Genomic DNA, 140,810 nt, shown 5'->3' with positions numbered 1-140,810 from the left:
GTGGTATGGTAGAGAGAGCTGATACTGTGGGCACAGTCAATTATATTGTGTTTATGAGGCTGCTCCCGGCTCTGTCTAGATAGCTGGCAGTTTTCCTGGAGTTTTTCAGTACCAGGAATTATAGGCTTAACTCTTCACATCCTGACATCGATGTTTGGCGTTAAGAAGGTCACATTAGTAAAGAAAGTTTAGAGAGGGCAACCTAACAGGTGCAACTCACCCAGCAGAGCTTAAGATGTGTGCAGCTCTCCCTGCCACACGCCGTATACTGCTCTGCAGCCTTCCCTGCCACACGCCGTATACTGCTCTGCAGCTCTCCCTGCCACACGCCGTATACTGCTCTGCAGCCCTCCCTGCCACACGCCGGATACTGCTCTGCAGCCCTCCCTGCCACACGCCAGATACTGCTCTGCAGCCCTCCCTGGCACACGCCGGATACTGCTCTGCAGCCCTCCCAGCCACACGCCGGATACTGCTCTGCAGCCCTCCCTGCCACACGCCGGATACTGCTCTGCAGCTCTCCCTGCCACACGCCGGATACTGCTCTGCAGCCCTCCCTGCCACACGCCAGATACTGCTCTGCAGCTCTCCCTGCCACACCCCGGATACTGCTCTGCAGCTCTCCCTGCCACACACCGGATACTGCTCTGGAGCCCTCCCTGCCACACGCCGGATACTGCTCTGCAGCCCTCCCTGCCACACGCCGGATACTGCTCTGCAGCTCTCCCTGCCACACGCCGGATACTGCTCTGCAGCCCTCCCTGCCACACGCCGGATACTGCTCTGCAGCTCTCCCTGCCACACGCCGGATACTGCTCTGCAGCCCTCCCTGCCACACGCCGTATACTGCTCTGCAGCCCTCCCTGTGTCACGCCGTTTACTGCTCTGCAGCTCCCTGCTACACACCCTGCAGTGCCCCACCTATCCCTGGTAACTATAGAGGGGAGTGCTGCGTATGTTCACCCGGAGGATCTCTGCAGAATTTCCCTGTTGTAATGCCCTGTTACAGACAGCACAGGGTAGGTACAGACAGACTGCCGGAATAGAGTATTCACTTACCCAGATAATGAGCGTCGGCGTGTTCAGAGTGAATGACAGACTCAGGGGTGCGGATCCCAGGATCAGAGAGACTTCCCTATATATAGGGTGTGACGGCTCTGCCCTCCCCTCTAGAGAAAGCAATGGGTGTCCAGGAGAGGAGGTGCGTCTTCGCCCCACTTCTCATTGGCTGATCATCCTGGGCTAGTCCTTATGGGATGTCCCATTACAGACACTCCCTGTAAGCTTTCTGTTTAGTTGTTTAACCCCTGCCTGGCTGGATAAGACATGTTAAACATACCCATACTTAGCACCTGGGGTGATAGAGGGAGCAGTATGTCTGCATTTTAGGTAAAGCGGTATGTCCATTCCCCCGGAGTAGTGTGTGTTATACAATGAGCGGAGCGGTCTATGTACAGAAGAGGGGTCCGCTCCGCATGCCAACCACTTATTCCTATACTCTGTTAGACGAGGGATTCCATTCCTCTCCATACCTCCTCCCGGTGATCAGAGCTGCGTCTGGATCTCACTGACACGCTGTGTAGTATTAAATAAAGTGTAATACACGTATGTGCACCGCTACGGCCTTTTAATACATGCGTGGCATCCCGCATTCACCGCTTCCTTAACCCCCAGTGAAGACAGCAGAGCATGATGTGTAGATACTCAATGCACACTTCAGTTGTGTGGCTCTTGTTCATACCACCTGGGTGGAAAAGGCATGGCAATATAATGTGTGATTTTGTTTAGTATCCGCTCTAGCAGGGTTGTCTATTCAGTGCGTGCTTCCAGTGGATGTGGTAAGTGCTACGGCCAGTGGTATTTGCTGTCACTAATACTTGGCAGGGGTAACTCTCAGCCTTATATTGGCCAGCACTGGGCATCATTCCGCGCGGCCAGGCATTACCGTGTTTGGCCAAAGCTTTGGTGCTACTTGTTGGCTCACCCTGCTCTACAGTTCTGTGGGGCTCCACCACCCTGCGGGTTGGTAAATGCTCACCTGCAAGGGCAGAAGACCCACCGAGAACTCGGGACATTATGTAACACCTTGCTATTTGATATAATGTTAATTGTTTGTTGCTTTATTAACCCATCAGGACCCCGGAGGACATGGTTTCATATATTATTCTGTCTGAATCTCAGTAAGACAAAGAACTTCACAGAGGTCTATAAGTAGTTTATTGACAAATATTAGTAAAATATCAATCACTCCCATCATTAGCCAAGATGATCTCCCAGAGCCATGGTCAGACATCCAACAAAAATGACAAATTCCTTAAAGGCCACTTTGTTGTCACCATCCATGTCCATCTGTCCGAAGACTCCCTGTAATATGTTGTCTTTGTTCTCCATTTTCTGAAAAAAATAGTAAATGCGCAGTGTTACTGAGTATCACCACTCCTGAGCTCACAAACATCTCACGAATGAAGAGACACAGAGCTGGACCCACCAGATTTAGCGTTTGTTTGTAATGGAGATACTGGGGGACCCTGTTACTTACAGACAAGGTGGGGAACGCCTTAATTGCCAGTTCGGTCAGTTCACTTTTGCTCAAGCTTTGTCCCTCTCCATCTTTTCCAGCATACTTCTTGAAAATGGCCACCAGCCCAACCATGATAGCTTCCAAGTTTCCAGCCATGACTCTTTGAAGACAATAATAATAATAATAATAATGTCACTGCAGGTATTTCTCCTGGTCTGCAAAACGGAGCTAAACCATCCCATGGGAACTCCAAACACATAGAACTCTTCCATCCCATGGGAGCCCTAAACTTAGAGCTCCACCATACCATGGAAAACCCAAACATGGAGCTCCACCATACCATGGAAAACCCAAACATGGAGCTCCACCATACCATGGAAACCCCAAACATGGAGCTTCACCATCTCATGGGAACCCCAAACACAAAGCTCCACATCCCATGGGAACCCCAAACACATAGAGCTCCACCATCCCATGGGAACCTCAAACACAGAGCTCCACCATTTCATGGATAACGTATAAATCAGAGCACCGCTGGTGGGTTATATTGTGTTTATGAGGCTGCTGTCGGCTCTGTCTAGATAGCTGGCAGTATTCCTGGAGTTTGTTCTGGTTCCAATACAAGAAATTACTTAACTCTACACATTCTGACTCAAAGTTAAATTAAACTGCTCTGCACCTCCCAGCTACACGCCGTATTCTGCTCTGCAGCTCCCTGGTACATGCTCTGTATGCCCTGCACTGCTCTGCAGCTCTGTACACACTACTGCTTTGTAGACTGCTGTGTCTGGACATGTTTATGACTTACCCAGATAATCAGTCACAGAGGTCTATGGGCAGAACGGGTCTCAGAAGGTATTGACACTGTTCACAATATATAGACTAGGTGAAATGGGGTGTCCAGGAAGACGGGCGCCTACAGTGGCGTTTACTGCTCTCAATGACTCATTTACCCCAGTCTATCTAGAAAGAGGGAACTTAACCTTTTGAGAACTTGGACCCTCAGAAAGTCCTAGCAATGCGCTGACATGACAGACGGGCTGCCTGTTGTAGTGTTACCGTGTAATAACAGTGACATTGTGGAAGGTATGAGTTGTCAGAACGCGCTCTTGTCTGCCCTGAGTACGGGAATCAAAAAGTTGGGGCTCAGAGAGCAGCCAACGCCCAGCCGGTGAGTCACGCCACAGCCATGTAACCACAAGCCGACAACATCTCTGGCCGGGTGTCAGCTGCCTCCCACGCCCCGGGCCCTGCACTTCTTCCACAGCAACCTCAGCCCTCCTCCCTGGGTCTGATTAACACAACAATTCCCAAAATTAGCATGGGATAGGCATACGGCTCCTGAATCTAAGAGGAGACCAACAACCGATTTGAGTCTTTACAGCAGGAGAAACGGGCGACCCGAAGGGGGCCGATCTGCCGCCAGGTTCTATATTTCTATTTCTATGCCCCCTGGAAATCTACCTCTCTCTGCCCATTGTGCAGAGTGTGGTGGTAATTGTAATGGATTGTAATTACTGAATGAAACACTTCTTTGAACTTAAAGGCACGTCTGGGCTTTACTTGCTTTGATATTGAGTTGCCTGGTAAACCTTGCTTTCAGCAAATAGGTCTGGGATTACCCGCACATCAATGTCATTTTTTTAACATAAAACTGTTTTGGTGTCACCCTTCCCTGCCCAGCATTGTGTGAAGTTATGTAAAAAAACACCTTGATCTCCTGGCCCGAGGGGCAGTCGCTCGGTTGAAAATGTCACTTTGACGGTTTGAAGCTTCAAGCAGATGAGAAAAGGTTAAAACTAGTAAGTCATGTAATGACAGGTGCAGGACTCCACGCCCTATAATAGAGAATAGGAATGGACCTTTGGCCGCGCGGAAGGCATAGCAAAAGCTGGTTTTACCCTGCAACTACATATAAAGGTTAATTCCTGTGGACACCCAACCAAAATGTAAAATTAGTCTAAAAAAAACAAAAATGTTCACACACAGGATTTCCCTCGGCTGCGTGAGTCACATCTTTACTTTCTTATCGGGAATATATTTTTAGAAAAGCTCTGTCATGGCTACAGCCATTTCATTGTGCATGGTTCCATTTTATGTCGGGATGGCCTGGACCTCCAGACAGATTTGGACCATTGATATATATGAACATGTGTATTCACATATCAACATTAGCTGCTCATCAGGGACCCAGCTATACCCAAAGTCTTTGGGTGGGTGGCAGGAGATGGGGGCATATTAAATTACTTTGATTTGCAGAAATTAGGACTTCAGCAGAGGTTCATATAATGTTTATAGAGATGTTGATAGAATTTAAAGTCTTGGATCCCACTGAGTCATTACAGGTTGAAGCACCTTTGCTGTTCTTCATACAAGCTCGAGTTTGCCGAAGTTTGTTCTTTGTTCTGGAAAATCAGCCGACTAGATCTGTAATATGCATTCACAGCTCCATCCATAATAGCCACGGCCCCATCCTCACCTCTATCCACAGCCCCATCCACAGCCCAACCCATAGCTCCATCCACAGCTCATCCATAACTCCATCCACAGCTCATCCATAACTCCATCCACAGCCCCATCCACAACTCTATCCACAGCCCCGTCCACAGCCCAACCCATACCTCCATCCATACCTCCATCCACAGCCTCATCCATAACTTCATCCGCAGCCCCATCCATAACTTCATCCACAGCCCCATCCATACCTCCATCAACAGCTCCATCCATACCTCCATCAACAGCTCCATCCATACCTCCATCAACAGCTCCACCCATACCTCCATCAACAGCTCCACCCATACCTCCATCCACAGCTCCATCTATAACCCCATCCACAGCTCAGTCCATAATGCCATCTGCAGCTCCATCCATTATACCATCCACATCTCCATCCATACCTTCATCCATAACTCCATCCATACCTTCATCCATATCTCCATCCACAGCTCCATCCATAACGCCATCCACTGCTCCATTTATAATGCCATCCACAGCTCCAGCCATAAAGCCCTTCACAGCCCCATCCATAAAGCCCTTCACAGCCCCATCCATAGCTCCATTCACATCCCCATCCATACCTTCATCCACAGCCCCATCCATAACACCATCCACATCTCCATCCATAACACCATCCATACCTTCATCCATAGCCCCATCCATACCTTCATCCATAGCCCCATCCATACCTCCATCAACATCTCCATCCATAACGCTATCCACATCTCCATCCAAAATTCCATCCACATCTCCATGCGTAACGCCATCCCTATCCGTAACGCCATCCACATCCATAGTTCCTCTTGTATGGGGAGTTACTGATGAGCGCCCTCTTTACAGTGCACAGAAGAGGCTGCAGAAAGCTTTACTCCCCAGCAGGCACAGAGTTTTGGTCCATGCATTTTCCTTTAGGTTTTTTGGATGGGGTGAATAAAAGTGAATTCCAGAATGCCTTTGGAAACCTGGAATTCAGGTAAGACATTAATCCTGAATTGGGTTTTAGGAGTAGAACCTACTTCATACAAGTGTTTCGTCTAGCCCTAAGGGACTGGTGAAATACGGCGGCAAAGCTTTAGACTGGGCTACAGAAACACGCTGAGACATATCAATGGGAGTTGTCTTAGACATCCAGAACGTTGCATGAAAGCTGAGTTTGGAGTGCAGCAGATACAGCGAGGTGAGTGAAATGCAGTTGGCCAAGGATCACAGCACAGTGGATGGAGTGCAGTTGATACCGTGTCCTTGGAAGGTGTATTAAATACAGTGAGCACAGGGTTACTGGATGGTTTTTTAATGCAGTGGGGTCACCAGATGGTGTATTAAATGCAGTAGGGGCACTAGATCACTGGAAGATGTATTGAATACAGTGAGCACAGGGTGACTGGATGGCGTGTTGAATGCAGTGGGGTCACTGGATGGTGTGTTGAATGCAGTGGGGTCACTGGATGGTGTGTTGAATGCAGTAGGGGCACTGGGTCACTGGATGCTTTGTCGAATGCAGTGTGTACAGGGAAGGAGTCCATTTATTACCAGTTACTAGATCATGCCAAGTGCACACAATGAAGGAATCATCTGCAGCCTGGGCGGATTGTGTACTCTGTGCTCGGTTACATTGTCCGCACTGTTTGTTTTGCAGATACTGCAAATAGCCCAAAACTGGTTCATCCAGAAACCTGAGCTCACAGGGCAGGGGAAGCAGATCAGACCAAATCTGCACCTATTCACACTGTTCGACTGTGGTGCATTGGCGACTGGCGCCCATTGTCCCCGTCCCTTTCATTGGCATCAGTGCTCATGGACAGGTGTGCTGAAAACAATGATTGCACCCATCCTTTAATGAAGTTAAGTCGCTGGGGAGTGGCGGTATTTGCCTCCGCATTTTATTAAATCTGTTTTGATGGCTGAATGGGCTTTATCAGAGAGTGCCTTTGAGAGTGTTGTATACTGCGCCCAGGTTACTGGGAATATCCAGGTAACAAGATGCTGGCATACCCTGAGCTTAATCAAAAGAGACAGCTGTCTGTGACTAGTGGAGTATACCGAGACCTTCTACATACAGCAGGGGCTCTGGACACGGCTGAAACCCAGCCGGTAACCGGGCAATGGTCGCAACCAAACTGCGCCTGGTAGATGTGCTTCGATGTACCTGCACTGGTACCCGCCGATTTGCCCCTATCTTTGGAGTGTTTATTCGGCGAGGCTAAAACCAAAGGTGATTCGAGTAAAGATGGAACGCTGAAGGTCCAGGTGGGTGGGAAGACCAAGACCCTGGCCAAGATCTCCTGAGCAGCCTGATCCTGAACATCAGCCGTCTCCTAAAACAAAACCTCCGTACAGGAAGAGCCACCAGCATGGAGAGCAGTAAAAATAGCTTATGGCCGGTAATAACCCGATATTAAGACAGGGAGGCCATACCAGGCTCTAGATAAAACAACAGCTTGATCCAGGTGTGTCAATTCAAACACCAGACACGGACCATGCAAATCCCGGCGTCCTGTGTCCTGGAGCACACACGGCTGTACAAAGCATTTGTTTCCTCTCAACGAAGAATATTCAGGAAAGGCTTTCTTTACTCAATCTCCTTAAACAGATCTTATTACATCAAAACCATACACATTGAACAAGAGAGATCTTTAAAAAGATGGGCAACACTATAGTGAACTTTCCTAAATGGGTGATTTTATACAAAACCAAGTGGGTTTAGCATTACTGTATCTTTAACAACTTCACTCACGCGCCATCACTTAGGTAAACAGCTTCTATTGTCTTTAGTTAAGACCCAAACCTGGCATTAGCGATCCCTCATATTTATTTAACTGACGTACACTCAGGGATAATCCCAGCCCAAGGCTTTGTGTTCATTGTGTAAGAGCACCCGCTGGTGGCTGCCAGACCAGTATCTGTTAGGATGTGGAAGGCTCCAATACCAGCCCAACCTTATGCATAATCTACACTTGGCAAGAGCCAGCATGAGCCCACCAAGCCTTCATCCTGTAGATGCACCCCTTATGGTTTAATATACAGGAGGCGCCGCGATAAATCGATCAGAAGTAACGGTTTAATATACAGGAGGCGCCGCGATAAATCGATCAGAAGTAACGGTTTAATATACAGGAGGCTCCGGGATCGATCAGAAGTAACGGTTTAATATACAAGAGGCTCCGGGATCGATCAGAAGTAACGGTTTAATATACAGGAGGCTCTGGGATCGATCAGAAGTAACGGTTTAATATACAGGAGGCTCCGGGTTTGATCAGAAGTAACGGTTTAATATACAGGAGGCGCCGCGATAAATCGATCAGAAGTAACGGTTTAATATACAGGAGGCTCCGGGATTGATCAGAAGTAACGGTTTAATATACAGGAGGCTCCGGGATCGATCAGAAGTAACGGTTTAATATACAGGAGGCTCCGGGATCGATCAGAAGTAACGGTTTAATATACAGGAGGTTCTGGGATCGATCAGAAGTAACGGTTTAATATACAGGAGGCGCCGCGATAAATCGATCAGAAGTAACGGTTTAATATACAGGAGGCTCCGGGATCGATCAGAAGTAACGGTTTAATATACAGGAGGCTCCGGGATCGATCAGAAGTAACGGTTTAATATACAGGAGGCTCCAGGATTGATCAGAAGTAACGGTTTAATATACAGGAGGCTCCGGGATCGATCAGAAGTAACGGTTTAATATACAGGAGGCTCCGGGATCGATCAGAAGTAACGGTTTAATATACAGGAGGCTCCAGGATTGATCAGAAGTAACGGTTTAATATACAGGAGGCTCCGGGATCGATCAGAAGTAACGGTTTAATATACAGGAGGCTCCGGGATCGATCAGAAGTAACGGTTTAATATACAGGAGGCTCCGGGATTGATCAGAAGTAACGGTTTAATATACAGGAGGCTCCGGGACTGATCAGAAGTAACGGTTTAATATACAGGAGGCTCCGGGATCGATCAGAAGTAACGGTTTAATATACAGGAGGCGCCGCGATAAATCGATCAGAAGTAACGGTTTAATATACAGGAGGCTCCGGGATCGATCAGAAGTAACGGTTTAATATACAGGAGGCTCCGGGATTGATCAGAAGTAACGGTTTAATATACAGGAGGCTCCGGGATCAATCAGAAGTAACGATTTAATATACAGGAGGCGCCGCGATAAATCGATCAGAAGTAACGGTTTAATATACAGGAGGCTCCGGGGTTGATCAGAAGTAACGGTTTAATATACAGGAGGCTCCGGGATTGATCAGAAGTAACGGTTTAATATACAGGAGGCTCCGGGATTGATCAGAAGAAACGGTTTAATATACAGGAGGCTCCGGGATCGATCAGAAGTAACGGTTTAATATACAGGAGGCGCCGCGATAAATCGATCAGAAGTAACGGTTTAATATACAGGAGGCTCCGGGATCGATCAGAAGTAACGGTTTAATATACAGGAGGCTCCGGGATTGATCAGAAGTAACGGTTTAATATACAGGAGGCTCCGGGATCAATCAGAAGTAACAATTTAATATACAGGAGGCGCCGCGATAAATCGATCAGAAGTAACGGTTTAATATACAGGAGGCTCCGGGATCAATCAGAAGTAACGATTTAATATACAGGAGGCGCCGCGATAAATCGATCAGAAGTAACGGTTTAATATACAGGAGGCTCCGGGATCAATCAGAAGTAACGATTTAATATACAGGAGGCGCCGCGATAAATCGATCAGAAGTAACGGTTTAATATACAGGAGGCTCCGGGGTTGATCAGAAGTAACGGTTTAATATACAGGAGGCTCCGGGATCGATCGATCAGAAGTAACAGAATGGTAATCCTCCCTTGCACTGTGATGGAACTGGTAATAACATTTTATCTCGGGTACTGAATGGGGTCGATCTCCAATGTGGAGGGACTGCTGGGTAATTAGTTATGCTATAATCATCTCCAGCATTGAATCCGGACCCCCGTAACACGACCCGCCGCGTAGCATTTCTCCAGATAAAACCATTACTGGGGCGACGTTGTTGGCTCCTGGGAGTAATCCCTCCGCGTCTTGGAAAAAATTAGAAGCGATGTTGGAGACGCCGTTGGGGTGAAATTACCTGCATGAAGGTAACACTTTGCGGTGATAGTAGTGGAGCCGGCTTTGTGCTGCGGGCTGTGTGTCGTAACCATAGAGAAAGGAATGCAGCTTAGTAAATAAAACCCTGCGCCTCGGGACTTTTAACTGTTACATGGATCTTCATTATCATCACAAATATCTTGGAGCGAGGCTGTCATTAAACCCATGTGATGGGGCAGCAAGATGGCGGCTCCTGCATAGAGCACAACACAGAATAACAGAGGGGATCTCCTTTTTTATTTTAGGAGTCGAGGGAGAGGGAGTGCGGCTGATGGATTCTGTACAGGTGTAAAGCAGGATGTATTATTTTCCTTTCAGTCGCGCTTGGGGAAGCCGGGTAGTGAGCTGAAAGGTGCCCAGAATGCAGAAGCCCCTGCGCGGATAATCCAAAGAAAGCCTGCGCCACCTGCTGGTCAAAACATAAAATGCACCCCATTGTTCTCATGTAGAGCTTTCACGAGATCTGTGTTACCTGAAGCACACGCGCCCTACTCGGCACCAGCTTTCCTAATAGAGGGTCCCTTTAACCCCCACGAGTGCCGACACAATAAGTCACAATACGCACACTTTACTGTTCACAGTTACAACGTATCACAACAGACAGGAATAATGATTGTGAGTGTGCGGTGAGTACATTGTATCACAGTCACACACGCTATTACAGCGATAACAACACCGGCGACCTCTAACTGGGGGCTTGTTCCACGGCTCCGCTTGACTCCCCGGACAAAACCTGCGTTACCAACAGAGGCAAAGGATTCTGGGAGGTGAAATTTAACCCGTTACTGTGTGGGTACACTGCCTCCGGAAATGTCTGTGATCGTCCAGGAGACCCCATAATGTATAGCAGGAATGGGGTCCCCCAGGCCTAGGGCCGTTCCTGACACTGCATTGCCATCTGCTGGCTCAGCTTCCTGGCGATCTCACCAATCAGAGTCCAGTATTCATCAAAGCTTATCTTCCCGTCCTCGTCGGTGTCCAGTGATTGGATGAGCTTGTTCGCGGCTTCTTTGTTCTGTGTGTTCTGCGGGGACAGGGGTATTAAAGGGGCAAGTGATGGGGTGCAGGGAACCGCGATGTGAGAACAGAATCAGCTATTAAATGTAAAATATAACACATGGAGGGACGCCGCGCATGCATGTTAACGCTTCCCAATCTCCCTAGAAAACAACTCGGGTGCGCAGGGTGGGCACGGAGAATCCCAACAATAATAATACCGGGAGAAAAACGGTGACCTTTCATTGGGCCAACAACAAAAAATATGTAACGGTACATGATCTTTCAGGACCTCGGAGGTCTCCTCCGCCATCTGAAAAGGTATGTTCTGTAATGTAAGGACGTTTTACTTTACCGGCAGGGTTGTAGATCAGTGGGACAGCCTCCCAGTAGAAGTGGTAATACAGTGAGGGTATTAAACATGCATCGTACGGGCATACGGCTCCTGAATCTTTACAGAGCGTCCGCCCGCCGCCCTCGTTGCTCGCGCTCATGCGCAGAGGCGTAGCGTCTCACCGTGAGGACGTGCTGCAGCTCCTGCGTCACCATCTTGCGGAACTCCTTCTTGTTCATTTTGTCGTGTTTGCCCTTCTTCTCGGCGTAGATGTAGAAATTACGCACCAGAACTTCAATGGCCGACTCCAGCTGGCTGCAGCCTGACGCCATGTGTGCCTGCAGAGGGGTGAAACGCGCCGGTTATTAACGCGCTCCCTGCGCGCTGACGGGAACTTCCAAGGAACCGGAGATTCCTGAATGCTCTTCCTTCCTGGCCTTTTAACCATTTCCCAGACACAGCCCCTTAATCATGGACCCTTCCTAACCCCCAACCTGACCCGGCAGACCCCTCCGTCCCAACCACTCCGTCCGGCCCTCCATCCTGACACTCCCAGCCGCGCACTGTTTATAGTAACAAACACGCGTGTGCTCCTGTGATTCCCACTCTTTGGGTACACGCTTACCGTAAGCATGTTAACCCATCAGTGACGGCTGCATGTACAGAAAGGGGCAGAGTCCACTGATTATGCAACACGCTGGGGGGGGGGGGAGCAATACCATGGAAGGGAGCGTATCGGGGTACAAAGCCCCGGCAGGCTGTCTCTGGCTGTAGACTGTAAGCTCTTGAGTCCAGGCCCAACTGCCTGTATCAGATCAGCATGCAGCCGATGTCACCAGGGCAGCCTTTGGGTCACCTTCAAATCCGATCCAGCTGTGTGTGTGATGCCCCCGGCCCACCCTCTCTTTGCCCCGGTATCTCTCTAAACCTCAGACATACCGATCGTGCATACACCGGGGTTATGAGGATATTTATTGCCCCAACCCTGTGGGTATATACCGGTAAGCGGGGTATTTACCGGGCGCTGTCTCCTCCCCTCTCCGGGCGCCGCTCGCAGCCGTTTCCTCTCTCTTCGGCTCCGTGATTGGTGTCTGGGCGGTGCACATCCTCGGCCAGGCACCGCCTTCGACACGCCCTTTCAGGCTGTGTCTCCACCCCCGCACATGGACTCCTGTCCCGTTATTGTTCTCTGCCCCCCTCGGTATTTACTCCGAATGTTTTCCTGCGGTTCGTGTCCAATGCGGCCTCTACCGTGCCCTGTGTACCCCAGTCTGTCCCTGCACCGTGCCCTGTGTACCCCAGTCTGCACCCCGCACCGTGCCCTGTGTACCCCAGTCTGCACCCCGCACCGTGCCCTGTGTACCCCAGTCTGCACCCCGCACCGTGCCCTGTGTACCCCAGTCTGTCCCTGCACCGTGCCCTGTGTACCCCAGTCTGCACCCCGCACCGTGCCCAGTGTACCCCAGTCTGCACCCCGCACCGTGCCCTGTGCACCCCAGTCTGTCCCCGCACTGTGCCCTGTGTACCCCAGTCTGTACCCCGCACCGTGCCCTGTGTACCGCAGTCTGTGCCCTGCACCATGCCCTGTGTACCCCAGTCTGTGCCCTGCACCGTGCCCTGTGTACCCCAGTCTGCGCCCCGCACCGTGCCCTGTGTACCCCAGTCTGCGCCCCGCACCGTTCCCTGTGTACCCCAGTCTGCACCTTGCCCTGTGTACCCCAGTCTGTCCCCGCACCGTGCCCTGTGTACCCCAGTCTGTCCCCGCACCGTGCCCTTTGTACCCCAGTCTGTACCCCACACCGTGCCCTGTGTACCCCAATCTGTACCCCCACCGTGCCCTGTGTACCCCAATCTGTACCCCCACCATGCCCTGTGTACCCCAATCTGTACCCCCACTGTGCTTTGTGTACCCCAGTCTGTGCCCAGCCCCGTGCCCTGTGTACCCCAGTCTGTGCCCCATGTACCCCAGTCTGTACCCCGCACCGTGCCCTGTGTACCCCAGTCTGTACCCCGCACTGTGCCCTGTGTACCCCAGTCTGTACCCCGCACCGTGCCCTGTGTACCGCAGTCTGTGCCCTGCACCATGCCCTGTGTACCCCAGTCTGTGCCCTGCACCGTGCCCTGTGTTCCTCAGTCTGTACCCCGCACCGTGCCCTGTGTACCCCAATCTGTACCCCCACCATGCCCTGTGTACCCCAATCTGTACCCCCACTGTGCTTTGTGTACCCCACTCTGTGCCCAGCCCCGTGCCCTGTGTACCGCAGTCTGTACCCCGCACCGTGCCCTGTGATAAGAGAAATTATGACAGCAGAGGTGTTTTTCAGGGAGCTTGTTTTTTATTGGCTGTTGCAGCTTCTGCGCCCCTGCGCACTGCGTCCCCCCCGCCCCGCGCACTGCACTGGCCTCACTGGCGTTTGATGACCCTCTTCACGTTCTTGGCCGTTTCTCCAATCAGCTTCCAGTATTCGCTGAACTTCATCTCGTTGTCGTCGTTAACATCCAGTTCCTGCAGCTTCTCCTTCAGATTCACGTCCTGCACGAGAAACCCTCCCCGTTAACGGACATGGCGGGCAACGCCCCCAGGGAGGGGAGAGGGCGGGGCTTCTATTACTCGCTGATTTAACTGTACATAATACGGGGGGCCGCCTCACTGACTTAACTATACATTATACAGGGGCTGGCTCACTGATTTAATTATACCGGCGGGCCAGCTCATTGATTTATCTATATATTATACAGGGGGCCGGCCCGCTGACTTATCTATACATTATACAGGGGGCGGCTCGCTGATTTATCTATACATTATATATGACATATTACTGATTTAACTATACATTATACAGGAGCATCTCACTGATTTAATAATTGTGTTATTATTATTAGTAATATTTTTAGTATTATTAGTAACATTTTTAGTCTTATTAGTATTATTGTTTGTATTATTGTTGGTAATATTATTAGCCGTATTATTAGTAATGTTATTGGTCGTATTATTAGTAGTAATGTTATAAGCCCATGTGGCCACCTCTCACCTTCATCAGCTGCGGGAACTCCTTGTTGGCCATGGCAGTGAACTCGCGCAGGGTGAGGGTCTCTCGCTTGCCGTCGGCTCCGGCGTAGTCATAGAAGCATTTCACCACGGTCACGATGGCCTTCTCCGTCTCTGTCTGCGCAGTCGCCATCTCACTGCTGGGGAGAGACACAGGGAGTGACAGAGGAGAGAGAATCTAGCCACAGGCCAATGGAAAAGAGACACAGAGTCACATCAGCCGCCTGAAAAAGAGACCTCTGAGGCTTCAAGAGCTCATGGGACGTTTCCTTGCATATTTACTCCATAAAAAGTACCCCCTACAATCAAAGACTGGAAAAACAATCAAACAATCAAAAACTGGAATAAAGTTGAACAGCGGAGAGACAGGGATGAGCCGCCCAGGAGAGAAGGTGTTAGCATGTATCTTACCAGATTCCTCACAGCAACCACTCTGTGAGACAGCCTCCTACAGAGTGAGTTATACAGCCGCGTGTCTGCCCTACCCTACCCCACCCAGAGGGCCTGGCACCCAAACAGCCCCCCAGTGTTCACCCGGGGCTGGCTGCAAGCCTGCACAACCGGCCGGCCCTCGTCTGTGTGCCTGCGGCTTGGGCGATCCCAAAACCGACAGGGAGTGTGAAGTTAACCCATTCTGTCCCAATCACAGCACAGCTCACAGCACCTAAACATCACCTGGATGTCAGCACAGCCACCCTCCACCTCTGCTGGAAGATAATGCCAGGGATCTACTACTTTATGTGTGAACCAGAGCCCCATGTGCCATGAGTCTGCATACGTGGGTCACGACCGGTACTGTGGGATCTTATGGTGCCCGTCTAATGATGATGAACGGCAGATAGTCCAACACAAATCAACCGGTAAGAAGCTAGAGACCTGGAGCAAATGTAAACATGGCGGCCGGCTAATAAAATCCTTTACTCTCAGCCGAGGCGGATAATGGCTAATGAACAAGGAAACGGGAAGATTTATTCAATATTTGGGGGAAATAGCCTTGAAAATAACCTGATTTTACTAGACTCTGATAAGGTCAGGGATGGAAACAGATCTGTGGCACGATAGCTGCCACCAACGTGGCAATCAGGACACGTTCTCTGCCACAAATTCTCTCAGCCAAAGTTAATAAAAGGGTGAATTCAGCGCGGAGGTTTCCCAATCGATTACAGACAGGATCTTCGGGAGGTTTCGAGGCGGGGAAGGTGCCGGAGACTGAACAGTGGGCTCTTGGGCAAGAAAGATTGAGTCATTTGTGGGATTTTCCAGAAGAAAACATGCTGCAGTGCACAGAGACGGCCAGCAGAGGGCAATGTTATCAATATTATTGAGACAATTTAGACTTATATATATATACTGTATATAACTTACTAGCAACGCCCGCCTGTAATTAATTTATACAGCAGCAGCAGTGTTATAAGATTACATATTCATTATTTACTGGCAAGGACAAATACCCCTCCCCAAGGATTGTGTTACTAATATTAAACATGTATGGCGCGTGACTCAACAAGACCCTGTCTCCCATGGAGCTTAGCGGTACAATGGTAGACCCTGTCCCAAGGAGCTTACAGTCTAGCGGTACAATGGAAGACCCTGCCCAAAATTGTATGAACTTGTACAGTATCTAGAGAGTTGGTATCAGCACAGTGAGGAGTTGGGATCAGCGCAGTGTGGAGTTGGGATCAGCGCAGTGAGGAGTTGGGATCAGCGCAGTGAGGAGTTGGGATCAGCGCAGTGAGGAGTTGGGATAAGCGCAGTGAGGAGTTGGGATCAGCGCAGTGAGGAGTTGGGATCAGCGCAGTGAGGAGTTGGGATCAGCGCAGTGTGGAGTTGGGATCAGCGCAGTGAGGAGTTGGGATCAGCGCAGTGTGGAGTTGGGATCAGCGCAGTGTGGAGTTGGGATCAGCGCAGTGAGGAGTTGGGATCAGCGCAGTGAGGAGTTGGGATAAGCGCAGTGAGGAGTTGGGATCAGCGCAGTGAGGAGTTGGGATCAGCGCAGTGTGGAGTTGGGATCAGCGCAGTGTGGAGTTGGGATCAGCGCAGTGAGGAGTTGGGATCAGCGCAGTGTGGAGTTGGGATCAGCGCAGTGAGGAGTTGGGATCAGCGCAGTGTGGAGTTGGGATCAGCGCAGTGTGGAGTTGGGATCAGCGCAGTGAGGAGTTGGGATCAGCGCAGTGAGGAGTTGGGATAAGCGCAGTGAGGAGTTGGGATCAGCGCAGTGAGGAGTTGGGATCAGCGCAGTGTGGAGTTGGGATCAGCGCAGTGTGGAGTTGGGATCAGCGCAGTGTGGAGTTGGGATCAGCGCAGTGAGGAGTTGGGATCAGCGCAGTGAGGAGTTGGGATCAGCGCAGTGCGTGATCTGTCTCACTATAATTGGGTTACAATCTCTGGCCCCAACATCACAGACCTTCTTCACAATTTTCTATCCCGGGGTCTGGTAACCGGAGTCACCATGGAGACGTTCCACGAATCCACAGAGGTGGAAATGCGAGCAGCGACACCGGAGACGGGCAGCTCTCATTGATTGGGAGTTAATAGATACCCCGGGGGGGGGGGCAGGAGCCCAGCAGAGTGCTGATCACAGTCTGTATCGGGGCCATTCTCACGCTGTGAGGACTCAGGTGTGGGACATGTCTGTCACGGCTGCCTCCTTGCATGTTGTGATGTTTAGCGCTCCGTCCCACGCGTGGTCTGGGTGTTGGGTGAAAACGTTCTTCTTCGGTCACAGGGAACCAGGCCATGCTTTGCTTTCTGGAAGGGATGTCTCATGTTTTAAAGCCCCGTGACGCTCTGCTACTCTGTATCATTTAGTAAGGGGTCTCTCTCCTATTCAGGGGTCTCACACCAAGCTGTCTTCACCCTTCTTTCCAGGTATCTGCGCTCAGCCGGAAGCGAGGTCGAGCAGAGATGTCTTCGAAGCTAGAAGAGGCTATGGAGAGTCTGATCTCCGTCTTCCACACGTACTCGTCACGCGAAGGGGACAAGCACAAGCTGAGCAAGAGGGAGCTGAGGGACCTTCTGCAGAACGAGCTCGGAGAGTTCCTGGAGGTGAGAGACATGGGGTTTGTGCATGCGCCCAGGGGCCCCCGTGTACTTATAAGAGTGACGTTTTTAAAGCAGCCGTTCCACCTTCTCTGCTGAATTTAAGGCTTTCATACATGACGCCGTTCCTGGCACCGCTGAACGCACAAACCCTTCCCGGAGATCATTCCGGAATCAAGTGTCATTCCGCCACATTCCTGATTTTTGCAGGGAACGCTTACTTGTCATACGATACCAAAGCAGGCGCCGATGCCTGTTACCATAGAAACAGAATAGGGCATCTGTGGAACGGAGGCTTTAATGACGGTGCGATACGGGTGATGGGGGTTTTAGTCCTTGCTGTGATACCGCGTGTTCTCTCCACCTGCCCCCGGCATAACCCCCCCGTCCCTCCGCAGACCCAGAAGGACGCCACGTCCGTAGACAAGATACTGAGGGAGCTGGATGAGAACGGAGATGGCGAGGTGGACTTTCAGGAGTTTGTCATCCTGGTGGCTTCGCTCACCGTGGCCTGTAACACGTTCTTCTGCGAGAGCACCTGATCCGCCGGAAGAATCATGTGACCCCATCTCCAAATAAATAATCAGAAAGACGGGAACCGGCCCCGCTGTCTTATTTATTCCCCCGCCAGCCGGGGGCGTATGCCGTGTATGCGTGTGAATGGCGTGAGTAGATTTTGCGGCCGTGGGAAATGGAAGGTGTTGATGGGATTTAAGCTGCAAGTGACGATGCGGCTCAGAGATGGAGACGTCAGATGGCAGGCGGCCTGAGGACAGGAAGCCTATCCGGGGCAAATAGCCACATAAATGGGCACATGAACCTCATGGTGCGGGGCAAACAGACGCTCGGGGTTCATTCTAACACAGATCCTACCCCACGCACGATTCACACAGGGCAGTTATACCATTATGCTTAATACTGCCATGATGCTCAGATATACGGCTAGGAATGATACCTGGAACTACAGAGAGGTATTATTATTATTTATTGTTTAATATAGCGCCATCAAATTCCGTAGCACTGTACAGTGGGTAGACAGGACATAACACGTAGTATGTAACATAACAAATTGACTAACAGAGACAACACGTGAGGAGGGCCCTGCTCAAACGAGCTTACGAACTAGAGGAAGAGTGCCTATCATGCTCAGCCAGCCTTTGTTCTGGGAGGGGTTGATGTGATGCCCCTGTTTGGACCCGTCACCTGTTGCACGTCTTTGGCAGGATGGGTGTGATGGGAGTTGCAGTTCACAGCAGCTGGGTCAGTGGGTGTGGGCGTGGCCTTTCCTCTACGAAGATGGTGGTGGCCTGCTGTCGCTTGTGGGTGGTCTTCCCCACCTACGATGACCGCTTGTCTCTATGGTAACCTCACGTTTTGAGAGCGAGGCTGAGAAGGGGCGTGGAGTGACGTCACGGGCCTCTCCATTTTACGGTGATCGCGGCCATTTTGTGGTAGCGGGTTGGCGGGGGGCGAGTAGCAGCCAGTTCACCGAGACACAGGTATCTGCCGCGGCCGGTTGGGGAGTCGGGTTGATGGGCAGCACTCACCCCTGCCTCTGGCATTGGGTAGTCGGGCTGGGGCAGAGTATTCTCCGGCTTCCTGGGGGAAGGGGGGGCTTTTGTCATGCGGGGTATTATCTGGGCCTTCTTAACGTGCGCTATCTGGGGCAGGTTGTAAGGGAGCGGGGCCCGGGAGGAGGGGGGTTATGGGGTAATCTGGGTAGGGTTTATTGGGGGCTTTGTGTCCGGTGCTGCCACCATATCATGCTTTCCAGTCTGGGGTGCAAGCCGTCAGCCCGCTGGGGTCTCGTCTGTGGGAGGCATGGAGGGGGTAGTGTGGGGTCGACGTGCCATTCAGGACATGTATGTGGGTGGTCTTTGCCTGCGCTCCGTGTCATGTATGACCGGTACCTGGCCTGTGTAGAAGCTCTGGGGATGGGGCAGTTATCCCGCCTTCCCGTTTGTATCTTAACATGAATTCTCTCTCTCCAGGTTTTCCAGACATCAAGATGGCTGCTCCGTCCGCATCTAAAGTCGTGCTAAAGAGCACCACCAAGCTGTCCCTGAATGAGCGGTGAGGAAGCCCCACAGCACCTCGTAACATACCATATGTAGAGCGTGCCCAGCGTGGCCCCCAGAGGGCAGCACCTGACACGAGGGCTGGTGCTCGCTGCCGACGGCAGCCGTGGCACGCGTTGGTAACAGGCCGTGTGACAATGTAGCGTTTGCTAGCGTGTTTCCGGGTGCTAATTACACCACGGCACCCGCTCTAGAAGGCCTCACGCCCTCCCTTTTCTTCCACGTGTCTTACATGAGTGCAGCCTGGTAGCATGTTACCCGTGCTGCGTGACGCCTGCTGCCGTGTCCGAGGCCGACGCGCTCCGGTGTGGTCAGTGCTGTAAGAGGCATGATGCAGGACACTCTCCTTGTCCAGAGACCCTTTAACCTTGTTCTAGGGTCTTGTAAGAGGCAAATGCTTTTCACCCTCCATCCACCCCCTTTGCCTGTCCTTCCTCTTTACCTCCTGTCTGTCTCATCGTCTCTTTAGAGTGTTACCTGTGAGTGCGAATTCATCTGGATAGAGACTCCGGCACCTAAAACCCCGTCACTCCGTCCAGGTGTGAGGAATGTTCTCGCCGCATATCAGATTTACATGCATGTTGAGGCTCTCCAATACACGGTGTTCTCCTAATGCCCTTACCTGGAACCCGGAGCTGCTTCTACCCCTCTTGACATCCACCCTCCTCTGCTCCATACTGTAATAGATCTCTGGCGCCAACATTTTGGTTTTATCGTCTGTTTCCTCTCCCCTGCTGCCCCGTCTTCTCTTTGTTGCTCCCTTGGCTGCTGGATTCTGTTGCTGTGATTTAGTTGAAATGTGGAGGCTGAGTCGCACTTTGAGATGCGTACCACCCAAACACAATTGTGTTCATGGCATCTGGCCCACCTCTGGGGGGCTAGAGGTACAAGATAGTGTATGTTGAAAGTTTATTAAACCCTGCCCCCATTTTGTTCGACCTTGAAGCTTCACTAACTTGCTGAAGAACAAACAGCCGGTGCCAGTGAATATCCGGGCTACGATGCAACAGCAGCACCTGGCCAGTGCTAGAAACCGAAGACTGGCCCAGCAGATGGAGAGCAGGCCGTCTGTCCAAGCCGCGTTAAAGCTGAAGCAGGTGAGGCGTCTCGAAGGCTCCTCGCGGCGCTCGTTGGACGGAGCGGAAGGAGTAATGCCGCCCTGTTGCAAATGTATAGAATAAAAGGGCAAAACCTAAAAACGAGAGGGTCAGAGGCTGAGGTGGGATGGGAGGAAGTCTCTTTACTGAGAGGGAAGATGTTGGGTAGACATTGGCTAGTGTGGCAGCTCTGGAGACAGACAGAAGGTCCGTACGAGACCGGCGCCGTTCTGCTTGACATCAGGGACTTGTTTCACACTTGGCATAACCCTGTCTTCTAGACTGTGCTACATGTACCCTCTGTGGCTCCATATACTGGAATATGGCTGCTTCTGCTTAACCTCAGGTGTGTCGTACTTGCAGAGTTTTGTACTGCAGCTATATAACACGTAATCCATAGTGAGGAAGATCAGAGCTTTTCAGTCTGGTTTAGAGGCGTCAGAGCCTCGAGCCGCATCTGGAGCCACTGCTGCTTGACATCAGTTACGTAGCGAGTCATTTAAAGCAAAGGTTAACGGCTGCGTAACATAGACGTGTGTGGTGTGTGCGTGTATACAATGGGCCAGCTAATTTACTATATCAGTCTTTAAATACGGGACCTGCTGTATCCATGCTTGCTTGGGGGGGGGGTGCGTGCGATAGAATACGTATTGGGCTCCCTCAGCTGTTCCCCTCTGGAGCCGAGACGTCCGTCTGTCCCTGGGGGAAAGTTCTTGACTCTTAGCTGAGTCAGACCTTAGTGTGTGGCAGCTTGCGTGTGTTTGTGGGCCCTCGGTGGTCTCTTAAGGTGGCCACACGGGTATACATGGACCCGATATGACAGAGTGGAAAGGGGGTTCAGAGAAGGGCAGGCTGGGGTCACTTGATGCGCCTGAATCTCCACCGTGATAGCGTATAACGGGTTGAGTGGAGGGCAGCTGATCCCTGCCAGGGTTCAGCAAGTTTGGGGTTTGAGGGATATACTCACTCTGGAGCAATTCGGGGCTGCACATGCGCAAGCAGGACTCGTGTTTTGTGACTAATTCTACTTTCTTTTCTTAGAGCTTAAAGCAGCGTCTCGGTAAGAGCAATATCCAGGCGCGATTAGGAAGACCCGTGGGGGGTCTTGCCCGTGGAGCCATGGGTATAAGAGGTGGCGGAGTGGGACTCCGGGGCTCCCACAGGGGAGTGATGCGCATTGCTCGTGGCGGCAGAGGGATGCAGAGGGGCGCTCAGGTTCTTAGAGGTTTGTAGCGTGCCGCGGGTAAGCTGTGGTAGCCCGAGGCCAAGAATCATCGCCTTTCTGACGCTTGTCTTTGCTGTCTTCAGGGCAAGGTCTCAGAGGCCGCGGAGGTGCCACCAGGATGGGCCTGAGGCGGGGAGGAATCAGGGGCAGAGGCATGGCTACTCGGGGCCTGATGAGAGGCGGCCAAGTGGGTCGTGGCGGTCTGAGTGGAAGAGGTGAGTACGCCTGAAGACGGCACTCTTGCCGTGTGTGATGCCAAAGGGTCCTCCTGAACGGGAATGAAAGTGACTCTCAGAAGTGAGAATTGGCCTTATTCACTAACCCTGCTTTCCTCTTTCCAGGCAGAGGAGGCGCCGTGGCACGTGGCAGGGGAGGTTTTGGCCGTGGCCGAGGACGGGGCAGAGGACGGGGAGCGGTGCGTCCCGCCCTGACCCGAGAACAGTTAGACAACCAGCTGGACGCCTACATGTCTAAAACCAAAGGCCACCTTGACGCGGAGCTGGATGCCTACATGGCGCAAGCCGACCCGGAATCCAACGACTGACCTGGGTGCGCTTTTAGCTGGGGACGGACTTTTTGGCGCTCGCCGCCTCCTCCTTTTAGAGTTCCTTTTACATTTTGATACGGCTAGAAGTTTTTGTTTTGTTTTATATTAAATGTTGAATGTACCGAGACCGCCTGGCACCTTGTCCTGCGGTCGAGTTCCAGAGACACTTGCCGGGCCGGAGGCCGTTGGTTTTATCTGCCCCGTGTCTGTTCACACGGCAGCTGGAAGCGTGTTACATGTTTTGGGTGTTTTGTGTTGCATCTTCCTCCTGCTCACTTGTTTTGGTTTCTGGGGGGAGGGGGCAGAAGGAAACGGGGCGATGGGCGTAGCAGTTTTGTTTTGTGAAGCTCTTGTGGCGCTCAGCCTGAGAATATCGTCTCGTTCTTGACACACATGGCGTTGTGTATTAACGCGGCCACCATTAAAACTTTCCAGTCTGAGCGAAGCCGGCTCCGTGCCTTCATTTCCTTCGAAGTGTTAGCAGTGACCTACAGCTTGGGCCGCCTTATGCCAGGGGATTAACGAAACTGGGAAAATGTACCCCTTACGTGATCGCCCCCACAAACCTCTTCACAAGAGAAGCCTGCCTGTTCCTCTGCGCCGGCCCTTCTGGGGAAACGATCTGTTAATGACGCAGCCCCTGAGCAGGTAACCCTTTGGTTCTGTGTAGTTCCCTCTATTGGCCACAAGATGGCACTGTCTGCAGCTGTAGGAGGACAGGTGACTGTGCCCGGGGGCCGGAATCTGGGCAGTAGTGTGTGGTTGGCCTCTGTATAACACCCGCTGCTGCCATCTGCCCCCTCATTACACACAATGCCTGCGATTCGTTACAGCCGGAGTTTCACCGTGAATGAGCGGCCCCCTGCTAAACAATCTACCCCACAAACTCCAATGCAACAGGACCCAGGCTCTTGTGATTGGTTGGCATCTTATAGACAAAAAATCAACTGCCTCAATCTGCTTTGTACGCTTCACTAGTTAGCCGGGAGTGTGAGTGACACACGGGAGTGTGGGTGGAGAGTAGAAGAGAAGCAGGTGGTGTGTAAGGAAGCAGTGGGAGTGCGTGAGTGGAGCTGGGAGTGTGTGGGGAGAGCGGAAGAGGAGCAGGTGGTGGTGTAGATGAGTGATGGGGAAAGTGAGTAAGCAGGGAGTGAGGTAGGTGAGGCCGCCTCGCCGGGAGTGAGAGCTGCTGAGTGTGTGCGCGCTGGAGGAGGCGGAGCGTGTGCTGCCGTAGCCCCGCCCTGGTCGGTGCGGGGTGGGGCGTGCTGGGGGAGGAGCAGTCTCCGGCCTGGCTGGGTGAGGATGCTCAGGAGCTTCGGATCTGCCTCCTGCCCTAACTGTGAGTAACCCGCGTGCGATCTGCCCCGACAGGCACACTGTCTGGGGTTAGGTGCCCTCCCTGCTCACTTGTAGCTGCTTTTGCCCCAGTTTCTGCTGCCCCCCGGTGTCTGTACCCCCTCTACACAAACTTCTCGTTTCTCCCCGTCTCTGCATCTTATTACCCCCTTCTTATTCGGTGCCCTGTGGCAGGAGATGCAAACTAGGGGAGTTGAAGGGTTAATGGACCCGTTCACTATGGCAGCCCGACCCCTGGCATCTCTGCACAAACTGCAAGTCCCATAATCTGCCAACGGATAATGGGACTTGTAGTCACTCAGAGGCTCAGCAGGGCACCGCCGTGATGGCAGCTTGAGGAGCACTGTGGGTGATTTCAACAACACTTGGGGAAGATTGTGGGAATTATAAACACTGGTTTGGCGCAACAAGTGGCAGAGGATGATGGGAATGGAAGTTTGTCTCCTAGGAATCGGTGTAGTTGATGGTTAGAACATAGCAGTGGGTGTGCATAAGCACGAGACGGATGATTGTGGTTGCAGTACAACCACTGCTGGTGAAGGATGATGGGAGTTGTAGTCTATATGATATATCTATACCCATGAGCTAGTTGCAGGGATCTGTGTTAAGCCATTCGCTGGTTAACGTGCCTGCTGCTGCGTGAGGTTCATTGATCTCACCTGATGGCTCTTTGGGGTATTTAAGGCTGATGCAGGTTTTTTGCCCTGGGGTGATGGGGTAATTGTTTGTCCTATTAACGCAGGTTTGTAGGATGGCTGATATGACATTGCTGGGGGTAGACCTGGGGTCCCCCATCTACAGCCATGAGGAGATATTTGGGGAAGGACTTCCAGACTGGGTAAGGCTGCCCACAGAGAGGTGGTAACTGGTAGAAGCTGACATATGGATACATACATGTGCCGGGGCCCCTGGGTATTGCCAGGTTGAGGAATGTAGATTATGCTACATGGTAGCTGGGGCAGCTCGGTCAGTCTGTAGAATGGCTGGCGAGTGGGGCATCTGCTTTTAGCCCGTGGCCAGTGCCGGTGGCTGGAAGTTGCCCAGGTGGCCCCTGTCGGCCGTCGTGCTGCCTCCCCCCCTACACCCTTCCCAGAAACGCATTCCTCGGATCCCTGCCCCACCTCCCGGAATCTGAAAACACTAAAATCCTTTCCTTGCCGGCTTTTAGGATCTGTAGAAAAGGGTTCTGGGCTTCTCTCTGGAAAGCACTTGATTGTAAGCTCTGTGGATCAGTGTTTGCTCTTTGGGTCCTGTCAGCTGCCCCATCTGCCCCTTGTCTTTCCAGCTCTTCTCCCCCTCTGTGTTTGTTGCATTTGGGGTGTTTTCTTCCACCTCCAACTACTTTCATGTCCCGGCACTGGGTTCTTTCCCATCAGACTGTCAGCTCTGTGGACTAGATCTCCTCTCTTGATCTCTGAAAGCCCCCCTTCCCAGGTGACCCAGTGGAAAAGCAGCCGTAAATGCCTCTTCCTGCGGGCTGTTCTCCCTCCTTGGTGCATAGTGGGTTAAGCTGCCCCACAGGGGGTGTTTTTCTGGACGGGAGCGGCAGAAGGTTTGGGGGAGCAGGCGAGTTCCCCGCGTAACGCTCACCCTTTGCTTGCAGGAGGTACCGGCCATGTCCCTGGCCCCCCCGAACAGTAACGATGCCTGTCTGAGTATTGTGCACAGCCTGATGTGCCACCGGCAGGGGGGGGAGAACGAGGGCTTTGCCAAGAGGGCCATCGAGAGTCTGGTGAAGAAGCTGAAGGAGAAGAAAGATGAGCTGGACTCGCTCATCACAGCCATCACCACCAACGGGGTGCACCCCAGCAAGTGTGTCACCATCCAACGCACGCTGGACGGGAGGCTGCAGGTACGCGCGGGCGCCATGCTGGGCACGGGGTCTGGCACATGCTTTAACCCTCCTCTTTCCACCCTCATCCTGTTTGTTAGGGGTAAATTGCTCTTGTTACCCCCCTGCTCTGTTTGTGCTTTTTGCTCCAGATCTCCAGTACCCCTCCTCCTCATTCTGTTACCCCAAACCTCAGCCCTAAGTGTTGCATGTATCCAGGCTTCACCACCTCCTCTGCATTCTGCCCCTTTTCTCACCCCCCCTGCTCATTCTCTGCCCCTGTAACCCCCCCATGTCACCCCATACCCCGGTATCCTAGGCTCTGTGCGTGGAGTCCTAGCCTCCAATTAGCAACTGGGCCGACGGCTGATGAGTCACTGTCTGGAAGGACTGGGGGGGGGGTGTTTTGTCTGCCGAGAAGCCTCCAGGGAGAAGGGGGGAAGGAGCAGGCACTTCAAGCTTCTATAAACAGTTTTAAGGAAGACAGCCCTGCAGGCGTGTACTCCGCCCCAGACGTGCGAGCGCCCACTCCACTAAGGCTGCCTGACCCACGGGGACTGCCACTAACGCTCTGTCCGGTATAAGCTATCGGCACCGCCAACCGGGTGTTAATCCAGGTAACCCTAAGGAGGGGGTTCCCCGCTGTATACTATGAGTGATCCGGGGTTCTCCTGGCATTGGCGTCGGTGGGGGGTCTGTAAGCTGTATAGCCTCTCACAGGGAAGCCCCCGTGACCCCAGGTTATGCCACTGATCAGAAACGTGAATACGCGGCTCATGCCCTTTTTGCCCCTGTCGTCCAGGTGGCGGGCAGGAAAGGCTTCCCTCACGTTATTTACGCCCGGCTGTGGCGCTGGCCGGACCTGCACAAGAACGAGCTGAAACACGTCAAGTTCTGTCAGTTTGCATTCGACCTGAAGTACGACAGCGTGTGCGTCAACCCCTATCACTACGAGCGCGTGGTGTCCCCCGGCATCGGTGAGTGAGCGGCGAGTGGTCGGCGGCGATGGGCTCGGGTACCAGGCGTTGATTGTTGTTCTTTACGGTATTTTGTGTTTCAGGGCTGACCATCCCAAGCTCTGGTGAGTTGTGCCCCAGGCTGGGGCAGGCATGTCCTACAGACTCCAGCTGTACCCCCTCTCGCCCCGCGCCCTCCGGTTTGTAAATGTCTCTCTCTTACTCCTGCCCGTCTTTCTTCCATATTTGTTTTGTTGTCTGCACCTCTCTGCCTCTGGGGGCGATCGCGGCTTCTACGTCATCTCTTCTGTCATCACGCAGCTAGTACCCCGTGCCGCTCCATCAAGGAAGAATATACCCCCGAGTGCGAGATGGATGCCGCCTCCTGCCTCTCGTCGTCCCAGGACCTCCCGCCACCCATGAAACGGGCTCCGCTACCGGCCATGCCCTCTATAGAGTCCTACAGACAGCCGCTGCCAATGCCCAAGAGCCCACAGACTGCCATCGGCATGTACCCCAACATGCCCCACTCGCCTGCAGGTATCTCCTCTCACTCACGCCCATTCTGACCAGAGATCTAGTGACCCGCTTTATAGATCCCTGGCAAGATCCACTCCCTCCCAGAGTATTGTAATCGGTTCTATAGAGGAGATCTCCAGGAGGACCCGGCTAGCGGTCCCATAACTGCTGGTTAATACCTGGTCTTTTTCACACAGTGGCTCCCGGTTGCCCTCTTGTCCCACTCACACATGGTGATGGACTCCAAGTTGCCCCCACCCACCAGCAGATGATGTCCACATCACCCCCTTCCACTCCAGTCCAGAACTCGCAGCAGAACGGGTACCCGTCTCCTCCAAAACAGCCATTCCACGGTGAGTGGCATCATACGCGTGCATTCTATTCCCCCGCGCCGCGCCCGTCCTATACCCCCGCGCCCGTCCTATACCCCCGCGCCGTGCCCGTCCTATACCCCCGCGCCGTGCCCGTCCTATACCCCCGCGCCCGTCCTATACCCCCGCGCCCGTCCTATACCCCCGCGCCGTGCCCGTCCTATACCCCCGCGCCGTGCGCATTCATCTTTTTTAAACGTTACTTTTTGGTGGCTCTCATTTCAGCCTCTTGGACAGGAAGCAGCACCGCGTCATATTCCCCCAACCCACCGCAGCAGAACACCAGGGGCAACCAACAGCCGCCCCTCCACCATGCCAACCAGTACTGTGAGTAATATATATATCTTATAGATAACGTCTCTATGTTCTCCTCCTTTTCTGATTGTCCTATGACGTATTCTCAGGGCCGCTCCATCAGAGCCCCCAGCCGTACCAGCACCCAGTCTCCAACCACCCAGGTAAGGGGGTCCTGCAGCATGCTGTCCGGGGCGGGGGTCTTCTAGGACACCAAGCTGTAACCCTTTTGTTGTCCCCAGGCCCTGAGTTCTGGTGCTCCGTTGCCTACTTCGAGATGGATGTCCAAGTGGGAGAAATATTTAAAGTCCCCGCGAACTGCCCAGTGGTCACGGTGGACGGTTACGTGGACCCCTCCGGAGGCGACCGGTTTTGCCTGGGTCAGCTTTCAAACGTCCATCGCACCGAAACGAGCGAGCGAGCGAGGTGAGGCGGTGGGGCGTCTGGGAGGCAGTGTGGGGGTCCGCGTTTTGATCTCTGTATAACGCACTCCCTGCCGGCAGGTTGCACATTGGTAAAGGGGTACAGCTGGAGTGCCGGGGTGAGGGGGACGTCTGGATGAGATGTCTGAGCGACCACGCGGTGTTTGTTCAGAGTTATTACCTGGACAGAGAAGCCGGACGGGCCCCGGGGGACGCCGTTCATAAAATATACCCTGGAGCTTATATAAAGGTAACGTTCCTCTGGCTGCCGTTTCACCTCTCCTTGTGATTGGTGTCCAAGCAAAGCCTTCCTCCTGAATGTGTCCTCCATTCCTCTCCAGGTGTTTGACCTACGGCAATGCCACCGCCAGATGCAGCAGCAAGCAGCCACGGCACAGGCGGCAGCAGCTGCGCAGGCGGCAGCGGTGGCCGGAACCATCCCTGGCCCAGGCTCCGTGGGAGGAATTGCACCTGCTGTCAGTGAGTATGGGGTGGGGATGGACCCGGCGGCCGGACCACAGAGGGCAATATTTCCAACAATGTGCATAGCCCGTGGGGGGTGACGTGTTGCAGTAGTAAGAGGTCCTAGAGGTTGGGTGCTGGGAGCGGTAATTAGAGGCCTTGGCACATGGAGGGGTCTGCCCCCCCCCTGGGCTGGAGAGCTTGCTGATCCAGCTCTGGTTCCTTCCCCAGGTCTGTCAGCTGCAGCGGGTATCGGCGTGGATGATCTGCGGCGCCTCTGCATCCTGCGACTGAGTTTTGTCAAAGGCTGGGGTCCCGACTACCCGAGGCAAAGTATCAAGCAGACCCCATGCTGGATCGAGGTCCACCTGCACCGCGCCCTACAGCTCCTGGACGAGGTGCTCCACACGCTGCCCATGGCAGACCCCAATTCCGTGAACTAGAACTGCCTCCTACAAGGTAGAAGGAGGCAAATGTTACAGAGCTGCCCACCCACCTTACAAGACCCCGCAAACCGCAAGCGGGTCTGGACCATACCATTATTCATCGTAGCAGGGAACTCATCTGCTGCCTACCGCAGACGCCACGAGATCGCCTCCACCGAGAGTCCATCCCCGGTGCTGCCGGAGACCAGAAGTGGGGTGTTATGTGGGTCATCGCGATGTTAGGAGGAGCCAAGGAAAATAGCGGTCTGGGCGCATCGGGCGGGCTACTTTGTTTTATTGGAATGATGCTTGGAGATACTTTATGAGGGACAAAAAGACTCCAAGCACTTAACCATTTAGCCTCCATGGGATCTCTCCCCTCTGGCAGAGAAAGGGTTGATTTCACGCCGTTTAGACGGCTCGTGGCTACCTCAGTCACTGTTATACTTTCCAGGGGGGCCAATGAGTGCCGCGGCAGAAACTCAGATCACGTATGGACGCGGTCAGATGTGTATTTTAGAAAAGGACGCGCGGCTCCGGATTATCATTTTAGAAACACGAAGCCAAAAGCTAAACTCTGCCAAATCTCCTGGACCCAGCAGCCCATGCGCGGCGCTGCAGACTTTTATACCGAGAACGTACTGTTGAGTCTCTTCTAATAAAATATTTATGTATCGTATGTTTGGATGATGTCATTTCTTCAACACAGCGTGTAATAGAGGGTAATAGGATGAACTCCCCTATCCCAGCGAGGGTGACTGCCCGGGGGGTGGGGGTAAAACCTCTGACCGCTGACCTAACTGCATCTTACGGGAGGGATCAGGGGCAGAGGGAACCCCCTGCAGCCTGGACGCAGTGATTGTAAAACGCTGCGCAATATCATGGTGCTATATATAACAATACTAATGGCCGTTTCCTGTCTAACGCTTTAAATTGCCACCTCGTGGTAGAAGAGGGCAAAACAAAAACCTGCCCTGGTGTGTAATCGCCCACGATGTGTAGGAAGGGGCTATAACTGTGGGACTGGACGCAGGGGCCTCAGTGCATGCGCATTATGTGAGTATAACTTCCAATAAACCGCAGTCACACGTAGTAGGGTTGGCGGTGGCTGCCGCAAGGTTATAAACATCACCGGAGCCCAAACCGGTGCTCCTCGCAGGAGATCCTGAAGGCTTGTGACTGCTGGCACTTTATAATAAGAACACTAATCCCTCCTCTGATTCCACAATCCACACCTGGCAAGCTGCAGCACGAAGCGCTACTTAATACAAATTTAATATATAATAACCTTTCACGAAGCCACTCAACGGCCACGCGATATCCGACATCTCGTGTAATTACAAAAATTCCATTTACATAACTGATGGCGCCCTCCTGTGGAAGCATTGGGGAATTGCCACTTAATGATTAGAAGTAAACGCATTTAGGCAATGGAGGGCGCCCTCCTGTGGATGCATTGGGGAATTGCGGTTACTTCACACCATTGAGTGGCATTTAGGCAACGGAGGGCGCCCTCCTGTGGATGCATTGGGGAATTGCGGTTACTTCACACCATTGAGTGGCATTTAGGCAACAGAGGGCGCCCTCCTGTGGATGCATTGGGGAACTGCGTTTACTTCACACCATTGAGTGGCATTTAGGCAACTGAGGGCGCCCTCCTGTGGATGCATTGGGGAATTGCGTTTACTTCAAAGCATTAAGTGGCATTTAGGCAACTGAGGGCGCCCTCCTGTGGATGCATTGGGGAATGGCGTTTACTTCAAATCATTAAGTGGCATTTAGGCAACTGAGGGCGCCCTCCTGTGGAAGCATTGGGGAATGGCGTTTACTTCAAATCATTAAGTGGCATTTAGGCAACTGAGGGCGCCCTCCTGTGGAAGCATTGGGGAATTGCGGTTACTTCAAATCATTAAGTGGCATTTAGGCAACTGAGGGCGCCCTCCTGTGGATGCTTTGTGGAATTGCGGTAACTTCAAATCATTAAGTGGCATTTAGGAAAGGGATGGCGCCCTCCTGTGGATGCATTGGGGAATGGCGTTTACTTCTAACCATTAAGTGGCATTTAGGCAACTGAGGGCGCCCTCCTGTGGATGCATTGGGGAATGGCGTTTACTTCAAATCATTAAGTGGCATTTAGGCAACTGAGGGCACCCTCCTGTGGAAGCATTGGGGAATTGCGTTTACTTCTAATCATTAAGTGGCATTTAGGCAACTGAGGGCACCCTCGTGTGGATGCATTGGGGAATTGCGTTTACTTCAAACCATTAAGTGGCATTTAGGCAACTGAGGGCGCCCTCCTGTGGATGCATTGGGGAATTGCGTTTACTTCAAACCATTAAGTGGCATTTAGGCAACTGAGGGCGCCCTCCTGTGGATGCATTGGGGAATTGCGTTTACTTCAAACCATTAAGTGGCATTTAGGCAACTGAGGGCGCCCTCCTGTGGATGCATTGGGGAATTGCGGTTACTTCAAACCATTAAGTGGCATTTAGGCAACTGAGGGCGCCCTCCTGTGGAAGCATTGGGGAATTGCGGTTACTTCAAATCATTAAGTGGCATTTAGGCAACTGAGGGCGCCCTCCTGTGGATGCTTTGTGGAATTGCGGTTACTTCAAATCATTAAGTGGCATTTAGGCAAGGGATGGCGCCCTCCTGTGGATGCATTGGGGAATGGCGTTTACTTCTAACCATTAAGTGGCATTTAGGCAACTGAGGGCGCCCTCCTGTGGATGCATTGGGGAATGGTGTTTACTTCAAATCATTAAGTGGCATTTAGACAACTGAGGGCGCCCTCCTGTGGAAGCATTGGAGAATGGCGTTTACTTCTAATCATTAAGTGGCATTTAGGCAACTGAGGGCGCCCTCCTGTGGAAGCATTGGGGAATTGTGTTTACTTCTAATCATTAAGTGGCATTTAGGCAACTGAGGGCGCCCTCGTGTGGATGCATTGGGGAATTGTGTTTACTTCAAACCATTAAGTGGCATTTAGGCAACTGAGGGCGCCCTCCTGTGGATGCATTGGGGAATTGCGTTTACTTCAAACCATTAAGTGGCATTTAGGCAACTGATGGCGCCCTCCTGTGGATGCATTGGGGAATTGCGTTTACTTCAAACCATTAAGTGGCATTTAGGCAACTGAGGGCGCACTCCTGTGGATGCATTGGGGAATTGCGTTTACTTCAAACCATTAAGTGGCATTTAGGCAACTGATGGCGCCCTCCTGTGGATGCATTGGGGAATTGCGTTTACTTCAAACCATTAAGTGGCATTTAGGCAACTGATGGCGCCCTCCTGTGGATGCATTGGGGAATTGCGGTTACTTCTAATCATTAAGTGGCATTTAGGCAACTGATGGCGCCCTCCTGTGGATGCATTGGGGAATTGCGGTTACTTCTAATCATTAAGTGGCATTTAGGCAACTGAGGGCGCCCTCGTGTGGATGCATTGGGGAATTGCGTTTACTTCAAACCATTAAGTGGCATTAAGGCAACTGAGGGCGCCCTCCTGTGGATGCATTGGGGAATTGCGTTTACTTCAAACCATTAAGTGGCATTTAGGCAACTGAGGGCGCCCTCCTGTGGATGCATTGGGGAATTGCGTTTACTTCAAACCATTAAGTGGCATTTAGGCAACTGATGGCGCCCTCCTGTGGATGCATTGGGGAATTGCGTTTACTTCAAACCATTAAGTGGCATTTAGGCAACTGAGGGCGCCCTCCTGTGGATGCATTGGGGAATTGCGGTTACTTCTAATCATTAAGTGGCATTTAGGCACGTGATGGCGCCCTCCTGTGGATGCATTGGGGAATTGCGGTTACTTCAAATCATTAAGTGGCATTTAGGCAACTGAGGGCGCCCTCCTGTGGAAGCATTGGGGAATGGCGTTTACTTCTAATCATTAAGTGGCATTTAGGCAACTGAGGGCGCCCTCCTGTGGAAGCATTGGGGAATTGCGTTTACTTCTAATCATTAAGTGGCATTTAGGCAACTGAGGGCGCCCTCCTGTGGATGCATTGGGGAATTGCGTTTACTTCAAACCATTAAGTGGCATTTAGGCAACTGATGGCGCCCTCCTGTGGATGCATTGGGGAATTGCGTTTACTTCAAACCATTAAGTGGCATTTAGGCAACTGAGGGCGCCCTCCTGTGGATGCATTGGGGAATTGCGGTTACTTCTAATCATTAAGTGGCATTTAGGCACGTGATGGCGCCCTCCTGTGGATGCATTGGGGAATTGCGGTTACTTCAAATCATTAAGTGGCATTTAGGCAACTGAGGGCGCCCTCCTGTGGAAGCATTGGGGAATGGCGTTTACTTCTAATCATTAAGTGGCATTTAGGCAACTGAGGGCGCCCTCCTGTGGAAGCATTGGGGAATTGCGTTTACTTCTAATCATTAAGTGGCATTTAGGCAACTGAGGGCGCCCTCCTGTGGATGCATTGGGGAATTGCGTTTACTTCAAACCATTAAGTGGCAATTAGGCAACTGAGGGAGCCCTCCTGTGGATGCATTGGGGAATTGCGTTTACTTCAAAGCATTAAGTGGCATTTAGGCAACTGACGGCGCCCTCCTGTGGATGCATTGGGGAATGGCGTTTACTTCTAACCATTAAGTGGCATTTAGGCAACTGAGGGCGCCCTCCTGTGGATGCATTGGGGAATGGCGTTTACTTCAAATCATTAAGTGGCATTTAGGCAACTGAGGGCGCCCTCCTGTGGAAGCATTGGGGAATGGCGTTTACTTCAAATCATTAAGTGGCATTTAGGCAACTGAGGGCGCCCTCCTGTGGAAGCATTGGGGAATTGCGGTTACTTCAAATCATTAAGTGGCATTTAGGCAACTGAGGGCGCCCTCCTGTGGATGCTTTGTGGAATTGCGGTAACTTCAAATCATTAAGTGGCATTTAGGAAAGGGATGGCGCCCTCCTGTGGATGCATTGGGGAATGGCGTTTACTTCAAATCATTAAGTGGCATTTAGGCAACTGAGGGCGCCCTCCTGTGGAAGCATTGGGGAATTGCGTTTACTTCTAATCATTAAGTGGCATTTAGGCAACTGAGGGCGCCCTCGTGTGGATGCATTGGGGAATTGCGTTTACTTCAAACCATTAAGTGGCATTTAGGCAACTGAGGGCGCCCTCCTGTGGATGCATTGGGGAATTGCGTTTACTTCAAACCATTAAGTGGCATTTAGGCAACTGAGGGCGCCCTCCTGTGGATGCATTGGGGAATTGCGTTTACTTCAAACCATTAAGTGGCATTTAGGCAACTGAGGGCGCCCTCCTGTGGATGCATTGGGGAATTGCGGTTACTTCAAACCATTAAGTGGCATTTAGGCAACTGAGGGCGCCCTCCTGTGGAAGCATTGGGGAATTGCGGTTACTTCAAATCATTAAGTGGCATTTAGGCAACTGAGGGCGCCCTCCTGTGGATGCTTTGTGGAATTGCGGTTACTTCAAATCATTAAGTGGCATTTAGGCAAGGGATGGCGCCCTCCTGTGGATGCATTGGGGAATGGCGTTTACTTCTAACCATTAAGTGGCATTTAGGCAACTGAGGGCGCCCTCCTGTGGATGCATTGGGGAATGGTGTTTACTTCAAATCATTAAGTGGCATTTAGGCAACTGAGGGCGCCCTCCTGTGGAAGCATTGGGGAATGGCGTTTACTTCTAATCATTAAGTGGCATTTAGGCAACTGAGGGCGCCCTCCTGTGGAAGCATTGGGGAATTGTGTTTACTTCTAATCATTAAGTGGCATTTAGGCAACTGAGGGCGCCCTCGTGTGGATGCATTGGGGAATTGCGTTTACTTCAAACCATTAAGTGGCATTTAGGCAACTGAGGGCGCCCTCCTGTGGATGCATTGGGGAATTGCGTTTACTTCAAACCATTAAGTGGCATTTAGGCAACTGATGGCGCCCTCCTGTGGATGCATTGGGGAATTGCGTTTACTTCAAACCATTAAGTGGCATTTAGGCAACTGAGGGCGCCCTCCTGTGGATGCATTGGGGAATTGCGTTTACTTCAAACCATTAAGTGGCATTTAGGCAACTGAGGGCGCCCTCCTGTGGATGCATTGGGGAATTGCGTTTACTTCAAACCACTAAGTGGCATTTAGGCAACTGATGGCGCCCTCCTGTGGATGCATTGGGGAATTGCGGTTACTTCTAATCATTAAGTGGCATTTAGGCAACTGATGGCGCCCTCCTGTGGATGCATTGGGGAATTGCGGTTACTTCTAATCATTAAGTGGCATTTAGGCAACTGAGGGCGCCCTCGTGTGGATGCATTGGGGAATTGCGTTTACTTCAAACCATTAAGTGGCATTTAGGCAACTGAGGGCGCCCTCCTGTGGATGCATTGGGGAATTGCGTTTACTTCAAACCATTAAGTGGCATTTAGGCAACTGATGGCGCCCTCCTGTGGATGCATTGGGGAATTGCGTTTACTTCAAACCATTAAGTGGCATTTAGGCAACTGAGGGCGCCCTCCTGTGGATGCATTGGGGAATTGCGGTTACTTCTAATCATTAAGTGGCATTTAGGCACGTGATGGCGCCCTCCTGTGGATGCATTGGGGAATTGCGGTTACTTCTAATTATTAAGTGGCATTTAGGCAACTGATGGCGCCCTCCTGTGGATGCATTGGGGAATTGCGGTTACTTCTAATCATTAAGTGGCATTTAGGCAAGTGATGGCGCCCTCATGTGGCTGCATTGGGGAATTGCGGTTACTTCTAATCATTAAGTGGCATTTAGGCAACTGAGGGCGCCCTCCTGTGGATGCATTGGGGAATTGCGGTTACTTCAAATCATTAAGTGGCATTTAGGCAACTGAGGGCGCCCTCCTGTGGATGCTTTGTGGAATTGCGGTTACTTCAAATCATTAAGTGGCATTTAGGCAAGTGATGGCGCCCTCCTGTGGATGCATTGGGGAATTGCGGTTACTTCTAATCATTAAGTGGCATTTAGGCAAGTGATGGCGCCCTCCTGTGGATGCATTGGGGAATTGCGGTTACTTCTAATCATTAAGTGGCATTTAGGCAAGTGATGGCGCCCTCCTGTGGATGTATTGTGTAATTACATTTACTTCAAATCATTAAATGGCATTTAAGCCAGAGTCAGTGAACCGGTGAAGCAAGAACTGCTGTGAGTCACATTGAGTGAACCAATAAATCGGTTCATGAATCGATTCACTTGAGTTAATCACTTGAAATGAACCGTGTAACAGGTTCACCAAGAGAGCTGTAGTAACTCCCAGAGATCACCCACATGTATCCTCCTGTTGTCCCCGGAATCACTTCCAGCACCAGTCAGCATGCGCACCTTGGAACCCTGCTATGTGTACCCAATAAGTAGACACAACTACCTTGAATTGAGTACACCAGGAATGAACAGTTTATTGTAGTAAAACATAGACTGATACAGCCACAGAACCTTATTAACATAAAATAACATTGATAAACAGGTACATGTAGACAACCCAACCTTTCATCCCCTTTAGCTACTGAATCTCCCCAGGCAGCAATCCTGTTAATGGGATTAGTCAACACAATGGAGTTCCTGCCTGTTTGGCAGCCAGACTGGAGCCATCTCTGACTACCTTGACCACTACAAGATGACAGGTCATTCTGTCACATATCTCCCCTTTTAAAAAGAAGACTGAACTGGGGCCAGTTCAGTCTGGGAGCACGGTTTGGGTCCCAGGTGAGGACAACAGTCCCACTCGCCAGGGCAGGGAGACAGGGTCCATAATCTGTGGGTAGCAGGCTTGCTTTCAGTCCTCTCCAGGGGCCCCAGTGATGGACAGTTCTGTCACGCACTCCATCACATATCTTCTTTTTCTGGGGGAGACTGACGTCTGAATGTTCAGATTGATGGGATTTACAGTCCACAGCAGAGTCCACAGTAGAGCCTTTTGAACAGCCTGATAAGGAAGTAGGAAGGGTCTGCTGACGTCATCACGCCGCCGAGAACTCCGTTTCCCGCCGTACATAGCAACAATCTTCTGACTCGTTTGAATGATATCATTTCCGGCGGGTGGTTGGCAGCGTGATGTCGATTCCGCCGAGTGGTTGGCAACGGGATGGCGGTGTCGCCAGGGCGGGATGTGTTTGCAGAGGGTCTGCTGGAGCTGCTCAAACCGGCTGTGAAACAGCTGGACTCCCATGTGCACCGTTAGGTGTGGGGACCCCCAAACACAGGGGTGCATCGCCAGCAAGGGCCACATACCCAGAGCCACGGGCCTCAGATATCTTGCATGAAGCCAGTGACCCCCCCCTAGATATTTTGGACCCCAGATACCCTGCATAAAACCTGTGATCCCTCTAGATATTGGGGACCCCAGATGCCCTCCATGAAGCCCGTGACCCCCCTAGATATTGGGGACCCCAGATACCCTGCATGAAGCCAGTGACTCCCCCATTTAGACAACTGATGGCACCATCCTGTGGAAGTATTGTGTAATTACATTTACTTCTAATCATTAAATGCATTGAAGCCAGAGCTGTTCTCAACTGAGTCATTGAATTGGTGAAGCAGGAATTGCTGTGAGTCACATTGAGTGAACCGATGAATCGGTTCATGAATCGATTCATTTCAATGAATCACTTGAAATGAACCGATTCACTCTACTGATCCGAATGCTCAGATTGATGGGATTTACAGTCCACAGCAGAGCCTTTTGAACAGCCTGATAAGGAAGTAGGGCGGGTCTGCTGACGTCATCACGCCGCCGAGAACTCCGTTTCCCGCCGTACATAGCAACGATCTTCCGACTCGTTTGAATGACATCATTTCCGGCGGGTGGTTGGCAGCGTGACGTCTGTTCCGGCGAGTGGTTGGCAACGGGATGGCGGTGTCGCCGGGGCGGGATGTGTTCGCAGAGGGTCTGCTGGAGCTGCTCAAACCGGCCGTGAAACAGCTGGACTCCCATGTGCACGCCGTGAGGTGCGGGGATCCCGAAGCACAGGGATGCATCGCCAGCAAGGGCCACATACCCAGAGTCACGGGCCTCAGATATCTTGCATGAAGCCAGTGACCCCACCAAACATCCTGCATAAAAACCTGTGATCCCCCCCTAGATATTGGGGAGCCCAGATACCCTCCATGAAGCCCGTGAACCCCCCTAGATATTGGGGAGCCCAGATGCCCTCCATGAAGCCCGTGAACCCCCCCTAGATATTAGGGAGCCCAGATACCCTGTATGAAACTGGGGGACCTGTGAGCCCCAAAGTGAGGGAATCCCAATACACTATAAACAGGGGGCCGCGGCGGCAGCTGTCGTCTAACGCAGGGGGTTGCAGTGACACCGGCATAAGGGAGCAGAGAATATTAAACCCAAAACCCGGGGGTTTGGCCACGGAACCTGGATAAGGGCCATCCCAGAAACCCTGCGCATGCCACAGGGGTCCATTTTATTCGCTAAGCGGGGAGGTGGCTGGAGAGTCCCCAATTCGCTGCCCCTGATAAATGCTTGGATGGCCCTGCATAAAGCATGCTTCTATCAGTGAGATTTCTTCGGTCTCCTCACTGCTTGATCTATACATTATACAGGGCCGGCCGTGAGAGCAGGAAGATGCAGTGACAGCTCTCCTCCTCTCTGTTCGGAATCCCGTATCTGAACCTTCGGGTCCGATTCTAACCAATTACTTTTCCTCCTTGCAGAGAGAGCCAAGTGGACCTCCGGGAACACATTGATAGTCTAGCCTCCGGTGAGTGTCCTCAGTGCCCAGCGCCGGGTGTGGATTGGTTGTGGGTGGTTCAGTAAGCCGGGGGGTCTGTGTTTACTGTGTCTGCTCTGTGTTATGATCTGGTGAGCGGAGACAATGTCGGCCAGCTGCTTCCTCACCTTTCTTGTACGGTCACGCCACAACATGCACCCAATCTTCTCATTCCAGAACTCTGCAAGATTAACGAGGACCAGAAGGTGGCTCTAGACTTGGACCCGTACGTGAAGAAGCTGCTGAATGCCAGACGCCGGGTGGTCTTGGTCAACAATATCCTGCAGAATGCACAGGTAACGAGGGGAAAGAAGAGGAAGATGTCAGGGCTGGGGGGTAAAAGTATCTTTAGATACATCATAGAGGAGACTTATGATGTCACTGGGACCAGTAATGTGTTCTGGGAAGGTTGGCTGGTGTTAGGGTCACGTCAGGGTGTTGTGGTGCCAACGCACGTGTCTTTGTTCTTCCAGGAACGTCTTAGGCGCCTCAACCATAGCGTGGCCAAGGAGACGGCTCGGAGGAGAGCGATGCTGGATTCCCACCACCCTCCGGCATCACCCAATAAATGATCCTTGAGGTGGACTTCTTTTGGAGCTGAGCTCTTTCTTCTACCGTTGCAAGATGAGATTCCATGCAGCCCGGGTGTGCGGAGCGGCTCCACGTCCACTCTTCAGGGGCCAAAGTCAACATGTAGCCACCCCATGGGCCTGCGACGCGAAAAATCTCTCCGCTGCACTAAGAGGGAAATCCTCTGTTCCAATGCATGAAACGTCCTCCCGTAACACCTTGTTCCTTGTTGCCATGGCGATAGAGAGGCTGACGTCACCTTTGCCGGGCTAACAGCCCGGTGCTCTGAGAACCGGCTGTAAGTTTCTACTTCTCCTGTTTGTTGATAATAACGTCTGTGTCCGTCCCTTGCTTTGCGATATTAAGTAGCCCTTGCTTTAGAACGTGACGTTCTCACACTAGCGAATGCCTTAGTTTTCCCCCAAATCGCTCGCCCGTCCTCTCTGCGGAATTTATACGGTACGGTGTATGAGCGTGGCCTGAACATGGCAGGGGATTTTGGGGGCTTCCACGGCAGGGCGAAGTTATATGTAAAGCCTTCTTTCCTGGTGCCGGCTGCCGCCGTCTCTACTCCTGCGACGCTGTTCATCCTGCACCGGCTGACGCTTGGCTGTCTGCTTGTGTTTCTCGATTGTATTTCCAATAAATGTTATTCACTGAACGAGTGTCCCGTCCCGTCTGTCCCGCAGGTACCGGCCGCAGGTCTAAGCAGCCGGTCCGTACGGAAGTCATGTGTCGCGCTGTGATCACGGGCTCCTGGATCCGTCGGTGGCAGGTGTGCAATGTCACAGCCACCCAGGGCAGGCGCTTAATGAGTTAACCCGGCAGGGGGGAAACTGGGGCTAATACCCTTCTAAGGCAAGTAGTTGCATCCAAATAACTCCTATCACTTTCAGTATAATGAGACCGGGCCGAGGCTTTGCTGGCCGCATTAGACAGGTCGCTGCGGTCGGTCCTGGAGAACCCGTATACACTGAATATTTAGATCATTTTTAATATATTCCCCTCCCCCGCCTCGCAGTTCTTATAATTCTGTTCCTTTTGTGGCTTTAACAAAAAGTATAATTTTCCTCGCTCCGCGGCTCCCAGTCCTGTGATTTAAAAGCCCTTTAAAGTGGATTCTCTGGTGTAAGAGCTGTCGCCGAAGATCCAATCACTTACCGCGCGCGCTCAGCCGGGTGCTCCGAATACTCTCAGCAAATGAAATGTCTCTTCCGCATGGCTGCCTCTTCTCTTCTGGCTTTGAAATGTTTCCGCGCTCTTCAGCGATTAGGATCTATTCATCAAATCAAATTCTTTCTGCGCCCAAATATCCCCCCGAAGAGGAAGATGGGGTCTGGATTTCTAAGCGCGTCGTCCTGGGTGCTGAAAATGCGCTCTTTTGATAAATTCAGCCTTTGCATGTAAATTAATCCAAACCCGAGCTCATGCCGGCTGTCCCTGCACGGCTCCCAATTACCGGTGGTCTATCGATAGCCCTGCTTGTCCATAGGTTGTTCACAGGGGGCTCTTCTCCCATCCAGCCTTTTTTGCCTGTGGCAACAAAAAAAAAAAAGAAAGGCTGCTCTTTGAAAATGGTGTTAGATACAGTCCGTGTGCAGACGGTGGACTGATCCCTTCGGAGTCGGTATGGCTCCCGGTTACAGGAAGTAAGGGCTACATGCGTTAGTGCTGGTAAGTTGTTTGTATGGCAGTTTTTATGTCGATAAAGTTTGTAGAAAAAAAACTGCCGTAGTACAGTTCTACGGAAGGCGGATGAGCTCAGCTATTGGTTGTTGAGCTGTCCGTTAAGGTGCCGCATCCCAGAAGCGATGCTAGGATTGGCGGAGCTCTACGAGTGGAGGCGGGAGCTCAATCTCCTAGGCTCTGATTGAGCAAAGAGCCGGCCCATATAACCAATAACCTAGGCGATTGTTGGCCTGGTGTCGTTACCTCGAGGAGCGAGCGGGTTTCATTGTAAGGAAGTTTGTGACACGGAGAACGGGGAAATGAGGTGAGTCGGGGTTCGCGGAAGTTCGAGGGATGAGGAAGAGACGGGAGCCTGCAGGGCCGGGGAGGATAGGGGCCTGCACCCCGGCTCATAGCTGAGAAGCAGTCTGTACCCCAGAGCTTGCACTCAAACCGGGGATAAACCAGGCAACATATATCTTTATTTCAAGTCGAGTATTCTGGTCTTAAGCCCCAGATGTTACACTCTAATGGGCTTGTAACAATCCTAATTCATATATTGTTATACTGTAGGCTGTGTTCCGGCCCTGTGCCCCAGAGCTTGCACTCTAATGGGGGTTACAACAGTCTAATTCATATATTGTTATACAATGGGCTGTGTTCCCGCCCTGTGCCCCAGAGCTTGCACTCTAATGGGGATTACAACAGTCTAATTCATATATTGTTATACAATGGGCTGTGTTCCCACCCTGTGCCCCAGAGCTTGCACTCTAATGGGGATTACAACAGTCTAATTCATATCTCCTTATACAATGGGCTGTGTTCCGGCCCTGTGCCCCAGAGCTTGCACTCTAATGGGGATTACAACAGTCTAATTTATATCTCCTTATACAATGGGCAGTGTCCCGACCCTGTGCCCCAGAGTTTGCACTCTAATGGGGATTACAATAGTCTAATTCATACATTGTCATACAATGGGCAGTGTTCCGGCTCTGTACCCCAGAGCTTGCACTCTAATTCATGTGTCGTTATGCAGTGCACTGTGTTCGTATGATTTGTGTACCGTGCTCTACTTCGCTGGGTTAATCCCGGTGTTCCGGTCCTTCCCGGTCATCTTGTGTCTGCGTAACTTTCTTGTATTCTTTTTTCTCCCCAGGGGTGAACGAGGACGTGGCCGGGGGCGCTTTGGCTCCAGAGTTGGTCCCGGCACAGGGTGATTATGAGAAATGTTTTTTGTTTCCCGGATAGGACATTGCATGTTTTTTTGTAATTATACAGAATCTGGAGATTTTCCCCCAAATCTCACAGAGGCTGCAGGCTTATTGTACCGGCTGTGTCTCCTCCCACGTGGAGAACGTCCAGAGAAAGCTGCTTTGTCCTCCCCAGTTCTATCTTAACGTAAAATGTATATTGGCTTCACGGGCTAATCTCCCGTGTTCTGGCTCTACTGAAAGCATTTAGGAGGAGCTCTAGAGAAGGAAGTGTACATAAGTATGCTTCCTGTCCATGTTTATTATTTAATAAATGCCGTTCCTTGAGGCTCCCGGCACGCTTGAGCTGGTGCATTGAAGACGCTGTAATGCCTCCTTTTGGTTGGCCATGTCTTCATTTTACGACCTGAATCCCTGCTTTAAATCTCGATGATGTCATTTAACACGTTCTAGAAGCCGGTAAATGGGATTAGACCCTTCTCCCAAGCACTAGCTGTGCGGCCGCTCGGGAATTCTTAAAAACTGATCACAGAATCAGTGTGCTGAAATATCTCGGCTCGGGGCTTCGTTCCGCAGGGGATGCCGGGGGCAGCGTCTGATACGGGAGCTCAGCTTGGGGGGCTTGAATGATATTGTTCGGTGTCTGAAGGGATGAAGACCCTCGGTGTTGAGGGCTTTAATATGAAGTCTTGTTTAAGTGATGCTCTTGGTTGATCTGCATTCAGTGGCTGACGTTCTTCTGTTTCCAGTTTCAGGCCTTTTGTCCCGCACATCCCTTTCGACTTCCATGTGGTAAGCGTGTTATATTGTCTGTGAGTGCCCGTGTGCTGTAGCGTCAGGCCCCTGTCTCATCCGTGTTCTTGGCTCTCTTTAGTGTGAGATGGCGTTCCCCCGAGTAAAACCTGCTCCAGACGAGACTCTCTTCAGCGAAGCCCTCCTGAAACGCAACCAAGACCTGGCCCCCACCCCAACCGAACAGGTGCCCTCACCTTGAAAATAACCCATTCGGTTGTCTTTTACCGATAATTGACGTTACAATAAACTCACGTTTGCTTTTTATTTCTTTAGGCCTCTATTCTCTCCCTTGTAACAAAGATTAATAACGTTATTGACAACCTGATTGTGGCCCCTGGAAACTTTGAAGTGGTAAGTGATGAGTTCTCGCTGTGTTGTCTTCTCTGTGCAGTGTTTGGAAGGTCACCAGGTCCGGTTTAGATTCAGGGGCACGTTATAAATGCCCCGTGTCTGATATCACGAAAGCAATTCTGCTTTTTCGGATGTTATACCTGTAACTCCATCCCCAGCTTGAGCTTTAGTTTTTCTTCTCTTCCAGCAAATTGAAGAGGTGCGACAGGTGGGGTCCTACAAGAAAGGAACTATGACCACAGGACACAACGTAGCAGATCTGGTTGTCATACTTAAGATCCTGCCCACACGTACGTTCTACGTTCTAGATTTGTTCTTTCCCTGTAGCGGAGTGTCTGTTGCTGGTCTCTGAAGGAGTCTTTTTATTGCCTTTCAGTGGAAGCTGTTTCTGCCCTGGGAATGAAGGTTGTTGAGACTCTGAGAGCTCAAGACCCAGCTGAAGGTGAGTAACGTTGAAGCTTCTCCCGCTGGGTGTTGCTGGCCCGTATCCACTCTCTTCTGGGTTTACTAATCTCCTGTGTGTGTTTTCAGTGTTGACGATGCTAACTAACGAGACTGGTTTCGAGATCAGCTCTGCAGATGCAACAGTGAAGATCCTGATCACCACCGTTCCCCCGAATCTCCGAAAGCTGGACTCAGAGCTTCACTGTAAGTGTGCCATTTCCTCCAGGCTGGGTGTCTACCATCCGAGCGGCCGAAATAATGCAATATCTCTTCTTTCCTCGTAGTGGACATCAAAGTCCTTCACAGCGCTCTAGCAGCCATCAGACACGCTCGCTGGTTTGAGGAGAACGCCTCGCATTCCACGTAAGTAGCTTTATATATTACGAATCTGGCCCCTTAGTTTTAAAGCAAACCACATGTAATACTAGGTCCGTTATAGGCATGTTATAAGGCAAGCTGCACCTGGCTGCCCACGCAGCACATTTCATAATGAAATCTTCTGTTATCTGTTCCTCCCGCTGAACGAGAGCCCTCGCCCCCAAGCCTTTTCATGGTGCCGCCTTCCAAGAGCGGCTACCACGTTGGTGTCGGGTGGTCTCACACTCGCCAGTCCATTTGTAAAGCACCATACCTGTGCGCCTCGTTCTCTATTAAAATGTGCGGTTGCCCCATTGTATGGAATATGATGGCGCCGTATAAAAAAAGAATGTCTTCTGGAGCACTTCATACTAACTTATGGCTTTTCTTTCCAGAGTGAAGGTCCTGATCCGTCTGCTGAAAGACTTGAGGAGCCGATTCCCTGGGTTTGAGCCTCTAACCCCGTGGATCTTGGACCTCCTGGTACGTGTCTCTTTAAAAAAAATCATAATAAAGGTTTTTGTTCCTACATGATGCTAATAAACCCCATTTCTCTCACCCTTCAGGGGCACTATGCTGTAATGAACAATCCCTCCAGACAGCCCCTGCCGGTGAACGTGGCATACAGGCGCTGCCTACAGATGCTGGCTGCCGGCCTCTTCCTTCCAGGATCTGTAGGAATCACCGACCCGTGTGAGAGCGGAAACTTCCGGGTCCACACCGTCATGACTCTAGAGCAGCAGGTGAGAATTACCGATCGCTGACAGTTTGTCCCCAGGTGAAAAACCGTGAGACGTTGATCTATAAGCAGTCCCCCTCGTTGTGTGGGGTTGATGCCGTACAGTCTTGGTTTTTAAGGGTAGTAGGTACTTTGTCCCCCTCGTGAGTAGAGCGCTAAAGAGCCGTAACCTTTCTTTTCCAGGACATGGTGTGTTACACGGCTCAGACGCTGGTCCGAATCCTGTCTCACGGAGGCTACAGGAAGATTCTGGGGCTGGAGGGAGATGCTAGCTGTGAGTATGAAACTCTTTGTGGTAACTTGTTCTTCAAGTGTCCGATCTATAGTCCTTTTACTAACAAGCTCCCCTCCGCCGCAGCCCTTGCCTCTGAGATGTCCACGTGGGATGGTGTTATTGTGACTCCCTCGGAGAAGGCATACGAGAGGCCACCGGAGAAGAAGGAAGGAGAGGAGGATGACAACCCAGATATTCCAGAAGGAGCCGAGGAGGAGGAAAATATGGAGACACAAGAGTAACCTGTGAAAAGGTGACTTTATTTGATCTGTCTAGGAACTAGTTTGCAGGATTCTCCAGGCCCTCGAGCCAGATGGGCGCAAACTGTCCCTGAAGGCTTTGTTGGAACCAAGACGTCCTGTTTGTTTTTTTGTTTTTTGTCATAATTTGTCTTTTTAAAGATTGTCTAGCGACGTATTTATACCGTCTATCTTCTCCCCTCAGGTGCTGTTGTTTTTGGACGCCTCCAGCTGGCCCGTGTGGCTCGGATAATAGGTCTATTTCAGGACCGCTCATCACCAAGTTTCTGTGTTCTTGCTTGTAATGTGTTTTGTTTTATTTACTGTAGCAACTGTTTTTTTGAATATAATAAATGTTTATTTCCCCTCCCTTTGCATAGATCTGTTTTTTTTTTCTTGTCTGTAACAGTATTTTTGTGGGATTTGGTTAAGATATATAAATCACGCTTATTCCATGCACTGATAAATCTCAATAACAAGGCGCGCTTGCGACAGAGCAGAACCCTGACAGATCTGCCGGCACCGGTATGAGCCGCCGCTTCCATCGTCGGGTTTATAATCTCTTCACGGTCTTCTCCAATATGGCAGGATTGTCATACGAAGTGTCTGAGGGAACAGACGTGTTTTTAACATCAAAACGAGACCTAATCTGAGTTCAAGAGCCAACGAATGGGTAATGTCAGGGTTTTGGGGGTTAATTTGCTTCTTACCCATGTTGGGAGGCAGACTAGTTTTGCCTTTTTTTTCCTTGGCCTAATCTGAAGATATAAACCACCCCTGCTGTTGGGTTTGCTTGTGCTTTTGCTCTATTCATTTGCCGGGTCGTAGCTGTATTGCAGGCTGCGTTCACCTTGGCGGAGGGAGCAGGGGTTCCAGTAATGCAGCGTTAAACGCACACGGCCCAGCCGTTTCCATGGTAGTTTGTAGAAAATTGTGCATTTACTGGTCTCGGGCAATCACGCTCATTAAAGAGTGGTTTCGGAGCGGGCGCGATCTGCTCTCGCCTATTATTCCTTTAGAATGGAATGTATTGTAATGAATAAATGTAGCTGCCACATGGGGTGGGAGCCTCTCGTAGCCATACACTGGCGGGCTACCTAACATCACCCGTGGCCTTGCCGGTAGCTGGCTCCTTGTGTTATAATAATAGGATCACGGGGCGCAGAGTGCATATATTTCACTGACTGAGAAGCCCTTTTACTGGCCATAATCCTGACCAGGGAATCGGGATAAATAAAGTGTAAGGTTATATCTACAGAGGAAGACCCTGTTCTCTGCCTCAGTCATCTACCTGAAGATCCCGAAAGCTGCTGTGTTTGGGGGGGATTTAGAGGTCAGATGCCGAAGGCAGCCCTTACCATGTATGGCTCATTCCAGCTTTGTTTAGCTGTAACTCTTAGAAATCCCAAGTGCAAAAAGATTAACGTTTGTTCCCAAAGTTGGGACCCAGCAGAGACCCCCAGGGTGGGTAGAAGATCAGCAGCATTCAGAGATTGGATAAAGCCGTTGAATGGCACTACGGAATACGGCGGCACTTTGTAAAACAAATAATAATGAGGCGTCACCAGAACAAACACTTGGAATTTTACGTGATTTCTGGACGCATACGGAAAGCGAGGGGGTGCAATTCACAGCAGCTACCCATACCAGCTTTCCAAATAAAACATGACCCAATATTAACTTAAGCTGGGTATGGGGTTTAAAGAGCTCGTCCTTTCCAGACCCCGATCTGTTTCGGTCACGTCTCGCACTAATACAGGGTGATTTTTAGTATTGCCGGTATCGGTGCTGTCATCACAAACAGCCAGCTGACACGTGAGTTATGGCACGCAGCTTGTGGAGGGGCGCTGCATGAACTCTGATTAGTCCGATGGAACTGACTGTTCCGTGATTGGTGTAAAGCAATGCTTTACGATAACATCTGACCTATTTACAGACATCGGGATCCCTGGGAGGCCTACCCAGAAGATGAACGTGTGTGTGAGCATGAATGTCTATGTATAAGTGAGTGTGTGAGCATGAATGTCTATGTATAAGTGAGTGTGTGAGCATGAATGTCTATGTATAAGTGAGTGTGTGAGCATGAATGTCTATGTATACCTGTGTATGTGAGCATGAATGTCTATGTACATCTATATATGTGAATCGATATCTAAAATTGTTTGCATGCATATGTAGGGATTTGTGTTCTAGCATGGATGTGTGTGTGTATATATATATATAGATGTGTGTGTTAGAATGAGTGTGTGTGTGCATGTGTGTGTGTATGTGTATTAGTATGAGTAAGTGTGTGTGTAAGCATATGTATATGTGTTAGCATGTTTACATTTGTTGGAAGGGGGGGCAAAGAAAGCACAGATAAACGGGGGCACTGACCATCTTGGGGCAAAGATGGCACAGTCAGGCTGTTTGGGTGGCACTGATAAGCTGTTTGGAGCCAAATGTGATACTGTGGAACATATTGTTTGGTGAAGTTTGGGGGCCCGTTGGAAATGATTACACTAAGTTTCTGTGGTTTCTAGTTACGCTCCTGTATACGCCAGGTGCCGAGGCAGGTGGGGCATCCCAAGAGGGGATTATTTTATTAACGCTGCCTTAAAAGGCTTCGTTTTCTGGGTGGTGTTTGTGAGACGCCACGACCAACTTGAAATATTTCAATTTGTTTCTTTCAGGAAACTCTCCTTCCTCCCACTAACCTGAGACTTCGGAGCGCAGCCGAGCGGCGGCAGGTAAGATTATATGAAAAGGAACGCTTACACGGCCATGTATTAAATGGCACGCATTCTAATAGATAGTAAGCTCCTAGGAGCAGGACCCTCTTCCCATCAGTACCAGTCTGTCTTCACACGTTAATATTAATGTTCATGCTTTATAAATGCAATGTGACATGCTATGTATTATATCACAGGCATATAGATGGGAGGCGTGTATAGGTGCTGCCGATGTCACGCATGCCTCTCTGTAATGTATGTATAATGTATGTCCCCCCTGCACGTTGATGAATGACCGATTGGGGCCGTATAAATCTCTAGTGAAGAGCCGGTATTTCTGTATCGCATCGCGCGCCGGGTCTTATCTCACCGGCCCCCGGATACGCGCGTTATTATTAATGGCCGGGCCGCGGAGTCCGTGGCGTGCAAGGCGAGCTGAGAGATTCTCGCTCAGATAGAGAGGCTTGAGCGGATGAATGAAAGCAGCCTGGTGACACGCGGCGTGGCATCGGGAGAATTTATCATTCTGCGTGAGCGTCACCAGACAATAACTCTGGCGATCGATCCCAAAGCCATTTGTTAGCGCGTGGCTTCCGCCTCCACATGCGTGTCAGTACAGACACTGCACTAAGTAGACCTGCGACACTTTATAACCTGGCTGTTAGCTGTGTTACTTTTAATGTATTTTGTTTTATACAGATGTGGGGGGTTCTTAGTGTTTGACCCTCTTATGCCTCCTCTTGGGGGAGAGTTCAAACTCATTGCTGACATGGTGTGATGTATGGAAGTATTACTTTACTGCCAGGGCGGTGGGTGAGTGGATCAGCCTCCCAGCAGAAGCGGAAGAGGCAAATACAGCGAGTGAATGTAAACATGCGCGGGTTGTGCATGTTTCTATGGGAATATGTGCGTTTGGGCAGGAAATGGTTTTAGGGCAAAATGATTTATTTTCGTGACTTTAAGTGCTGGTAATAATGGCCCTTTTGGGGATTTTGGGTGTGTTTTTGCGAGCTGGCATGGGGGCAATCGGCGGCAGAAGCAGCAGCCCCCCAGCTGATATTAATTGCCATCTGAACGGGCATGCTGAGAACGCGATGGCATTAAGGGATGTGTGCGTGGCGGGCGCGTGATGAATGCTGGTGATTACATGCGGGAATTCTATTAATTGGGAAGGGAAGTAGTGCTAATGCGACGGAATGAATCCGATCACGCGGGAGCGCGGGGCGTGTCATCACTAATAACACGCGCGGACCCCGGCTCCTCCGGTTTTAGTGAGTGTTTTTGACCCGGGCATATTGGTGGTAGAAGTGGGATCGGGTTTACAGCGCTGGGGAAATGGGATACTGGGAGGGGGCGGCAGGCGTACGGCGGATTTAGGTTTCTGCCCTTTTATTGAGCCGGTGGCGACACATTTGCCCCCGCAGTTTGCTGGTTAAACCCCCTGCACGTCCTCCCCTGCTTTATATGCCTGACGGATGCCGTACGACTTATCTCTGCTCAGCCGAGGCACAAATTGTTCTGCTCGGTGAAGCGATCCGTCTCCCCTAAACCTCCCGCCAACCAGACTCCTACCCGCCAGAATGTGTGGCCCCGGAGTGCCGATAGTGCCCCCCCGGGGTAACTGCTGTGTTTATTATAATTATTTCCAAGATACAGGGAATCGCCGCCCAGCTGGCTTGATTTACACGAGTCCTTTAAACACCCTGTCTGTTGGTGCCGTCCATGGGGGCCACGCTAGGTCTTTTATTTTTCCTTCCTGGAGTTTTAAGATCCCGTCCAGATTGTGTGTTTTAATTTCCTTTTCCAAACAGATAGAGTTTGAGATTCTCTCCAAGAACGGACGGTCGCTTCAGAGACTGTCCTACGGGGCGTCTCGCTTGGGGAGACTGTCCTACGGCGTGTCTCGCTTGGGGAGACTGTCCTACGGGGCGTCTCGCTTGGGGAGACTGTCCTACGGGGCGTCTCGCTTGGGCGCGTCTCAAAGGTTAGCTCTCTTCTGGCGCTGACGGGGCCAGCGAAGGTTGTTGGTGCGCGCCGCCGGCACGCGGGTTAATCGCAGGGTGTGCAGGGAGCGGGGATGTTTTTCTTGCATGTCTTTCTTGGCGTCTCTCGCAGGAGAACGTGTTTAACCAGCGATGACAGAGCGCTGAGAGACGCCCGAGAGAGAGCGCTCAGAACAGCAACACCTTTATACTCTCCGGCTGGCTAAATGTCACCGCAATACGGAGCAGGATCTGCGCCAATTAACCCCGTTTATACAGCGCTGCCACCCCCTGCCCCTCCGCCACTGCCGCCTCATCTCACTCTCTCCACCTAAAACCCTCTCCCTATCCTCCTGTCTCTCGCTCTCTCCACCTGTAACACCGCCGCCTCTCCCTATCCTCCTGTCTCTCGCTCTCTCCACCTGTAACACTGCTGCCTCTCCCTATCCTCCTGTCTCTCGCTCTCTCCACCTGTAACACCGCCGCCTCTCCCTATCCTCCTGTCTCTCGCTCTCTCCACCTGTAACACCGCCGCCTCTCCCTATCCTCCTGTCTCTCGCTCTCTCCACCTGTAACACCGCCGCCTCTCCCTATCCTCCTGTCTCTCGCTCTCTCCACCTGTAACACCGCCGCCTCTCCCTATCCTCCTGTCTCTCGCTCTCTCCACCTGTAACACCGCCGCCTCTCCCTATCCTCCTGTCTCTCGCTCTCTCCACCTGTAACACCGCCGCCTCTCCCTATCCTCCTGTCTCTCGCTCTCTCCACCTGTAACACCGCCGCCTCTCCCTATCCTCCTGTCTCTCGCTCTCTCCACCTGTAGCCCCGCCGTCTCTTCCCTGTAACCCCACAATCTCTCCCCTCCGTAACTCCGCTGTCTCTCCCCTTCGTAACCCCGCAGTCTCTCCCCCGTAACTCCGCAGTCTCTCCCCCGTAACTCCGCAGTCTCTCCCCCCGAAACCCCGAAGTCTCTCCCCCCGTAACCCCGCAGTATCTCCCCCCGTAACTCTGCAGTCTCCCCCCCCCGTAACTCTGAAGTCTCTCCCCCCCGTAACCCTGCAGTCTCTCCCCCCGTAACCCTGCAGTCTCTCTCCCCCCGTAACCCTGCTGTCTCTCCCCTGTAACCGCGCTGTCTCTCCCCCCTGTAACCCTGCAGTCTCTCCCCCCCGTAACCCTGCAGTCTCTCCCCCCCGTAACCCTGCACTCTCCCCCCCCGTAACCCCGCTGTCTCTCCGCAGCTCCCGCTTCCCGTGTCCTGTGTGTCCCAGTAGGGGGCAGCGCAGGCATTCTGATGGTGGATCCCCCGCCTATGTTGTGCCAGGCTGCCCCCCTGTGTCCCCGATACACGCGCTGTTTGTGAGCGTGCGGGTAATTTATTGTCAGCCGTTTCCTTACTCCACATCCTGAGCGTCACTCCGGGAAGACAGAGCTCACAAACAATACTTACTTCTGGGGCACAAGTTCCCGTCCTGCGGGGCAGGGAGGGGGAAACACTGTCCTGCCCCGACACCCCTTCCCTGCCAGAGAGGGCAAAGTGAGTCCCAGCCACACCGCATATAGATCAATAGCCCAGGGCAGGAAGGCATTAACCATTCCCCGGCTAAGTCTCGTTGCTCCGGTTAGATTCTGGAAACCAGTTAAACGGGGAATAGCTGGATATCTCCAGTCCCCTGACCCGAAGAGCTAACAGTCTGAGGATTATTATTACTCATTGATTTTTTTTATTCTTTTTTAATTGTTATTATGGTCTGGCTGTGGCCCGGGGGGCTCCTTCTGGGGGGTAATTGTTTTGTATGCATGCGCAGACACTAATTCTGCAGTGACAGATGGGACACGGTGTTAATGGGAGCCGTCTCCCCCGGTGGGTTATTGCCGCTCTGTGTTTAAATTAGCATTACATAGGGTTGTTGATCCGTTGGTGTTGCCCCGGCTGGGGTGGTGGAGGGCAGGGCGCTGCCCGCAGGGGTTGGGTGACCCGCTTTTCACCCGCATGCCTATGTCTGCTTTATTTTGATGAGTTGCTGCAGTAAAGCGATGCAGCGATGGCCGAGGGGGTGTAAATTAATCACACTGAAGCGGCGGGGCAGTTATGGTCCCAGGACAGCCGGGTAATTAGTTACGCGCTTATCAGGCGTAATAAATGTGGGAACGGGATCCGCTGCTGGCGGGCGCAGCCCTGCGTCGCTGCCTCTCAATCTGATCCGGAATGATCCAGAGCCGTCCGCTCCTCCAATGGGGGTGTAGGGAGTGCGCGGGTGAGAGGGGCAGATAACACGCAGTGGGGTGACCAGCAGGAGCCAGGAAGGGCAGGGGGTGTTTGTTTCGGGGTAACAGGAAGTTTTGTTTGGGCAATGTCAGCTAATTGTCCATGTTACAATCAACACAGCTACACAACCTCACACACAGCGCTACACAACCACACACACAGCCATCACAATCATACACACAGCTACACAATCACACGCATAATGCTACATAATCACACACACAGTGCTACACAATCACACACACAGGCTTACACAACCACACACACACACAGTGCTACACAATCACACACACAGCCCAACACAACCACACACACAGCGGTACATACACACAGTGCTACGCAATCACACACACAAACCCCTCCAAACTCACACACACACTGAGGGCTTTCTCTCCACACCGAGTACCTCCGGATCCCTCTCCCCTCACACACTCTTATTGTATCAAATATATCCTTTAGCCCCCTATTCCTCTCTGCTCCCCCCCCGGCATATTTTACTCTTCTATTACCCATAATCCTGCCCTCTTTCTTAATACCCTTGCCTTCCCCCCATCACCCCACTATTCCATTCAGTGATTCTTTTACCCAAGTCTTTCTGCGCCCCCTCCCCACCCTCTACCTGATTCGCGCCCCCTCCCCACCATCTACCTGTCTCGCGCCCTCTCCCCACCCTCTACCCGAATCGCGCCCCCTCCCCACCATCTACCTGTCTTGCGCCCCCTCCCCACCATCTACCTGTCTCGCGCCCCCTCCCCACCATCTACCTGTCTCGCGCCCCCTCCCCACCATCTACCTGTCTCGCGCCCCCTCCCCACCATCTACCTGTCTCGCGCCCCCTCCCCACCATCTACCTGTCCTGCGCCACCTCCCCACCATCTACCTGTCTCTCGCCCCCTCCCCACCTTATCATCTTCCCCCTTTCCTTCAGTTTCTCTGTGCTCTCCCCACTCACCCCTCACTACCTGCTGGTTTCCTGGCAGATACCCCCCCCCACACACTGGATTCACCTGCCAAAGGGGGTGTTTTTTAAATTATTTTTTAAAATATTTTTTTGGGATTTTCTACTGATTTTCTCGCTCCCACCAATTTCCAGAGTAACGGGATAAATATTTGCTGCTCTGAATTAGCCAAATCCGCAGGGTCCCGCTCTCCAATACATTTCTGGGAGCCCTCCAACTTTCAGGGTTAGAGTGAGCGCATCCCCCGCACCTCCGCTAATAGCCCCCCGTGGATTTTCAAGAGATCCTTTTGGAAAGAAAGTAGAAACGAGTTGGCCCCGCGGTCGCGCAGTTGCTTAATACCACTTTGTGGAGGAGAGGAAGAGTTAACAAACAGGGCTTACGATAACAGCCCTTTTGTCATTGAGTCAGGGGAAGGAAAGGCTGACCCTGCCTCCAGATGATACCAATCCTGTACTTCACTCACTTCCAACAGCGGGAAGCTAATGTCTCTGAGCGAGGCTCGCTCTCTCTACACACGCAGGCGGAGAGATGATTAACCAGCGCCTGGATCCATCTCAATAAGACGACTCGCAACACGGAGAGCCTGACTCAAGTCCACAGCAGCAGGAGGCTGGAAGGATCTCCGCCGGGTGCTGCTGCTGCTGGTGGTGGTGGGGGGATTGCCGCGCAGAAGACCCCACCGTTTGGGAAGGCAACGTCGGGGTTCTCGTACACGTACGCGCGGCAGGACGATGAGGGTCCGCTGAAGACGGGCGCCATGTGTGGAAGTTGGGTGCTGCTCCTGCTCTTGGGATGGCTGAGCTGCCAAGGAGCCAGAGCTGACAGGAAGAGAGGCAATCTCACCATGGCCGTGGTCCTCCCGGAAAAAAACACGGCGTACCCGTGGGCTTGGCCGAGAGTGGGACCGGCTATCCGGCTGGCCGTGGACAGGATCAACGCCGACCCGTCTCTTCTCCCGGACCTCCGCGTCCTTTTCCACCACGGAAACAGCGAGAACAAACAAGGCAACTGCTCAGACGCCTCTGCCCCCCTGGTAGCGGTCGACCTCCAGTTCACCTACCGCCCCGAGGTCTTTCTGGGCCCCGGGTGCATGTACTCAGCCGCTCCGGTGGGGCGCTTCACTGGGCACTGGAGGGTACCGCTTATCACCGCCGGGGCCGCCGCCTACGGCTTTGGGGAGAAGGTGGAGGAATACAGGTTCACAACGAGGACCGGACCCATCTACACCAAGCTCGGCCAGTTTGTGGCTCAGATCCACCAGCAGTTCAACTGGACCAGCAGGGCCATGGTGGTCTACACGGACGACAAGGTGGACGACCGTCCCTGTTACTTCACCATGGAAGGACTCTACGTGGAGCTCCCCAAGTTCAATAACTTGACCGTGGTCGATATGCAGTTCAAGGAACTGGAGCTCACCAACTACACCTCCTACATCCAGGACATCAAGCAGAAGGGACGCAGTAAGTGAGACCCGGTCGGGGCAGGAGCCAGCATAGAAAGGGAGGGGGAGGGGGAGCGGGTGGCAGGAGGGCAGCAGTCCCAAACTAGATACCCCCCCTACCCCAGACAGGAACATAACATTTTGTTTAAGAGTCTTTTCGCTGTATTTATGCTTTGAAGGATAAAATTGGTGGCTTTTCTAATGATTTGGGATCCGGTCTCTTGGTGGCGGGGGGGGGGGGGGGCTTCAGAAACTGCCACTTAACCCATTGATAGCCATAGGGGTATGTGGCTGAAAGGGTAACACGCTGAGTTTGGGTTAGAGTCTCATATAGCGGTGCAGAGTATGTCACTTGTTTGAAGGTGGTGATACTCGTCGCTGTTGTGGATTGCGGCACATTGTTTCGGAAGGGGTTGTGCTCTGGGTGGGTGGGGGCAGTCTTTTTTTTTTTTTATTAGCGCCCCATCGGGGTAATATATGGTGGGGGGCAGGGCTGTGATTGTGAAATCTCTTTTGGGATCCAGCGGTGATCTCCACGCAGGCGAGGGCAGGACGTACGCCGAGTGTTCTTGGTGCGAGTGGGAACTTCCCTCCGCTGAGTGGCTGTGAATTCAGTTTAACCTGTTGGGTGCCAGAGGTGTTCATCCCCCTGGCGTTACCGGCTCCCTCTGGAGCCTTTAAATGGTTAACGTGCAGAAATCCCCCCTCTCCTCTCGGCCAGATTTAATAAAAACAGGTCCGGTGAATGAGTAACCAGAGAGCCCGGCAGCCATCTTCTAACGCCCGGCATCTGGGTATAGGGGTGAGCGGCACAGAGACTGCGGGCAGCATGCCAGTTACACATTGTGGTTACCCCCCCCCCCGGCTTTACTCATCCAGCTTCGGCTAATCTTCAGCCGAACCATTGAGAGGCTGTGATTTCCAAACCTTACAAGTCTCTTCTCTATGTGCACAAACCTCACTGGTCTCTTCACGTGCACAGAGCCCCCCAAACCTCACAGGTCTCTTCACGTGCACAGAGCCCCCCAAACCTCACCGGTCTCTTCACGTGCACAGAGCCCCCCAAACCTCACCGGTCTCTTCACGTGTACAGAGCCCCCCAAACCTCACCGGTCTCTTCACGTGCACAGAGCCCCCCAAACCTCACAGGTCTCTTCACGTGTACAGAGCCCCCCAAACCTCACCGGTCTCTTCACGTGCACAGAGACCCCCAAACCTCACCGGTCTCTTCACGTGCACAGAGCCCCCCAAACCTCACTGGTCTCTTCACGTGCACAGAGCCCCACAAACCTCACAGGTCTCTTCACGTGCACTGAGCCCCCCAAACCTCACAGGTCTCTTCACGTGTACAGAGCCCCCCAAACCTCACTGGTCTCTTCAAGTGCACAGAGCCCCACAAACCTCACAGGTCTCTTCACATGCACAGAGCCCCCCAAACCTCACAGGTCTCTTCATGTGCACAGAGCCCCCCAAACCTCACCGGTCTCTTCATGTGCACAGAGCCCCCCAAACCTCACCGGTCTCTTCACGTGTACAGAGCCCCCCAAACCTCACCGGTCTCTTCACGTGCACAGAGCCCCCCAAACCTCACAGGTCTCTTCACGTGTACAGAGCCCCCCAAACCTCACCGGTCTCTTCACGTGCACAGAGACCCCCAAACCTCACAGGTCTCTTCACGTGTACAGAGCCCCCCAAACCTCACTGGTCTCTTCACGTGCACAGAGCCCCACAAACCTCACAGGTCTCTTCACGTGCACTGAGCCCCCCAAACCTCACAGGTCTCTTCACGTGTACAGAGCCCCCCAAACCTCACCGGTCTCTTCATGTGCACAGAGCCCCCCAAACCTCACCGGTCTCTTCATGTGCACAGAGCCTCACAAACCTCACTGGTCTCTTCACGTGCACAGAGCCCCACAAACCTCACCGGTCTCTTCACGTGCACAGAGCTCCCCAAACCTCACCGGTCTCTTCACGTGCACTGAGCCCCCCAAACCTCACCGGTCTCTTCACGTGCACTGAGCCCCCCAAACCTCACTGGTCTCTTCACGTGCACAGAGCCCCCCAAACCTCACCGGTCTCTTCACGTGCACTGAGCCCCCCAAACCTCACCGGTCTCTTCACGTGCACTGAGCCCCCCAAACCTCACCGGTCTCTTCACGTGCACAGAGCTCCCCAAACCTCACAGGTCTCTTCACGTGCACAGAGCCCCCCAAACCTCACTGGTCTCTTCACGTGCACAGAGCCCCCCAAACCTCACCGGTCTCTTCACGTGCACAGAGCCCCCCAAACCTCACCGGTCTCTAAACGTGCACTGAGCCCCCCAAACCTCACCGGTCTCTTCACGTGCACAGAGCCCCCCCCAAACCTCACCAGTCTCTTCACGTGCACAGAGCTCCCCAAACCTCACTGGTCTCTTCACGTGCACAGAGCCCCCCAAACCTCACCGGTCTCTTCACGTGCACAGAGCCCCCCAAACCTCACCGGTCTCTTCACGTGCACAGAGCCCCCCAAACCTCACCGGTCTCTTCACGTGCACCGAGCCCCCCCAAACCTCACCAGTCTCTTCACGTGCACAGAGCTCCCCAAACCTCACTGGTCTCTTCACGTGCACAGAGCCCCCCAAACCTCACCGGTCTCTTCACGTGCACAGAGCCCCCCAAACCTCACCGGTCTCTTCACGTGCACTGAGCCCCCCAAACCTCACCGGTCTCTTCACGTGCACAGAGCCCCCCAAACCTCACCGCTCTCTTCCGCATGTGCACAGAGCTCACATGTTCCTCTGTTTTTTTTTCTCCACACATATGAAATATATCCCAACTTCCCCGAGTCTCCTGTGTCTGGGAACAATAGGTTGTTTATACAGAGCTCCGGACGGCAGATGGAGGGAGAGATTGCGACAAGGAAGTTATTTTTACCCAAAGCTCAAATACTTCCTGCACCTCCATCCCAACGTGATGCGGGGTATGGCGGTACAGAGTACAGCCTGGCCAGCAGGATGGGGGTCTCGGAATGGTTCTCTCTCAGCCTTTGCCCTCCGGAATTCCGGCACGGGAAGGCCGTGAGTGTGAAACGTGCACCGTGTTTGTGTCATAAATCCGTGATTATATATCATTAATTGAACCTAAAGTATCGTTACTATGGTAACCCACGCAGAACCTGCCAATTCCAACCCTGCTAACCCTTTCCAACATTGCAGGAAGATTCCACGGCGAACGAGCCACCCACAAAGTACCCACTCCCACTCCTGGAGAGGCAAAAGTCATGCATGAAGGGGCAGTAAATCAAATGCGATGGAGACGCCATGAGTACCGTAACCAAAGCGGCTGCCTGCAGGAGCTGCATGGATGTGCGCACGGTGTGTAGAGCCACGCACAGACACGCCAGCTACACGGGATCTAAAACCACGCAGGGAGACCCCTGAGACCCCTCCACTTACACGCACGGGAAGGAAGCGCCTTCCGAATAATTACCCCGTGGCCGCGCTTTCCAGCCCCTCTTCCTGGGGAAGACTGAGGGCAGCAGGAGGAAGTACTCCCTGCACATTCCACGGCCCTTAACCCATCAACTGCCTCCGGGAAGGACGCTGGGCCACCAAACCACTCAGTGCCACAGCTTACTGCCCCGTGCCACCTACACCCCAGACACCTAAACTGCCCCGTGCCACCTACACCCCAGACACATTAGGTGTCCGGGTGTACGTGGCAGTTAATGTGTCTGGGGTATAGGTGGGACGTGGCAGTTTAGGTGTTCGGGTGTACATGTTTTGCGTGGTTTCCGCTGCAGCACGATGTATGAAGCTCTCTCGCTCCATCAGGAACGTCAGCGAGTGTCGCTAAGGTGCTCAGGGGCAGTTGCCTCCGGCTACCACAGCTGAGGGCAGGAGAAGGGGGCAGAGAGAGAGGAGGGAGCAGTACATTTCCACCATCCGTGGAATATTACTGGGACCTGCTGTGTCAGGATCCGGGCTGCGCATGCCGGATATAACCCTTACGGCCAAGGCTTTCCGAACATCATTAGCTTTCATGTATTTGTGTTAATTAGACTCTCATTACCCCGCAGGGCCACCCGAAACAGGTATAACGGACACACAAAGGGACACGTGCCGTGGGCTGCCCCCAGCCTTATATGTTCCGCTATGGCATTGCCCTCTGAAGGGGTATAATTGGGTCATTCCTGAATTCTTCCCGTAGATCAGGTGTAAAATACTATTGGATTTCCAGTCCCGTTATTTAAGACACTTGTCACCTCCAAGTCCCCTCTGTCTGGTGGGACGGGGGTCTGTGAGCTGCCCTCGCTCCGTGGCAGAAGGGGGATTGCCACGCATGTCTGTACATTTTATTTGTGACATGAGGGAGATGCCCTGCCTGGGGCCAGCAGCTGATACCCTGACATTATACCCTCCTGCCCCCTGTAGGTTCCGTGACGCAGCTCTCTGCAGGAGAAAGTGTAAGTAATGAATGGGGGATTGCAGCGCATGTATTATTCATAAGCCAAACATGATTGCTGTTTGTACTTTAACTGAGTCCCTGGCCAGCCGTGGCCCCTAGGTTCTTCGGGCTGACAGTTACCTCTGAGGCAGTTGTATTAACCTTAAGATTATAAAGTACCCCAAAACGGTCCTGCGTCCCATAAAAATGAAGGTAAACACACTCCATCTACCAACGCTTCATTCAGCCATCTGCCTGGTGGGGTAGTAGAGTATGTAGAATCAGGAGGTGAGTAAGGTCATGTGATTGGTAGGTACCCGGGTTGTGTAGAATCAGGAGGTGAGTAAGGTCATGTGATTGGTAGATACCCGGGTTGTGTAGAATCAGGAGGTGAGTAAGGTCATGTGATTGGTAGGTACCCGGGTTGTGTGTAGGATCAGGGGGTGAGTAAGGTCCTGTGATTGGTAGATACCCGGGTTGTGTAGAATCAGGAGGTGAGTTAGGTCATGTGATTGGTAGATACCCGGGTTGTGTAGAATCAGGAGGTGAGTAAGGTCATGTGATTGGTAGGTACCCGGGTTGTGTAGGATCAGGGGGTGAGTAAGGTCCTGTGATTGGTAGATACCCGGGTTGTGTAGAATCAGGAGGTGAGTAAGGTCATGTGATTGGTAGATACCCGGGTTGTGTAGGATCAGGAGGTGAGTAAGGTCCTGTGATTGGTAGATACCCAGGTTGTGTAGGATCAGGAGGTGAGTAAGGTCCTGTGATTGGTAGGTACCAGAACTTGGGAGGACCAGGGGGTGAGTAAGGTCCTATGATTGGTAGGTACCCAAACGGCAGGTGCATGGGGGGGGTGTCTGAAGAGCTTACACCCCTAAATCCTGTTCAGATAACCTGTGCATGACTGAATCCTGAACTGATTATTGATACAAAGGACAAATAAGCAAAATAAATAACGTCACCCCACAACCACCCGACTTCCCCCAACGGACCTTTTACCAGCGCTCTAATAAAGTGTAGCCGCACTCTAATTAATCCCGCCGTGAAGTTGTAATCCTTGCGTGGCGTCTATCCTTCCTTTAGAAAATAAATCAGATATGACAGGCTTCGGGAGTAAAAGGTTCAGCGCCTGAGGTTTTAGCCAATAAATTAACTTCCTTCCTATTAACCCCTGGTTTGCCACAGAGACGAGCAGCGTTAAGTATTCATTAAACCCACTGCGTTGTGGCGTCTTGGGCGTGTGAGCCAACGGTACTAACAGTAAAGGCGATTGATAAATTGCCCTAATCTCTCCCCGTCTGCTCAAAACAAGCAGTGAAAACGGCCTCCGGAAGACACGTTTTAAAGGCCGTGGCGCTGCTCATAGGACATTTTTGGTGCGCCTGCATTTCCTTTTATACTGAGTCCTGCTCCAGTAGCTGCAGTAAGAAGCAGCAGGGCTGTCGTTACTACCGCTGAGCATCTGCAGGACATCTCTTTGCGGCCGTCTGGGTGACGGAGTGGTTGGCATTATTCGTGTATATTCCAAGTATAAAAAGTCTCTGTTGGTAAGCAGCCATCTTGTCTCGGTAAGGCCCGCCCACGCCAAACCACCACCCGTGCTGCCCGCTGCTCTCCCAGAATCTCCTTGTTATTTACTGACACGTCAGTGGTTGATTCTCTATATTGTCAATTCATTAAAACGGTTGAACCGCCTCCTCCTCCGTTGAAGACGTATCGATTGCCGGGGAGATGGGGAAAAAATAAAGGCAGCCATATGGAAAGCCCAGTTCCTTGAATTTAACAGTTATAAAAATAGAAAATTATGCAAATTGACACAAATTAAACTGAAAGTCGTGTTATACGGCTTAAGGCTGCATTTAAATATACTCGTCATTATGTGGGATTGTGATGGTTCCACAGTCTCCATAATTCCAATAATTGCACAATAATTGTGCTAAAGGTGACATTCCATGGAATGAGGTCGTTATTTGGCATGGGGAGACCCTTGGTGTTTGGGGATTACTGGAGGAACTGTCGCTCTGTAGGGTCACATAGTGAAGGTACCTTGTCTGTCTTGGGTCTGTGGGTGGAGGAACTTTTTCTTTCTGGTTTTTGGGTGGAGGAACCTTCCACTGGGGTCTTTGGGTGGAGGAACCTTCCACTGGGGTCTCTGGGTGGAGGAACCTTCCACTGGGGTCTCTGGGTGGAAGAACCTTCCACGATGGTCTCAGGGTGGAGGAACCTTTCACGGTGGTCTCTGGGTGGAGGAACCTTCCATGATGGTCTCTTGGTGGAGGAACCTTTTACAATGTTCTCTGGGTGGAGGAACCTTGTCTCTGTTTGGTCATCAGATTTAAAATGTGCTTCTTTCTGTGTGTCTTTTTACGGCACAGTCTTCATTTGGGGGGGGCATGACTGAGGTGTTAACCTGGTATCTTCTCTTCCTCTCCTCCAGTTATCTACTTATGCTGCTCACCAGACACTTTCCGCCAGCTCATGCTGCACGCCCTTAGCCACGGGCTGTGCTCGGGTGACTATGTCTTCTTCTACATCGATGTCTATGGTGCCAGTTTGCACGGCTCCAGCTTCCCCAACCCGCAGCGACCCTGGTATAGAGGAGATGCAGAGGATGCCAGAGCCAGAGAGGCTTTTAAGGTAAAGAAAACATTGTTGCCAGCTTATCTTATCCCAAAATATCTGTGTGTTTATGGAGGAGGTCCGTCCTTGAGGTGGGATCTGATGTTGCTTTCACTTAGTTGATGTGATGTTAAGGTCCTGCGACTCCTCTCCTTGTTTCTTTTTATTTTTGCCTCTTTCTCTGCGCGTTTGTTCCAGGGCCCCCAGGGCCCTCCAAGTATCTGTTGCTGTAATTTATTTGCTCTGACAGGAGATGAAAGAAGACAGTAGTTGGTGAATCTATGCGCCGGGATTGTATTCCATTATCGGGCTGGCAGAGCTGTCCTGTCAGAACAGCATGAGGGGCAACCACAGAGCACATAAGCTCTAAATGAAGGGGGTTTAATGGTCTGTGGGGCAGAATTAAAGGAGAAGTATGTGGATGGGTTGTCTCCTTGGCCTGGCTCATATCAGGATAGGGTGCAATAACGCACTTCTGCTTCACCGAGCGCAGCTGGAGCTCATGGCAGCCAGAACTCGCACTGTGCGCTGCCTCCGAGGTGTGAGCTGTCACCGTGTCACACGGCAGTGACAGGCGGCAGCCGGGGCCGGCCAGCAGGGACAGGAGCGGCTGAATTATAAGGTGTAACGTCTGTAAAACAGCACTGAGTATGCCTGTTGACAGATGCTCTCTCCCTGTCAGGCAGTGATGATTATCACTTACAAGGAGCCAGACAACCCTGAATATCAAGACTTCCTGGGGGACCTGAAGCGTTACGCCGAGGAGTACTTCAACTACTCGACAGAGATCACCTTGGTAAGTGGGGATAAGGGGGAAGGTCACACCTGTCGCTCACACACCACCCCCCGTCTCTACAGCCCTTTGCCTCTCTGTACTGCTGGTTTCCAGCACGGTTCGTGACATTCCCTGCTGTGCCAGGACCCCCTGCCCCCTAGCTGCCCGGAGCGCAGGGGAGATCTCCATCATTTCACCACCCGGCATGAAAATTAATTGTGTGCGTCAGTGGAAACTGTTTCATTACTTGGCTGCAAGCCCGAGACAAAGAGACATCACCGAGGACTTGATCTAGCAAGAGGATGTCGGCTTTGAGTGATCGGTGTATGGCAAAGAGGGTGCGAGGGAACGGGTGTGCGCGTGCGCGGGCTCTTTGGTGCTTTCAGAAAACAGTCAAGATATGTTTATGGGGTTGTGTAGGTGCAAAGTTTTATCATGCTTATGCTTGCAGATGAATACTGTAGCAGCTGCCTTCTACGACAGCGTCATGCTGTACGCTCATGCGGTCAATGAGACACGAGCCAAGGGTTACAGCATGAAGAACGCCTCTGCGGTAACCAGTCACATGTGGAATAGAACCTTCTACGGTGAGTGCTTTACAAGAAAAGTGCAAGAAGTCGCTTGTTCCGCAGAACCGAAGTCTGGGCTCACAGAATCACAACCATGCAGGGAATAAACCTTCCCAGGATCCCACTTCTACCACCAACGCTCCACTCTGTGATAAAACGCACCAATATGTCCCTGGCTTCAGGTGTCGGATCCGTCCCTTCTCTCAGTGCCAATGCCGGTTTCATTTTCTGTTGACTTCTGTTGACTTCTGACACCCCTGTCTACCCCAGACTGCCTTGTTGTGGTGCCTTCTTGCCCCCAGTCCTTTGATACCTGCCTCTTCGCCATCTGATTCCTATTGATTCCTGTTGTACTCCCTGTTAATGTTTTACATTCTTTTTTCGCCCGGATACATTAATCTGGACATGATCGCCTTTATCTTTTAGCTGCCGCTGTCTGCTCCTCCTCTCGCGCTCCCACCCCGGCTTTTTTCATTGTATTCTTTTGAAAGAAATTTTCTCCAGGCCTGTTTATAGACGTAGACACTCTCATTACCCGTCTCGTCTCTGTTCTCCCCTCTTCCCTCATTTATCCATTGTCCCTTCCGTCCTTTCACCCACGGCTACTCTGAATCAAGGATAGAAGGTGGGGGGTCACTCGCAGCCATACCTCCCCCGCTCCGTGGCATCCTCGGTGGGTGACAGCAGCTTCTTAATGAGAGGAGAGGAATGTTTATACTGTCACAGAAAAAACAGACAAACATGCGCCACCTCCGCGCTAAACCTCAACCTCGTTCATTCTGCTGCCAAAGATTTACAAACCAAAAATTAGTGGCCTGTGGAGCTGACAATCTAACCGGCATCTCGTTGCCCACTAGGCCACATTAGCTGGCGCGTATTCTTGTCTTTGGATATGATACCGCAGAGGGTTTACCCCTCCCAGCGTGATTAGGGATACTCCGTTACCAGCTCCCAGCGTGATTAGGGATACTCCGTTACCAGCTCCCAGCGTGATTAGGGATACTCCGTTACCAGCTCCTAGCGTGATTAGGGATACTCCGTTACCAGCTCCCAGTGTGATTAGGGATACTCTGTGACTGATTCACAGCGTGATTATGGATACTCTGTAATTCTACTGTCTTGCTGTCACAGGAGTGTCAGGATTCATGAAGATTGATAGTAATGGCGACCGTGAGAATGACTATTCCTTGTGGGGGATGTCCGAGCCAAGCGGGGAGTTCCAGGTGAGGAACAGACGCGTCCTCCAGCTATAGGTAGAAATATTGTCATCAGATAATCTGTAATTCACTGTGTCCTGCATGCAGATCGTGTTAAATTACAATGGGACACTGCGGAGCATCAGGCCTGTGCGGGGGCGAGAGATCCAGTGGCTGGGCAAAAAGATCCCAAGAGACGTCCCTCCCTGTGGGTTCGATAATGACAACCCAGAGTGCAGGAAAGGTACATGAGAGCAGAAACATGTTGGCAGGCAGTGGTTGTGTTTTGGGACGGTGTGTTGGGTGGTGGGGTGTGTATTGTGTCAGGGTGTTGGCAGGCAGTGGTTTTGGGATGGTGTGTTGGCAGATGGGGTATGTGTGGTGTTGGGGTGTTGGCAGGCAGTGGTGGTGTGTATGTGTTGGCAGGCAGTGGTGGTGTGTATGTGTTGGCAGGCAGCAGTTGTGTGTTAGGTGTTGGCAGGCAGTGGTGGTGTGTATGTGTTGGCAGGCAGTGGTGGTGTGTATGTGTTGGCAGGCAGCAGTTGTGTGTTAGGTGTTGGCAGGCAGTGGTGGTGTGTATGTGTTGGCAGGCAGCAGTTGTGTGTTAGGTGTTGGCAGGCAGTGGTGGTGTGTATGTGTTGGCAGGCAGTGGTGGTGTGTATGTGTTGGCAGGCAGCAGTTGTGTGTTAGGTGTTGGCAGGCAGTGGTGGTGTGTATGTGTTGGCAGGCAGCAGTGGTGTGTTAGGTGTTGGCAGGCAGTGGTGGTGTGTATGTGTTGGCAGGCAGTGGTGGTGTGTATGTGTTGGCAGGCAGCAGTTGTGTGTTAGGTGTTGGCAGGCAGTGGTGGTGTGTATGTGTTGGCAGGCAGCAGTTGTGTGTTAGGTGTTGGCAGGCAGTGGTGGTGTGTATGTGTTGGCAGGCAGTGGTGGTGTGTATGTGTTGGCAGGCAGCAGTTGTGTGTTAGGTGTTGGCAGGCAGTGGTGGTGTGTATGCATTGGTAGGCAGTGGTGGTGTGTATGTGTTGGCAGGCAGCAGTTGTGTGTTAGGTGTTGGCAGGCAGTGGTGGTGTGTTAGGTGTTGGCAGGCAGTGGTGGTGTGTATGTGTTGGCAGGCAGTGGTGGTGTGTATGTGTTGGCAGGCAGCAGTTGTGTGTTAGGTGTTGGCAGGCAGTGGTGGTGTGTATGTGTTGGCAGGCAGCAGTTGTGTGTTAGGTGTTGGCAGGCAGTGGTGGTGTGTATGTGTTGGCAGGCAGTGGTGGTGTGTATGTGTTGGCAGGCAGCAGTTGTGTGTTAGGTGTTGGCAGGCAGTGGTGGTGTGTATGCATTGGTAGGCAGTGGTGGTGTGTATGTGTTGGCAGGCAGCAGTTGTGTGTTAGGTGTTGGCAGGCAGTGGTGGTGTGTAGGTGTTGGCAGGCAGTTGTGTGTTAGGTGTTGGCAGGCAGTGGTGGTGTGTATGTGTTGGCAGGCAGCAGTTGTGTGTTAGGTGTTGGCAGGCAGTGGTGGTGTGTAGGTGTTGGCAGACAGTGGTGGCGTGTAGGTGTTAGCAGGCAGCGGGTGTGCATTGTAACGGGTGTTTGGTCTCTTACACTCTCTCGCAGCCAGCTTCTCCATCCTGGAGATAACCTCCATCGTTATGTGTTTCATCCTCCTGGCGATCACCATTTCCTCCATCTTTATATACAGGTACGTCCAGTCCCAGTTGGTGGGCTTTTGGGTTTGCCAGCTTCCCCGGCCATGGAGCCGCTAATTGAGAAAAGGGGCACTCAGGAGAGCCAGGCCAGAGCAGCTGGTGTATAATGGCAAAGCTTGTTAGGTGCTTGCGGACCCCGCTCGCCTTGTTTCCATGAGAGCGGTGGGCTGAGGTGGTAATTGGATGGGATCGCAGGTTTAACTTCAGCTGTCAAAACCAAGAGTAGGAAAGAGGATTATAGGGAGAGGTTTTCTGAAGCGCGCAGACTACAGCTAAGACCTAGACCCTTCCTGTCGATTTAACAGAGATGGAATAATGAAGGCAGACTTAGACGGGGCTTAGTTAGCAGGCGGCGTAGAGAGTCTTATCAGCCACTTCCACCGCAGTTAATGAGCTGCCCTCTGCCATCGTGAAATTCTACAGGGGTGGGGGAAACCGAATATCTGTTTCTGTCCTTGGTTGACGATATATAAATGTAATTGTGTCCCCCCGCAGGAAGCTGCGTTTGGAGAAAGAGTTGGCGGCCGAGCTGTGGAAAATCCGTTGGGAGGACATTCAAACCAGCAACACGGAGAAGAACCTGCGCAGGGCAGGCAGCAAGCTCACCCTATCGCTGGTAACCACATCACTGCAGCCCAAACAGTGCCCTGAGAGTGGGAGCAGTTCCCCCTGTCACAGATCGGGGACCCTCACAATAAAGGCTGAGACCCCCCTGTGATAAGGCTTAGGAGACTAGCCGCATACGCCGGCACACGCACCCTCTGCCTAGCGATCTCTCCTTCTGTCTAGTCTGACCTGTAAGCCTAACAGAGTCATTTTATTCTGTTGACTGACGCGAGGAGGTTCAGTAGGTTTGCTAGTACTCCGCGGTTTAGTCAGCCATTGCTAGGACATCATCAAAAATGTACGTAATGGGGAAAGAAAACCCTTTACATGGATGAACTCTGCCTTCGCGTTTCCAGACCATGTGAGACGTAGGGGGTCTGTATCGTTAACCACAGTTATGGGGTTTGTTTGCAGGAGGGAGGTGAGTTTAGACAGAGCGCTCATTAGTCAGGTTACAGAGAGGAGAAACGCGCAGGTACCTGGACCGGAGGAGGTAATAAGGGGACGGCAGGGTGAAATCAGTGAGCCGTTTAGCTTTGTAGATCCGGTGAGCAGTGGGTGAAGCCGTGGCATGTATAATATATGTGATGCTTTGCTGTCATGATCCAGTAATAAACTGAGATTATAATCCATCCAGCGACTCACCTGGCTTGCTTCTTGGGCATGATTCTCTCTGTTCCGTTTTCCTGAGTTTTTTTAAATCTGTGGGGATTCGGGCTCACCGCTCGGGACCTGATGGGGGGGGTGCAGGGACTGTGGCATCCGACTGTTGCAATAGATACAATGTTTGAGGGGCTCCATGACCCCGTGGTGGGTCTTCTTCGGGAATCTGGTGTTTCCCCTCACACCGGCAGATGCTGTGATCATCACATGGGCGCCCGTGAGTGTGTGAGCGTGAGTGACTGTGTGTTACAGAGAAGCATGAGTGGTCCCAATAATTTTGTGTGATATTGAAATGGCCTCAGCGAACCCCAAGCCTCCATCCCAGCCTTTCTCTTGTCTTCTCCACTTCTTGTGCCTTTCGATCTGTGGAGTCATGTTTTAGAGAGACCCTCTTTCTATGTGAATTTGGGTACCGGGAGAGAGGGGGCAGAGTATTGTTGTGTGAAGTGTTTATATACCTGTTTCCGCATTTCTTTTGTCTCCAGAGGGGGTCAAACTACGGTTCCCTTCTCACCACTGAGGGGCAGTTCCAGATTTATGCCAAGACTGCGTACTACAAGGTAACCCAATCGCTTCACCATGGTCTTCTTCACCCTCCGTCCTCTCAAAGCCATCCTCCTGTGACTCTGGCCTTGACCCCAGTCTCGGGACACCCCGACCTCGTGTATCCAGAAAGACTATGTCTCTGTGGCCTGACCTGTCTCACGCCAATAATGCTCTCTGTGACCTTGGCTGTGACACAGTGACCTTGGCATTAACCATATATTATCTTCTCTCTTTACAGGGTAACATTGTTGCCATTAAGTATATAAACCGCAAACGCATTGAATTGACTCGCAAGGTCCTGTTTGAGCTGAAACATGTAAGATTTTTTGCCCCTCCTGCTGCACCCTGGGTGATCTTTGTAACCTACCCCCCTGCTCCGTTCATTACGCCTCATGGTCCTCCCATGGCCGCCTGGGAGCCATCTCTGTGGACACATCCTTGGCTCTGTCTCCCAGGAAAAGCCGCTGACCTTGCAGAAAGTCCCATAAACAGCTGGTTTTATTGTCTGTGCTTGTGGCAGCTCAGACTGTCCTCCACTTAACCCAAGTGGGGACTCCGCACAGCCTCCTCACACGTGTGCGTTTGCACCCTGTAAACTGTGCCACTCCTGTGTCACTAGCACTCCGTAATGTTTCTGCCTATTGGTTGTGGAGCTGATCTCTCACCACCTCCATTGCTGAAGATGTGCCTTTTTCTGCCCCACCCCTCCAATTTACCCTTTTACCCCTACAGATGAGAGACGTGCAGAACGAGCATCTCACCCGCTTTGTGGGGTGCTGCATTGACCCTCCCAACATCTGCATCCTGTCTGAGTACTGCCCCCGAGGAAGCCTGCAGGTGGGTGCATGCATGTTGCCCCGGCACCCCCAAACCGACCCCGACAGCTCTCTTCCTACAAACTCCCTATACTCTCATTTAGAACAAACATGGCTAACCTTTTGTTTACCTGGTAATCCAGATTAAACACCCTAATATTAATGACTCCTTGCCTTACCCTTCCGTTATGCATGTACCCCATAAAAAGATGCCCCTGCCATAGGTACCCGAGGGGTCCACACTGGCCCTTAATGCTTTGGGACCCCTTAACATGTTTGTCATTGGTGTTTACAGGATATTTTGGAAAATGAAAGCATTACCCTGGACTGGATGTTCCGATACTCTCTAACCAACGACATTGTGAAGGTAACGAGCTCCTTGTTGGTTTTCCATTATTTTTCCATTATAATCTCCTGGACAGCTCATCACGTAGAGCTCCCTCTGCTCCGTCTTCCCTCCCTCACTTCTCCCCTTCGGTCTCCCACTCCCTATCGTCTTGTATTTATCCCCATGGCTCTGCTCGTTCCCCCCCCTAACCCATGGACTCTCCACTGCCGTAATCTCTCCGCAGGGGATGCTCTTCCTCCATAACAGTGTCATCGTGTCCCACGGAAGTCTCAAGTCCTCAAACTGCGTGGTGGACAGCCGCTTCGTTCTGAAGATCACGGATTACGGGCTGGCCAGCTTCCGCTGCGCTCTGGACTCAGAGGACAGCCACGCATATTTTGCGAGTGAGTGCCGAAATGTGCCTGTGTGTTTATGTTGGTGCCTCTCGGTACTCGAGCACTCATCTATTCTATTTTACAGAGAAGCTATGGACTGCTCCTGAACTGCTCCGGATGGAGAATTCTCCCGCGCAAGGCTCCCAGAAAGGGGACGTGTACAGCTTTGGGATCATACTGCAGGAGATAGCCATGCGCAATGGGGTCTTTTACATAGAAAATGCAGATTATAGCCCAAAAGGTCAGTCCTGTGTTTTGCTTCCTCCAGGTTTTGTCTAACTTGCGCATCCTGCTCGGTTCCATTCAACTTACCTTTCCCCCATTCCATTATACCCTGTTATTTGTGGACTCCCTTGTTTTTCTGTCCTTCCCGATGTCTCATTCTCGCTGGCCTCTCTGTGTAGAGATCATCGAGCGTGTCCGGAGCCGAGAGAAGCCGAGCTTCAGACCTTCCACCAACCTGTATTGCCATATCCAGGAGCTGGAGGTTCTCATGCAGCGATGCTGGGCGGAAGACCCCTTGGAACGGCCAGACTTCAACCAGATCAAAGTGCAGCTGCGCAAGTTCAACAGGTGCCAGAAAGAGGACTGTGGGCTGTTTGCCTTCACCCCTTTGTGGTTACAGACAGTCAGAGACCCTCCTGCTACTGCCCCTCAGTCACTCACCTTCTCTATCCTGTTCTTCCCATAGGGAAAGCAGCTCCAATATTCTAGATAACCTGCTGAGCCGTATGGAGCAATACGCTAATAACCTCGAGGAGCTGGTGGAGGACAGAACACAGGCCTACCTGGAGGAGAAACGGAAAGCTGAGGCTCTGCTCTACCAGATACTGCCCCAGTAAGTGAGAGTAGCCCATGCTGCGCTATCTTGCCCCACATGTGCTCTCCCTTCTTAACTGCTATGAGTAACCCCTGTGCTGTCTCATCCCACCACCCTGAGATACCCCTGTGCTCTTCCATCCCACCACCCTGAGATACCCCTGTGCTCTTCCATCCCACCACCCTGAGAGACCCCTGTGCTTTTCCATCCCACCACCCTGAGAGACCCCTGTGCTGTCTCATCCCACCACCCTGAGAGACCCCTGTGCTGTCTCATTCCACCACCCTGAGAGACCCCTGTGCTCTTCCATCCTATCACCCTGAGAGACCTCTGTGCTCTTCCATCCTATCACCCTGAGAGACCCTTGTGCTCTTCCATCTCACCACCCTGGAAGACCTCTGGTTCCAGGCCACTCTTATTGGTAGAACCTGTGTGGCCCACAGAATTTATAAACCTATTGTAGCCATGTCTCTTCTCCCTGTAGTTCTGTTATGAGTGCGCAGGATAATCAGGGGTTCCTGGGGTTCACCCCAACGTGTAGCCCTCACTGTCAGCTGCCTGTAACACACAGCCTTCTCTCTCCTGACCCCCAGCTCTGTGGCCGAACAGCTGAAGAGAGGGGAAACTGTACAGGCCGAAGCTTTTGACAGCGTCACCATTTACTTCAGTGACATTGTGGGGTTTACAGCGCTATCGGCAGAGAGCACCCCTATGCAGGTACTTCTGGCCATATCACATGCTGTGCCCCATGCTCAGACGACTAACCATTCACCTTCCCCATCCCGAGCCTCCATGTCGGGTTCACTAACCTCTGATCTGCCCCATCCTAAGCTTCCATGATGGGTTCACTAACCATTTAACCTTCCCCATGCTGAACCTCCATATTGGGTTCGCTAACCTTTCGTCTGCCCCATCCTGAGTCTCCATGTTCGGTTCACTGACCTCTGACCTGCCCCATCTTGAGCCTCAGTGTTGGGTTCACTGACCTCTGACCTGCCCCATCCTGAGCATCCATGTTGGGTTCACTGCCCTCTGACCTGCCCCATCCTGAGCATCCATGTTGGGTTCACTGCCCTCTGACCCTCCATGTTGGGTTCGCTAAACATTCAGCTAGAGGTTAGTACTAATGCCAGATTTTTGTTCTCCAGGTGGTGACCTTACTGAATGACCTGTACACCTGCTTTGATGCAATAATAGACAATTTTGATGTGTACAAGGTGAGTGCTCATTGCGTTGGTGTTATTTTGTATGAATCCCCCCATCACCCTCATTTGCCTCTCTCTGCCATCTGTCTCGTTCTCTCTCTGCAGGTGGAGACAATAGGAGATGCCTACATGGTGGTCTCTGGTCTGCCAGTCCGCAATGGCAAGCTCCACGCCCGTGAGATCGCCCGCATGTCTCTTGCTCTCCTGGATGCTGTAAAGACCTTCAAAATCCGGCACAGACCTGACCAGCAGCTGCGGCTCAGGATCGGGATCCACACAGGTGAGGGGTCGGAGTCCATGGAGCGGGTGGACTATTACTGTTGCATGGCTGCAGGGTGTCTCTAGATATAGAAGGGGCTTCCAGTCCATGTCCTGTCCAACTCCAACTTTGATCTGGATTCCATGTCCTTCGGAGCTCACTCTCTCCTGTCCCCTCTCAGGTCCGGTCTGTGCTGGGGTAGTGGGGCTGAAGATGCCACGGTATTGTCTGTTTGGGGACACTGTGAACACGGCGTCGCGCATGGAATCTAACGGAGAAGGTGAGAGCTTCTATATTATCGATAACATGATATGTTTGTCCATTGACTGTACTTCTCTTGAGTCTCCAGAGGTGCCACGTGTTGGTACAGGCTAATCTCTGTGTCTGCAGAGGTGCCACGTGGAGTACAGCCTATTCTGTGTGTCTCCAAAGGTGCCACGTGGAGTACAACCTATTCTGTGCGTCTCCAGAGGTGCCACGTGGCGTACAACCTATTCTGTGTGTCTCCAGAGGTGCCACGTGGAGTACAACCTATTCTGTGTGTCTCCAGAGGTGCCACGTGGAGTACAACTTATTTTGTGTGTCTCCAGAGGTGCCACGTGGAGTACAACCTATTCTGTGTGTCTCCAGAGGTGCCACGTGTTGGTGCAGGCTAATCTGTGCATCTCCAGAGGTGCCACGTGGAGTACAACCTATTCTGTGCATCTCCAGAGGTGCCACGTGGAGTACAACCTATTCTGTGCATCTCCAGAGGTGCCACGTGGAGTACAACCTATTCTGTGTGTCTCCAGAGGTGCCACGTGGAGTACAACCTATTCTGTGTGTCTCCAGAGGTGCCACGTGGAGTACAACCTATTCTGTGCATCTCCAGAGGTGCCACGTGGAGTACAACCTATTCTGTGTGTCTCCAGAGGTGGATTCCTATTCCACAAATGATTTTGTCTTTTCTTTCCATAGCTCTTAAAATCCACGTTTCTCCGGCCACCAGGAACGTATTAGAGGAGTTTAACTGCTTTGAGCTGGAGCTGCGAGGAGATGTGGAAATGAAGGTAACTTGTGTGGTTTGCAATATGACTTTTACATATCCAACTTTAAATCCACATGACCTTGACCCCTTGTATCTTCCCATAGGGTAAAGGAAAGGTGCGGACATATTGGCTGCAGGGGGAGAGGAGCAGCAGCACTCGTGGGTGACATTGGGTCCTGCAAACCCCCCCCAGACGATCCGTCCCCTCAGTGTGCTTTTACCTCTGGGGTAAGACTCACAGGTCCATCCACGCCCTTATCACCCCACCAGGACTCTACAGGGGGATGTGGCGTGATACCCACTTGATGTGGACTCACAGGACTAAGGCAGGAGGTCTGTCACCTCCTACCCGCCACGTGAACCCAGCCACTGAGCGGACACTACACTACACGGAGTGCTACCAAGCAGCCCCGGGACATGGACAACCTAGAGGGGGTCCTGTTGGAAACATGTCATTCAAGAACTAGGTGAACCTCCTCCTTCCTCAACCCTTCAGATTAAATGCCACTTGACAGAAGATTGTGCCCAAAATGACTGCCTTCCTGCCCCACGTCTGTGTAACGTGCGATTGTCTCCATGCAACGTACGTACGACTCACACTCCATCCTCGTCTCAGAAGCATTTGGATGCGGTCATGGTCTCCACGGACCGGCCCGGCTGCTAGAATGAAACCCAATATAGCGTTTATGTCCCGTATAGACACTGTACAGCCAACGTACCATAAAGCGCACCGTGCCAGCGCGGTTTGAGACGGTGCCCCCTCCCTCCCCCCAGCTACGCTTGTTTTCTTTGTGTTAATTGTCGGTTGTCGGGGAGACGACACCTTTTTTTGACAGGTGTTCTAAGCCTTCATAATGTCCGTTTATTTTGTCTTTGTCGACAAACGCTGTGGAAGTACAAAACCAATGAAAAGAGCGGCCCGCCCCCTGCGTCTTCACCGGCACGATTTCCAGCCAATGGGGACGCGGTATGCGGGCATCACAAAAGACTGGCAGATGGTTCCTGTGTACAGTCCACAGATGTGAAACGCGTTCCCTTATTGTACGGATATAAAGATTTCTAAATGGTCCTGTGTTATCTATGTGCGTGGGGGGCGCAGAGGGGGACTCTGGGGGTGAGACCCTCAGTGGGTTATTGGGGCAAGAGGGGAATCTTCCAGAAAGTATACCCCCGAATGCATGGCCGCCATTTCTCCTCCAAAAAAACCTGCAGAGACCCCGGTAAAAGGCGCACACAGAGGGATCGGAAATCAGAAGAGGCGTTAAAAGCCCACCCAGTGGGGTATTTGAGGAAGGGGTTGGTTTTATACTGGTGGAAATTTCCATCCTTTAGCTGGGGACCATGGGTGAGCGTGCATGGTGTTCACAGACGCCCCGTGCATGCGCTCACGCGGCCCCGGCTGCTTATTGCCGAGCTGTTTCGGTGATTAAGTGAACAGGACGCCAGAGAAATTGGACAATTTGTTCTCCTTAAACATGTTTTTTTCTGCAGCAGAAATTACGCTGGATGTGAGAAAACAGAGCCTACCCTCCCTGCCAAATACCTCCCTCATTTAACTGCCCCTCCCTGGCCAAATACCCCCCTCATTTAACTGCCCCTCCCTGCCAAATACCCCCCTCATTTAACTGCCCCTCCCTGCCAAATACCCCCTCATTTAACTGTCCCTCCCTGCCAAATACCCCCTCATTTAACTGTCCCTCCCTGCCAAATACCCTCTCATTTAACTGCCTCTTCCTGCCAAATACCCCCTCATTCAACTTCCCCTCCCTGCCAAATACCCCCTCATTCAACTTCCCCACCCTGACAAATACCCCCTCTTTCAACTTCCCCTCCCTGCCAAGCCATCACCTCTAACAGCCCTTACTGCCAAATACCTCTTCTAACTACCCCTTCCTGCCCAGTACCTGCTCTAACTACCCTCCAATGCCCCACATATAGCCCCTATTCCTGATCTTACCTGACCCTCCTCACTTACATTGTGGCCCTAAGAGCCCCCAGACATCAACGCCGATACTTTTGTATTGATGCATCTCAGTCCTGCTTTCTCTCCTCCACTCCCCCCTCTCCAATGCTAGTGAATGCTGGGACACTTTATTAGAAACACTCCTCATCCTCCCCTGGCTTCTCCGACGGGCTGATTGAGACCTACGCCCAAGTGGGTTACGCCGGGGCCCTTCAGTTGGCTGGTCGCCCCTCGGGCCTCTAAACGTGGCCACCATTTACAGATGTTTAGGGAGACGGGACAAGGCACTCAGGGGCCAAAACCCATACGTGGGAGAGGTGTCCGGCGCAGCCCTGCCGGTCACATTCAGTAAGCATTGCTGGTAATGGCGTGACCCCATTCCGGCCGCCGCTGCGGAGATGATCCGGAGCGAGGAGTAGCGTCTGTGCCTGCGCAACATCTGTGCATTGCTGACACATCTGCGCGACCTGCGAGAGGGGTTTATTGACTCTTCCCGGGGGGCGCAGAAAGGTCGATGACACAAAGTGTCTATTAAATAATTGAACGTTCCTCCTCCTCGAGTCCGAAGTATTTCATAAGAGCATTTCAGTTCCGAACCTGGATATGCGACCCGTTTGTAACCATTCAGCAGGCAAAGGGTTAATATTGGTCGGGGGGGGTACGCTTTATTTCTGGGTGGGCTATCTCCCCTCGGGGGGGGGGGCTGAATGCACCTCTCACTTCTTTTGCTAAGGGTCACATGCAGTCCAACAGTTAATGGCTTTAGAGCACAAGCTCCCTGGTCTACAACGGGTTAGTGTTCGGTGGTCTCTTGTGTACACGCGGGGAGATTCACCTTTGATGGGTCGGAGTCGCTGCATGCTGGGAGCCGGGGGGTTAAATTACTCGGATGATGTGCATGGATGGTATTTGGCGGAGGGGTCACTCACTCCCCTCCGTCCTGTTGAGTAAGAAGCTGTATCAACTCATCTGTCAGCCAGGGGTCCGGAGGGACGCACTCCCCATCCCTACGCTGCGATTTGATGATTAACACACGTTCGCAGGAGCGGGATACAAGCAACGCGCAGACCTCGCCAAGTGAGCTGGGCGTGGAACTTAACCTGGAGTGGACACTCGCGAGTCGGCGCGCACGTGCGTGACATCATACAACCGGCTTTCACCAACTCCAAGAACGATGGTGTGTTCTCAGCCTGAAGTGTTACTGTTTCCCCTCATCATTTACAAACATCGATCCTGCTGTTGTTGGCGCTATATTAGCGCCGCTACAGATCTCCCTTAGCTGTAATCAGCACGTCCCGTCCGTTGGTCGGCAGCAAATCATTCCAACCCCGGTTCAAAAAGGGTTAAAGGTTTCAGAGTCTAGAATCCAGTTAGAAATCTCATTTCAGAATCTTTCCAACGCTCCCTCCCTTCCCTGTGAATTCCCTCTTCTTCATCCTCTCCCCCTTCCCTATTAGAGAGAGCGGACCTGTGATTGTCCTCACGGAGACGCTCTGTCCCGATCCCGCTGTCTTCCCTTCATTCATTGTTCAGGCGCTCAGCCTTCTCCCCGATATTAATTAAAAATAATAACAGCCGCGCAGGCCCGTCTGTAAGAGCGGTAAACAAAGCCGAGGTGGAAATTGCGCCAGCGTCCTCCGCAGAGGGCAACGTCCGCCCGATGTGCTGCGAGATCACGCTGGCCGCCAATTCACACCCTCCTAATCCAACGTGTGAGTTTCGACTCCATCGGAGGGGTCAGATATGGAAGAACATCCAGTCCTGTTCCAGCTGAGAGTCGATGTTGATGGAAAGAAGGAGAAGAGAGGCTGAGCGCTAATCCTCGGGCTTTCACACGTAATACGCCAGTCCATAGGCATGGCCCTGATTGTGTCCCGGAGCCCTAGGCAGTGGTCTTCGTTACTCTGTAGTTGTTGAGCACCAGCTCCGAGTAGCATGACCCAGCCTAATGATCTGCTACATCTATACATCATGTAGAATGATTACATCATGTAGAATGATTACATCACACAACAGAAGAACCTTTTTTTTTTTTTTTTTTTTTACGGGTGATAAATAACCATTGGGGGGGGGGTTCAGAGAACAGTGCACTTGATGGAGGCTGTCCAAAACTTGGCAAGCTTCCATGTGAGTGATGAGCATGTCCTCCCCCGGTCATCCCTCACGGCCCTTCGTCTCCTGGGATCGGACCTGAAGAAATTCCCAACTTAAGATAGTGTCAGAGTCCGTGTCTTCTCGGCGGAGTCCAAGCGAAGTGTCCGGACCGCATCTTTCGGAACCGACCCAAAAAGTTCAGCAGCGTTCATATTGGGTGAAGCTCCGGGCCAATCAGATTTGGAGCAACAATTCATGGAAGTTTCATTTGCCCTGAAACGAGGCGCCTCGGCATGAAGAAGACTCACTTCGTTTGGATCGAGTGTGTTGTTGAGGTCGACTCATTTCCCGGGATCTCTCTAAGGCTATAGACTCGAAGCAAATGGTTATTTTTCACCCCGTACAGGGGCATCTCGGAGGGTAATAGTGTTTGACTATATTCTACAAAAAATGACTTGGCGAAAGTAACATTTCAGGAGAATAGTAGCCATTAAAGGTGCCACCCAGGGGCATCTAGGAGATAGCGATGCTGCTCTGTGCCTGAGCCGTTATAAAGCACGGACTCAGTTCTCCGGTGCCTCGGGGCGAGCCGGTAAAATTGCGACTTGTCTCGTGCCGGTGATGGAGGGAGATTGTTTCTGGCCGCAGGTCACTGTATTAATTGGCTGCTGTTCTGCCGGGCCACCCATCACAGCGGTGATCCTAATGCAGAGGAGACGGTAACACCGAGACGGTAACGCATCTTTATGTGACACCAGACTGTTATGAAGTGCCTATTGGCCGTGAGATGGCCCTCCAGCGTTACACACTCACACGCGCGTATGTCGCCAGAACACACAACGTGTGCAGGAAACCTGAACCACCGCCTCTTCTGTATCCCACGCCACCCACTGCCACCTCCCCTATCATCCTCAACAACTCCATCTGACCCACTGCACCATTCCATCACCCGCCATCAATCTGACCCGCCACTACTGTCCATTTACCCCCAGTGCATCTGACCCACCACTGCCATCCATTACCCCCAGTTCATCCGACCCACCACTGCCATCCATTACCCCAGTGCATCCGACCCACCACTGCCATCCATTACCCCCAGTTCATCTGACCCACCACTACCATCCATTAACTCCAGTGCATCTGACCCACCACTGCCTTCCGTTACCCCCAGTGCATCTGACCCACCACTGCCATCCATTACCCCCAGTTCATCCGACCCACCACTGCCATCCATTACCCCCAGTGCATCTGACCCACCACTGCCATCCATTACCCCCAGTTCATCCGACCCACCACTGCCATCCATTACCCCAGTGCATCTGACCCACCACTACCATCCATTACCCCCAGTTCATCCGACCCACCACTGCCATCCATTACCCCCAATTCATCCAACCCACCACTACCATCCATTACCCCCAATTCATCCAACCCACCACTACCATCCATTAACCCAGTGCATCTGACCCACCACTGCCTTCCATTATGCCCAGTTCATCTGACCCACCAACTTCTCCTATTACCCCCAGTTCATCCGACCCACCACTACCATCCATTAACCCCAGTGCATCTGACCCACCACTGCCTTCCATTACCCCCAGTTCATCCGACCCACCACTGCCATCCATTACCCCAGTGCATCTGACCCACCACTACCATCCATTATCCCCAGTTCATCCGACCCACCACTGCCATCCATTACCCCCAGTTCATCAACCCACCACTGCCATCCATTAACCCCAGTGCATCTGACCCACCACTACCATCCATTACCCCCAGTTCATCCGACCCACCACTGCCATCCATTACCCCCAGTTCATCCAACCCACCACTACCATCCATTAACCCCAGTTCATCTGACCCACCAACTTCTCCTATTACCCCCAGTTCATCCGACCCACCACTACCATCCATTAACCCCAGTGCATCTGACCCACCACTGCCTTCCATTACCCCCAGTTCATCCGACCCACCACTGCCATCCATTACCCCAGTGCATCTGACCCACCACTGCCTTCCATTACCCCCAGTTCATCCGACCCACCACTGCCATCCATTACCCCCAGTTCATCCGACCCACCACTGCCATCCATTACCCCCAGTGCATCCGACCCACCACTGCCATCCATTACCCCCAGTTCATCCAACCCACCACTACCATCCATTAACCCCAGTTCATCTGACCCACCAACTTCTCCTATTACCCCCAGTTCATCCAACCCACCAACTTCTCCTATTACCCCCAGTTCATCCAACCCACCACTGCCATCCATTACCCCCAGTGCATCTGACCCACCGCTGACTTCCATTACATTACATACACACGCTGGTGCTGCCCTGGGCTCCATTTCTGGGCCATTTCACGTTTGTCTTGTATTTGGCACAAATTTGCGTCGTGCTGCAGGTGCCACCACTCGCAGCAATGTCACCAAGTTCTGCTCTGTTACATGGTATTGTGCATGCACAGCCAGTGCCACGACCAATCTGTCAGTATACTCTTTGGGACACCCCGCCATTGGGCAAGTCCTGGGACTGCACTGAAGCAAACTGGGACAGTTGGTGAGCGTGACCCAACATGCCAATTACTGCACCAAGACCCACCTGTCCTCTGGCAGCAAACCCTGTGAAGTTGTCATGCCAGCTGCAGTGGACTACAACTCCCATCATGTCTAATTTGCTTATGAATAATGTCACTCCAAATGCTGTAGACTACGACTACCATGATTGTCAGGCAGCCATAGTCAGGGGTCTTTGTCCCTTACAGTTGTAGAATTCAGTGACCTAAACTGACCTATGGACCAGGTATTAGCCCTTAACAAAGATGGAGGATCTGCCTTCCCCACGCTAGTCACGTGGAGTCCGAGCGCTTCCTGGCTGGATCTGCCCAGCCCCGCGTTGCCATTGGTTTCTGCAACCCATAGGGTGGAGTCACAAGGGAGGCGGGTAAATGGGCTGTCAGTCACCGGTTCCGTGCGCAGTGATTGGTGCTCTGCTCGTTGTTTCCGGCCGATGGCTGGTTCCAGGATGGCTTCCTGTGTGTGCTAGCTGCGGGCTGAGCTTCCCGGTACTTAAGGGCCCACCAACCCCATGCACCCCAGTATTAGCCTCTAGTTACCTCACGATTCTCGTCACCATGCAGTAGGACCTCCAGCTGCCCCTAAGAGGCCCACACCGAGGCATTTAACCTCAGTACCCCAAAATACCCCTTTCCTCCGATGACCCTGTCCCCAATCACCATGGTATAGTTACCCCAACGCCCACCCGCCCTATAATAATTATCCCCGTAGAGTATCTCAGGGACCCCCAACTTCCCCAGCCTGTTACCCCCTCACCCCTGCCCATCACGATATACTACTGTTATACTACTAACAGCCCCAGGGCCAAGTCATACACAGGGGCCCTTTAGGCCTTGGGGCATTTATATCATTTTGGGGCAACTGCCCTATTTATGATTTTTAGTTTGCGTTGTTTCCCTAAACTGCCCCATATCATAGTAAATATTTCTGGGGACCCACGGGAGCTCAGCGGCCAGCCATCTGTCCCAGTCCCCCTTCCTGACGCGTTTCACTTGCCGACGCACCCACCGACATGGAGCCGAAATCCAAAGGGAGGCTGCTGGTGTCCACCAGCCTGGATGCCAAGGACGAGCTGGAAGAGGTAATACGTCCCCCCGATCCCTGCTGGGGCCCCCCTATCCAAAATGGGCTTTCTAAGGAGATGGCGGGATAATGTGGCTGGCAGTGATAGGGCTTCCCCGGGTGTTGGGACTCGCAGTCATTACCGCCCCAAAGCGTTATCAGAGAATTACCTTTCTGAATGGCCTGAGCGAGAACATGCGCAGCCTCTGGCTTAGATTACTCTATTATATATAGTGCCTATATCAGGCTTAGTTCATGTAGATCAACTCCCATAACCCTCAGCCAACAGAAAGCAGTGGCAGATGAGCCTCAAAGGGGTGCTACGATCTGGCAGCGATCCCATTCCTCAGCCCTCCTGGGTTTGGTTGTATCCTGTGGTCTTTGACTGACTGATACAATGTAGCCGGAGACCACTGACATACAATGTAGCCGGAGACCACTGACATACAATGTAGCCGGAGACCACTGACATACAATGTAGCCAAACACTGTCCAATCGCACTGTAGCCAATGTGACCCTTTACGGTGAGGAACATCACAGCGGGAGAGCTGCAGTAAAAGCGTTTATCATTTTCAAATATATAACCCAATAAACCCCAAAATGCTAAAAAAAACATCCCGATTACCGATAAAACTTTTATTAAGTGAAATTTATTTAATTTATTAATCTGAAAAGCAGAGAGGTCTGAGGATGCGCGTTGCTTTACGTGCAGAGCGTGCCGTTTAGCGCGTCGGGCACAGATCGGCCGCCCAGTGGGTTTCGAGTGACGGCGCTCACTGTCATGTCAGACGCCACAGACGTTTCACGAGTCCCTGCGATGATGAGACAGTCTGTGAGGCCAGGCGCCAGTCTGCGGGACGTAGCTATCCGTTATCGTGCGAGGAGATCCTGAAAGGCGGGCCGGTTCAGGCTGGATGGTGCTGTGTGACCGCGACGGCATTATCTGTAACCGAGAATGGCGAGCTACGGCACCTCTCCTCCCTAATGCCGTAGCCCGCCGTTCTTGCCCCTGCTGATCTGGTGTAGGGTGGCACGTGGTGTAAATGCCCAGGGCTGTTCCGTGGTATGTTTTTGGAGAGGATATCTAGGGCAGATCGTCATGAGATCAGAGGCTCGGCAAATAAGGCACAGGTGCACAGAGCGGCCGCTGCCCCCCACGCCATCTGTGTCCCCCAAACACTTAAACACGGCCAGCAAATCCGAGCCCGGCGGAGGGGATGACATCATCGTCAGGGGATCTGACATCACATGCTGCCAACATGAGGCAATCCCCTGTGCGTTTCGCCGGCTAAATGCCCTGAATACAGACAGACGTGTAGCATTTGCAATAGCTTAGGCTGTACCCCCCCCCCACCCCCGGGGCTGTCTCGTCCGCGGCGGCCCCCTATTTCCCAGGTTAAATATATTTTGCCCTCGGTGCTGGGGTATCCTTTAACATGTTGCGTGCCGTGGAGGTGGTCAGTGGCTTTTCTCCTCTTTTGCTGTGAAAGTGTTAGCCGCGCAGACTGGGGGGAGGGGGGATTTGCTCTTCTCTCTTTTTTTTCTGTGTATTTTAATTTATTTCCGTTCTCTTCCGTGCCGAAGCGACAGTAAATTGCTTTGAAGGTACATTCTGGCGGGCGGGCGGGCGGGCGGCCGTTTCATGCCTTTCGCTGTAATGGGGATTCTGAGCAGAGCTGTTACATCCCATTAAAACGCTCTTCAGAAAATTGCCTCGTCTGGTCCCAGGCAGTTTATTTTTTTAATCGGGTGACCCCTGTGAACCCCCCCCCGCCTTTATTTAATCCTGTCGGGGTGGCAGGGCGCGGAACAGGACCCTCTCTTACCGGGGCAGGAGTGAATCCTTCCTTAACTGCCCCAGCCTTCCTGCTACGCTCCATTTACATTATGAGAAGCACGGTGGCCGGGGGCATTACGGTGGCCGGGGGCATTGCGGCGGCCCCGGGGCAGATAGATCCCATCCTTTCGCTCGACTGTCAGAGGTAGCTGCGGAGTTGAGCCATTAACCCCTGAGGTCCTTGTTAATGCCCCTCCGGGTCAGGTTACGAGCCGCCGGCCGATACGGCTGAGCCGGGTTCGCTGCGGTTTCTGTGTGGTCCTGCTAAGTTTGAATGAAGCCACCATAGCACCACCATATTCTGTAGCGCTGCATTGTTATTATTTATTATTATTTGTGCTACTATTTTTTTTTTTTTTAAATGCCCTTTTTAAAGCTGCTGTTCCACCGGTTCTGCTGAGTTCAACTAATAACTATTGGAAATACCGCCGGAGGCCCAAATCCGACCCAGAAATCGTTCTTTAATCGTGTTACATCTTACAATGTTTTTTTTTTTTTTTTAGGGAATGCTTAATTCTCTTGTTGTTGCCACGGAAACTGTAAAAGCTCTTAAAGTTTGAAAGAATGAAATGTCAGAGCGGTTAAGGGTTATTTGCTTAACGCGCTAAAGAGGGCAATTTGTTTGGTTGTTCTGCGCGGAACAGAAGATTTTAAGCAAGGAACAAAATCCACTTTTAATAAACTTTTTTTTTGTCGTCCAAATGGGAATTTCTCGCCTGTTAACCCCTCGTGTGTCGAGGTGCCAGCTGGCCGCGTCCCCGTGGATGTTTCCTGGTGGATTCCAGCTGTTCCTTGCAGCGTTTCTGTCCCCGACTCCGAGCCCTTAATGAAAATCGTCTGTATTGCCGGTTCTGTGATTAATTCTGACTATTGTTCTCTTCCCAGCGAGAGCTCGGGGAGCGCTAAAGAAATGTATGATGCGTGCGGGACGGAGCGCGTGCCGGCGTGTGCGCAGAGCGTTGCACCTAGGCGAGTTTTATTTTGCTCGTTGGAATGTGTACCCCAATAAATCGGGGTCTGAGCCGTGAAGGTGACGGTGCCCGCTTCTCCCCCAGGCCGTGTGATGTATTTGGTTCCGATGCCTAATTGTATGTGACTGATCGCTTGTGGGTGATGGCGGCCCGCGTGGCATCAGCGAATCTCTTTGTCGTTCTGTGCGGGGCCCGGAGGACCCGTTAGGCTTAAGATTTGGATCCAGCTCACAGGGAATGTGTAATTCCGGTTTCCTCGCGTCGTCGTCTCCGGTCTGAACTCCTGGAGCTGGCGGATAATGAGCTGCCTCTGAAGATCAGGCCTGGATATTTTTTTAACCCCTTCAGTGTTTTGGGGGGTGCTGCACTGCCGGCGAGGGGCTGCTGGGGCTCATCCGGTGTCAGCGCGCGCTCTGTGCGGGTTTAGGATCTGAGAGACCCCTTTTCGGGGTCTGGGTTGCAGAACCCGGCTGATCTGTGCTGGGGCAGTTATTTTGTGGAAAGTGTTAATGTTCAGTTTATTTGCCCCGGGGCTCACAGTGATTTGCCAAGGGCAGGGTAAGAAGCTTTGGGCCCCAGGGGCAGTGACGCAGGAAGGGCCCCTTCTCATTTGTACATGTCATTCCAGAAGCTGGAGCGCTGCATGAGTTTGGTGACCTCAATGACTACGGGCGTGTCAGAGCGGGAGGCAAACGACGCACTCAATGCTTACGTAAGTATGTTGGCCCCAGGAAGCGGCCCTCTCTCTGCTGCATGAGCGGACTCTCAGTGACGAGATTTAAGTTTGGGGTCCCGGTTCTGCCGGTGACTGACCGGTTTTGGTGGTCCGTTGATCGTGATATGCGGTTCTTCGTGTGTTTTAGGTTTGCAAAGGGCCGTCTCAGCATGAAGAAGTGTGCCTTGGCCTCTTCACGTTGGTCTTGACTGAACCTGCACAGGCGCAAAAGGTAAGATTATCTGGGACAAGGGGTGCGGGTTCCATGGCCGGTCAGTGCTGGAGACAGATGGGGGCTCCCTGGCTGGTCAGCGCAGGGGGCAGGTAATATGGGGGGTTCCTTGGCTGGTCAGCGCAGGGGGCAGGTAATATGGGGGGTTCCTTGGCTGGTCAGCACAGGGGGCAGGTAATAAGTGGGTTCCTTGGCTGGTCAGCACAGGGGGCAGGTAATATGGAAGTTCCTTGGCTGGTCAGTGCTGGAGGCAGGTAATATGGGGAGTTCCTTGGCTGATCAGTGCTGGGGGCAGGTAATATGGAAGTTCCTTGGCTGGTCAGTGCTGGGGGCAGGTAATATGGGGAGTTCCTTGGCTGATCAGTGCTGGAGGCAGGTAATATGGGGGGGTTCCTTGGCTGGTCAGTGCTGGAGGCAGGTAATATGGGGAGTTCCTTGGCTGATCAGTGCTGGGGGCAGGTAATATGGAAGTTCCTTGGCTGGTCAGTGCTGGGGGCAGGTAATATGGGGAGTTCCTTGGCTGATCAGTGCTGGAGGCAGGTAATATGGGGGGGTTCCTTGGCTGATCAGTGCTGGAGGCAGGTAATATGGAAGTTCCTTGGCTGATCAGTGCTGGAGGCAGGTAATATGGAAGTTCCTTGGCTGATCAGTGCTGGAGGCAGGTAATATGGAAGTTCCTTGGCTGGTCAGTGCTGGAGGCAGGTAATATGGAAGTTCCTTGGCTGGTCAGTGCTGGGGGCAGGTAATATGGAAGTTCCTTGGCTGGTCAGTGCTGGAAAGAAGTCATTTGGGAGTTAATGTGGTTTTTCCCATCTCTGATGGGAGTCTGCGCTCCCCCCTCCCCCAGCTGCCAGGCTTATTATTGCAGCGCTCGGGGAGGTGCCCTCCGATATTTCGGGAAACTTTAAGCAAACACGTTCTCTGTGGGAAAGGGCCCGACCTTTGGCTGCGATGTTGTTTTGTTTCCTTGTAGCTGGCATTTTTGCGGGTAATTATAATTACAGGGACGATGTCACACTGAGCGCGGCCTGGCCCCCTCTCCCAATGAAACATTGCACACCCAGCACAATTAGACTGTCAGCTCTGCAGCCAAGCTCACCACCGGGAATGTTATGGACACAGGCACAGTGGGCTTTGTTTCCCTTCAGGGGAGCGGGGCAGTTTAGCTTTTTAACCCCGTGTTGCGGGGGCTGCTGTAAAGGGTTTAGCATTCTCCTGAGCTGTATGCATTTGGAGTTAAATCTACAGCGTTTCTCTACACCGTTCTGCGAGCTGAGGGGGAGCGTCTAACGAGGCGGCCGCGGTCTGCGAGCGGAGACACTTTCACAAAGCTAATTAGTTCCTTTAGAGAAGTGTCGTTCGTGATCAATGATTGAGCGGACGCCGGGCAGATCCGGAGCCGCTAACGAGAGGCTAATTATTTGGGGGTGTCTCTGGAGTACCGGAGTGTAGTGCAGGGGGCTTATATCTGCGAGCCAGCCCAAATATACACACATGGTAACACATATACACACACACACTTACACATACTTACACTCGCACACGGTAACACACTTACACACACCCCTTAAGACTCTCAGTAAATAATTGCCCCCCGGTGGGTAGGTAAGGGTCCTGTTCCTGCGCATGTCACGGAGCCGTGTAATTAGATCTGTCACTGTGATGCAGGATATGCGCGCTCGCTGTCCTGTATCTGTCACGCTCGCACGCCTGCTCCTCTTCGGCCTGACCCCCGATTAACCCTCTTCCCTGCTCCAGCTTTGTGCCCGGCCCGGCTCGAGGTGGGGGGTGTCTAACATTCAGCATTATCTTAGGAGGTGATTTCCACGGCTTTCACTCTGACAGCTCGTCGGCTTTGAAAGGGACGTTAGCCAGTTAGGTATTTCTCTGGACCACAGAGCTTACTATCTAACCCTCCAGCCTCCCTCTGTCTCCTCAGTGTTACCGCGATCTGGGCCTCGTTAGCAGAGACGGCATGAACATCGTGTTAAACAAGATCAACCAGCTGCTAATGGAGAAATACCTGAAACTACTGGATGTGTGCCGCACACAGGTATGGGGGGTTTGCTCAGGGGTATCTGGGCGGGGGGGTGGTATTTGCTCAGGGGGTATCCGGGTGCAGGGGGTGGTATTTGCTCGGGGGGTATCCGCGTGCGGGGGGTGGTATTTTCTCGGGGGGTATCCGCGTGCGGGGGGTGGTATTTGCTCGGGGGTATCCGCGTGGGGGGGTGGTATTTGCTCGGGGGGTATCCGTGTGCGGGGGGTGGTATTTGCTCGGGGGTATCCGCGTGGGGGGGTGGTATTTGCTCGGGGGGTATCCGCGTGCGGGGGGGGGTATTTGCTCGGGGGGTATCCGCGTGCGGGGGGGGGTATTTGCTCGGGGGGTATCCGCGTGCGGGGGGGGGGGTATTTGCTCGGGGGTATCCGCGTGGGGGGGTGGTATTTGCTCGGGGGGTATCCGCGTGCGGGGGGGTGGTATTTGCTCGGGGGTATCCGCGTGGGGGGGTGGTATTTGCTCGGGGGTATCCGCGTGGGGGGGTGGTATTTGCTCGGGGGGTATCCGCGTGCGGGGTCTGTTAGTAACCTGCGGCTTGGTGCCCCTGCAGCTGGTTTGGCTGGTGCGGGAGCTGGTGAAGAGCGCGGTGTTGGGAGCAGATGGCGTGTGTATGACCTTTATGAAGCAGATTGCAGGTAAGGATTACCAATCACAGGCCAGCGCTGCCTGGTGGGGAGGGGTTATAGAGCATAAAGGGCGGGTACTTTAATCCATTAACGCTAATGTGATATATGACATAAGAACGTGGCGGGTATTTAATTACCTCATCCAAATCTGCTCCGCGCGCCCACTACCACTGCACTGGGGTTTCAGGCACCTCTGCTAAGTGGCTTGTGCGAGCGCGTGCCTGCGCGGCACGGCCAGCATATTCCGACATAAGTAACTCCTGCTCCTGTGTGTGATTGCCTCTCAGTCTCTCCTCTCTCGTCTCTCCTTCCCCTGTTGTTTGCCCCCCCATCTCCCTGTGTGACCCCCCAGGTGGCGATATCTCAGCTAAGAACCTATGGCTGGCGGAGAGCGTGCTGGATATACTGACGGAGCAGAGGTAAGAGGCCTCGTTATTTCATTAACGTCTCTGCCTGAGAGTCTTTAATGGGCCCCGTCGCCTAAACGGTGCAAGGTCCCACCTCAACAATGCAGCAGCGGGGATCTGTCGATAAATAGAGATCATTGCTTCGCTCGGTCCTCTGAAATCACCGCCGGGTTATTATCTGCCACGCGGGGTGATTTGTCGCTTCCGATACCTGCCCCGGGGCGCGCGGCTGTCCCGGCGGAACATTCTGGAAGGAAACCGTCGGTAAATACAGGAACTGGCTTTTGTTTGCCTGAAGCACACGCTGTGCCGCCGGCTCTAAACGCGCCTCATTATGTCGTTTAGTGTAATTTAAGGACATTTTGTAGTTTCGCCATCGGGGAAAACACTTCTTGATCTCCGTGTCTGGCCCCTTCCTAAGACATGATGGTCGGGGGCCGGGTATAACAGCCCCATCCCCGAGACCCATTACCCTCGCCCTCGGGTTTAACCCTTTCTTCCCCTCCAGTTGGGGGTTCTGGGCATTGACACGGGTCTTTAGGTTTTGGGGTAAATCCAGTGCCTTTGGGTGATTATTTCTTTAGGGAGTGGGTAATGAAGAGCGGTATCCTGATTGCCATGTCTGTGTACACCTACCTACGGCTGATTGTGGACCACCACGGGACCCCTCAGCTCCTGACCCTGAGGCAGAAAGAAGTGGATTTCTGTGTCATGCTCCTGAGAGAACGGGTAAGCCGAGCTGACCGCCAGCCTTCTAGCACACCTGTCCGCTGTGTTCTTTCTGTACAGTAGGGTTGGAGGGGTTGATCGGTTTCTCTGGATTTTTTTCCCCTTTTCTCTCTTTCTGCCCTTTCACTTGCATACTCACACACGGTAACATCCGCGTTCCTTCCATCCGGCCCCCAGTTCATGGACTGCTTTATGATCGGCCGGGACCTGGTCCGCCTCCTGCAGAACGTCGCACGCATCCCGGAGTTTGATCTGCTTTGGAAGGATATGCTGCACAATCCGCAGGTCCTAAGCCCGCAGTTTACAGGTACCCGGGGAAGGATACGTTGCGTTTTTCCCCCTTTACCGCACCGGCTGGAGGTCGGATCTGTGAAGTAGTAGTGCCTGTTTTCCTGCTAGTCCTCAGCTGCAGCTCATTGGCCGCGCTTTTGTCAGAAATGTGAATGGCGGAGTGTGAAGCCTGACGCGCGCCCTCTCCTCAGACGTGAAGTCTAATTAGTTCTTGGTTGTCTCTCCTGTGCCAGGCACCGGGGAACATCTATTTATAGCTTCTCTTTTCTCTCTCGCCGCTGCCGCTTGTCAGGTGCTGAGATTACCCACGAGCCTCTGCTGCTGCGACACGAGACCCCGAATCCCATTACAGCCATCTACAGATCCCCTTAAACACTCACTGCTGTCTCCCACCAGCAGAGCCCCCTCCAACCGCAGGCGCTCGGTATACCACCAGCAGAGCCCCCTCCAACCGCAGGCTCTCGGTATACCACCAGCAGAGCCCCCTCCAACCCCAGGCTCTCGGTATACCACCAGCAGAGCCCCCTCCAACCCCAGGCTCTCGGTATACCACCAGCAGAGCCCCCTCCAACCCCAGGCTCTCGGTATACCACCAGCAGAGCCCCCTCCAACCCCAGGCTCTCGGTATACCACCAGCAGAGCCCCCTCCAACCCCAGGCTCTCGGTATACCACCAGCAGAGCCCCCTCCAACCCCAGGCTCTCGGTATACCACCCCAACCCCCCAGAGAGTAACTCCAGGAGCAGCAGCCACCCCTGGGCCATTACCTCTGCTCGTACCCCAAGCCCCTGGTCACATAACACGAGATAGGAACGCGCGGGGAGAGGGAAAGGACATTAAACTTTGGGGTCAGACAGTTGCGGGGGGTCCTTGGTCATGGGCCGTGGGCTGCCTTACAGGGGTTGCTGTCTTCTCTCCAACAGGAATCCTGCAGCTCTTACAATCTCGCACCTCACGCAAGTTCTTGGCGTGCCGCTTAACCCCCGACATGGAAACCAAGCTTCTGTTCATGACGTCGAGGGTACGTACAGAAAGCCTAAGTATGTAGGGGGCTCTGTTACACACAGTGCACGGTCTCCTCCGAGAGCCGGCGTATACGTGTCTCCCAATGAAAACTCCTTATTAGCTGCAGGGCACGGTCTCCTGCCCCGGGGGCTGTATATATTTATAACAACGCTGGTACCCATTCCCAGCTCGACATTACATGGTCAGGCTGCTCCTGTCTTCACACCTCGATCCCAGTTACCCCCGTCTCTCGTTGTATTGGGTAGTCTTTGCAGGAATCCCTCTCCCAGTCGCTGAGGCGGAAGCCCCTGTGCATTAAACTACTTGCTACTGATATGTAAAACCGTCCGTGTTACTGACCGGGGATTTTTGTCAGACTCCTCAGCTGACTCCTCAGGGAGGTTGTAGGAGGTCTAAGTGGGAAATGCTGTGTTCAGTTACCCTGATGTCTGTCTGTCTGTCTGTCTGTCTGTCTCTATCCCTACAGGTGCGCTTCGGGCAGCAGAAGAGATATCAGGACTGGTTTCAGCGGCAGTATCTGTCCACGCCTGACAGCCAGTCCCTGCGCTGTGACCTCATCCGTTACATCTGCGGGGTGGTGCACCCATCCAACGAGGTGTTGAGTTCTGACATCCTGCCTCGGTGGGCCATCATCGGCTGGCTACTAACCACCTGCACGGTAGGCGTACCACACGGGCGAGGGCTTCAGCGGTTACCCCATTAGTGTGTCTTTATGCGGGGTGTCGTATGGAGGAGTGATCTGCCTGAGTGTCTGTAGCAGCCTCTGTGCAGGGGGTGTCTGGGTGGCCAAGATGCCCCATGCCGGGTCCAGCGTCAGGAGGCCCTGTTTATTTGCCCAGTCGGCACTGGTATCCGTAACGTGCCTCGTCCCATCTCTTGCAGTCCAATGTCGCCGCGTCCAACGCCAAGCTGGCTCTGTTTTATGATTGGCTCTTCTTCAGTCCGGAGAAAGACAGTATCATGAACATCGGTAAGATTTCCCGGTGCCCACTCCAATAGTTGAGACCCCGGCGACTGTCCGTAACGTATCCTATTTTGCCGGTTTGCTAGCTATCCGAAAAACTAGTACCCACCCCCCCTGTACCGGCACATTGATGTTATGTATTGGGGGGGCTCTGATGCCCCTTTAAGTTTGATGGACTGCTGCTTTGGTCTCTTATCTGTGCTGTCCCTTATCTGCCATCCTTCACCTCTGCCTGGCAGCCTCTCTGATCCTCGCGGTATCCTTCACCCGGGCATTCCTCCGCGCGTGTGATGTGTGCCGGGGACTCAGCCAGGCGGTGTAAATCACACGCGTGTCGTGTCCGGGGACAGGCCGACCAAATAACCAGAACTAAGGGCCAGTAGAGCAAGGATTAAGAATGCACACGCGGGTCATCCAGCTAGTATTGCACAGAATAGATTTACATGTTCTGCCGGTTGGCGCGTTGGTTCTGTGAATGGTTTAGAGTGCCCTTGGCAGATGGAGGCTTTAACCGGCTGCCAGCGCTCGCTGTTACCCCGTGTGACTGCCGAGGCTGGAGACTCCCTGTCTATTGTTTCCTTTATTGTGTTAATAAGCAGAGCTCCTCGTCCGTACCCGCGTTAACCGGCTGGCGCTTTCTCTCTGCAGAGCCGGCCATCCTGGTGATGCACCACTCGATGAAACCGCATCCCGCCATCACCGCCACCCTGCTGGATTTCATGTGCCGGGTAAGAGATCCGGTCCTGTCCGTCGCCGCCTGACGGGCAGCCGGGAACCTGGACGTTAATTTGGTGGCGTTGGGGGCAACGGGGAGGGAGAAAGCTTGGCATGGCTTGTAATCGTGGAGTTATTACAGGTGGCGGGATTTAAGGCCAGGGACGCTGAATAATACATGCGGCGTTAATGAAGCCATCTGCTCACACTGAGTCTGTGTACTCGCGAGGTCTCTGGAGAGCGTCACGTAGCCGAGCGCACCGTGTCTGCGACGTGGCCCCGAAACACAATTATAATGGGATTGAGTTAAACAAATTGGCGTGCAGGCGGGAATAAGCGCTTGTTATTCCCACTGGCTGGAGGAAGCTCTTGAGACACAGAGTGGGGAACGTGGCCTGCTACCCACCGGTAGTGGAAGGGTTAAGCGGCAAGGGAAGGATTTGTGGACGTTCTGGAATTACCCGCTCAGTCCCGTTATCCGAACTTCTCCAACCTCTTATCTGCTGGGAGGCTGCTCCATAGATCCACCAGCTTTGCCATACATACTTGTTGGGCATGAGATATCGTAGGCGGCCTGTGCCATTACTTAGCCCGCCGCCGTCATGTTACCTGGCCTGCTGGGCAGCCGGACCCCAAATACCCCCAGAGGTAGTCCGTTCCATTTTGGTTTAAATAGCGTGAATTGCTCGGCTATCGGATTCGGTTACCGGGAGTAAAATTGGTGTAATTGTTGCCGGTGGCATAAGTGCGTGCCGTGATTATTTCTGACGCTCTATTGCTGCGCCAAGTCATTACTCCCAGTACCTGGAGCCGATCGGCAGCACTTGGCTTTTTCTTGACTGTTTTCTTTTCTTTCTGTGTCAGATAATCCCCAACTTTTATCCGGCGCTGGAGGGACACGTCAGACAGGGGGTGTTCTGCTCGCTCACCCACATCATGGAGAAAAGAGTCCTGGCGTAAGTACGATGAGGGGCGATAATATGGGGGCAACTGCATTATAGTCCTTGGTCACGGGAGTCCGGCCGTGCAGAAGCTTCCCAGGGCCACGGCTCTTATAGAGCGGATTCTAGCTTACATATCCGTAATGTTAAACTGGAGATCTAGTCCTAGGCCGGGGGGACTTAAACCCATGTGACGCCGCAGCTTAGTGGATCTGCCCCCCCACTTCTTGTGCTAAATATGTTGGTGTGTATGTTCTCCCTCCTTGTGGCCCTTAAGTTGGCAGGTGCGGTGTCCCCAGAATAATGGTTCCTGCTTCCGCCATCTTGTATGTGTCGTGCTTGGTTCCGCTCCTGTGCCCCGCATGCCCCAGCCGGCTCTGCGTTGTGACCCCGCGTTGTGTTTTCGCGCAGGCACCTGGCCCCTCTGTTTCACAATCCAAAACTGGACAAGGAACTGCGGTCGATGCTCCGAGAGAAGTTTCCCGAGTTCTGCAGCCTCCCATCTCCTGCCTCAGAAAGTAAGGGCATCACGTGAGTATGTATGCCGGTGCAGCCCCTTCCCATCAGCCTTCCCAGTCCTATCCTTTATTGCCCCCGCTCCTGCCCCGGTCATGGGCAGTATCTGCTCCTAGCTTCTCTCTTGTTCTCGTTTTGAGATCGGCCTTTTTTTTCTGTCCCGATGCGTATTCTCTTGCCAACAAACTGTCTTCGCTCCCGGGGGGGGGATCATTATTTTTTCCCTAAACTCATCACAGAATTATTACCGTATTTGCTCAATTATAAGATGACCCCCAAAATGTGAAAAATTATTAAGGAAAAAAGACTACCCAATAGGAAAAAAGCTTTACTAGCAAATATTAATTCACATGTAAACTATTTTTCATATTTCATAAAAACTATGATTGAAAAGATTTTTTTTTTGTTTATTTGCCAACCTGCCCCAGTTATGCACATCTGCTCCCCATATATGCCTTGTATGCCACTCTGCCCCCAGATATGCCTTATACCCCCTATGTGCCACTCTGCCTCCCTAATAAGACACTCTGCCCCCAGCAATGCATTTTAACCCCTTATGTGCCACTCTGCCCCCAGATATGCCTTATACCCCCTATGTGCCACTCTGCCTCCCTAATAAGACACTCTGCCCCAGCAATGCATTTTAACCCCTTATGTGCCACTCTGCCCCCAGATATGCCTTATACCCCCTATGTGCCACTCTGCCTCCCTAATAAGACACTCTGCCCCAGCAATGCATTTTAACCCCTTATGTGCCACTCTGCCCCCAGATATGCCTTATACCCCCTATGTGCCACTCTGCCTCCCTAATAAGACACTCTGCCCCCAGCAATGCATTTTAACCCCTTATGTGCCACTCTGCCCCCAGATATGCCTTATACCCCCTATATGCCACTCTGCCTCCCTAATAAGACACTCTGCCCCCAGCAATGCATTTTAACCCCTTATGTGCCACTCTGCCCCCAGATATGCCTTATACCCCCCTATGTGCCACTCTGCCTCCCTAATAAGACACTCTGCCCCAGCAATGCATTTTAACCCCTTATGTGCCACTCTGCCCCCAGATATGCCTTATACCCCCTATATGCCACTCTGCCCCAGCAATGCATTTTAACCCCTTATGTGCCACTCTGCCCCCAGATATGCCTTATACCCCCTATATGCCACTCTGCCTCCCTAATAAGACACTCTGCCCCAGCAATGCATTTTAACCCCTTATGTGCCACTCTGCCCCCAGATATGCCTTATACCCCCTATGTGCCACTCTTCCTCCCTAATAAGAAACTCTGCCCCCAGCAATGCATTTTAACCCCTTATGTGCCACTCTGCCCCCAGATATGCCTTATACCCCCTATATGCCACTCTTCCTCCCTAATAAGACACACTGCCCCAGCAATGCATTTTAACCCCTTATGTGCCACTTTGCCCCCAGATATGCCTTATACCCCCTATGTGCCACTCTGCCTCCCTAATAAGACACTCTGCCCCCAGCAATGCATTTTAACCCCTTATGTGCCACTCTGCCCCCAGATATGCCTTATACCCCCTATATGCCACTCTGCCCCAGCAATGCATTTTAACCCCTTATGTGCCACTCTGCCCCCAGATATGCCTTATACCCCCTATATGCCACTCTGCCTCCCTAATAAGACACTCTGCCCCCAGCAATGCATTTTAACCCCTTATGTGCCACTCTGCCCCCAGATATGCCTTATACCCCCCTATGTGCCACTCTGCCTCCCTAATAAGACACTCTGCCCCAGCAATGCATTTTAACCCCTTATGTGCCACTCTGCCCCCAGATATGCCTTATACCCCCTATATGCCACTCTGCCCCAGCAATGCATTTTAACCCCTTATGTGCCACTCTGCCCCCAGATATGCCTTATACCCCCTATATGCCACTCTGCCTCCCTAATAAGACACTCTGCCCCAGCAATGCATTTTATTAACCCCTTATGTGCCACTCTGCCTCCCAGATATGCCTTATACCCCCTATATGCTACTCTGCCTCCCTGAAAACCATTGAACCCGCGCATCACGCAAACGTTCACCGGCAGCAGCACAGGTTGCCAGACAGGAGGATCCGGGTCCTCTGTAGCGCTGCGGGGATCTGGATCTTAGTCTTGTAGTCAGACCTCTATGTGACGTCTGATTATAAGACGACTCCGATTATAAGACGAGGAATATTATCAGAGCGTTTGCTCTGAAAAAAAAGCTTGTCTTATAATCGAGCAAATACGGTAATTTCTGGGAATATTGTGCGGCCCCTGGCTTAAAGGGCAGAGACCTACCCGGACGGGGTAAGGGGCTGATCCCCCAACGTTTGCGTGTGAACCAAACACACAGGGGCCGCTGTAATAATGGGGGCAGCTCTGCCCAATGTGGGGGTTACCTACACGGTCTCTATTTCCTGGTACAGTAAAGGCAGAGGAGCCGGTCTCTATGGAGATGGAAAACAACATGGCGGACAAGGATGAAGGCTGCTACGATAACTCAGAGGCTGCGTTCAGCGATGACGATGAGGAGGTCAACAGCAAAGGTGCCGATAAAGGTGACAAAACTATTTTGCAACTTTTACCCCCCAGTCCCTGTACCCCCCCCCCCCCCCCCGAGGAAGCAGCAAAACTCACCACCTTCTACCTTCAGGGAAGAAAAGGGAATTCCGCTTCCACCCGATCAAGGAGCCCATCATAGAAGAGCCGGTGGACATCACACCTTATCTGGACCAGCTGGACGAGCCGCTGAAAGAGAAAGTCCTCTCCCTGCAGAAGGAAAGGTGTGAAATGAGTTTAACGGCATTATCTTCTAAATATGTACCCCCCCCCCGATAGTCGATCTTATACCCCGGGGCATCTGTTGGAGTGAATCTCAGCCCTAAATAGCTGCCTCCGTGTCTATCCTGTGATGTATTTAACCTATTTGCTGCTATGAGGGTCTCTTAGATGACGGATATATTCTGTGTTATGATTGAAGGTCTGACTCCACACACTAACTCTCCTGCTGTCTCTTTCTCGCAGCGACATGGAGGCTCAGTGCGAGGTGATGCAGGATATAGTGGAGCAGATTCTGGAGGTCAGTGCGTTGGGGTATTTGTAGGTTCTCTAGGTGGGAGGCCACAGCTTGTCGTCTGTCTCACTGTCCCTTCTGCTCTCTCTCTTCCGACCTCTTTGTCCCGCTTTCTCCCGGCCTCTCTCATCTTGCTGTCTCGCGTTTTTTCATAGCCGCCCTGTTTTGTTGCGTCTCTCTCGCTGCGTTACTCTCTCTCGGCCCCCCTTGGCTCGCCTTCTCTCGGCCCCCCTTGGCTCGCCTTCTCTCGGCCCCCCTTGGCTCGCCTTCTCTCGGCCCCCCTTGGCTCGCCTTCTCTCGGCCCCCCTTGGCTCGCCTTCTCTCGGCCCCCCTTGGCTCGCCTTCTCTCGGCCCCCCTTGGCTCGCCTTCTCTCGGCCCCCCTTGGCTCGCCTTCTCTCGGCCCCCTTGGCTCGCCTTCTCTCACGCTCTCTCTTTCTGGTTGCAGGATGACTTTGACTCGGAGCAGTTATCGGTCCTCGCTTCCTGCCTCCAGGAGTTATTTAAGGCTCACTTCAGAGGAGAGGTCCTTCCGGAGGAGATTACGGAGGAGTAAGTATCTGATCCTGCCCCGTCCCCGGGCTGTACACGTGGAATACCCCTGCCATGCTGCCCCTGGCCTTTTTCAAAGACCCGTCTGTCTATGTCTAGGAGATCCCGACAGATCAGGCGGCTGTACTTCTATATGTGCTATATATGCGTGTCGTATTTGGGGGCTCTCTGCACTTGAAGAGGAGACTTGTGAGGTTAGGGATAGTTGAAGGTTTCACTACACAGTTTTGATGGCAAAATACTCCCCCTTCTGGTCACTGATGGAACTGCCACCCGCCCAGGAATAACGTTCTCCGTTTCTGGACAGGTCGTTAGAAGAGTCGGTTGGGAAGCCCCTCTACCTGATATTTCGGTGAGTGAAGACGGGCGGGGTTTGTCTGTTGTACGGTTTGACTCATTTTACATAAAATGTATTGATGAGTTAAAAATTCTTCTTTTTAGGAACCTGATCCAGATGCAGGAGGACAGCAGCGGCTTCTCTCTGCTCCTCGACCTGCTGTCTGAGCTGTACCAGAAACAGCCCAAAATCGGCTACCACCTGCTGTACTACCTGAAGGCCAGGTGAGCCTCCCAGGGGGGCCGGGGAGGAGGGCTCAGGGGCCAGGAGTGTCCGGCCAGAGGAGGGAGCAGGGGTTGTGCTGGTGTGGGAGGGGGGCCATGTTCGGAGTCTAGGTGGCCGTCTGCCCATTATCTGTTGCCCCATGGATCTGTGTTCCGGGGTACTAATGCTTTATGTATCCTCCTCATTATCGCTCTGATCTTAATGACGTCCTGCGCAGCTTCCTCTGTCCGGTCTGCTCATTATAACTAATTAACAGCCAGATTGCCTCGTGTTAATGTGTCTCACTTTAACCTTTCCCTGCCGGACGGGCTGCCCTCTGGGTTCCTGGCAATGCCCGGCCATGCTCCTTGCCCCCGTATCTTACTCCTGCCCTTAACCCCTTCTCTTCTCTCTCCCTGACCACTTCTCAGTAAGGCAGCGTCGGGTAAGATGAGTCTTTACGAGTCCTTTGCTCAGGCCACGCAGCTCGGAGACCTGCACACGTGTCTGATGATGGATATGAAGGCCTGCCAGGAAGACGATGTGCGGCTACTGTGTTACCTGACGCCCTCCATATACAGCGAGGTGAGGTTGCCGTGCCGGTTGGGTGGTCTGCATGCTGTTTATAATGGTGTATGAGGGTCTCTGTTTACCGTGCCTTGCCCTTGCAGTTTCCGGATGAGACGTTACGGAGCGGAGAGCTGCTCAATATGATTGTTGCGGTTATTGATTCTGCACAGGTAGGAGTTTGACGGTTGGATTGTAAGCTTTGTAGGCTAGGCTTCTGTCCCATCCCTATACCTTCCGTAACACGTCCGTGTCCCCCTCCGCAGCTGCAGGAGCTCGTGTGCCATGTCATGATGGGCAACCTGGTGATGTTCCGGAAAGACTCTGTTTTAAACATTCTCAGTGAGTACCTCCGACCTGCCTGTGTGGGCCGTGGATGGGCCGGGGGTGAGAAACAGCCGTGTGGTTGGGTCCTGCGAGGGTGTAGAGGACACGGGTGTCCTTTAAAGCTTTTCTCCTGTCGCTTGCAGTTCAGAGTCTGGATTGGGAGACGTTCGAGCAGTACTGTACTTGGCAGCTCTTCCTGGCCCACAACATCCCGCTGGAGACCATCATTCCCATCCTGCAACACCTTAAATACAAAGGTGGGTTTACGAGAAACCATCGGAGACGCTCCGTCGCCCCGCAGACCACCGGCAAGCTATAGCCCATTGGCTTTCAGGGGCTCGTAGCTAGTAGTGAATGGAAGATCTGGGGGACTACAAAGGCGTTAATATACTGGGCGTTAATATACTGTTTCGTATTCTTGCAGAGCACCCGGAGGCGCTGTCCTGTCTCCTTTTACAGCTCCGACGAGAGAAGTAAGTGATTCTGCTATTCACTGTAAGAGGGGGCATTTGTCTGCTCTGCTGCCGCTGCGTACAGAGAGCGGGGCTCTTGTGCCACTGCCTGCCGCTGCGTACAGAGAGCGGGGCTCTGCTGCCGCTGCGTACAGAGGGCGGGGCTCTGCTGCCGCTGCGTACAGAGGGCGGGGCTCTGCTGCCGCTGCGTACAGAGGGCGGGGCTCTGCTGCCGCTGCGTACAGAGGGCGGGGCTCTGCTGCCGCTGCGTACAGAGGGCGGGGCTCTGCTGCCGCTGCGTACAGAGGGCGGGGCTCTGCTGCCGCTGCGTACAGAGGGCGGGGCTCTGCTGCCGCTGCGTACAGAGGGCGGGGCTCTGCTGCCGCTGCGTACAGAGGGCGGGGCTCTGCTGCCGCTGCGTACAGAGGGCGGGGCTCTGCTGCCGCTGCGTACAGAGGGCGGGGCTCTGCTGCCGCTGCGTACAGAGGGCGGGGCTCTGCTGCCGCTGCGTACAGAGGGCGGGGCTCTGCTGCCGCTGCGTACAGAGGGCGGGGCTCTGCTGCCGCTGCGTACAGAGGGCGGGGCTCTGCTGCCGCTGCGTACAGAGGGCGGGGCTCGGCTGCCGCTGCCTGCCGCTGTGCGCGTAGGACGGAGCTCGGCTGCCGCTGCCTGCCACTAGTAAGCACATCTATCGTGCCCTGCAAGGCCCAGTGGGGGACTTTCTGTGGGGTGTTTTTCTGATCCCCGTCTGTTCCTTCCAGACCCACCGAGGAGATGGTGAAGATGGTTTTGAGCCGGCCCTGCCACCCGGATGATCAGTTTACTACGAGTATCCTGCGGCACTGGTGCCTGAAACACGACGACAGCCTGGCCGAGAACATCAAGTCTTTGCTCATCAAGAATAACAGTCTGCCCCGGAAACGCCAAAGGTAGGGGGGCCGCAGGACCCTGCACGCTGTATACATGCTGTCATCATGCACTGGGTGGGAAAACAAGACTCCAGATGCGTGAATGTGATCTGTGAGCGCCTCCTGGTGGCCACGGCATGTAACGTGAGCTGCTCTGTCGCGTAACGCTGGCTGAATAGATCGTATTAGTTGTTCCGCTGGAGTTCTCCCGGCGCTGACCCCCCCCCCAGCGTGCTGACGCTGCCCCCCACCCCGCTGTTCGTGGCATTTATATAGCTGCCTTTAGGGATGCTGCTAGGTATAAGGGGCAGTTAATGCAGCTGACACGCCGCGCATGTCTCTTTCTGCAGCCTCCGGAGCTCCAGCAGCAAACTGGCCCAGCTGACTCTGGAGCAGATTCTGGAACATCTGGATAACCTGCGACTGAACCTGTCCAACACCAAACAGAACTGTGAGTGCCGGCGGGGGCCGTCGTTCCACAAGGCGGGGAGGGGGGGGTCGTACCACGAGGCATTATGTGTTTAGGAGGGGCAGGTATGGCAGCTGGCATGCTATAACTTTAACCCTTCAGGGTGCGTCCCTGCCCCGGGGGTATTGGAGCAGACGGGGAGGTTCTTTCTCATCCATCGCACACAGCTACAACTCCCATGATGCTTAGTCTTCAGAGAAAAGGAGGCTTGTGGGAATGAAGCAGCCTATAGCCCACCGCTGTGCTCTGGGATATCTGCAGTGTGTATTGATCTTTAAATGTAGTGGATACCAGGAGCGGTGTCCCAGCGGAGCTGGCGCAGTCACTAACATCTGCCGGTTTCTCGCTAGTTTTCAGCCAGACGCCCATCCTGCAGGCTCTTCAGCACGTCCAGGCGAGCTGCGACGAGGCGCACAAGATGAAGTACGTGGCACAGCGGTGAAAACCTCTCTGTTTACTGTTACTGGGGTGGAATAAGGTGGCGCGCGGCTGGGACACAGTGCTCACGTCTGTCTTTTGTTTTTGGCGTCAGGTTCAGTGACCTCTTCTCCTTGGCGGAGGAATACGAGGACTCGACAAAGCCCCCCAAGAGCCGGCGGAAAGGCCCGATGAGCCCACGGAGCAGGAAGAACGCAGCCCAGCCCCCCAACACGGAGGAAGAGTCGGGGTCCAGCAGCGCGTCGGTAAGTAGCGCCACACTGGCTGGGGGTAGTAGAGACAGATCCCACCGCCCGGAGCCTCCGGTAACGCCACGGCTTTCGTTGTTTAGGAGGAAGAGGACACAAAGCCGAAGCCCACCAAGCGGAAACGGAAGGGGTCGGCGGCCGTGGGATCGGACAGCGACTGACAGCCGGCGACGCAGGACTGCTGACAGTAGGTCAATGGCACGGGGCCCCGCGAATACGTGGATTGTGTGCCGAGGGCCCCCACCGTGAGATACGTGGCACGCGCTGGTGGCCGCTGGCTGTCGCACCCCGTGGCAGTGCTTTTTATACGGATCTTATGTGCCCCCCATGCCACTCGGACGTGCCTTGTGGGGGGCGCGAGAGACACAGGACTTCGCACGGACTCAAAGTCTCCTATTTTCTTACTGAAGTGTAAATAAAATGCGAGCGGCGTGGGCCGGCGGGGGCCGCCACGTGCCGCTGACAATTAAATGGTCTTTTTAATAAAAAACAAACAAAAAAAACCCCGGAAATCTGAACAGAAAACAAAAGTATTTTAAACAATAAAATGTTTTCTTGTCCCGATCCTGCGGTCCCCGCCTCTTCTCTCAGCCATGGGGAGGAATAACTGTGTGCGTCAGTGGATGATGGTGGGGTCAGTGGGGGTGTTGCACCGGGACGGCCGCTAGCCACTCAAAGGCTCAGCCGTAGTTGGTGGGGGGAGTAGTCCAGGGAGCCTGAGCCCCCCAGCCGGGGCCACGCAGGAGAAAGCCGGTAACCGCTGCCGTTAGGAGCCTCGCTGTATTGGCGGCCGCCCCGCGTGGGCAGTTACCGGCGGTGGTTGGTGAGGACCGTGTGCACAGAAGTCCGGTATGTTTATATGAGGGGCAGTTGGTGGCTGCAGCCTGTGCAGGGAGGTTAAGGAGCGAGCGGGGGCCCATGTGGCGTGGTGGGGCCCCGCATGGCAATGTTTGGTGTGGTCCAGGTGATTGTTACAGCCACTGGCTGAGGGTGATAGGAATTGGAGTCCTCCCTAGAAAGGGGAGGGGTTGGCGCTCGGCCCCGGGGCAGGGAGGAGGCGCCTATCTCCGCCGGCTGCAGGCTCCCGGCTCGTCCCACTGTCTCTACCGGCTCTCTTTCTGTGGTCCCGGGATGGCTATCTGGCTGGTGGCGGGATCGGTGCTGGCCGGGGCGCTGATGCTCGTGTCCCCGGCCGCCGGGGTGGCGATGATGGCCGGGCTGGCCGTGTGGCCCCTGCTGGGCCGAGTGGGGCCCTTGGTGCAGGACGCGCGGTTCGCGATGCGGGCGGCCCGGGTGAAGCGGCAGGTACGCGGGTGGATGGCCTCCGGGGCCCGGTCCCTGCCCGAGCTGTTTGAGTTGCGAGCCCAGAGTCAGCCCGAGAGACCCTTCCTCCGGTACCGGGAGCAGACTTTGAGCTACGGAGAACTGGAAGCCCGGAGCAACCGAGCAGCCGCCTCCATGAGGGGAGCCCTAAACCCCGGAGACACTGTGGCCCTGCTGCTGGCCAACGAGCCCCGATTCCTGAGCGCCTGGTTCGGCCTCGCCAAGCTGGGAGCGGTGGTCGCCTTCCTGAACTGCAACGTCCGGAGAGGGGCCCTGAGCCACTGCCTAAGAGCCAGCGGGGCCCGGGGACTCATTACCAGCCAGGGTAAGAAGGGGCGCAATAGGCGGGGATGGGTCACACGGTGCAATGAAGGGGTATTAGGGAGAATGGGGGGTCAAAGGATCAAATAAAGGGGTATTAGGGAGAATGGGGGGTCAAAGGATCAAATAAAGGGGTATTAGGGAGAATGGGGGGTCAAAGGGTGGAATAAAGGGGTATTAGGGAGGACGAAGGGTGTCAGGGTAGGGACGGGGGTAAGGCAGATCACATGCGGAATAGTGGGAAGTACCAGTTGATAAAGTGCCTATTAATGGGGGGCACTGGCTTGCACAGGGGGTAACGGTAGGGTGCTGAAGGGGCTGCCTCTCATGATCCTCTTCCCCATAGAGCTGTTTGAAGCCGTCCAGGAGATTCTGCCCGAACTGCGGGGGATGGGGATAAAGATCTGGGTCATGGGCCCCGGGGAATACCCCGAAGATGTCGGGAACCTTCAGAAAATGATGGACGAGACCTCGGAGGCTGAGCCTCCTTCCCAGCCGAGGGTGCCAAGAAACCCAACGGACACCGCCATCTGTATCTTCACCTCCGGCACCACAGGTCAGCCAGCACCCAGTGCTACCAGAAACGGATTAATGTAGCGCCGTCATATGCCACAGCGTGGTACGACGTCACTGCGTAGCTCCTGTGGCCATGACGGTGCCCTTTCTTGTTGCCTCTTTCTAGGGTTACCGAAGGCGGCTCGGATCAGCCACCTGAAAACCCTGATGTGCTGCGCCTTCTACCAGCTGTGCTCGGCACACTCTGATGACATCATCTACATGTCACTGCCCCTCTATCACAAGTCTGGAGCCCTACTGGGCGTCGGGGGCTGCATCGGTATCGGTGAGCGTTCAGTGATGCTGCCGAGCCCTACGGGCGCTCGGTGTTGGGCATTAGGGGATGTCTGCGGGCTCCAGGTGCCGTGTACGTCGCTAATGGTTTTTCCTCCCCAATCAGGGGCTTCGCTTGTACTGAAGGAACGATTCTCCGCCAGCCAGTTCTGGAGCGATTGCCGTAAATATAACGTGACTGTGTTTCAGTACATCGGGGAGCTGTGCCGGTACCTAACCAACCAGCCACAGGTAAGGCTCTTTACACCTGCTTGTAGCGTGCCCTCTGTGGCCCCTCTCCCTGCCTTAATTCTTGGACCCCGTGGTAGTGACGCTCTCCCGTTCAGTGTGCGGACGAGGTCGGGCACCGGGTGCGTCTGGCCGCCGGCAGCGGGCTCCGTCCGGACGTTTGGCGGGAATTCAGCCGACGATTTGGGAAAATTCGGATCTTCGAGACGTACGGAATGACGGAATTCAACATCAGCTTCTTCAACTACACGGGCTCCCCGGGGGCAGTGGGAAGGGGCAGCTTCCTGTACAAGGTAGGGTTTGGCAAAGGGGTATGACTACGGCACCTAAGACACCGATGGCCCCAGGGTGTAACGGCCCCCTTTTTAATTCTTCTTAGCAATTCTGCCCCTTCGATCTGATCAAGTTTGACACAGTGGAGGATGAGCCCGTGAGGGACGCGCATGGACGGTGTCAGAGAGTCGTGGCAGGTCTGAGGCACATTGTGGGGTATCTGGGATCCACGTCCCCCATTCCCATAACACTTGTGTCCCTCTAATTTTTCTCCCGGCTCGTTCAGCCTGTGGCCGTTATTTACCTTCTAGTTATGCTGTTGCATTTGTAAAGTGCCGAGTACACCGGGTGATGCTCTATATAGCTCTTGGGGTTCTTATCGTGGTTGATGCTTTCTGGGCTGTGTGTGCAGCTGCCCTCATGCTCTCGTATCTCTGCAGGAGAGACGGGGCTTCTCATCTCTCCAGTTACCCCCATGTCACCCTTCCTGGGGTATGTGGGCAGCCGAGAGCTCTCTGAGAAGAAGCTGCTAAGGGATGTTTTCCGGGCCGGCGACTGCTTCTTCAATACAGGAGACCTGATGATGCAGGATGAGTTGGGCTTCGTGTACTTCCGGGACCGCACTGGAGACACCTTCAGGTACTGAGCACGTGGGGGTCACCTTTTCCTGCCCCTGACACGGCCTCCCTGCCCCTGACACAGCCTCCCTGCCCCGTCTCTGACACAGCCTCCCTGCCCCGTCTCTGACACGGCCTCCCTGCCCCTGACACGGCCTCCCTGCCCCTGACACGGCCTCCCTGCCCCGTCTCTAACACCGTTTTCATATAATCCTATTGCAGATGGAAGGGAGAGAACGTGGCAACCACCGAGGTGTCGGAGATCCTGAGTGGGCTTTATTTCCTCCAGGAGGTCAATGTGTTTGGTGTCACGGTCCCAGGTAACAGGACCCCCCATCCCCCATCTTTGCTGCCCTCATAGTTTGTGGAAGGTGAATCTTCACTTGATTTCATTCTCCAGGACACGAGGGCCGGGCTGGCATGGCAGCTGTCACTCTGCGCCCCGGCCACAGGCTGGACCTGGAGAGACTTTACACCCACGTAGTGGAGTCTATTCCCTCGTACGCCCGTCCACGGTTCATACGACTGATGGTGAGTCTGGGTGTTGGTTGCTGGTGTATGGGATTCCCCTGCGCGATTGGTTGCTGGTGTATGGGATTCCCCTGCGCGATTGGTTGCTGGTGTATGGGATTCCCCTGCGCGATTGGTTACTGGTGTATGGGATTCCCCTGCGCGATTGGTTGCTGGTGTATGGGATTCCCCTGCGCGATTGGTTGCTGGTGTATGGGATTCCCCTGCAGGATTGGTTGCTGGTTTATGGGATTCCCCTGCAGGATTGGTTGCTGGTGTATCGGATTCCCCCTGCGCGATTGGTTGCTGGTGTATGGGATTCCCCTGCAGGATTGGTTGCTGGTTTATGGGATTCCCCTGTGCGATTGGTTACTGGTGTATGGGATTCCCCTGCAGGATTGGTTGCTGGTGTATGGGATTCCCCTGTGCGATTGGTTGCTGGTGTATGGGATTCCCCTGCAGGATTGGTTGCTGGTGTATGGGATTCCCCTGCACGATTGGTTGCTGGTGTATGGGATTCCCCTGCGCGATTGGTTGCTGGTGTATGGGATTCCCCTGCGCGATTGGTTGCTGGTGTATGGGATTCCCCTGCGCGATTGGTTGCTGGTGTATGGGATTCCCCTGCAGGATTGGTTGCTGGTTTATGGGATTCCCCTGCAGGATTGGTTGCTGGTGTATCGGATTCCCCCTGTGCGATTGGTTGCTGGTTTATGGGATTCCCCTGTGCGATTGGTTACTGGTGTATGGGATTCCCCTGCAGGATTGGTTGCTGGTTTATGGGATTCCCCTGCGCGATTGGTTGCTGGTGTATGGGATTCCCCTGTGCGATTGGTTGCTGGTGTATGGGATTCCCCTGTGCGATTGGTTGCTGGTGTATGGGATTCCCCTGTGCGATTGGTTGCTGGTGTATGGGATTCCCCTGTGCGATTGGTTGCTGGTGTATGGGATTCCCCTGTGCGATTGGTTGCTGGTGTATGGGATTCCCCTGTGCGATTGGTTGCTGGTGTATGGGATTCCCCTGTGCGATTGGTTGCTGGTGTATGGGATTCCCCTGCGCGATTGGTTGCTGGTGCATGGTATCCGTGTGGTTGCTAAGCCCTGTATGTTGTTTTGTAGGAGGCGATGGAGTGCACGGGGACCTTTAAACAGCAGAAGCGCCGCCTGGTCCAGGATGGTTTCTCTCCCCTGCGCGTCCGGGAGCCGCTCTACGTCCTGGACGAGAGCCGTCGCTGTTACCGGCCCCTCACAGAGGATCTGTACCATCGGATCGTGGACTCGGAGTTCAGGGTTTAGCGGGCGGCAGTAGGGGGGGTAACCATTCCAGCAGTTTCTGAAGTTTACGTCACGGAAAAGCCTGGGAATCTTTTTGTAAATTTAGCTTTTGATAAAAATGTAACTCGCGGGAAACGGGACACGACGTTTTTGTAGACTTTTGTATTTTATGGCATTGGATTTTCTTCGTATTATTTTATATTTTACTATAAAATGTTAACAAAATCCGACATTAAAGCGGAATCGATTGATGACTTTTTCATTTTATTTACACAGTTTGGTGTGTGGGGAGGGTATTTAATTGCCCTTTCAAGCAGCTTTATGGGTTAGGAATGGGTGGTCAGGGGGGCGACGAGTGGGTGTATTTTTCCTAGAGCTCTCTTGTGGTTGAGAAACTACAATTCCCATGCTGCACTGCTTTGGGGCAACGTATACAGGAATAATCATTTCGGTGGAAATGTTTTTGCTCTTCCAGGGTTCCATTATTGATCCATTATATATATACATATATATATATTATACCCGGTAGAGCCCTCATAATACAGACCCCGTGGACAGATTCCAGGGCTTGTTATGTAAATTAGCCCCCAGACCCCAAATAAATTACACAATCAAATAAAAAAACTATAAACGGTTTCTTTATTTATTAAACAGAGCTTGCAAGTGATAAATAATACAAAGGTTTGGTTTTTTTTGAAACTTTTTTACATTTCTTTACGGTTTTTTCCCCCCTTGAGCAGTGGACAGGAAATGTACAGCTCAGGAACTCGAATCCAAATTTGTAGCCGCAATGTTGGAATTAACCAAAAAATAATAATAATAAAAAACACACAAGGCAGGGTCCCCCAAAAAAAGAATAAAAAAAAAATGTGGGGTGTTATAATACTGAAGCGGGGGCCAGCGGCTGCTGAATCCACCGCCCTTCATCAACACTGACATCTGCATTCAAGTTTCATTAAGGACATGAAAAGTTACAACAAAACAGAAATATATATTAATAAAACCGCTAAAAAACATCACATGGGTTTGAACTTTAAAAGGTAACGTGGCTGTGGGGGCTGTAACCAGGACCCTGTCTTTTGTGCATGCGCTACACACAGGCTACAATACACAGCGACAATGTCTCCCACAAACGCGCACGGACGGACGCGTCTCACCGGTTTGTGAAGTTGTGTTATTTTACAGAATATACAGCTATTTGCGGTTGTGTTTTTCTTTTTTTTTTTCTCTTTTAAGATAAATAACTCGTTCACAGAGTTATTTGCAATAAACTGAAGCCATTTTTTAGCTTTAGAATGAAAAACCATAATCTTGGCCGTTTTATTCCCTCTTCAAATAGCAAAATCTAAATACAAAATACTAAGAAACGAAAATATTGTTATATTTTATGATTATTATTATTGCTATTATTATTACTATTATTACTATTAGTATTGTTATATTTTATGATTATTATTAGTATTGCTATTATTATTATTATTACTATTATTACTATTAGTATTGTTATATTTTATGATTATTATTATTAGTATTGCTATTACTATTACTATTAGTATTGTTATATTTTATGATTATTATTATTAGTATTATTGCTATTATTATTATTAATATTACTATTAGTATTGTTATATTTTATGATTATTATTACTAGTATTGCTATTATTAATAATATTATTACTATTAGTATTGTTATATTTTATGATTATTATTATTATTAGTATTATTGCTATTATTATTATTATTGTTATTAATAATATTATTACTATTAGTATTGTTATATTTTATGATTATTATTATTAGTATTATTGCTATTATTATTGTTATTAATAATATTATTACTATTGTTATCGATACAATCATTTATTTTTAAAAAATGTTGCATCATTGAATATTTTGGTTGACAATGAACCCCATTAATTTTCCGGTGCCCCCTGAGGCTGGGGTGAGGATGAACAGACGCCATGTCTGAAACTTTGTATAGCACATACTATAGTCCAATCTTATAGCATAAAGCGCAGATATTGCCCCGTTATACGCCGTTCACATAATAATCATTATTATTGCCCCTCTCCATGCGGTAGCTGTCCTCCGATGAATATCACGGTTTATTCACGTATTGTTACTGCGAGGTCTGCCCCCCGCAGGCTGTCAGGATCTCCTGGTAGGAATGGAGGTGGATCTTGCAGGTAGAGGGCGGCCCTGATTGATCCACCTGGGTCAGGACTGCTGGGCTGTTCAGTGATTTCCAAAGAGCTGCTTTGATGTTGCCGCTTAATCCACTCTTTCTATTAAGAAATGTAAACCCAAAAGACCCCACAAGTTTGCGTGGGGGGCTGCTGTCAACTTTCTGCTCCCCGAAAAGCCTGTTTGGGGTGAATTGGGGAATTATCTGCTCAATCAAGCAACAGGCCAAGGCCCTGGAATATAATATTGGTTGCAGATCGGCGGAGCTCTGGGGTCTGGATTATTACACCAAAATCTACCCCCTGGAGGGATTGTTTGGACTCGGGCTGAACTATTACAGTAAGGACACGGAGGGCCGGCGAGCGGCTTGTTTACAAGACAAGCATGTGGTTTTATTTATCGATAAATAGTTTGGGGTTTTTTTAAAATACAAACTGGGCCTAAAGGGTTAAACCCTGTGTTTTATGCTGTTGTGATGTAGCATCTGAGATGTTTGCCGCTCGCTTATATGTATTTAACAATACGATTGTGTTTGCCTGGCGATGGGCCGCACGCCGCTGTGGCGCACAGAGGGTTAATATTGACTCTTTGTGCAGAGTTTATGTCCATGTTCTGGGGTTTGATTCGCTCGCTGGGCCGCGGCGTGCCGGTTACCCTCTCCTGTGGGTAAAGCTGATCGTTATAGTGTATTACCTTAACTTATTAATAGCGTTTGATGTGACGTCACGTGATGTTCTGGAATCTCGGGGGGTGACGCAATACGGTTAATGATAGCATGACATCATCACTCATTTCTGTGTGTCATTAACTGATTTTTGGGTAATTGTGTGTGTGAAATGCCGTGTCTTGTTTATTATTATCCGTTTTGTTTTTAGGTGTGTGATGATTACAAATATTTGTGTAACTCAGGATGTGTATTGTTGTTATTTAGTAAGCATTTAGTATGACTGAGATCGCGTTTCTCCCGGAATCCTTGCTTTACAGGGCGAAAAAAAAAAAAAAAGAACACAAAATAGCGAGTCTTCCGGGCAATATTCTCGTGTACTATTGAGCCCGTATCTCATACGCGGTATTATGATGCTTTGTATTTTCACATTAAATAGAGGGAAATAGATGATTTTAGACAAAATATTCCAACAATATCCGATGGAAAACACTAAAGAATTCCGCCTATCAAAGCGTCAATGATAGAATTATTACGTAAATGTATATAAGCAAAATTAGAAATAATGGATTCCAACACAAGTAGTGATATTTCTTTTTATACAAAATTCGAATTCGTACCGAGGATTTTAACAAACAAATTCTCTCCCTTTTTTCAGAGGAATGGCTTCTGGTCGGAACAGAACCAGGGCTTCTCCTGTGTTTTTGGAATAGCCGATAATAATCGATGATTTAAATAAAATGAAGCTTTCCGTCTGAAATCCAGACTTTTGCTAAATGTAACCAATGGAAACAGTGATCCTGGGTGGTTTAGTCCTGGCGGCACGTAATAATCTGTTAATTCTGTGTCCTTAGGCTCACTTTTGGCGACATGAAGTGATTTTGGTGAGGATTGCAGTTAGGATCCGACTCTTAATAAATATGGCTCCTGTCTAAATATGTAAGTGTACGCCGTTACACGCATGGACTTTAATGCCGTTGTTAAAGGGATAGTATCATATATACGACATGGAGGGGCAAATGCGTTGGGGGTCTTCAGGATCCTCCCAGTATTTTCAAAGGGGACACCATGATAATTTAAAGGGACCTCTCAGCTATCATATGCACTAAAGGGGGTGCCTTTAAAGACAATTTAGTGCATATTTCTGGGCACGTTCAGAAAGATATTGCTTATTTGCTTTGTTTCTAGGATGCAACCGGTTTGCAGCGACTTTGGAGAAATCGAACAAAAGCTTTGCAAGGAAGATTCAACAGGTAAGGCATCTGATTTGGAAAATAAGTAACGCGTGGGGATTGATGAGCCCCGCTGCACGCGGCTTTGTGCTTCTCGTCTTATTACACGCGCGTCGCAGGCTTATGAGTTAAGCGGTCATTTGTAACGGAAAGATTTGGACATGAAAACGCCAAAGACTTTAAGATGTGACGTGAAGATGACGGCTCCTGCGATAGAAAACGACGGAGGTTATCTCCATATTCGCGCATGGTTAATGTGATTTCTGTCAATGTAGGAATTAGAGTCGTGGATAATGTGAGTTGTCATCGTTACGCAGACGTTAATTATAGGGTCTTGCGTGGGGTCCTTTGGGTTCTCCTGGTTACTTCTACATATTACTCCTATGTATTTGAGGTTTTTGAAGCGAATCTCTTTAATGTTTCCGCCTGGACTGAGTGTTTCTTTGTTTCAGGTTCATGTTGTTCCTCAATGATCCTCGTCCGTTTACTCGGTGAGTAAGGACGCTTGAGAATTTCCTGTTGCCGTTCGTATTTTATTGCTTTTGTAATGCGGGGCCCTGGCGTTTATAACTCATTCTCCTGTCTCTCTTTGGGTCAGATAATAACGGCTTACCGACGTTCCGGCAAATGACTACAACTTCAGAGGCCAAGGGGGCCTCTCTGCTTTCTTGCGACCTTCAGGTGAGTAACTTTTTCCTTTCTTCCTTTTCTTTTTGTAGCAGATACTTGGGCCTGACGAGCTCCGCTGCATTTAATGGTCATGGTATATATTTCAAATAATATATACTTCCCTGAATGTTGCCTATGGTCTGAAATATCCTTTCTTCTCTCCGTTTCCTAGAAAATCGGCCGGCACAACAAATAGATGACCCCCCCCCCCCCCACAAAGTGATTTCATTTTTTCAATTACAGGTTACACTTAAAACCGATGCCCTTTATTTTGTTTAAGTTTTTTCATGCGTCCCTTTGGATCAGAGCCGGAAGGGAATGCCCGATCGCGCAATCGGGCGTTTAAAACTGTAACGGTTTTCCGGCGTGTGCCCGATGTTTATTATCTGTTTGTTTCTGTTGTAGGCATGAAATTGGGAAATGACTCGGCCTGACTCTCCCCCCTCAGCCCTTTCCATTCTACCCCATCGGTGATAGTAAGAGAAGACCCAGTAGATTTGTGGTCATTTTCATTTATTATCTATTGGTTTGGGGGAAGGATAATTGGAGGGGAATCGCAGGATTTTAATGTCGCTGCTGTTATAGGACTTAAAGGCATGCGATCGCTGAGGGGTCGCGCTAAACGTTTGTTTGTTCGTCCTGCAGATCGTGCAGAATGCCACGGATGCGTTTGCCTCTCCCTGTCCCCCAGCTCTGAAGCCTGCGATAGATGTGGTTGTCCTAAAGAACCTGTACGTTCTACTCGCTGCCGGCCGGCAACCACGTGAGAGTTCCAGATTGCCTAATGAGACCCTGTGCGCGTGTTTTAAACGCTCTCCCATCGCCTTTCTGGTTGTTCTATGATGAGGAAAGCCGGTAATGAGGTATATTTGCGGGCCGTTCTTTAGTATAACGGGATGTCCGTTGAATAGTATTTAGTGATCGCTCCCATTAGCCAAGCTCTCTGCTTCTCCTCCTTATTGATAAGAATGCTGCGCTCTGGGGCTTTACGTTTGTAACACGAAGCAGCTTCTCTCCATTTGTGCCGTTCTTCAGTGCCAATAAACCTGCCTCCGATCTGATGGCGAGGGCCCCTCGCAGAGAAGGGGGCACCATGTATATTTAAATAGAGCTCTCAGCCGAAGTCACACGTGTGCCAGCTCTTTATCCTCCGGTTCTCGCCTGCATGTATTATGCTGTTCCTGCCCTCCTTGGGGTTCTCTCGTTCGTTCCTTCCTTCATATTGTGGCCGTATGAATATCGAACGCTGGCCGACTACCCGCGGACGATTGTAAGTAAAGCGTTCCCGTATCGGGTGACGTCGGGCAGCATTTCTTATTTTTAGACCGCGTTGCAGTTCCTGAACCATATACATAACTGACAGTAACATTAGCACGTATTAACCCCTTCAGGTTGTCCTTAAACCCATTAGTGACCGTGCATTCCGCTGTACGTGTTCATGTACGGGCTTTGTGCTGAAGGGGTTAAGATCTAATGGTACAGAAGGCGGAAAGGGCGTAATGTAGGGGAAGAGCTGGAGTCACGATCGGGGTCTGTGTTTCCCAACACATTTTTCTTCCTTTGCCCGCAGTTCTTCACGGTCGTGTGCGTCGTATACGTGCTCTTTGGCGTTCTGCCGTCGGCTCGGTCTGCCTGCTGTCGGAGGGACTCGCTCCGGATACGGTTCTGGGTGGGCGCCGTCGTCTTCCTGCGCATGTTGGAGAAACATGTTTACACGGATGTAAGCTGCTGGCTACAGTAGTCTGATTTTAAAAGGTATTTATTAAAAATCAGAGACGTGGATTCCTCTGGGCAGCGAACATTCCCATAATCCTCCTGGGGTGAAAAGGTTAGGTTAAGAGTCTGAATTCTTGAGGTTGCAGAGATTTAGAGGAGTTCTAGATTTATAAATTTCTTTCTTTTTTTTTTAATACCTGTTTTTCTGGAGTTCTTGAACAAGTTGTGATGGAGCATCACGTTATATGTATACAAAAGGCAGGAATATATGATATATTTTTAGAGCATTTGTTGATTTCCAGGAGTACGTGGAACCAGAAGGTTTACCTGAAGGGTCACGGCAGAGAAGGGGACCTACAGCTACGGGACGGAAGATGACATCATCATCCTTCCACTCGGTGACAACGTTCTGACTCACGACCTCGCCATTCCAGAACAACCCGGCACTATACATACACACACTGACACTACAGTACTACACACACTGAACCCGGCACTATACATACACACACTGACACTACAGTACTACACACACTGAACCCGGCACTATACATACACACACTGACACTACAGTACTACACACACTGACACTACAGTACTACACACACTGACCCCAGCACTATACATACACACACTGACACTACAGTACTACACACATTGACCCGGGCACTATACATACACACACTGACACTACAGTACTACACACATACACACACTGACACTACAGTACTACACACACTGACCCCGGCACTATACATATACACACTGACTACAGTACTACACACACTGACCCCGGCACTATACATATACACACTGACACTACAGTACTACACACATACACACACTGACACTACAGTACTACACACACTGACCCCGGCACTATACATACACACACTGACCCCGGCACTATACATATACACACTGACCCTACAGTACTACACACACTGACCCCGGCACTAAATATATACACCTTGACACTACAGTACTACACACACTGACCCCGGCACTATACATACACACACTGACACTACAGTACTACACACACTGATACCGGCACTATACATATACACTCTGACACTACAGTACTACACACATACACACACTGACACTACAGTACTACACACACTGACCCCGGCACTATACATATACACACTGACACTACAGTACTACACACACTGACCCCGACACTATACATACACACACTGACACTACAGTACTACACACACACTTACCCCGGCGCTATACATACACACACTGACACTACAGTACTACACACACTGACCCCGGCACTATACATACACACACTGACTACAGTACTACACACACTGACACTACAGTACTACACACACTGACACTACAGTACTACACACACTGACCCCGACACTATACATACACACACTGACACTACAGTACTACACACACACTGACCCCGGCGCTATACATACACACACTGACACTACAGTACTACACACACTGACCCCGGCACTATACATACACACACTGACTACAGTACTACACACACTGACCACGGCACTATACATATACACACTGACGCTACAGTACTACACACACTGACACTACAGTACTACACACACTGACACTACAGTACTACACACACTGACACTACAGTACTACACACACTGACCCCGGCACTATACATATACACACTGACTACAGTACTACACACACTGACCACGGCACTATACATATACACACTGACCCTACAGTACTACACACACTGACCCCGGCACTATACATACACACACTGACACTACAGTACTACACACACTGACCCCGGCACTATACATACACACACTGACACTACAGTACTACACACATACACACACTGACACTACAGTACTACACACACTGACCCCGGCACTATACATACACACACTGACACTACAGTACTACACACACTGACCCCGGCACTATACATACACACACTGACACTACAGTACTACACACATACACACACTGACACTACAGTACTACACACACTGACCCCGGCACTATACATACACACACTGACACTACAGTACTATACACACTGACCCCGGCTCTATACATACACACACTGACACTACAGTACTACACACATACACACACTGACACTACAGTACTACACACACTGACCCCGGTACTATACATATACACACTGACACTACAGTACTACACACATACACACACTGACACTACAGTACTACACACACTGACCCCGGCACTATACATACACACACTGACACTACAGTACTATACACACTGACCCCGGCTCTATACATACACACACTGACACTACAGTACTACACACACTGACCCCGGCACTATACATATACACACTGACACTACAGTACTACACACACTCACCTGGCACTATACATACACACACTGACACTACAGTACTACACACACTGACCCCGGCACTATACATACACACACTGACCCTACAGTACTACACACACTGACCCCGGCACTATACATACACACACTGACACTACAGTACTACACACACTGACCCCGGCAATATACATATACACACTGACTACAGTACTACACACACTGACACTACAGTACTACATACACTGACCCCGGTACTATACATATACACACTGACACTACAGTACTACACACATACACACACTGACACTACAGTACTACACACACTGACCCCGGCACTATACATACACACACTGACCCTACAGTACTACACACACTGACCCCGGCACTATACATATACACACTGACACTACAGTACTACACACTCTGACACTACAGTACTACACACACTGACCCCGGCACTATACATACACACACTGACACTACAGTACTACACACACTGACCCCGACACTATACATACACACACTGACACTACAGTACTACACACACTGACCCCGGCACTATACATACACACACTGACACTACAGTACTACACACACTGACCCCGGCACTATACATATACACACTGACACTACAGTACTACACACTCTGACACTACAGTACTACACACACTGACCCCGGCACTATACATACACACACTGACACTACAGTACTACACACACTGACACTACAGCGCTTGACGCTCGCACTCAAAATGACTCCATTATGTTGCATTACATTTATTTATAAAGCACCAGTAGATTCCGTAGCGTTGTTAAATAATTTGAAGTTGGAGACATACACTCTGACGCTGTAGTATATACACACTCGCATACACTGCCCCTCACCCCGTGCAGACCGGCCACGCCGCTACCTTCTGCTTCTTCACCCTCAGCTTTCCTGCGGGGGCCGCACGGTGAGGAGAGTGCCGTGTATTACATGACCCCGCTGACTGCCTCGCGGCACCCGCAGGAAAGCATAGGGGGGCAGATTGATGATGGCAGCCCTGCAAGAGGCTGGACGCCAGGAATGGGTTTGTCGAGCCCTGCAAGAGTTTTATTGAACAATATAAATAATGGATGATGTCATGAAACCTTTTTTTTTTATGCCCCAATCATTAAGTGTAATCTGGCCTCGTCCAATACAGATGCAGCTGCCAGCGAAGGAGTCCTGGACAGTTTCTTCAACAGTCTCCTGCATAAAAAGACAGGGTCCCCAGGCAGTCCGGGGGGGCCGCCACGCAGACCGCACGAGGGTCAGCCAAAACACCAGGTATGAATGTATGGAGCTTGATGCTCATCAGGATTATTTAATTAAACTCATACTATTCTCACTTTTCAATGCCAAAGAGAGCGTTCCTTGGGTGGTGGACGATTATCTGGGTTATCGGGTGAGCTGTAGACTTCTTTTTAATTTAGCGCTTTTGTTTTTTAAAGAGAATATTTAATTTCTGAAAAGTGCAGCGTTTCTGCAGCCAGAGTTTCTATGCCTTTTTATTTGAATTATTGTTTAAGCATACATTCAGTTATTTATGTAGATAACCGAGACTATGAATTGGTGTGATACTGATTATTTTTTTTTTTCTTGGCCGCAGGACAGAAACCATCATCCAGGACGAGCTGGACGGGGCGACCCGCCGACAGGACACTGTGTTAGGCCGGGTTCTCTGTAGAAGAAGAGTTGGCTGATCTCCTCGGACAGCTTAAAGCATAAAATAATAACAAACTGATGTAACCCAGGCGGCTCTGCACACAGTAGATACGGCTGACTTTCCTCCCCTGATCTTCGGACTCGTTGATTGTTCCCTGCCAAGCGAAGAGTGACTCTAAATTCTCTACCCCCTTAAAAATGAGCGAGGTGCTGCGGCATTGGGATCCCTCATCCCGGCCCACCCTATGTCCCAATGACATTCGGATGCATAGAAAATCAACCATGTTGTTTTGTAGACTGAGGGTGTTTTGTTATCAGTATATAATTACCTATTCATTAAAACCATTGATGGACATATTAACGCATAGAAGAAACGTTGCAGAATTTGGTGAATAAATGCTGCGGCAAATTCAATTTCCAACCACGCATGGCTGCGGTGTCATTATTGGCGTGGTGTCATTTTGGGGGATCTCCTCCAGGAACAGGTAGTGGGGGCAGAAATGCTTGGATGTTGGAATAGATTTTTGCTGTAAGTTTGGGTGAGGCATTTATCTCCCCCCCCCCCCCATCCTGCCACACATTTGCTGGTTATTGCGGGAATGAAAGGGTTTTGTATGGGCAATTTAGGACTTCTTTTATGTTGATTGTCACGGACGAAAGTAAAAATGCATTACAAATAGACTCATCGCCCACAATGTGCCCTTTCAATGTGCCCGCTTTATACCGCTGGCTCCCCCGGCTTCCCCGTTATACCCAGCGGTCCGAGCGTTACTGAGGTTTGCTGCTTCAGTGTCACTTTGCGCTGGTCTCAGATTCGGTTTGCTCTCCCATGTATTACGGTATCAGATATTTGATTCAATTACAGCTCCCAAAATGACAGGGACAGCAAACATAGCGTCAGCGTGCCGGGGAAACGCTGCCCCCCAAAAGAAAATCAAAAGATGACAATTAATGTAAAGCCTCAATTCCATATGTTCAGATCAACTAGAGGAGACGGAAGCCGTGGTTTTAAAAAGAAATACGGAAGTAACTGGGGTCCTGGGCCTTTCCTGTAACCCCGTATTGGGATTGTTTTATTTCCTTACCTTGTAATGATTTTCCTTGAAAAGTCAATATTTTTAACAGAACATCGCGTAACATTAACACAGTCCTCGGTCCGGTTACAGAGTAGAAACCAGGCGGGCGCTTCTTAATGCTGGTATAACTAAAGAGGATGGTGTTTCTGGCTTCAATAAACTATCATCGCAGTAACCCCGTCTGCGTGTGCTTATTTGTAATAATTACAGAATGCGTCAGGCTGTTCGTTCTAGTAATAACGCTTCTTATCGTATGGACGGTAAATAACTGCGGAAATTATATGCACCGTATAAATGATAATTATGTGTGTATCGCCCTCTTGTGGTGGAGTAGAGTATTGATTCCTATAATGTAACTTTGGTTATGGGGTTAAATATTCCCTACAGTCATATTGGAGGATGGCAATTCAGAAATGCGTCAGTGTTATATTATATATATATCACCCCTCCAGTGGATTTATCTCCTCCTTCCCAGCCAATCAACACATCGACAATGACTCTCCGTGTCCCAACTCCTAACTGCAACTCCCCCAAAGAATTCTACTGTCCCGTGAAGATCCGAGAAAATCAACATGTGTTTCTATAATAAAATATTATTTTATGTGATCCAGACTGGAAGACTAGCCGAGCGTCACCAAACCACCCAACGTTTCACTGAAAAGCTGCGGCTCAAAATAAACACATAAGGAGTTTAATTTTGATGATAAAGTACATTTTTTATTTACATAGAATTATAAACGCATCATAATTGGGATATTTCAGGCATCTAAACTCTTAGATACATAAGGTGACAGAGGGATTCCCACTAGAAATGGGGCATTTCGGGAGACGTTCATCGCTCGGGCACATGAATCGCATCCACAATGCGGAGATTCTCTTGGTTCCTTTAGCTCCGGTGGGCATCTCAGCAGAAGACCTCAGGGACTGCTGTGCGCTCTCAGCCGGTGAGCACCTGGGGGTCAGAGACAGAAGCGTATTCAGAATTCATCATTTTGTTAAAAATACATAATTCTTTATTAGCGAGTTGTTCAAATAAGTGTCTCTGCTGGGTTACAACGTGAATGATACGGGAAGCTGAGCACTAACTAATAAAAGAGAAGACAAGTCCAGCCCGCAGCCGCCGGCCGCAGCCAAGAAACCTCGTGGCGCAGTCCATAGGGAATGGTGCCGCTAATGAGAGGTTTGTGGGTTCAATCCCGACCTCAGGCCTTTAGGCTGCTCAACAAACTGGAAAATCTAATAATGAATCAATGAACCGCCCGCTCTTCTTACTGCCGCCCATCATTATATCCCCCCCCCCCCGTCCACTTTATTAACGCAGCGAGAGACTGCTTAGACATTCCACGGCTGGCACCTTAATCCGGTTTAACATCCCTGCCCCAGAGGACTCCCCTTCCATCATTCAGAAGCAGCAGCGAGATGAGGTCCTGCATTCCATCATAACATGAAGGGCAGCTTGCCTTTAAATAAAGTGTTACATAGTATAAAACATACAGAATACCCCATTTCTAACTAGAAAGCAACATATTCATTTGCTAGTTTATTTGATCTAAACCTACACAGAACTATTATTAAACAGATGACTTTTTTTAAAGGCTATGAAGCTGTGTGAATGGCAGGGATCACCGAGTGCCGTCAGCATCAGGATTGGATGAAAATCGGATTAAAAGACAAGTTTTATTTTTTTTTCCGCCGCAAACTCAAATTCAAAAGTGGCGCACCGTGTACAGCGCAGGACCAACAACGCCGAAGACCCGAGTTCGAATCCAACCAGAGGAAGATGACAGCCGACTAAATCAAGGTAAGAATCATGCAATAAAACTTCTCTCCGGCAGCTCCTCCCCCAGGGAATGACGACACCAATGAAAATAACCATCTAAAAAATATAAAAAATATAATTATTCATATTTATTACAGCCGACAATCAATATTTGCATAATCACTTTGTACCGCCCAAATCGGGCACCTGCGTAAAGGGGGCGGGGACATGGTAATTAGTGGGTGGACCCGCGCAAACGTCATACTGTGAGTCAAATTCCATTGGTCAGATCAACATATGACGTCGTATCACGGCCCCTTTGTGGGCGGTCTAGAACAATGACACCGCCCATTTGGGGGGCGTTCCTTCGTTTGAACGACAGGAGCTTTGAAATATGTCAATCACCAACTTTGACAAGCAGAGCGACCAATAAGAGAGCAGGAAAGTCAGTACAGTTTTCTCTGTTCCAGACACATCTACGCAAACATGTATTTTTACTCCGTATCTGCCGACTTTTCAGCATTTTTCTATTTATCCCCCCGTATTAACAGCTAGAATCAGACTGTGCAGGAAGCGCGCGGACTGCGCTCACAAAACCGAATCAATGACCCAAAACAGCGAATCCTTACCTGATAACTCGAGCCCGGCGCGGAAAGCAGGAACCCAGTGGGCGGTGCAGGGAGAAAACACGACCTTTGGTGTGACGTAGCTGCTAAAGCGAACATTTCATTGGCTGAGGAAAGGCAAGGCAGACCGGGTTACCTTCACAGAGAACTTGGCTGTGGTAGAGAGTGGGTGTGCGAATGCAGAGTTCCCTGTCCGCTCATGCAATGTTCCGGGGCACGAAGCCGGCACCTACCCCGCCTGGGGCTCGCTGCATGCTCCTCAGCCGGCACCTACCCCGCCTGGGGCTCGCTGCATGCTCCTCAGCCGGCACCTACCCCGCCTGGGGCTCGCTGCATGCTCCTCAGCCGGCACCTACCCCGCCTGGGGCTCGCTGCTTCTCCTCAGCCGGCACCTACCCCGCCTGGGGCTCGCTGCTTCTCCTCAGCCGGCACCTACCCCGCCTGGGGCTCGCTGCATGCTCCTCAGCCGGCACCTACCCCGCCTGGGGCTCGCTGGATGCTCCTCAGCCGGCACCTACCCCGCCTGGGGCTCGCTGCTTCTCCTCAGCCGGCACCTACCCCGCCAGGGGCTCGCTGCTTCTCCTCAGCCGGCACCTACCCCGCCTGGGGCTCGCTGCATGCTCCTCAACCGGCCAGCACGAACTCGTGGGTATGCGCGCCAGTTGCAACCGGGAGCTCCCTCAGGTTTGAGTTGGGCGGCAGAAGAGGCGGATGGTTTTGAGGAAGAGGCTTCTACGGCTTCCATGGTATCCGGGACCAGTAGCCCTCACCAGCCCACCACAGAGCCTGCAATACAGAGCCCGGGGCTAAGAGGCTTCAGCTGCGACCTGGAATACGTCCTAAAATGCAAACAAGTGGTAAGAGATTGGGGTACATGAGGGGTCGGTATCCGGTAATAAACGGGTTTGTGTTCTGGGTGCTCGTCTGCTTTGGTTATCGGTAATACTACAGAGGCGGGAGAGTATCGGGTATAAAGGGGACCGTTCCCCCCTACAGGTGCAGATGGTTCAATCCGGGAAATAAACTTGGAACCAACTTATTTCTAAGGCAAAAAAGTGTTTAAAAAGCCAATTTTTTTTTTCCTGGGGAATTTCAGTTTAGCCCTGCCTGGGACCAGAATTACGGCGCAGGTGTCTGGTGGACCCACCCTTGGGTAATTGTTTAATTGATCCGGTGGACCCCACCCTTGCTGGGTAATTGATTGAATGTGGGGACCCACCCTGCCGGGCGGTGGATTAATTGACCTGCGTGCTCTACCCGTTAGTTTCCTCGGTATTTATGAGAAGCGCAGACGCCGTGTTGGATTTTTAAACTGGTTTCACAGAACTTACCCGAGTTTGAAGCGGTTTTGGTTCCGATTCGCCCTTCAGAAAACCTTTACCCGCCGGGTCATTGCTTTAACGAGTCTGTCTTACCGGTTACCGAGTTGCGCTGTGACCTGGATGCTCGGGACCCGAGGATTTTGTAAGGATGCTGGCCGGGAACCTGTATAAGGAAATGCAGTGTCTGACTTGGCGTTTATGCATCGGGTGAGTGTGCTGTATATATTATATATGTGCGTATATTATGTGTATATATTCTGTTCTATACATCTAGTCATACGGATATAAGCGTTATCTCACCTGGCTCCCGGGATCTCCCGCGCCGGTATCTGCGCCGTCGGCGGCCCCTGTAAGAGAAATGCGATAGCCCGTAAGCATGGATGTGATCCGGTAAATAGCGAGCTGGATGATCCGGCCGGAGAGTCGGGGCCGCTCGGGTTACCTGGGAGAAGCCGGCCGGGATCTCTCCCCGGGAGGCCGCCGTGCGCTCCGGGTCCACGCGCTCTACTGACCGCCTAAAGGCCGGGGTTGGCTTCTGTAGCCCCTTAAGTACGGCCCTGGAAGCCGAACCGCTCAGGTGCCGCTCGGGAGACAATAACGAGGAAATTAACCCCAAAAGTGCCGAGTTACCCGCTGGGATCATACAGCAGGCCGCGGGGGAACAAAGGGTTAAATGGCTCTGTTAGAAATTCCTTAGAAACGATCAATTCTGTTTTTTTTCTTCAGTTTTTAATAGATTTGTTTTTTTCTATCAAACAGCGGCCGTTGCGTAAAGAAGGATTCCGGCGCAAACGGTTAAAGCGGATCAATCGGCAGGAACGTTCCATTGGTTGCTATGGGGATTGCTCCACTTCTGCCTCTGCACCGGAGTTATTCTTTATACACATTGCCCGCTGTGGATAGAGAAATCAAACCCCGTTTCAACTGGGAGAAAATCAGTATCGTGAAGTACAAAAAGTACTAAAATCAGATGCGGGGGCTTTCCCTTTAACAATGAGCAGTGTTTGTCATACAGGTGCAGGGGCCTCACCTTTTTACCCCTGCCGTTTAGTGCGTAATATAGGAGACGGGGGTATTTAATTAAATGCCCCTGTAGGAGTGCATTAGAAAGTGACAGAGGGGCTTCTGGATTTGGGAAGATCCGGCCGGCTCGGGGTTAACCCTGGAATGTGCATTCGGAGGCTCCTTACAGCCGATGCCCGGCTTCCTTCTCTTCTAAACTATGCGTTTATCCCGTTATTACAAACAGCTATAAAATACGCATTGTCAGGGGTTCGGTGTTTCTTCCTCGTCTATGAGAGCTGTCCGGCCGTCGATATTCCTTCTGTAAGCACTCGGTCGTTGGTCTCGTCTTATATTCAGGAGCCGTCTCCCCGTCCCCTGCATGTTTACATTCCCTCACTCTATAACCTCTACCACTTCTGCTGGGAAGCTGTTCCACTTATCTACCACCCTATTTCTAAGGTGAGGTTATACAGTGAGGGAATGTAAATAAGTGGAACAGCCTCCCAGCAGAAGTGGTACAGGTTATACAGTGAGGGGATTTAAACATGCAGGGGACGGGGATACGGCTCCTGAATATAAGACGAGACCAACGACCGAGTGCTTACAGAAGGAATATCGAGCGGACGGCTCTCATAGACGAGGAAGAAACGTCACATACACTGCCCTGTCATATGTATTAATAGCCTTTGTCTAAAATGAGAGGCTCAGAAGTAATGCAAGAAGTTCTACTTTACTGAGTGGGTGGTAGATAAGTGGAACTGCTACCCAGCAGAAGTGGTAGCAGCAAAGAGAGAGCGAATGTAATACACTTCTGCTGGGAGGCTGTTCCGCTTATCTACCACCCACTCAGTAAAGTAGAACTTCTTGCATTACTTCTGAGCCTCTCATTTTAGACAAAGGCTATTATTTATGCATATGACAGGGCAGTGTATGCATTATGCTGGGGGTGGAAGATTTTAACTGATTTACTGATATTACTCTGGATTATCAAGGGCTGACTCCAGCGAGCTTCTGCAGAGAGAGCCCCGCAGGCCCTGCATAATGCATAGTTTAATTTAGCAGCGTCTGCCTGGACTGTTAGTGTATATGCGCGTTATGTAGCGTTATGTAATGTGGGTGTATATGGGCGTTTATGCAATAGGATATAACGTGGGTGTATGTGGGCGTATGTAATGTTAGATAGCGTGGATGTATGTGGGCGTTTTATGCGCTTTATGCGATGTGATGTGGGTGTAGATGCGCGTTTATGCAATGGGATATAACGTGGGTGTATATGGGCGTTATGTAATGTGATCACGTGGGTGTATATGCGCGTTTATGCAATCGGATATAACGTGGGTGTATATGGGTTTTTTATGTGATGTAATGTGGGTGTATATGCGTGTTATGTAATGCGATATAACGTGGGTGTATATGGGCGTTATGTAATGTGATTATGTGGGTGTATATGCGTGTTATGTAGTGTGATCACGTGGGTGTATATGCGCGTTTATGCAATCGGATATAACGTGGGTGTATATGGGTGTTTTATGTGATGTAATGTGGGTGTATATGCGTGTTATGTAATGCGATATAACATGGGTGTATATGGGCGTTATGTAGTGTGATATTACGTGGGTGTATATGGGTGTTGATGTAATGGGATATAACGGGGGTGTATATATGTGTGTGTTATGTAGCGTGATATAACGTGGGTGTATATGGGCGGTTATGCAATGGGATATAACGTGGGTGTATATGGGCGTTTTCTGTAGCGTGATATAACGTTTGTGTATATGGGCGTTATGTAATGTGATATAACGTGGGCGTTAATGCGCGTTATGTAGTGTGATATTACGTGGGTGTATATGGGTGTTTATGCAATGGGATATAACGTAGGTGTATACGCGCTTTATGTAGTGTGATATAACGGGGGTGTATATATATGGGTGTTATGTAATGTGATATAACATGGGTGTATTCCTTCTGTAAGCACTCGGTCATTGGTCTCGTCTTCTATTCAGGAGCCGTCTCCCCGTCCCCTGCATGTTTACATCCCCTCACTCTATAACCTGTACCACTTCTGCTGGGAAGCTGTTCCACTTATCTACCACCCTATTTCTAAGGTGAGGTTATACAGTGAGGGAATGTAAATAAGTGGAACAGCCTCCCAGCAGAAGTGGTACAGGTTATACAGTGAGGGGATTTAAACATGCAGGGGATACGGCTCCTGAATATAAGACGAGACCAACGACCGAGTGCTTACAGAAGGAATATCGAGCGGACGGCTCTCATAGACGAGGAAGAAACGTCACATGCACTGCCCTGTCATATGTATAAATAATAGCCTTTGTCTAAAATGAGAGGCTCAGAAGTAATGCAAGAAGTTCTACTTTACTGAGTGGGTGGTAGATAAGTGGAACTGCTACCCAGCAGAAGTGGTAGCGGCAAAGAGAGAGAATGTAATACACTTCTGCTGGGAGGCTATTCCACTTATCTACCACCCACTCAGTAAAGTAGAACTTCTTGCATTACGTCTGAGCCTCTCATTTTAGACAAAGGCTATTATTTATACATATGACAGGGCAGTGTATGCCTTATGCTGGGGGTGGAAGATTTTCACTGATTTACTGATATTACTCTGGATTATGAAGGGCCGACGCCAGCGAGCTTCTGCAGAGAGAGCCCCGCAGGCCCTGCATAATGCATAGTTTAATTTAGCAGCGTCTGCCTGGACTGTTAATGTATATGCGCGTTATGTAATGTGGGTGTATATGGGCGTTTATGCAATGGGATATAACGTGGGTGTATATTGGTGTTTATGCAATGGGATATAACGTGGGTGTATACGCGCTTTATGTAGTGTGATATAACGGGGGGGTGTGTATATATATATGGGTGTTATGTAATGTGATATAACGGAGGTGTATATGTATGCGTGTTATGTAATGTGATATAACGGGGGTGTATTCCTTCTGTAAGCACTCGGTCGTTTGGTCTCGTCTTCTATTCAGGAACCGTATCCCCGTCCCCTGCATGTTTACATCCCCTCACCTGTACCACTTCTACTGGGAAGCTGTTCCACTTATCTACCACCCTATTTCTAAGTTGAGGTTACACAGTGAGGGAATGTAAATAAGTGGAACAGCCTCCCAGCAGAAGTGGTAGAGGTTATACAGTGAGGGGATGTAAACATGCAGGGGACGGGGATACGGCTCCTGAATATAAGACGAGACCAACGACCGAGTGCTTACAGAAGGAATATCGAGCGGACGGCTCTCATAGACGAGGAAGAAACGTCACATACACTGCCCTGTCATATGTATTAATAATAGCCATTGTCTAAAATGAGAGGCTCAGAAGTAATGCAAGAAGTTCTACTTTACTGAGTGGGTGGTAGATAAGTGGAACTGCCACCCAGCAGAAGTGGTAGCGGCAAAGAGAGAGAGAGAGAGAGAGAATGTAATACACTTCTGCTGGGAGGCTTTCACTTATATATGATATACGTAATGTGGGTGTATATACGCGTTTATGCAATGGGATATAACGTGGGAGTATTTGGGTGTTTATGCGTGTTATGTAGCGTGATATAACGTAGGTGTATATGCGTGTTATGTAATGTGATCACGTGGGTGTAGATGCACGTTTATGCAATGGGATATAACGTGGGTGTATATGGGCATTATGTAATGTAGGTGTATATGGGCGTTATGTAACGTTAGATAACGTGGGTGTATATGGGCGTTTATGCAATGGGATATAACTCGGGTGTATATGGGCGTTATGTAGTGTGATATACCGTGGGTGTATATGCGCGTTTATACAATGGTATATAACGTGGGTGTATATCGGTTTTATCTAATGTGGATGTATGTGGGTGTTGTGTAGCGTGATATAATGTGGGTGTTTTATGCGATGTGATGTAATGTGGGTGTATATGCGCGTTATGTAATGCGATATAACATGGGTGTATATGGGCGTTATGTAATGGGATATAACGTGGGTGTATATGGGCGTTTATGCAATGGCATATAACGTGGGTGTATATGGGCGTTTATGCAATGGCATATAACGTGGGTGTATATGGGCGTTTATGTAATGGGATATAACGTGGGTGTATATGGGCGTTTATGCAATGGGATATAACGTGGGTGTATATGGGCGTTTATGCAATGGGATATAACGTAGGTGTATACGCGCTTTATGTAGTGTGATATAACGTGGGTGTATATGGGCGTTATGTAATGTTGGATAACGTGGGTGTATGTGGGTGTTTTATGCTCTTTATGCAATGTGATGTAATGTGGGTGTATATGCGCGTTATGTAATGTGATTACGTGGGTGTATATGGGTGTTTATGGGCGTTATGTAATGTGATATACCGTGCGTTTATGCAATGGGATATAACGTGGGTGTATATGGGCGTTATGTAATGTTGGATAACGTGGGTGTTTTATGCTCTTTATGTAATGTGATATAATGTGGGCGTTAATGCGCGTTATGTAGTGTGATATTACGTGGGTGTATATGGGCGTTTATGCAATGGAATATTACATGGGTGTTTATGCAATGGGATATAACGTGGGTGTAAATGCGCATTATGTAATGTGATGTAACGGGGGTGTATATGGGCGTTTATGCAATGGGATATTACGTGGGTGTTTATGCAATGGGATATAACGTGGGTGTAAATGCGCATTATGTAATGTGATGTAACGGGGGTGTATATGGGCGTTTATGCAATGGGATATAACGTGGGTGTATATGGGCGTTATGTAATGTGATATAAAGGGGGTGTATATGGGCGTTATGTAGTGTGATGTAACGGGGGTGTATATGGGCGTTATGCAGTGTGATATAAAGGGGGTGTATATGGGCGTTATGCAGTGTGATATAAAGGGGGTGTATATGCGCGTTATGCAGTGGGATATAAAGGGGGTGTATATGGGCGTTATGCAATGTGATATAAAGGGGGTGTATATGGGCGTTATGCAGTGTGATATAACGGGGGTGTATATGCGCGTTATGCAGTGTGATATAACGGGGGTGTATATGCGCGTTATGCAGTGTGATATAACGGGGGTGTATATGGGCGTTATGCAGTGTGATATAAAGGGGGTGTATATGGGCGTTATGCAGTGTGATATAAAGGGGGTGTATATGGGCGTTATGCAGTGTGATATAAAGGGGGTGTATATGGGCGTTATGCAGTGTGATATAAAGGGGGTGTATATGGGCGTTATGCAGTGTGATATAAAGGGGGTGTATATGCGCGTTATGCAGTGTGATATAAAGGGGGTGTATATGGGTGTTATGCAGTGTGATATAAAGGGGGTGTATATGCGCGTTATGTAATGTGATATAACGGGGGTGTATATGGGCGTTATGCAGTGTGATATAAAGGGGGTGTATATGGGCGTTATGCAGTGTGATATAAAGGGGGTGTATATGGGTGTTATGCAGTGTGATATAACGGGGGTGTATATGGGCGTTATGCAGTGTGATATAAAGGGGGTGTATATGGGCGTTATGCAGTGTGATATAAAGGGGGTGTATATGGGCGTTATGCAGTGTGATATAAAGGGGGTGTATATGCGCGTTATGCAGTGTGATATAAAGGGGGTGTATATGGGTGTTATGCAGTGTGATATAAAGGGGGTGTATATGCGCGTTATGTAATGTGATATAACGGGGGTGTATATGGGCGTTATGCAGTGTGATATAAAGGGGGTGTATATGGGTGTTATGCAGTGTGATATAAAGGGGGTGTATGTGGCACCCGCAGAAAAAGCATAGGGTGCCAGATTGATGACCCTTTCGTGTAAACCTCTGCTGTGTCAAATAACCCACGGCTTCCCGGGACAGACTGCTTGAGCGTTGCTGTTTATTTTACTATACATTGTGCAGGGCTGTATTCACTAAACCTGGCATCTGTTAACCTCTGATGTCACTCTGTATTCTGAAGGGCAGGCATCGGGGGATTGAAGTGTAAGCTCCTGTGCTCGCAAATACACCCTCATGTACAGAATGAAATGAGGACCCGCAGGAAGCCCCTAAACCTGTATAAATCATATCTGTGCATTAAGGAGGGTCAGCCTGGGCTATTAGCGCGAGAGGCTGAGAAGCTGTGTCTGCGTCTCGATATTTCTTTGTATCCTGGGCCGGGGCTGTGACCCGCCGGGCGTCTGGGTGCTGGGAGGGTGTGGATGATGCGCGACTGCGGCTCCCGGCGATGTCACAGATCTTCTTATCCAATGACGTCTGTCCCTCTATGGACTTTCATGTGTCTGTCCCCGGCGGGGTTATTAAGACCGAGCCGTTCTATTGTTTAGCGCAGGCTGTATAAGGAGTCCGATAGACCGGCCGCCCGGAGACTCCGTAGAATCCGAGTCGTGGAGCTGTTGGGAATCTCGTTTAATGCGATTTAATGAAATGTGAGAATTTACCCCGTTCTGCCGAAAACGGGAAGAATGATTTCTCGTCTCTGCGCTTTTTCTGGGGATTTCCTCGTTAATACGGAATATTTTCGTGAGAAGCGGCGTATTTCCAGAATCGCTCGGCCCGTTAGTGTCTCGGCGGACAGACACACAGAAGGCCGCGTCTTCGCCCCGTTTAGAAGGTAAATGCCGTTTAAAGGCTTTTAACCCTTTCATGCAGAGCCGTTTCTGCTCGGCGGCCGTACAGGGCGATACGCGGTAAGTACTCGAGACTTTACGGACGCTTGGAGGAAAGTCGGCAGGTACGCAGAGAAGCCCATCTCCTTGGTGTAGCTTTATTCTAGTCCTGGCCCTTCCGGACGGTGCCGGCAGCCCCACGGAAACCTTGAGCGCAGTTTAGGTAGCGGCTTCCTAACGGGTTTGGGATTTAGTTTAATGATGAACGTCACTTCTGTCTCCTCGTCTGTCTGCAGAAGAACCTTATCTGCTGCCCCAGTTTATTAAACCCCGGGGGGGGGGGGGCAGTCGTATTTAACCCCTCAAAGAACCGCAGAACCTGAACTCCTAAACCCAACTTCCTCGGCTTGGATCGTCGGGTCCGTCGGGAAGAAATGTTTCCAAAAACTAGAATCTGAAAACCACTAAAAACGAATAAATCCTAGAATATCGGACTCGAGCCGGAAGATAACTGCAGCCGCCGTCCGCCCCGTAAGCGGTCGTTTGCTGAGCGGATTACGGGACGGACGCCGTCTACAGTTATCTGCCACGCGTTATATCTAATGCATAACGCTTATATCCAGGGGTGTCTAACTCCAGGCCCCGAGGGCCACAAATAGACCAGGATTTTGATCTGGCTGAACACACACATGATGTAATATGTTCCGAACAACGGCATTGAGCTGCCAGTGCCCGTCCTGGATATCCAGAAAGCCTGGCCTGGTTGTGGCCCCCGGGGCCTGGAGTTGGACCCCCCTGTTTCTAGTAAACGCCAGTCTGATCTCCGCTGTCTCCTGTCTGCAGCTCCCGGCTCTTCTCTCCTCCGTCTGTATCGAGAGCATCATGGAGCGCTTCCCGCGAGGGACTCTATTTCTCGGAGTTCATGGTGACCGGAGTTCTGCTGGTGATGTTCGGCCTCCGCCTGCGCGCCAAGGTGCCGCACGTCTACCGGGACCCCGCGGTGAGTTTCATAAATCTCTCTGCACTCGGCTTTTACTGTAACGTGCCGTTTGGTTCACGTAATCACTGATGTCTCCTATTCTGTGCAGCTCTGTGACCCAACGTTTATCACGAGCCGTAATGTATGAACGGCGGCAGAAAACGCCCCGAGAAGGGAGTCGCTGCCTGATTCAGGGGCTCGTCGCTCACTTACCGACTGCGCGTGAAGCTGGAGTGCGCAAAACATTATCCTGCAGCCTCATGAGTAGAGAAGAAAGGGAACTTTTCGAGGCTGTACAGCGACTCGGCGCTGGCTTCGGTCCGACGGCTTCCTGCTCAACTCCGGCGACTGCTTGGGGCCCCTCGACAGAAGAGACCTGAACAGGTAAGAGACGCGTTCCTCTCTCTGTTACGTCTAATAGAAATGAATACAAAGAATAACGCGATCTGAGGATGTGGCGTTTATTACGACTAAAGATGGGGCTGGAGAGAATATCTGTTGGGTCGGAACCCCAGAAATCTCGAGCCGTTCCTGTCCGGCTACCTGCTTTACATACGGCTCCGAGCTCCTGATTCCCGTGTTATCTGCTTGCTGCGTCTCTTGTTATATTTATTATTATTATTATATTCCTGCATCTGTACACAAAAGAACCGGGGGCAGAATTCCAACAGATTCGGCTCCGAGCTATTGTTATATTTATTATTATTACTATTATATTGGTGCTCCTCGTGAAAATGCATATTCCTGCATCTGTACACAAAATATACAGAAATATGCACGTTATGTAAGGTGATATTACGTGGGTGTATATGCGCGTTATGTAGTGTGTATGTGCGTGCATAATGTAATTCCAAAATAAAGAGGCAGGAATTGACACTTAAATAGTAAGGTGAGTTTGTCACACAGCCTGAGTGAAATAAACTCGCTTTACCATTTGAGTGCGGATTCCTGCTTCTTTATTTTGGATTTATTGTAGGACTGGGTGGTACCCTGGCTCGTGCGCCATCTCACAACTGGGTGCTGTATTCCAACCTTTGTTTCTGTTTACATTATGTAATGTGATATTATATGGGCGTTATGCAGTGTGACATTACGTGGGTGTACATGCATGTTATGTAATATGATATAATGTGGGTGTATATGGGCTTTATATAATGTGATATAATGTGGGTGTATATGCGTGTTATGTAGTGTGATATAACGGGGGTGTATATGCGTGTTGTGTAATGTGATATAATGTGGGTGTATATGCGCGTTATGTAATGTGATATAACGGGGGTGTATATGCGCGTAATGTAGCGTGATATAACGGGGGTGTATATGGGTGTTATGTAATGGGATATAACGGGGGTGTGTATATATATATATATATGGGTGTTATGTAATGTGATATAACGGGGGTGTATATGCGCGTTGTGTAATGTCATATAACGGGGGTGTATATGGGCGTAATGTAGTGTGATATAACGGGGGTGTATATGGGTGTGTTATGTAGTGTGATATAACGGGGGTGTATATGGGTGTTATGTAATGTGATATAACGGGGGTGTATATGCGTGTTGTGTAATGTGATATAACGGGGGTGTATATGCGTGTTGTGTAATGTGATATAACGGGGGGTGTATATGCGTGTTGTGTAATGTGATATAACGGGGGTGTATTTGTGCGTAATGTAGCGTGATATAACGGGGGTGTATATGCGCGTAATGTAGCGTGATACAACGGGGGTGTATATGGGTGTTATGTAATGGGATATAACGAGGGTGTATATATATGGGTGTTATGTAATGTGATATAATGTGGGTGTATATGCGTGTTATGTAATGTGATATAACGGGGGTGTATATATATGGGCGTTATGTAATGTGATACAACGGGGGTGTATATGGGTGTTATGTAATGGGATATAACGGGGGTGTATATGGGTGTTATGTAATGTGATATAACGGGGGTGTATATGCGCGTAATGTAGTGTGATATAACGGGGGTGTATATGGGTGTTGTGTAATGGGATATAACGGGGGTGTATATGCGCGTTATGTAATGGGATATAACGGGGGTGTATATGGGTGTTATGTAATGGGATATAACGGGGGTGTATATGGGTGTTATGTAATGGGATATAACGAGGGTGTATATATCTGGGCGTTATGTATTGTGATACAACGGGGGTGTATATGGGTGTTATCTAATGTGGATGTATATGGGCGTTGTGTAGCGTGATAACGTGCGTGTATGTGGGTGTTTTATGCGATGTGATGTAATGTGGGTGTATATGGGCGTTATGTAGTGTGATGTAATGTGGGTGTATATGGGCGTTATGTAACGTGAGTGTATATGGGCGTTTATGCGCGTTGTGTAGCGTGATATAACGTGGGTGTATATGCACGTTTATGCAATGGGATATAACGTGGGTGTATATGCACGTTTATGCAATGGGATATAACGTGGGTGTATATGGGCGTTCTGTAGTGTGATATAACGGGGGTGTATATGGGCGTTTATGCGCGTTTTATGTAGCGTGATACAACGGGGGTGTATATGGTCGTTATGTAATGTGATATAATGTGGGCGTTAATGCGCGTTATGTAGTGTGATATTACGTGGGTGTTTATGTAATGTGATACAACGGGGGTGTATATGGGTGTTATGTAATGGGATATAACGGGGGTGTATATATATGGGTGTTATGTAATGTGATATAACGGGGGTGTATATGGGTGTTATGTAATGGGATACAACGGGGGTGTATATGGGTGTTATGTAATGGGATATAACGGGGGTGTATATGGGTATTATGTAATGGGATATAACGGGGGTGTATATGCGCGTAATGTAGTGTGATATAACGAGGGTGTATATATATGGGCGTTATGTAATGTGATACAACGGGGGTGTATATGGGTGTTATGTAATGGGATATAACGGGGGTGTATATATATGGGCGTTATGTAATGGGATACAACGGGGGTGTATATGGGTGTTATGTAATGGGATACAACGGGGGTGTATTCCTTCTGTAAGCACTCGGTCATTGGTCTCGTCTTCTATTCAGGAGCCGTCTCCCCGTCCCCTGCATGTTTACATCCCCTCACTCTATAACCTGTACCACTTCTGCTGGGAAGCTGTTCCACTTATCTACCACCCTATTTCTAAGGTGAGGTTATACAGTGAGGGAATGTAAATAAGTGGAACAGCCTCCCAGCAGAAGTGGTACAGGTTATACAGTGAGGGGATTTAAACATGCAGGGGATACGGCTCCTGAATATAAGACGAGACCAACGACCGAGTGCTTACAGAAGGAATATCGAGCGGACGGCTCTCATAGACGAGGAAGAAACGTCACATGCACTGCCCTGTCATATGTATAAATAGCCTTTGTCTAAAATGAGAGGCTCAGAAGTAATGCAAGAAGTTCTACTTTACTGAGTGGGTGGTAGATAAGTGGAACTGCTACCCAGCAGAAGTGGTAGCGGCAAAGAGAGAGAATGTAATACACTTCTGCTGGGAGGCTATTCCACTTATCTACCACCCACTCAGTAAAGTAGAACTTCTTGCATTACGTCTGAGCCTCTCATTTTAGACAAAGGCTATTATTTATACATATGACAGGGCAGTGTATGCATTATGCTGGGGGTGGAAGATTTTCACTGATTTACTGATATTACTCTGGATTATGAAGGGCCGACGCCAGCGAGCTTCTGCAGAGAGCCCCGCAGGCCCTGCATAATGCATAGTTTAATTTAGCAGCGTCTGCCTGGACTGTTAGTGTATATGCGCGTTATGTAATGTGGGTGTATATGGGCGTTTATGCAATGGGATATAACGTGGGTGTATATTGGTGTTTATGCAATGGGATATAACGTGGGTGTATACGCGCTTTATGTAGTGTGATATAACGGGGGTGTGTGTATATATATATGGGTGTTATGTAATGGGATATAACGGAGGTGTATATGTATGCGTGTTATGTAATGTGATATAACGGGGGTGTATTCCTTCTGTAAGCACTCGGTCGTTTGGTCTCGTCTTCTATTCAGGAACCGTATCCCCGTCCCCTGCATGTTTACATCCCCTCACCTGTACCACTTCTACTGGGAAGCTGTTCCACTTATCTACCACCCTATTTCTAAGTTGAGGTTACACAGTGAGGGAATGTAAATAAGTGGAACAGCCTCCCAGCAGAAGTGGTAGAGGTTATACAGTGAGGGGATGTAAACATGCAGGGGACGGGGATACGGCTCCTGAATATAAGACGAGACCAACGACCGAGTGCTTACAGAAGGAATATCGAGCGGACGGCTCTCATAGACGAGGAAGAAACGTCACATACACTGCCCTGTCATATGTATTAATAATAGCCATTGTCTAAAATGAGAGGCTCAGAAGTAATGCAAGAAGTTCTACTTTACTGAGTGGGTGGTAGATAAGTGGAACTGCCACCCAGCAGAAGTGGTAGCGGCAAAGAGAGAGAGAGAGAGAGAGAGAGAGAGAGAGAGAGAGAATGTAATACACTTCTGCTGGGAGGCTTTCACTTATATATGATATACGTAATGTGGGTGTATATACGCGTTTATGCAATGGGATATAACGTGGGAGTATTTGGGTGTTTATGCGTGTTATGTAGCGTGATATAACGTAGGTGTATATGCGTGTTATGTAATGTGATCACGTGGGTGTAGATGCACGTTTATGCAATGGGATATAACGTGGGTGTATATGGGCGTTATGTAATGTTGGATAACGTGGGTGTATATGGGCGTTTATGCAATGGGATATAACTCGGGTGTATATGGGCGTTATGTAGTGTGATATACCGTGGGTGTATATGCGCGTTTATACAATGGTATATAACGTGGGTGTATATCGGTTTTATCTAATGTGGATGTATGTGGGTGTTGTGTAGCGTGATATAATGTGGGTGTTTTATGCGATGTGATGTAATGTGGGTGTATATGCGCGTTATGTAATGCGATATAACATGGGTGTATATGGGCGTTATGTAATGGGATATAACGTGGGTGTATATGGGCGTTTATGCAATGGCATATAACGTGGGTGTATATGGGCGTTTATGCAATGGCATATAACGTGGGTGTATATGGGCGTTTATGCAATGGGATATAACGTGGGTGTATATGGGCGTTTATGCAATGGGATATAACGTAGGTGTATACGCGCTTTATGTAGTGTGATATAACGTGGGTGTATATGGGCGTTATTTAATGTTAGATAACGTGGGTGTATATGGGCGTTATGTAATGTTAGATAACGTGGGTGTATGTGGGTGTTTTATGCGCTTTATGCAATGTGATGTAATGTGGCTGTATATGCGCGTTATGTAATGTGATTACGTGGGTGTATATGCACGTTATGCAACGTGAGTGTATATGGGCGTTTATGCGCGTTGTGTAGCGTAATATAACGTGGGTGTATATGCACGTTTATGCAATGGGATATAACGTGGGTGTATATGGGCGTTATGTAGTGTGATATTACGTGGGTGTATATGGGTGTTTATGGGCGTTATGTAGTGTGATATACCGTGCGTGTATATGGGCGTTAATGCAATGGAATATAACGTGGGTGTATATGGGCGTTATGTAATGTTGGATAACGTGGGTGTATGTGGGTGTTTTATGCTCTTTATGCAATGTGATGTAATGTGGGTGTATATGCGCGTTATGTAATGTGATTACGTGGGTGTATATGGGTGTTTATGGGCGTTATGTAATGTGATATACCGTGCGTTTATGCAATGGGATATAACGTGGGTGTATATGGGCGTTATGTAATGTTGGATAACGTGGGTGTTTTATGCTCTTTATGTAATGTGATATAATGTGGGCGTTAATGCGCGTTATGTAGTGTGATATTACGTGGGTGTATATGGGCGTTTATGCAATGGAATATTACATGGGTGTTTATGCAATGGGATATAACGTGGGTGTAAATGCGCATTATGTAATGTGATGTAACGGGGGTGTATATGGGCGTTTATGCAATGGGATATTACGTGGGTGTTTATGCAATGGGATATAACGTGGGTGTAAATGCGCATTATGTAATGTGATGTAACGGGGGTGTATATGGGCGTTTATGCAATGGGATATAACGTGGGTGTATATGGGCGTTATGTAATGTGATATAAAGGGGGTGTATATGGGCGTTATGTAGTGTGATGTAACGGGGGTGTATATGGGCGTTATGCAGTGTGATATAAAGAGGGTGTATATGGGCGTTATGTAATGTGATATAAAGGGGGTGTATATGGGCGTTATGCAGTGTGATATAAAGGGGGTGTATATGGGCGTTATGCAGTGTGATATAAAGGGGGTGTATATGGGCGTTATGTAATGGGATATAAAGGGGGTGTATATGCGCGTTATGTAATGTGATATAAAGGGGGTGTATATGGGCGTTATGTAATGTGATATAAAGGGGGTGTATATGGGCGTTATGCAGTGTGATATAACGGGGGTGTATATGCGCGTTATGCAGTGTGATATAACGGGGGTGTATATGGGTGTTATGCAGTGTGATATAACGGGGGTGTATATGCGCGTTATGCAGTGTGATATAACGGGGGTGTATATGCGCGTTATGCAGTGTGATATAACGGGGGTGTATATGGGCGTTATGTAATGTGATATAAAGGGGGTGTATATGGGTGTTATGCAGTGTGATATAAAGGGGGTGTATATGGGCGTTATGCAGTGTGATATAAAGGGGGTGTATATGGGCGTTATGCAGTGTGATATAAAGGGGGTGTATATGCGCGTTATGTAGTGTGATATAAAGGGGGTGTATATGGGTGTTATGCAGTGTGATATAAAGGGGGTGTATATGCGCGTTATGTAATGTGATATAAAGGGGGTGTATATGGGCGTTATGCAGTGTGATATAAAGGGGGTGTATATGGGCGTTATGCAGTGTGATATAAAGGGGGTGTATATGGGTGTTATGCAGTGTGATATAAAGGGGGTGTATATGGGTGTTATGCAGTGTGATATAAAGGGGGTGTATGTGGCACCCGCAGAAAAAGCATAGGGTGCCAGATTGATGACCCTTTCGTGTAAACCTCTGCTGTGTCAAATAACCCACGGCTTCCCGGGACAGACTGCTTGAGCGTTGCTGTTTATTTTACTATACATTGTGCAGGGCTGTATTCACTAAACCTGGCATCTGTTAACCTCTGATGTCACTCTGTATTCTGAAGGGCAGGCATCGGGGGATTGAAGTGTAAGCTCCTGTGCTCGCAAATACACCCTCATGTACAGAATGAAATGAGGACCCGCAGGAAGCCCCTAAACCTGTATAAATCATATCTGTGCATTAAGGAGGGTCAGCCTGGGCTATTAGCGCGAGAGGCTGAGAAGCTGTGTCTGCGTCTCGATATTTCTTTGTATCCTGGGCCGGGGCTGTGACCCGCCGGGCGTCTGGGTGCTGGGAGGGTGTGGATGATGCGCGACTGCGGCTCCCGGCGATGTCACAGATCTTCTTATCCAATGACGTCTGTCCCTCTATGGACTTTCATGTGTCTGTCCCCGGCGGGGTTATTAAGACCGAGCCGTTCTATTGTTTAGCGCAGGCTGTATAAGGAGTCCGATAGACCGGCCGCCCGGAGACTCCGTAGAATCCGAGTCGTGGAGCTGTTGGGAATCTCGTTTAATGCGATTTAATGAAATGTGAGAATTTACCCCGTTCTGCCGAAAACGGGAAGAATGATTTCTCGTCTCTGCGCTTTTTCTGGGGATTTCCTCGTTAATACGGAATATTTTCGTGAGAAGCGGCGTATTTCCAGAATCGCTCGGCCCGTTAGTGTCTCGGCGGACAGACACACAGAAGGCCGCGTCTTCGCCCCGTTTAGAAGGTAAATGCCGTTTAAAGGCTTTTAACCCTTTCATGCAGAGCCGTTTCTGCTCGGCGGCCGTACAGGGCGATACGCGGTAAGTACTCGAGACTTTACGGACGCTTGGAGGAAAGTCGGCAGGTACGCAGAGAAGCCCATCTCCTTGGTGTCGCTTTATTCTAGTCCTGGCCCTTCCGGACGGTGCCGGCAGCCCCACGGAAACCTTGAGCGCAGTTTAGGTAGCGGCTTCCTAACGGGTTTGGGATTTAGTTTAATGATGAACGTCACTTCTGTCTCCTCGTCTGTCTGCAGAAGAACCTTATCTGCTGCCCCAGTTTATTAAACCCCGGGGGGGGGGGGGGCAGTCGTATTTAACCCCTCAAAGAACCGCAGAACCTGAACTCCTAAACCCAACTTCCTCGGCTTGGATCGTCGGGTCCGTCGGGAAGAAATGTTTCCAAAAACTAGAATCTGAAAACCACTAAAAACGAATAAATCCTAGAATATGGGACTCGAGCTGGAAGATAACTGCAGCCGCCGTCCGCCCCGTAAGCGGTCGTTTGCTGAGCGGATTACGGGACGGACGCCGTCTACAGTTATCTGCCACGCGTTATATCTAATGCATAACGTTTATATCCAGGGGTGTCTAACTCCAGGCCCCGAGGGCCACAAATAGACCAGGATTTTGATCTCGCTGAACACACACATGATGTAATATGTTCCGAACAACGGCATTGAGCTGCCAGTGCCCGTCCTGGATATCCAGAAAGCCTGGCCTGGTTGTGGCCCCCGGGGCCTGGAGTTGGACCCCCCTGTTTCTAGTAAACGCCAGTCTGATCTCCGCTGTCTCCTGTCTGCAGCTCCCGGCTCTTCTCTCCTCCGTCTGTATCGAGAGCATCATGGAGCGCTTCCCGCGAGGGACTCTATTTCTCGGAGTTCATGGTGACCGGAGTTCTGCTGGTGATGTTCGGCCTCCGCCTGCGCGCCAAGGTGCCGCACGTCTACCGGGACCCCGCGGTGAGTTTCATAAATCTCTCTGCACTCGGCTTTTACTGTAACGTGCCGTTTGGTTCACGTAATCACTGATGTCTCCTATTCTGTGCAGCTCTGTGACCCAACGTTTATCACGAGCCGTAATGTATGAACGGCGGCAGAAAACGCCCCGAGAAGGGAGTCGCTGCCTGATTCAGGGGCTCGTCGCTCACTTACCGACTGCGCGTGAAGCTGGAGTGCGCAAAACATTATCCTGCAGCCTCATGAGTAGAGAAGAAAGGGAACTTTTCGAGGCTGTACAGCGACTCGGCGCTGGCTTCGGTCCGACGGCTTCCTGCTCAACTCCGGCGACTGCTTGGGGCCCCTCGACAGAAGAGACCTGAACAGGTAAGAGACGCGTTCCTCTCTCTGTTACGTCTAATAGAAATGAATACAAAGAATAACGCGATCTGAGGATGTGGCGTTTATTACGACTAAAGATGGGGCTGGAGAGAATATCTGTTGGGTCGGAACCCCAGAAATCTCGAGCCGTTCCTGTCCGGCTACCTGCTTTACATACGGCTCCGAGCTCCTGATTCCCGTGTTATCTGCTTGCTGCGTCTCTTGTTATATTTATTATTATTATTATATTCCTGCATCTGTACACAAAAGAACCGGGGGCAGAATTCCAACAGATTCGGCTCCGAGCTATTGTTATATTTATTATTATTACTATTATATTGGTGCTCCTCGTGAAAATGCATATTCCTGCATCTGTACACAAAATATACAGAAATATGCACGTTATGTAAGGTGATATTACGTGGGTGTATATGCGCGTTATGTAGTGTGTATGTGCGTGCATAATGTAATTCCAAAATAAAGAGGCAGGAATTGACACTTAAATAGTAAGGTGAGTTTGTCACACAGCCTGAGTGAAATAAACTCGCTTTACCATTTGAGTGCGGATTCCTGCTTCTTTATTTTGGATTTATTGTAGGACTGGGTGGTACCCTGGCTCGTGCGCCATCTCACAACTGGGTGCTGTATTCCAACCTTTGTTTCTGTTTACATTATGTAATGTGATATTATATGGGCGTTATGCAGTGTGACATTACGTGGGTGTACATGCATGTTATGTAATATGATATAATGTGGGTGTATATGGGCTTTATATAATGTGATATAATGTGGGTGTATATGCGTGTTATGTAGTGTGATATAACGGGGGTGTATATGCGTGTTGTGTAATGTGATATAATGTGGGTGTATATGCGCGTTATGTAATGTGATATAACGGGGGTGTATATGCGCGTAATGTAGCGTGATATAACGGGGGTGTATATGGGTGTTATGTAATGGGATATAACGGGGGTGTGTATATATATATATATATGGGTGTTATGTAATGTGATATAACGGGGGTGTATATGCGCGTTGTGTAATGTCATATAACGGGGGTGTATATGGGCGTAATGTAGTGTGATATAACGGGGGTGTATATGGGTGTGTTATGTAGTGTGATATAACGGGGGTGTATATGGGTGTTATGTAATGTGATATAACGGGGGTGTATATGCGTGTTGTGTAATGTGATATAACGTGGGTGTATATGCGTGTTGTGTAATGTGATATAACGGGGGGTGTATATGCGTGTTGTGTAATGTGATATAACGGGGGTGTATTTGTGCGTAATGTAGCGTGATATAACGGGGGTGTATATGCGCGTAATGTAGCGTGATACAACGGGGGTGTATATGGGTGTTATGTAATGGGATATAACGAGGGTGTATATATATGGGCGTTATGTAATGGGATATAACGGGGGTGTATATGGGTGTTATGTAATGTGATATAATGTGGGTGTATATGCGTGTTATGTAATGTGATATAACGGGGGTGTATATATATGGGCGTTATGTAATGTGATACAACGGGGGTGTATATGGGTGTTATGTAATGGGATATAACGGGGGTGTATATGGGTGTTATGTAATGTGATATAACGGGGGTGTATATGCGCGTAATGTAGTGTGATATAACGGGGGTGTATATGGGTGTTGTGTAATGGGATATAACGGGGGTGTATATGCGCGTTATGTAATGGGATATAACGGGGGTGTATATGGGTGTTATGTAATGGGATATAACGGGGGTGTATATGGGTGTTATGTAATGGGATATAACGAGGGTGTATATATCTGGGCGTTATGTATTGTGATACAACGGGGGTGTATATGGGTGTTATCTAATGTGGATGTATATGGGCGTTGTGTAGCGTGATAACGTGCGTGTATGTGGGTGTTTTATGCGATGTGATGTAATGTGGGTGTATATGGGCGTTATGTAGTGTGATGTAATGTGGGTGTATATGGGCGTTATGTAACGTGAGTGTATATGGGCGTTTATGCGCGTTGTGTAGCGTGATATAACGTGGGTGTATATGCACGTTTATGCAATGGGATATAACGTGGGTGTATATGCACGTTTATGCAATGGGATATAACGTGGGTGTATATGGGCGTTCTGTAGTGTGATATAACGGGGGTGTATATGGGCGTTTATGCGCGTTTTATGTAGCGTGATACAACGGGGGTGTATATGGTCGTTATGTAATGTGATATAATGTGGGCGTTAATGCGCGTTATGTAGTGTG

At 50.9% G+C, this 140,810-nt stretch overlaps 9 protein-coding genes across 12 annotated transcripts; 8 read left to right on the top strand and 1 right to left on the bottom strand.

Annotated features, from left to right (window-relative positions):
- Positions 1-11,002: 11,002 nt before the first annotated feature.
- LOC149280442 (protein S100-A16-like) lies at positions 11,003-11,796 on the bottom strand. Its single transcript, XM_089500453.1, has 2 exons — positions 11,647-11,796; positions 11,003-11,158 (listed from the first exon to the last, which is right to left on the bottom strand). The coding sequence occupies exons 1-2, from the start codon at positions 11,794-11,796 to the stop codon at positions 11,003-11,005; spliced, it is 306 nt and encodes a 101-aa protein (XP_089356579.1).
- Positions 11,797-17,417: 5,621 nt separating this feature from the next.
- LOC149280441 (protein S100-A1-like) lies at positions 17,418-18,094 on the top strand. Its single transcript, XM_089500526.1, has 2 exons — positions 17,418-17,558; positions 17,951-18,094. Exons 1-2 carry the CDS (start codon positions 17,418-17,420, stop codon positions 18,092-18,094), a joined length of 285 nt encoding a protein of 94 aa, XP_089356652.1.
- Positions 18,095-19,560: 1,466 nt separating this feature from the next.
- LOC149280440 (chromatin target of PRMT1 protein-like) lies at positions 19,561-22,496 on the top strand. 4 transcript variants are annotated; one of them, XM_089500536.1, is made up of 5 exons: positions 19,561-19,625; positions 20,577-20,727; positions 21,769-21,859; positions 22,042-22,152; positions 22,300-22,496. In XM_089500536.1, exons 1-5 carry the CDS (start codon positions 19,561-19,563, stop codon positions 22,494-22,496), a joined length of 615 nt encoding a protein of 204 aa, XP_089356662.1. The 4 variants fall into 4 exon arrangements, with proteins under 4 accessions (XP_089356662.1, XP_089356661.1, XP_089356660.1 ...); XM_089500535.1 differs by having other exon boundaries at positions 21,769-21,952; positions 22,036-22,167; XM_089500534.1 differs by having other exon boundaries at positions 21,769-21,952; positions 22,036-22,167; positions 22,294-22,496.
- A 2,170-nt stretch (positions 22,497-24,666) lies between these two features.
- Positions 24,667-29,153, top strand: LOC149280439 (SMAD family member 4-like). Its single transcript, XM_089500438.1, has 12 exons — positions 24,667-24,693; positions 25,459-25,707; positions 26,489-26,663; positions 26,747-26,767; positions 26,964-27,182; positions 27,359-27,514; positions 27,758-27,859; positions 27,937-27,990; positions 28,069-28,252; positions 28,330-28,498; positions 28,590-28,728; positions 28,942-29,153. The coding sequence occupies exons 2-12, from the start codon at positions 25,471-25,473 to the stop codon at positions 29,151-29,153; spliced, it is 1,668 nt and encodes a 555-aa protein (XP_089356564.1). The 5' UTR covers positions 24,667-24,693; positions 25,459-25,470.
- An 8,826-nt stretch (positions 29,154-37,979) lies between these two features.
- Positions 37,980-39,422, top strand: LOC149280438 (SNARE-associated protein Snapin-like). The gene is made up of 4 exons (XM_089500555.1): positions 37,980-38,077; positions 38,795-38,841; positions 39,028-39,146; positions 39,324-39,422. Exons 1-4 carry the CDS (start codon positions 37,980-37,982, stop codon positions 39,420-39,422), a joined length of 363 nt encoding a protein of 120 aa, XP_089356681.1.
- A 2,826-nt stretch (positions 39,423-42,248) lies between these two features.
- On the top strand, positions 42,249-45,501 carry LOC149280437 (interleukin enhancer-binding factor 2 homolog). Its single transcript, XM_089500514.1, has 12 exons — positions 42,249-42,301; positions 43,049-43,091; positions 43,174-43,278; positions 43,368-43,445; positions 43,633-43,735; positions 43,822-43,887; positions 43,977-44,093; positions 44,174-44,252; positions 44,642-44,729; positions 44,813-44,989; positions 45,169-45,259; positions 45,344-45,501. Exons 3-12 carry the CDS (start codon positions 43,180-43,182, stop codon positions 45,499-45,501), a joined length of 1,056 nt encoding a protein of 351 aa, XP_089356640.1. The 5' UTR covers positions 42,249-42,301; positions 43,049-43,091; positions 43,174-43,179.
- Positions 45,502-54,173: 8,672 nt separating this feature from the next.
- On the top strand, positions 54,174-72,963 carry LOC149280436 (atrial natriuretic peptide receptor 1-like). Its single transcript, XM_089500446.1, has 22 exons — positions 54,174-54,876; positions 61,722-61,921; positions 62,586-62,699; positions 63,130-63,265; positions 64,379-64,470; positions 64,552-64,687; positions 66,041-66,125; positions 66,628-66,748; positions 67,887-67,961; positions 68,186-68,263; positions 68,680-68,784; positions 69,058-69,129; positions 69,335-69,494; positions 69,571-69,726; positions 69,890-70,058; positions 70,177-70,323; positions 70,899-71,022; positions 71,454-71,522; positions 71,616-71,790; positions 71,951-72,049; positions 72,727-72,818; positions 72,901-72,963. The coding sequence occupies exons 1-22, from the start codon at positions 54,174-54,176 to the stop codon at positions 72,961-72,963; spliced, it is 3,171 nt and encodes a 1,056-aa protein (XP_089356572.1).
- A 7,478-nt stretch (positions 72,964-80,441) lies between these two features.
- LOC149280435 (integrator complex subunit 3-like) lies at positions 80,442-100,246 on the top strand. Its single transcript, XM_089500452.1, has 30 exons — positions 80,442-80,510; positions 83,929-84,012; positions 84,164-84,247; positions 86,187-86,300; positions 86,854-86,938; positions 87,282-87,348; positions 87,921-88,065; positions 88,243-88,372; positions 89,279-89,376; positions 89,848-90,039; positions 90,264-90,351; positions 90,994-91,073; positions 91,924-92,015; positions 92,412-92,518; positions 94,939-95,058; positions 95,166-95,295; positions 95,537-95,591; positions 96,032-96,135; positions 96,443-96,487; positions 96,577-96,696; positions 97,108-97,261; positions 97,348-97,416; positions 97,510-97,585; positions 97,714-97,827; positions 97,995-98,043; positions 98,784-98,951; positions 99,281-99,381; positions 99,750-99,822; positions 99,932-100,082; positions 100,169-100,246. The coding sequence occupies exons 1-30, from the start codon at positions 80,442-80,444 to the stop codon at positions 100,244-100,246; spliced, it is 3,042 nt and encodes a 1,013-aa protein (XP_089356578.1).
- A 970-nt stretch (positions 100,247-101,216) lies between these two features.
- LOC149280434 (long-chain fatty acid transport protein 3-like) lies at positions 101,217-105,499 on the top strand. The gene is made up of 10 exons (XM_089500451.1): positions 101,217-101,733; positions 102,076-102,285; positions 102,412-102,570; positions 102,685-102,809; positions 102,905-103,099; positions 103,186-103,276; positions 103,520-103,718; positions 103,919-104,016; positions 104,097-104,227; positions 105,323-105,499. The coding sequence occupies exons 1-10, from the start codon at positions 101,217-101,219 to the stop codon at positions 105,497-105,499; spliced, it is 1,902 nt and encodes a 633-aa protein (XP_089356577.1).
- The last annotated feature ends 35,311 nt before the right edge of the window (positions 105,500-140,810 follow it).

The sequence above is a fragment of the Sceloporus occidentalis genome, unplaced genomic scaffold (assembly GCF_023333645.1).
Source record: "Sceloporus occidentalis isolate IW3139 unplaced genomic scaffold, rSceOcc1.0.p SCAF_155, whole genome shotgun sequence".
In the NCBI taxonomy this organism is placed as follows: domain Eukaryota; kingdom Metazoa; phylum Chordata; class Lepidosauria; order Squamata; family Phrynosomatidae; genus Sceloporus; species Sceloporus occidentalis.
The sequence above is the reverse complement of the archived record's forward strand: the minus strand, read 5'-3'. Positions and strand labels throughout refer to the sequence as shown.

Coding starts and splice junctions, on each gene's coding strand:
- LOC149280441 (XM_089500526.1), top strand. CDS start 17,418: ATGTCTTCGAAGCTAGAAGAGGCTATGGAGAGTCTGATCTCCGTCTTC. Junction 17,559..17,950: donor AGCTCGGAGAGTTCCTGGAG/GTGAGAGACATG, acceptor GTCCCTCCGCAG/ACCCAGAAGGACGCCACGTC.
- LOC149280435 (XM_089500452.1), top strand. CDS start 80,442: ATGGAGCCGAAATCCAAAGGGAGGCTGCTGGTGTCCACCAGCCTGGAT. Junction 87,349..87,920: donor GATATACTGACGGAGCAGAG/GTAAGAGGCCTC, acceptor TTATTTCTTTAG/GGAGTGGGTAATGAAGAGCG. Junction 95,296..95,536: donor CTCTCCCTGCAGAAGGAAAG/GTGTGAAATGAG, acceptor TCTTTCTCGCAG/CGACATGGAGGCTCAGTGCG.
- LOC149280434 (XM_089500451.1), top strand. CDS start 101,217: ATGGCTATCTGGCTGGTGGCGGGATCGGTGCTGGCCGGGGCGCTGATG. Junction 102,571..102,684: donor CGGGGGCTGCATCGGTATCG/GTGAGCGTTCAG, acceptor CTCCCCAATCAG/GGGCTTCGCTTGTACTGAAG. Junction 103,719..103,918: donor CGCACTGGAGACACCTTCAG/GTACTGAGCACG, acceptor ATCCTATTGCAG/ATGGAAGGGAGAGAACGTGG.
- LOC149280440 (XM_089500533.1), top strand. CDS start 19,561: ATGGCTGCTCCGTCCGCATCTAAAGTCGTGCTAAAGAGCACCACCAAG. Junction 19,626..20,576: donor AAGCTGTCCCTGAATGAGCG/GTGAGGAAGCCC, acceptor TCGACCTTGAAG/CTTCACTAACTTGCTGAAGA. Junction 22,168..22,293: donor TGGCGGTCTGAGTGGAAGAG/GTGAGTACGCCT, acceptor TCCTCTTTCCAG/GCAGAGGAGGCGCCGTGGCA.
- LOC149280438 (XM_089500555.1), top strand. CDS start 37,980: ATGGCGGTGTCGCCGGGGCGGGATGTGTTCGCAGAGGGTCTGCTGGAG. Junction 38,842..39,027: donor CATTGATAGTCTAGCCTCCG/GTGAGTGTCCTC, acceptor TTCTCATTCCAG/AACTCTGCAAGATTAACGAG. Junction 39,147..39,323: donor ATATCCTGCAGAATGCACAG/GTAACGAGGGGA, acceptor TTGTTCTTCCAG/GAACGTCTTAGGCGCCTCAA.
- LOC149280436 (XM_089500446.1), top strand. CDS start 54,174: ATGTGTGGAAGTTGGGTGCTGCTCCTGCTCTTGGGATGGCTGAGCTGC. Junction 68,264..68,679: donor TCCTGTTTGAGCTGAAACAT/GTAAGATTTTTT, acceptor TTACCCCTACAG/ATGAGAGACGTGCAGAACGA. Junction 69,130..69,334: donor TAACCAACGACATTGTGAAG/GTAACGAGCTCC, acceptor ATCTCTCCGCAG/GGGATGCTCTTCCTCCATAA.
- LOC149280437 (XM_089500514.1), top strand. CDS start 43,180: ATGGCGTTCCCCCGAGTAAAACCTGCTCCAGACGAGACTCTCTTCAGC. Junction 43,446..43,632: donor CCCCTGGAAACTTTGAAGTG/GTAAGTGATGAG, acceptor CTTCTCTTCCAG/CAAATTGAAGAGGTGCGACA. Junction 45,260..45,343: donor GCTGGAGGGAGATGCTAGCT/GTGAGTATGAAA, acceptor CCTCCGCCGCAG/CCCTTGCCTCTGAGATGTCC.
- LOC149280442 (XM_089500453.1), bottom strand. CDS start 11,796: ATGGCGTCAGGCTGCAGCCAGCTGGAGTCGGCCATTGAAGTTCTGGTG. Junction 11,159..11,646: donor AGCTGCAGCACGTCCTCACG/GTGAGACGCTAC, acceptor CTGTCCCCGCAG/AACACACAGAACAAAGAAGC.
- LOC149280439 (XM_089500438.1), top strand. CDS start 25,471: ATGTCCCTGGCCCCCCCGAACAGTAACGATGCCTGTCTGAGTATTGTG. Junction 25,708..26,488: donor CGCTGGACGGGAGGCTGCAG/GTACGCGCGGGC, acceptor CCTGTCGTCCAG/GTGGCGGGCAGGAAAGGCTT. Junction 28,729..28,941: donor AGGAATTGCACCTGCTGTCA/GTGAGTATGGGG, acceptor TTCCTTCCCCAG/GTCTGTCAGCTGCAGCGGGT.